Source organism: Rhinoderma darwinii, chromosome 4 (genome assembly GCF_050947455.1).
Source record: "Rhinoderma darwinii isolate aRhiDar2 chromosome 4, aRhiDar2.hap1, whole genome shotgun sequence".
NCBI classification, from domain to species: Eukaryota; Metazoa; Chordata; class Amphibia; order Anura; family Rhinodermatidae; genus Rhinoderma; species Rhinoderma darwinii.
This window is the reverse complement of record NC_134690.1, coordinates 54,361,864-54,506,042: the sequence shown is the minus strand read 5'-3', so window position 1 is coordinate 54,506,042 and position 144,179 is coordinate 54,361,864. Positions and strand designations below refer to the sequence as shown.

Genomic DNA, 144,179 nt, shown 5'->3' with positions numbered 1-144,179 from the left:
AACTATATTACACTATTTATCTGAACTATATTACACTATTTATCTGAGCGCTGTATTACACAATTTATCTCAGCAATATATTACACTATTTATCTGATCACTGTATTACACTATTTATCTGAACTATATTACACTATTTATCTGAGCACTGTATTACACTATTTATCTGAACTATATTACACTATTTATCTGAGCACTGTATTACACTATTTATCTGAACTATATTACACTATTTATCTGAGCACAGTATTACACTATTTATCTCAGCAATATATTACACTATTTATCGGCTCACTGTATTACACTATTTATCTGAGCACTGTATTACACTATTTATCTGAGCACTGTATTACAGTATTTACCTGAGCACTGTATTACACTATTTACCTGAGCACTATATTACACTATTTATCTGAGCACTGTATTACACTATTTATCTGAGCACTATATTACACTATTTATCTGAGCACTATATTACACTATTTATCTGAGCACTGTATTACACTATTTATCTGAGCACTGTATTACACTATTTACCTGAGCACTATATTACACTATTTATCTGAGCACTATATTACACTATTTATCTGAACTATATTACACTATTTATCTGAACTATATTACACTATTTATCTGAGCGCTGTATTACACAATTTATCTCAGCAATATATTACACTATTTATCTGATCACTGTATTACACTATTTATCTGAACTATATTACTCTATTTATCTGAGCACTATATGACACTATTTATCTGAGCACTGTATTACACTATTTATCTGAGCACTGCATTACACTATTTATCTGAGCACTGTATTACACTATTTATCTGAACCATATTACACTATTTATCTGAGCACTGTATTACACTATTTATCTGAGCATTATATTACAATATTTATCTGGGCACTGTATTACACTATTTATCTGAGCACTATATTACACTATTTATCTGAGCACTATATTACACTTTTTATCTGAGCACCGTATTACACTATTTATCTGAGCACTGTATTACACTATTTATCTGGGCACTGTATTACACTATTTATCTGAGCACTATATTACACTATTTATCTAAGCACTATATTACACTATTTATCTGAACACCGTATTACACTATTTATCTGAGCGCTATATTACACTATTTATCTGAGCACTGTATTACACTATTTATCTGAACTATATTACACTATTTATCTGAGCACTGTATTACACTATTTATCTGAGCAATGTAATACACTATTTATCTGAGCACTATATTACACTATTTATCTGAGCACTATATTACACTATTTATCTGAGCACCATATTACACTATTTATCTGAGCACTATATTACACTATTTATCTGAGTACTATATTACACTATTTATCTGAGCACTGTATTACACTATTTATCTGAGCACTGTATTACACTATTTATCTGAGCACTGTATTACACTATTTATCTGAGCACTGTATTACACTATTTATCTGAGCACTGTATTACACTATTTATCTGAGCACTGTGTTACACTATTTATCTGAGCACTATATTACACTATTTATCTGAGCACTGTATTACACTATTTATTTGAGCACTATATTACACTATTTATCTGAGCACTGTATTACACTATTTATCTGAGCACTATATTACACTATTTATCTGAGCACTATATTACACTATTTATCTGAACACCGTATTACACTATTTATCTGAGCACTATATTACACTATTTATCTGAGCACTGTATTACACTATTTATCTGAACTATATTACACTATTTATCTGAGCACTGTATTACACTATTTATCTGAGCAATGTAATACACTATTTATCTGAGAACTATATTGCACTATTTATCTGAGCACTATATTACACTATTTATCTGAGTACTATATTACACTATTTATCTGAGCACTGTATTACACTATTTATCTGAGAACTGTATTACACTATTTATCTGAGCACTGTATTACACTATTTATCTGAGCACTGTATTACACTATTTATCTGAGCACTGTATTACACTATTTATCAGAGCACTGTGTTACACTATTTATCTGAGCACTATATTACACTATTTATCTGAGCACTATATTACACTATTTATCTGAGCACTATATTACACTATTTATCTGAGCACTATATGACACTATTTATCTGAGCACTGTATTACACTATTTATCTGAGCACTGCATTACACTATTTATCTGAGCACTGTATTACACTATTTATCTGAACTATATTACACTATTTATCTGAGAACTGTATTACACTATTTATCTGAGCATTATATTACACTATTTATCTGAGCACTGTATTACACTATTTATCTGGGCACTGTATTACACTATTTATCTGAGCACTATATTACACTATTTATCTGAGCACTATATTACACTTTTTATCTGAGCACCGTATTACACTATTTATCTGAGCACTGTATTACACTATTTATCTGGGCACTGTATTACACTATTTATCTGAGCACTATATTACACTATTTATCTAAGCACTATATTACACTATTTATCTGAACACCGTATTACACTATTTATCTGAGCACTATATTACACTATTTATCTGAGCACTGTATTACACTATTTATCTGAGCAATGTAATACACTATTTATCTGAGCACTATATTACACTATTTATCTGAGCACTATATTACACTATTTATCTGAGCACCATATTACACTATTTATCTGAGCACTATATTACACTATTTATCTGAGTACTATATTACACTATTTATCTGAGCACTGTATTACACTATTTATCTGAGCACTATATTACACTATTTATCTGAGCACTGTATGACACTATTTATCTGAGCACTGTGTTACACTATTTATCTGAGCACTATATTACACTATTTATCTGAGCACTATATTACACTATTTATCTGAGCACTGTATTACACTATTTATCTGAGCACTATATTACACTATTTATCTGAGCACTATATTACACTATTTATCTGAACACCGTATTACACTATTTATCTGAGCACTATATTACACTATTTATCTGAGCACTGTATTACACTATTTATCTGAACTATATTACACTATTTATCTGAGCACTGTATTACACTATTTATCTGAGCACTATATTACACTATTTATCTGAGCACTATATTACACTATTTATCTGAACACTGTATTACACTATTTATCTGAGCACTATATTACACTATTTATCTGAGCACTGTATTACACTATTTATCTGAACTATATTACACTATTTATCTGAGCACTGTATTACACTATTTATCTGAGCAATGTAATACACTATTTATCTGAGCACTATATTACACTATTTATCTGAACACCGTATTACACTATTTATCTGAGCACTATATTACACTATTTATCTGAACACCGTATTACACTATTTATCTGAGCACTATATTACACTATTTATCTGAGCACTGTATTACACTATTTATCTGAACTATATTACACTATTTATCTGAGCACTGTATTACACTATTTATCTGAGCAATGTAATACACTATTTATCTGAGCACTATATTACACTATTTATCTGAGCACTATATTACACTATTTATCTGAGCACCATATTACACTATTTATCTGAGCACTATATTACACTATTTATCTGAGTACTATATTACACTATTTATCTGAGCACTGTATTACACTATTTATCTGAGCACTGTATTACACTATTTATCTGAGCACTGTATTACACTATTTATCTGAGCACTGTATTACACTATTTATCTGAGCACTGTATTACACTATTTATCTGAGCACTGTGTTACACTATTTATCTGAGCACTATATTACACTATTTATCTGAGCACTGTATTACACTATTTATTTGAGCACTATATTACACTATTTATCTGAGCACTGTATTACACTATTTATCTGAGCACTATATTACACTATTTATCTGAGCACTATATTACACTATTTATCTGAACACCGTATTACACTATTTATCTGAGCACTATATTACACTATTTATCTGAGCACTGTATTACACTATTTATCTGAACTATATTACACTATTTATCTGAGCACTGTATTACACTATTTATCTGAGCAATGTAATACACTATTTATCTGAGAACTATATTGCACTATTTATCTGAGCACTATATTACACTATTTATCTGAGTACTATATTACACTATTTATCTGAGCACTGTATTACACTATTTATCTGAGCACTGTATTACACTATTTATCTGAGCACTGTATTACACTATTTATCTGAGCACTGTATTACACTATTTATCTGAGCACTGTATTACACTATTTATCAGAGCACTGTGTTACACTATTTATCTGAGCACTATATTACACTATTTATCTGAGCACTATATTACACTATTTATCTGAGCACTATATTACACTATTTATCTGAGCACTATATGACACTATTTATCTGAGCACTGTATTACACTATTTATCTGAGCACTGCATTACACTATTTATCTGAGCACTGTATTACACTATTTATCTGAACTATATTACACTATTTATCTGAGAACTGTATTACACTATTTATCTGAGCATTATATTACACTATTTATCTGAGCACTGTATTACACTATTTATCTGGGCACTGTATTACACTATTTATCTGAGCACTATATTACACTATTTATCTGAGCACTATATTACACTTTTTATCTGAGCACCGTATTACACTATTTATCTGAGCACTGTATTACACTATTTATCTGGGCACTGTATTACACTATTTATCTGAGCACTATATTACACTATTTATCTGAGCACTATATTACACTATTTATCTGAGCACTATATTACACTATTTATCTGAGCACTATATGACACTATTTATCTGAGCACTATATTACACTATTTATCTGAGCACTATATTACACTATTTATCTGAGCACTATATGACACTATTTATCTGAGCACTGTATTACACTATTTATCTGAGCACTGCATTACACTATTTATCTGAGCACTGTATTACACTATTTATCTGAACTATATTACACTATTTATCTGAGAACTGTATTACACTATTTATCTGAGCATTATATTACACTATTTATCTGAGCACTGTATTACACTATTTATCTGGGCACTGTATTACACTATTTATCTGAGCACTATATTACACTATTTATCTGAGCACTATATTACACTTTTTATCTGAGCACCGTATTACACTATTTATCTGAGCACTGTATTACACTATTTATCTGGGCACTGTATTACACTATTTATCTGAGCACTATATTACACTATTTATCTAAGCACTATATTACACTATTTATCTGAACACCGTATTACACTATTTATCTGAGCACTATATTACACTATTTATCTGAGCACTGTATTACACTATTTATCTGAGCAATGTAATACACTATTTATCTGAGCACTATATTACACTATTTATCTGAGCACTATATTACACTATTTATCTGAGCACCATATTACACTATTTATCTGAGCACTATATTACACTATTTATCTGAGTACTATATTACACTATTTATCTGAGCACTGTATTACACTATTTATCTGAGCACTATATTACACTATTTATCTGAGCACTGTATGACACTATTTATCTGAGCACTGTGTTACACTATTTATCTGAGCACTATATTACACTATTTATCTGAGCACTATATTACACTATTTATCTGAGCACTGTATTACACTATTTATCTGAGCACTATATTACACTATTTATCTGAGCACTATATTACACTATTTATCTGAACACCGTATTACACTATTTATCTGAGCACTATATTACACTATTTATCTGAGCACTGTATTACACTATTTATCTGAACTATATTACACTATTTATCTGAGCACTGTATTACACTATTTATCTGAGCACTATATTACACTATTTATCTGAGCACTATATTACACTATTTATCTGAACACTGTATTACACTATTTATCTGAGCACTATATTACACTATTTATCTGAGCACTGTATTACACTATTTATCTGAACTATATTACACTATTTATCTGAGCACTGTATTACACTATTTATCTGAGCAATGTAATACACTATTTATCTGAGCACTATATTACACTATTTATCTGAACACCGTATTACACTATTTATCTGAGCACTATATTACACTATTTATCTGAACACCGTATTACACTATTTATCTGAGCACTATATTACACTATTTATCTGAGCACTGTATTACACTATTTATCTGAACTATATTACACTATTTATCTGAGCACTGTATTACACTATTTATCTGAGCAATGTAATACACTATTTATCTGAGCACTATATTACACTATTTATCTGAGCACTATATTACACTATTTATCTGAGCACCATATTACACTATTTATCTGAGCACTATATTACACTATTTATCTGAGTACTATATTACACTATTTATCTGAGCACTGTATTACACTATTTATCTGAGCACTGTATTACACTATTTATCTGAGCACTGTATTACACTATTTATCTGAGCACTGTATTACACTATTTATCTGAGCACTGTATTACACTATTTATCTGAGCACTGTGTTACACTATTTATCTGAGCACTATATTACACTATTTATCTGAGCACTGTATTACACTATTTATTTGAGCACTATATTACACTATTTATCTGAGCACTGTATTACACTATTTATCTGAGCACTATATTACACTATTTATCTGAGCACTATATTACACTATTTATCTGAACACCGTATTACACTATTTATCTGAGCACTATATTACACTATTTATCTGAGCACTGTATTACACTATTTATCTGAACTATATTACACTATTTATCTGAGCACTGTATTACACTATTTATCTGAGCAATGTAATACACTATTTATCTGAGAACTATATTGCACTATTTATCTGAGCACTATATTACACTATTTATCTGAGTACTATATTACACTATTTATCTGAGCACTGTATTACACTATTTATCTGAGCACTGTATTACACTATTTATCTGAGCACTGTATTACACTATTTATCTGAGCACTGTATTACACTATTTATCTGAGCACTGTATTACACTATTTATCAGAGCACTGTGTTACACTATTTATCTGAGCACTATATTACACTATTTATCTGAGCACTATATTACACTATTTATCTGAGCACTATATTACACTATTTATCTGAGCACTATATGACACTATTTATCTGAGCACTGTATTACACTATTTATCTGAGCACTGCATTACACTATTTATCTGAGCACTGTATTACACTATTTATCTGAACTATATTACACTATTTATCTGAGAACTGTATTACACTATTTATCTGAGCATTATATTACACTATTTATCTGAGCACTGTATTACACTATTTATCTGGGCACTGTATTACACTATTTATCTGAGCACTATATTACACTATTTATCTGAGCACTATATTACACTTTTTATCTGAGCACCGTATTACACTATTTATCTGAGCACTGTATTACACTATTTATCTGGGCACTGTATTACACTATTTATCTGAGCACTATATTACACTATTTATCTAAGCACTATATTACACTATTTATCTGAACACCGTATTACACTATTTATCTGAGCACTATATTACACTATTTATCTGAGCACTGTATTACACTATTTATCTGAGCAATGTAATACACTATTTATCTGAGCACTATATTACACTATTTATCTGAGCACTATATTACACTATTTATCTGAGCACCATATTACACTATTTATCTGAGCACTATATTACACTATTTATCTGAGTACTATATTACACTATTTATCTGAGCACTGTATTACACTATTTATCTGAGCACTATATTACACTATTTATCTGAGCACTGTATGACACTATTTATCTGAGCACTGTGTTACACTATTTATCTGAGCACTATATTACACTATTTATCTGAGCACTATATTACACTATTTATCTGAGCACTGTATTACACTATTTATCTGAGCACTATATTACACTATTTATCTGAGCACTATATTACACTATTTATCTGAACACCGTATTACACTATTTATCTGAGCACTATATTACACTATTTATCTGAGCACTGTATTACACTATTTATCTGAACTATATTACACTATTTATCTGAGCACTGTATTACACTATTTATCTGAGCACTATATTACACTATTTATCTGAGCACTATATTACACTATTTATCTGAACACTGTATTACACTATTTATCTGAGCACTATATTACACTATTTATCTGAGCACTGTATTACACTATTTATCTGAACTATATTACACTATTTATCTGAGCACTGTATTACACTATTTATCTGAGCAATGTAATACACTATTTATCTGAGCACTATATTACACTATTTATCTGAGCACTATATTACACTATTTATCTGAGTACTATATTACACTATTTATCTGAGCACTGTATTACACTATTTATCTGAGCACTGTATTACACTATTTATCTGAGCACTGTATTACACTATTTATCTGAGCACTGTATTACACTATTTATCTGAGCACTGTATTACACTATTTATCTGAGCACTGTGTTACACTATTTATCTGAGCACTATATTACACTATTTATCTGAGCACTATATTACACTATTTATCTGAGCACTATATTACACTATTTATCTGAGCACTGTATTACACTATTTATCTGAGCACTATATTACACTATTTATCTGAGCACTGTGTTACACTATTTATCTGAGCATTGTATTAGTTTATCTGAGCACTATATTACACTATTTATCTGAACACTGTATTACACTATTTATCTGAGCATTGTATTAGTTTATCTGAGCGCTGTATTACACTATTTATCTGAGCACTATATTACACTATTTATCTGAGCACTGTATAACACTATTTATCTGAGCACTATATTACACTATTTATCTGAACTATATTACACTATTTATCTGAGCACTGTATTACACTATTTATCTGAGCACTGTATTACACTATTTATCTGAGCACTATATTACACTATTTATCTGAACTATATTACACTATTTATCTGAACTATATTACACTATTTATCTGAGCACTGTATTACACTATTTATCTGAACTATATTACACTATTTATCTGAGCACTGTATTACACTATTTATCTGAACTATATTACACTATTTATCTGAGCACAGTATTACACTATTTATCTCAGCAATATATTACACTATTTATCTGATCACTGTATTACACTATTTATCTGAGAACTGTATTACACTATTTATCTGAGCACTGTATTACAGTATTTATCTGAGCACTGTATTACACTATTTACCTGAGCACTATATTACACTATTTATCTGAGCACTGTATTACACTATTTATCTGAGCACTATATTACACTATTTATCTGAGCACTATATTACACTATTTATCTGAGCACTGTATTACACTATTTATCTGAGCACTGTATTACACTATTTACCTGAGCACTATATTACACTATTTATCTGAGCACTATATTACACTATTTATCTGAACTATATTACACTATTTATCTGAACTATATTACACTATTTATCTGAGCGCTGTATTACACAATTTATCTCAGCAATATATTACACTATTTATCTGATCACTGTATTACACTATTTATCTGAACTATATTACTCTATTTATCTGAGCACTGTATTACACTATTTATCTGAACTATATTACACTATTTATCTGAGCACTGTATTACACTATTTATCTGAACTATATTACACTATTTATCTGAGCACAGTATTACACTATTTATCTCAGCAATATATTACACTATTTATCTGATCACTGTATTACACTATTTATCTGAGCACTGTATTACACTATTTATCTGAGCACTGTATTACAGTATTTATCTGAGCACTGTATTACACTATTTACCTGAGCACTATATTACACTATTTATCTGAGCACTGTATTACACTATTTATCTGAGCACTATATTACACTATTTATCTGAGCACTATATTACACTATTTATCTGAGCACTGTATTACACTATTTATCTGAGCACTGTATTACACTATTTACCTGAGCACTATATTACACTATTTATCTGAGCACTGTATTACACTATTTATCTGAGCACTATATTACACTATTTATCTGAGCACTATATTACACTATTTATCTGAGCACTATATTACACTATTTATCTGAGCACTACATTACACTATTTATCTGAGCACTGTATTACAATATTTATCTGAGCACTATATTACACTATTTTTCTGAGCACTATATTACACTATTTATCTGAGCACTGTATTAGTTTATCTGAGCACTATATTACACTCTTTATCTGAGCACTATATTACACTATTTACCTGAGCACTATATTACACTATTTATCTGAGCACTGTATTACACTATTTATCTGAGCACTGTATTACATTATTTATCTGAGCACTATATTACACTATTTACCTGAGCACTGTATTAGTTTATCTGAGCACTATATTACACTCTTTATCTGAGCACTATATTACACTATTTACCTGAGCACTATATTACACTATTTATCTGAGCACTGTATTACACTATTTATCTGAGCACTGTATTACATTATTTATCTGAGCACTATATTACACTATTTACCTGAGCACTGTATTACACTATTTATCTGAGCACTATATTACACTATTTATCTGAGCACTGTATTACACTATTTATCTGAGCACTGTATTACACTATTTATCTGAGCACTGTATTACACTATTTATCTGAGCACTGTATTACACTATTTATCTGAGCACTGTATTACACTATTTATCTGAGCACTGTATTACACTATTTATCTGAGCACTGTGTTACACTATTTGTCTGAGCACTATATTACACTATTTATCTGAGCACTATATTACACTATTTATCTGAGCACTATATTACACTATTTATCTGAGCACCATATTACACTATTTATCTGAGCACTATATTACACTATTTATCTGAGTACTGTATTACACTATTTATCTGAGCACTGTGTTACACTATTTATCTGAGCACTATATTACACTATTTATCTGAGCACTATATTACACTATTTATCTGAGCACTGTATTACACTATTTATCTGAGCACTATATTACACTATTTATCTGAGCACTGTATTACACTATTTATCTGAGCACTGTGTTACACTATTTATCTGAGCACTATATTACACTATTTATCTGAGCACTATATTACACTATTTATCTGAGCACTGTATTACACTATTTATCTGAGCACTATATTACACTATTTATCTGAGCACTGTGTTACACTATTTATCTGAGCATTGTATTAGTTTATCTGAGCACTATATTACACTATTTATCTGAGCACTGTATTATACTATTTATCTGAGCATTGTATTAGTTTATATGAGCATTATATTACACTATTTATCTGAGCACTGTATTACACTATTTATCTGAGCACTGTATTACACTATTTTACTGAGCACTGTATTACACTATTTATCTGAGCACTGTATTACACTATTTATCTGAGCACTGTGTTACACTATTTGTCTGAGCACTATATTACACTATTTATCTGAGCACTATATTACACTATTTATCTGAGCACTATATTACACTATTTATCTGAGCACCATATTACACTATTTATCTGAGCACTATATTACACTATTTATCTGAGTACTATATTACACTATTTATCTGAGCACTGTATTACACTATTTATCTGAGCACTGTGTTACACTATTTATCTGAGCACTATATTACACTATTTATCTGAGCACTATATTACACTATTTATCTGAGCACTGTATTACACTATTTATCTGAGCACTATATTACACTATTTATCTGAGCACTGTGTTACACTATTTATCTGAGCATTGTATTAGTTTATCTGAGCACTATATTACACTATTTATCTGAGCACTGTATTATACTATTTATCTGAGCATTGTATTAGTTTATATGAGCATTATATTACACTATTTATCTGAGCACTATATTACACTATTTATCTGAGCGCTGTATTACACTATTTATCTGAGCACTATATTACACTATTTATCTGAGCACTGTATAACACTATTTATCTGAGCACTATATTACACTATTTATCTGAGCACTGTATTACACTATTTATCTGAGCACTGTATTACACTATTTATCTGAGCACTGTATTACACTATTTATCTGAGCACTGTATTACACTATTTATCTGAGCACTGTGTTACACTATTTGTCTGAGCACTATATTACACTATTTATCTGAGCACTATATTACACTATTTATCTGAACACTATATTACACTATTTATCTGAGCACCATATTACACTATTTATCTGAGCACTATATTACACTATTTATCTGAGTACTATATTACACTATTTATCTGAGCACTGTATTACACTAATTATCTGAGCACTGTGTTACACTATTTATCTGAGCACTATATTACACTATTTATCTGAGCACTATATTACACTATTTATCTGAGCACTGTATTACACTATTTATCTGAGCACTATATTACACTATTTATCTGAGCACTGTGTTACACTATTTATCTGAGCATTGTATTAGTTTATCTGAGCACTATATTACACTATTTATCTGAGCACTGTATTATACTATTTATCTGAGCATTGTATTAGTTTATATGAGCATTATATTACACTATTTATCTGAGCACTATATTACACTATTTATCTGAGCGCTGTATTACACTATTTATCTGAGCACTATATTACACTATTTATCTGAGCACTGTATAACACTATTTATCTGAGCACTATATTACACTATTTATCTGAGCACTGTATTACACTATTTATCTGAGCACTGTATTACACTATTTATCTGAGCACTGTATTACACTATTTATCTGAGCACTGTATTACACTATTTATCTGAGCACTGTGTTACACTATTTGTCTGAGCACTATATTACACTATTTATCTGAGCACTATATTACACTATTTATCTGAGCACTATATTAAACTATTTATCTGAGCGCTGTATTACACAATTTATCTCAGCAATATATTACACTATTTATCTGATCACTGTATTACACTATTTATCTGAACTATATTACACTATTTATCTGAGCACTGTATTACACTATTTATCTGAACTATATTACACTATTTATCTGAGCACTGTATTACACTATTTATCTGAACTATATTACACTATTTATCTGAGCACTATATTACACTATTTATCTGAGCACTATATTACACTATTTATCTGAGCACTGTATTACACTATTTATCTGAGCACTATATTACACAATTTATCTGAGCACTGTGTTACACTATTTATCTGAGCATTGTATTAGTTTATCTGAGCACTATATTACACTATTTATCTGAGCACTGTATTATACTATTTATCTGAGCATTGTATTAGTTTATATGAGCATTATATTACACTATTTATCTGAGCACTGTATTACACTATTTATCTGAGCACTGTATTACACTATTTATCTGAGCACTGTATTACACTATTTATCTGAGCACTGTATTACACTATTTATCTGAGCACTGTGTTACACTATTTGTCTGAGCACTATATTACACTATTTATCTGAGCACTATATTACACTATTTATCTGAGCACTATATTACACTATTTATCTGAGCACCATATTACACTATTTATCTGAGCACTATATTACACTATTTATCTGAGTACTATATTACACTATTTATCTGAGCACTGTATTACACTATTTATCTGAGCACTGTGTTACACTATTTATCTGAGCACTATATTACACTATTTATCTGAGCACTATATTACACTATTTATCTGAGCACTGTATTACACTATTTATCTGAGCACTATATTACACTATTTATCTGAGCACTGTGTTACACTATTTATCTGAGCATTGTATTAGTTTATCTGAGCACTATATTACACTATTTATCTGAGCACTGTATTATACTATTTATCTGAGCATTGTATTAGTTTATATGAGCATTATATTACACTATTTATCTGAGCACTATATTACACTATTTATCTGAGCGCTGTATTACACTATTTATCTGAGCACTATATTACACTATTTATCTGAGCACTGTATAACACTATTTATCTGAGCACTATATTACACTATTTATCTGAGCACTGTATTACACTATTTATCTGAGCACTGTATTACACTATTTATCTGAGCACTGTATTACACTATTTATCTGAGCACTGTATTACACTATTTATCTGAGCACTGTGTTACACTATTTGTCTGAGCACTATATTACACTATTTATCTGAGCACTATATTACACTATTTATCTGAGCACTATATTACACTATTTATCTGAGCACCATATTACACTATTTATCTGAGCACTATATTACACTATTTATCTGAGTACTATATTACACTATTTATCTGAGCACTGTATTACACTAATTATCTGAGCACTGTGTTACACTATTTATCTGAGCACTATATTACACTATTTATCTGAGCACTATATTACACTATTTATTTGAGCACTGTATTACACTATTTATCTGAGCACTATATTACACTATTTATCTGAGCACTGTGTTACACTATTTATCTGAGCATTGTATTAGTTTATCTGAGCACTATATTACACTATTTATCTGAGCACTGTATTATACTATTTATCTGAGCATTGTATTAGTTTATATGAGCATTATATTACACTATTTATCTGAGCACTATATTACACTATTTATCTGAGCGCTGTATTACACTATTTATCTGAGCACTATATAACACTATTTATCTGAGCACTGTATAACACTATTTATCTGAGCACTATATTACACTATTTATCTGAGCACTGTATTACACTATTTATCTGAGCACTGTATTACACTATTTATCTGAGCACTGTATTACACTATTTATCTGAGCACTGTATTACACTATTTATCTGAGCACTGTGTTACACTATTTGTCTGAGCACTATATTACACTATTTATCTGAGCACTATATTACACTATTTATCTGAGCACTATATTACACTATTTATCTGAGCGCTGTATTACACAATTTATCTCAGCAATATATTACACTATTTATCTGATCACTGTATTACACTATTTATCTGAACTATATTACACTATTTATCTGAGCACTGTATTACACTATTTATCTGAACTATATTACACTATTTATCTGAGCACTGTATTACACTATTTATCTGAACTATATTACACTATTTATCTGAGCACAGTATTACACTATTTATCTCAGCAATATATTACACTATTTATCTGATCACTGTATTACACTATTTATCTGAGCACTGTATTACACTATTTATCTGAGCACTGTATTACAGTATTTATCTGAGCACTGTATTACACTATTTACCTGAGCACTATATTACACTATTTATCTGGGCACTGTATTACACTATTTATCTGAGCACTATATTACACTATTTATCTGAGCACTATATTACACTATTTATCTGAGCACTGTATTACACTATTTATCTGAGCACTGTATTACACTATTTACCTGTGCACTATATTACACTATTTATCTGAGCACTGTATTACACTATTTATCTGAGCACTATATTACACTATTTATCTGAGCACTATATTACACTATTTATCTTGGCACTATATTACACTATTTATCTGAGCACTACATTACACTATTTATCTGAGCACTGTATTACAATATTTATCTGAGCACTATATTACACTATTTTTCTGAGCACTATATTACACTATTTATCTGAGCACTGTATTAGTTTATCTGAGCACTATATTACACTCTTTATCTGAGCACTATATTACACTATTTACCTGAGCACTATATTACACTATTTATCTGAGCACTGTATTACACTATTTATCTGAGCACTGTATTACATTATTTATCTGAGCACTATATTACACTATTTACCTGAGCACTGTATTAGTTTATCTGAGCACTATATTACACTCTTTATCTGAGCACTATATTACACTATTTACCTGAGCACTATATTACACTATTTATCTGAGCACTGTATTACACTATTTATCTGAGCACTGTATTACATTATTTATCTGAGCACTGTATTACACTATTTACCTGAGCACTGTATTACACTATTTACCTGAGCACTATATTACACTATTTATCTGAGCACTATATTACACTATTTATCTGAGCACTGTATTACACTATTTATCTGAGCACTGTATTACACTATTTATCTGAGCACTGTATTACACTATTTATCTGAGCACTGTATTAGGGCATGACCACACATGGCGGAATTCCTCCGCAACTGTCCGCATCAATGCCGCACCTAATCCGGGTTGCGGATTACGGCTGCGGATCTGCACAAAATGTGCAGAAAATTGATGCGGACTAGCTGCTGCGGACTGCGGGAAAAGTGCTTCCCTTCTCCCTATCAGTGCAGGATAGAGAGAAGGGACAGCACTTTCCCTAGTGAAAGTAAAAGAAATTCATACTTACCGCCCGTTGTCTTTATGACGCGTCCCTCCTTCGGCATCCAGCCCGACCTCCCTGGATGACGCGCCAGTCCATGTGACCGCTGCAGCCTGTGCTTGGCCTGTGATTGGCTGCAGCCGTCACTTACACTGAAACGTCATCCTGGGAGGCCGGACTGGAGACAGAAACAGGGAGTTCTCGGTAAGTACGAACTTCATTTTTTTTTACAGATACATGTATATTGGGATCGGTAGTCACTGTCCCGGGTGCAGAAACAGTTACTGCCGATCGCTTAACTCTTTCAGCACCCTGGACAGTGACTATTTACTGACGTCTCCTAGCAACGCTCCCGTCATTACGGGAGCCCCATTGACTTCCTCAGTCTGGCTGTAGACCTAGAAATACATAGGTCCAGCCAGAATGAAGAAATGTCAAGTTAAAAAAGCAAGACGCATCCGCAGCACACATGACATGTGCATGACAGCTGCGGACTTCATTGCGGAACTTTGAATCTCCATTGAAGTCAATGGAGAAATTCCGCCATGAGTCCGCCACTGCTCCGCAACAGACAGAGCATGCTGCGGACACCAAATTCCGCTCCGCAGCCTATGCTCCGCAGCGGAATTGTACGCATCGTGTAAACGAACACTGCTAAATTAAAGTGAAAGTCAATGGAGAAACGGCTCCGCTGCGGATTAACGCTGCGGAGTGTCCGCAGCGGAATTTAAGTGAAATTCCGCCATGTGTGAACCCGCCCTAACACTATTTATCTGAGCACTGTGTTACACTATTTGTCTGAGCACTATATTACACTATTTATCTGAGCACTATATTACACTATTTATCTGAGCACTATATTACACTATTTATCTGAGCACCATATTACACTATTTATCTGAGCACTATATTACACTATTTATCTGAGTACTATATTACACTATTTATCTGAGCACTGTATTACACTATTTATCTGAGCACTGTGTTACACTATTTATCTGAGCACTATATTACACTATTTATCTGAGCACTATATTACACTATTTATCTGAGCACTGTATTACACTATTTATCTGAGCACTATATTACACTATTTATCTGAGCACTGTGTTACACTATTTATCTGAGCATTGTATTAGTTTATCTGAGCACTATATTACACTATTTATCTGAGCACTGTATTATACTATTTATCTGAGCATTGTATTAGTTTATATGAGCATTATATTACACTATTTATCTGAGCACTGTATTACACTATTTATCTGAGCACTGTATTACACTATTTATCTGAGCACTGTATTACACTATTTATCTGAGCACTGTATTACACTATTTATCTGAGCACTGTGTTAGGGCGGGTTCACACATAGCGGAATTTCACTTAAATTCCGCTGCGGACACTCCGCAGCGTTAATCCGCAGCGGAGCCGTTTCTCCATTGACTTTCACTTTAATTTAGCAGTGTTCGTTTACACGATGCGTACAATTCCGCTGCGGAGCATAGGCTGCGGAGCGGAATTTGGTGTCCGCAGCATGCTCTGTCTGTTGCGGAGCAGTGGCGGACTGGTTGCGGACTCATGGCGGAATTTCTCCATTGACTTCAATGGAGAGTCAAAATTCCGCAATGAAGTCCGCAGATCTTATGTGTGCTGCGGAGCGTATTGTTTTTACTACCATGACATTTCTTCATTCTGGCTGGACCTATGTATTTCTAGGTCTACAGCCAGACTGAGGAAGTCAATGGGGCTCCCGTAATGACGGGAGCGTTGCTAGGAGACGTCTGTAAATAGTCACTGTCCAGGGTGCTGAAAGAGTTACGCGATCGGCAGTAACTGTTTCTGCACCCGGGACAGTGACTACCGATCTCAATATACATGTATCTGTAAAAAAACATATAAGTTCATACTTACCAAGAACTACCTGCGTCTGTCTCCAGTCCGGCCTCCCAGGATGACGTTTCAGTGTAAGTGACGGCTGCAGCCAATCACAGGCCAAGCACAGGCTGCAGCGGTCACATGGACTGGAGCGTCATCCAGGGAGGTCGGGCCGGATGCCGAAAGAGGGACGCGTCACCAAGACAACGGGCGGTAAGTATGAATTTCTTTGACTTTCACTAGGGAAAGTGCTGTCCCTTCTCTCTATCCTGCACTGAATAGGGAGAAGAGAAGCACTTTTCCTGCAGTCCGCAGCGGCCAGTCCGCATCAATTTTCTGCACATTTTGTGCAGATCCGCTGCAGAATCTGCAACGCAGATTCTGTGCGGCATTGATGCGGACAGTTGCGGAGGAATTCCGCCATGTGTGGTCATGCCCTTACACTATTTGTCTGAGCACTATATTACACTATTTATCTGAGCACTATATTACACTATTTATCTGAGCACTATATTACACTATTTATCTGAGCACCATATTACACTATTTATCTGAGCACTATATTACACTATTTATCTGAGTACTATATTACACTATTTATCTGAGCACTGTATTACACTATTTATCTGAGCACTGTGTTACATTATTTATCTGAGCACTATATTACACTATTTATCTGAGCACTATATTACACTATTTATCTGAGCACTGTATTACACTATTTATCTGAGCACTATATTACACTATTTATCTGAGCACTGTGTTACACTATTTATCTGAGCATTGTATTAGTTTATCTGAGCACTATATTACACTATTTATCTGAGCACTGTATTATACTATTTATCTGAGCATTGTATTAGTTTATATGAGCATTATATTACACTATTTATCTGAGCACTATATTACACTATTTATCTGAGCGCTGTATTACACTATTTATCTGAGCACTATATTACACTATTTATCTGAGCACTGTATAACACTATTTATCTGAGCACTATATTACACTATTTATCTGAGCACTGTATTACACTATTTATCTGAGCACTGTATTACACTATTTATCTGAGCACTGTATTACACTATTTATCTGAGCACTGTATTACACTATTTATCTGAGCACTATATTACACTATTTATCTGAGCACTGTATTACACTATTTATCTGAGCGCTGTATTACACTATTTATCTGAGCACTATATTACACTATTTATCTGAGCGCTGTATTACACTATTTATCTGAGCACTATATTACACTATTTATCTGAGCACTGTATTACACTATTTATCTGAGCACTATATTACACTATTTATCTGAGCACTATATTACACTATTTATCTGAGCACTATATTACACTATTTATCTGAGCACTATATGACACTATTTATCTGAGCACTGTATTACACTATTTATCTGAGCACTGTATTACACTATTTATCTGAGCACTGTTTTACAGTATTTATCTGAGCACTGTATTACACTATTTAGCTGAGCACTATATTACACTATTTATCTGAGCACTGTATTACACTATTTATCTGAGCACTATATTACACTATTTATCTGAGCACTATATTACACTATTTATCTGAGCACTGTATTACACTATTTATCTGAGCACTGTATTACACTATTTACCTGAGCACTATATTACACTATTTATCTGAGCACTATATTACACTATTTATCTGAACTATATTACACTATTTATCTGAACTATATTACACTATTTATCTGAGCGCTGTATTACACAATTTATCTCAGCAATATATTACACTATTTATCTGATCACTGTATTACACTATTTATCTGAACTATATTACTCTATTTATCTGAGCACTGTATTACACTATTTATCTGAACTATATTACACTATTTATCTGAGCACTGTATTACACTATTTATCTCAGCAATATATTACACTATTTATCTGATCACTGTATTACACTATTTATCTGAGCACTGTATTACACTATTTATCTGAGCACTGTATTACAGTATTTATCTGAGCACTGTATTACACTATTTACCTGAGCACTATATTACACTATTTATCTGAGCACTGTATTACACTATTTATCTGAGCACTATATTACACTATTTATCTGAGCACTATATTACACTATTTATCTGAGCACTGTATTACACTATTTATCTGAGCACTGTATTACACTATTTACCTGAGCACTATATTACACTATTTATCTGAGCACTGTATTACACTATTTATCTGAGCACTATATTACACTATTTATCTGAGCACTATATTATACTATTTATCTGAGCACTATATTACACTATTTATCTGAGCACTACATTACACTATTTATCTGAGCACTGTATTACAATATTTATCTGAGCACTATATTACACTATTTTTCTGAGCACTATATTACACTATTTATCTGAGCACTGTATTAGTTTATCTGAGCACTATATTACACTCTTTATCTGAGCACTATATTACACTATTTACCTGAGCACTATATTACACTATTTATCTGAGCACTGTATTACACTATTTATCTGAGCACTGTATTACATTATTTATCTGAGCACTATATTACACTATTTACCTGAGCACTGTATTAGTTTATCTGAGCACTATATTACACTATTTATCTGAGCACTGTATTACACTATTTATCTGAGCACTATATTACACTATTTATCTGAGCACTATATTACACTATTTATCTGAGCACTATATTACACTATTTATCTGAGCACTACATTACACTATTTATCTGAGCACTGTATTACAATATTTATCTGAGCACTATATTACACTATTTTTCTGAGCACTATATTACACTATTTATCTGAGCACTGTATTAGTTTATCTGAGCACTATATTACACTCTTTATCTGAGCACTATATTACACTATTTACCTGAGCACTATATTACACTATTTATCTGAGCACTGTATTACACTATTTATCAGAGCACTGTATTACATTATTTATCTGAGCACTATATTACACTATTTACCTGAGCACTGTATTACACTATTTACCTGAGCACTATATTACACTATTTATCTGAGCACTATATTACACTATTTATCTGAGCACTGTATTACACTATTTATCTGAGCACTGTATTACACTATTTATCTGAGCACTGTATTACACTATTTATCTGAGCACTGTATTACACTATTTATCTGAGCACTGTGTTACACTATTTGTCTGAGCACTATATTACACTATTTATCTGAGCACTATATTACACTATTTATCTGAGCACTATATTACACTATTTATCTGAGCACCATATTACACTATTTATCTGAGCACTATATTACACTATTTATCTGAGTACTATATTACACTATTTATCTGAGCACTGTATTACACTATTTATCTGAGCACTGTGTTACACTATTTATCTGAGCACTATATTACACTATTTATCTGAGCACTATATTACACTATTTATCTGAGCACTATATTACACTATTTATCTGAGCACTGTATTACACTATTTATCTGAGCACTATATTACACTATTTATCTGAGCACTGTGTTACACTATTTATCTGAGCATTGTATTAGTTTATCTGAGCACTATATTACACTATTTATCTGAGCACTGTATTATACTATTTATCTGAGCATTGTATTAGTTTATCTGAGCATTATATTACACTATTTATCTGAGCACTATATTACACTATTTATCTGAGCGCTGTATTACACTATTTATCTGAGCACTATATTACACTATTTATCTGAGCACTGTATAACACTATTTATCTGAGCACTATATTACACTATTTATCTGAGCACTGTATTACACTATTTATCTGAGCACTGTATTACACTATTTATCTGAGCACTGTATTACACTATTTATCTGAGCACTATATTACACTATTTATCTGAACTATATGACACTATTTATCTGAGCACTGTATTACACTATTTATCTGAGCACTATATTACACTATTTATCTGAGAACTGTATTACACTATTTATCTGAGCACTATATTACACTATTTATGTGAGTCCTGTATTAGGCTGGGTTCACACGTGGCGGAATTTCACTTAAATTCCGCTGCGGACACTCCGCAGCGTTAATCCGCAGCGGAGCCGTTTGTCCATTGACTTACACTTTAATTTAGCAGTGTTCGTTTAGACGAGGCGTAAAATTCCGCTGCGGAGCATAGGCTGTGGAGCGGAATTTGGTGTCCGCAGCATGCTCTGTCTGTTGCGGAGCAGTGGCGGACTCATGGCGGAATTTCTCCATTGACTTCAATGGAGATTCTAAGTTCCGCAATGAAGTCCGCAGCTGTCATGCACATGTCATGTGTGCTGCGGATGCGTCTTGCTTTTTTAACTTGACATTTCTTCATTCTGGCTGGACCTATGTATTTCTAGGTCTACAGCCAGACTGAGGAAGTCAATGGGGCTCCCGTAATGACGGGAGCGTTGCTAGGAGACGTCAGTAAATAGTCACTGTCCAGGGTGCTGAAAGAGTTAAGCGATCGGCAGTAACTGTTTCTGCACCCGGGACAGTGACTACCGATCCCAATATACATGTATCTGTAAAAAAAAATGAAGTTCGTACTTACCGAGAACTCCCTGCTTCTGTCTCCAGTCCGGCCTCCCAGGATGACGTTTCAGTCTAAGTGACGGCTGCAGCCAATCACAGGCTAATAACAGGCTGCAGCAGTCACATGGACTGCCGCGTCATCCAGGGAGGTCGGGCTGGATGCCGAAAGAGGGACGCGTCACCAAGACAACGGCCGGTAAGTATGAAATTCGTTTACTTTCACTAGGGAAAGTGCTGTCCCTTCTCTCTATCCTGCACTAATAGGGAAAAGGGAAGCACTTTTCCCGCAGTCCGCAGCAGCTAGTCCGCATCAATTTTCTGCACATTTTGTGCAGATCCGCAGCCGTAATCCGCAACACGGATTAGGTGCGGCATTGATGCGGACAGTTGCGGAGGAAATCCGCCACGTGTGGTCATGCCCTTACACTATTTATCTGAGCACTATATTACACTATTTACCTGAGCACTATATTACACTATTTATCTGAACTATATTACACTATTTATCTGAGCACTATATTACACTATTTATCTGAGCACTGTATTACACTATTTATCTGAACTATATTACACTATTTATCTGAGCACTATATTACACTATTTACCTGAGCACTGTATTAGTTTATCTGAGCACTATATTACACTATTTATCTGAGCACTATATTACACAATTTATCTCAGCAATATATTACACTATTTATCTGAGCACTGTATTACACTATTTATCTGAGCACTATATTACACTATTTATCTGAACTATATTACACTGTTTATCTGAACTATATTACACTATTTATATGAGCGCTGTATTACACAATTTATCTCAGCAATATATTACACTATTTATCTGAACACTGTATTACACTATTTATCTGAACTATATTACACTATTTATCTGAGCACTGTATTACACTATTTATCTGAACTATATTACACTATTTATCTGAGCACTGTATTACACTATTTATCTGAACTATATTACACTATTTATCTGAGCACAGTATTACTTTATTTATCTCAGCAATATATTACACTATTTATCTGATCACTGTATTACACTGTTTATCTCAGCACTGTATTACACTATTTATCTGAGCACTGTATTACAGTATTTATCTGAGTACTGTATTACACTAATTATCTGAGCACTATATTACACTATTTATCTGAGCACTATATTACACTATTTATCTGAGCACTGTATTACACTATTTATCTGAGCACCATATTACACTATTTATCTGAGCACTGTATTACACTATTTATCTGAGCACTGTATTACACTAATGATCTGAGCACTATATTACACTATTTATCTGAGCACTATATTACACTATTTATCTGAGCACTGTATTACACTATTTACCTGAGCACTATATTACACTATTTATCTAAGCACTGTATTACACTATTTATCTGAGCACTATATTACACTATTTATCTGAGCACTATATTACATTATTTATCTGAGCACTATATTACTCTATTTATCTGAGCACTACATTACACTATTTATCTGAGCACTGTATTACAATATTTATCTGAGCACTATATTACACTATTTTTCTGAGCACTATATTACACTATTTATCTGGGCACTGTATTACACTATTTATCTGAGCACTGTATTAGTTTATCTGAGCACTATATTACACTCTTTATCTGAGCACTATATTACACTATTTACCTGAGCACTATATTACACTATTTATCTGAGCACTGTATTACACTATTTATCTGAGCACTGTATTACATTATTTATCTGAGCACTATATTACACTATTTACCTGAGCACTGTATTACACTATTTATCTGAGCACTATATTACACTATTTATCTGAGCACTGTATTACACTATTTATCTGAGCACTATATTACACTATTTATCTGAGCACTGTATTACACTATTTATCTGAGCGCTGTATTACACTATTTATCTGAGCACTATATTACACTATTTATCTGAGCGCTGTATTACACTATTTATCTGAGCACTATATTACACTATTTATCTGAGCACTGTATTACACTATTTACCTGAGCACTATATTACACTATTTATCTGAGCACTATATTACACTATTTATCTGAGCACTGTATTACACTATTTATCTGAGCACTGTATTACACTATTTATCTGAGCACTGTATTACACTATTTATCTGAGCACTGTATTACACTATTTATCTGGGCACTGTGTTACACTATTTATCTGAGCACTATATTACACTATTTATCTGAGCACTATATTACACTATTTATCTGAGCACTGTATTACACTATTTATCTGAGCACTATATTACACTATTTATCTGAGCACTATATTACACTATTTATCTGAGCACTGTATTACACTATTTATCTGAGCACTATATTACACTATTTATCTGAGCACTATATTACACTATTTACCTGAGCACTGTATTACACTATTTAGCTGAGCACTATATTACACTATTTATCTGAGCACTGTATTACATTGTTTATCTGAGCACTATATTACACTATTTATCTGAGCACTGTATTACAATATTTATCTGAGCACTATATTACACTATTTTTCTGAGCACTATATTACACTATTTATCTGGGCACTGTATTACACTATTTATCTGAGCACTGTATTAGTTTATCTGAGCACTATATTACACTCTTTATCTGAGCACTATATTACACTATTTATCTGAGCACTGTATTACAATATTTATCTGAGCACTGTATTACACTATTTACCTGAGCACTATATTACACTATTTATCTGAGCACTGTATTACACTATTTACCTGAGCACTATATTACACTATTTATCTGAGCACTGTGTTACACTATTTATCTGAGCACTATATTACACTATTTATCTGAGCAATATATTACACTATTTACCTGAGCACTATATTACACTATTTACCTGAGCACTATATTACACTATTTATCTGAGCACTGTATTACAATATTTATCTGAGCACTGTATTACACTATTTACCTGAGCACTATATTACACTCTTTATCTGAGCACTATATTACACTATTTACCTGAGCACTATATTACACTATTTATCTGAGCACTGTATTACACTATTTATCTGAGCACTGTATTAGTTTATCTGAGCACTATATTACACTCTTTATCTGAGCACTATATTACACTATTTATCTGAGCACTGTATTACAATATTTATCTGAGCACTGTATTACACTATTTACCTGAGAACTATATTACACTATTTATCTGAGCACTGTATTACACTATTTATCTGAGCACTGTATTACATTATTTATCTGAGCACTATATTACACTATTTACCTGAGCACTGTATTACACTATTTATCTGAGCACTATATTACACTATTTATCTGAGCACTGTATTACACTATTTATCTGAGCACTATATTACACTATTTATCTGAGCACTGTATTACACTATTTATCTGAGCGCTGTATTACACTATTTATCTGAGCACTATATTACACTATTTATCTGAGCGCTGTATTACACTATTTATCTGAGCACTATATTACACTATTTATCTGAGCACTGTATTACTCTATTTACCTGAGCACTATATTACACTATTTATCTGAGCACTATATTACACTATTTATCTGAGCACTGTATTACACTATTTATCTGAGCACTGTATTACACTATTTATCTGAGCACTGTATTACACTATTTATCTGAGCACTGTATTACACTATTTATCTGGGCACTGTGTTACACTATTTATCTGAGCACTATATTACACTATTTATCTGAGCACTATATTACACTATTTATCTGAGCACTGTATTACACTATTTATCTGAGTACTATATTACACTATTTATCTGAGCACTATATTACACTATTTATCTGAGCACTGTATTACACTATTTATCTGAGCACTATATTACACTATTTATCTGAGCACTATATTACACTATTTACCTGAGCACTGTATTACACTATTTATCTGAGCACTATATTACACTATTTATCTGAGCACTGTATTACATTGTTTATCTGAGCACTATATTACACTATTTATCTGAGCACTGTATTACAATATTTATCTGAGCACTATATTACACTATTTTTCTGAGCACTATATTACACTATTTATCTGGGCACTGTATTACACTATTTATCTGAGCACTGTATTAGTTTATCTGAGAACTATATTACACTCTTTATCTGAGCACTATATTACACTATTTATCTGAGCACTGTATTACAATATTTATCTGAGCACTGTATTACACTATTTACCTGAGCACTATATTACACTATTTATCTGAGCACTGTATTACACTATTTACCTGAGCACTATATTACACTATTTATCTGAGCACTGTGTTACACTATTTATCTGAGCACTATATTACACTATTTATCTGAGCAATATATTACACTATTTACCTGAGCACTATATTACACTATTTACCTGAGCACTATATTACACTATTTATCTGAGCACTATATTACACTATTTATCTGAGCACTATATGACACTATTTATCTGAGCACTATATGACACTATTTATCTGAGCACTATATTACACTATTTATCTGAGCACTATATTACACTATTTATCTGAGCACTATATGACACTATTTATCTGAGCACTATATTACACTATTTATCTGAGCACTATATTACACTATCCGAGCACTATATGACACTATTTATCTGAGCACTATATGACACTATTTATCTGAGCACTATATTACACTATTTATCTGAGCACTATATTACACTATCCGAGCACTATATGACACTATTTATCTGAGTGCTGTATTCGTTTATCTGGGCACTATATTACACTATTTATCTGAGCACTATATTACACTATCCGAGCACTATATGACACTATTTATCTGAGCGCTTTATTCATTTATCTGAGCACTATATTACACCATTTATCTGAGCACCATATTACACTATCCGAGCACTATATGACACTATTTATCTGAGCACTGTAATCGTTTATCTGAGCACTATATTACACTAGATTTTGGAGCACTATATTACACTATTTATCTGAGCACTATATTACACTATTTATCTGAGCACTATATTACACTATTTATCTGAGCACTATATTACACTATTTATCTGAGCACTATATTACAATATTAATCTGAGCACTGTATTACATTATTTATCTAAGCACTATATTACACTATTTACCTGAGCACTGTATTACAATATTTATCTGAGCACTATATTACACTATTTATCTGAGCACTATATTACACTATTTATCTGAGCACTGTATTACACTATTTATCTGAGCACTGTATTACACTATTTATCTGAGCACTATATTACACTATTTATCTGAGCACTATATTACACTATTTATCTGAGCACTATATTACACTATTTATCTGCGCACCGTATTACACTATTTATCTGAGCACTGTATTACACTATTTATCTGAGCACTATATTACACTATTTATCTGAGCACTGTATTACACTATTTATTTGAGCACTGTATTACACTATTTATCTGAGCACTATATTACACTATTTATCTGAGCACTATATTACACTTTTTATCTGAGGACTGTATTACACTATTTACCTGATCACTATATTACACTATTTATCTGAGCACTTAATTACACTATCCGAGCACTATATTACACTATTTATCTGTGCACTGTATTACACTATTTATCTGAGCATTGTATTAGTTTATCTGAGCACTATATTACACTATTTATCTGAGCACTGTATTACACTATTTATCTTAGCACTATATTACACTATTTATCTGAGCACTATATTACACTATTTATCTGATCACTGTATTACACTATTTATCTGAGCACTATATTACACTATTTATCTGAGCACTGTATTACACTATTTATCTGAGCACTGTATTACACTATTTATCTTAGCACTATATTACACTATTTATCTGAGCACTATATTACACTATTTATCTGATCACTGTATTACACTATTTATCTGAGCACTATATTACACTATTTATCTGAGCACTGTATTACACTATTTATCTGAGCACTATATTATACTATTTATCTGAGCACTATATTACACTATTTATCTGAGCACTGTATTACACTATTTATCTGAGCACTATATTACACTATTTATCTGAGCACTATATGACATAATTTATCTGAGCACTATATTACACTATTTACCTGAGCTCTGTATTACACTATTTATCTGAGCACTGTATTACACTATTTATCTGAGCACTGTATTACACTATTTATCTGAGCACTGTATTACACTATTTATCTGAGCACTATATTACACTATTTATCTGAGCACTGTATTACACTATTTATCTGAGCACTGTATTACACTATTTATCTGAGCACTGTATTACACTATTTATCTGAGCACTGTATTACACTATTTATCTGAGCACTGTATTACACTATTTATCTGAGCACTATATTACACTATTTATCTGAGCACTGTATTACACTATTTATCTGAGCACTGTATTACACTATTTATCTGAGCACTGTATTACACTATTTATCTGAGCACTGTATTACACTATTTATCTGAGCACTGTATTACACTATTTATCTGAGCACTATATTACACTATTTATCTGAGCACTGTATTACACTATTTATCTGAGCACTGTATTACACTATTTATCTGAGCACTGTATTACACTATTTATCTGAGCACTGTATTACACTATTTATCTGAGCACTATATTACACTATTTATCTGAGCACTGTATTACACTATTTATCTGAGCACTGTATTACACTATTTATCTGAGCACTGTATTACACTATTTATCTGAGCACTGTATTACACTATTTATCTGAGCACTGTATTACACTATTTATCTGAGCACTATATTACACTATTTATCTGAGCACTATATTACACTATTTATCTGAGCACTGTATTACACTATTTATCTGAGCACCGTGTTACACTATTTATCTGAGCAGTATATTACACTATTTATCTGAGCACTATATTACACTATTTATCTGAGCACTGTATTACACTATTTATCTGAGCACTGTATTACACTATTTATCTTAGTACTATATTACACTATTTATCTGAGCACTGTGTTACACTATTTATCTGAGCACCGTATTACACTATTTATCTGAGCACTATATTACACTATTTATCTGAGCACTGTGTTACACTATTTATCTGAGCACTATATTACACTATTTATCTGAGAACTATATTACACTATTTATCTGAGCACTGTATTACACTATTTATCTGAGCACTATATTACACTATTTATGTGAGTCCTGTATTACAGTTTATCTGACCACTATATTAACTGGTGAATAATGTTTTTTGTTGTTTTTTTTAAATAAATTTTCCTGTAGCTAGTTTCATTTATTTAACTATTGGACAACCTCTTCAAGGACAACCTCTGTTCAGAGGCAATAGCCCTTTAGGTGTTGGCTGATTATTGATTGACATGAGGCTCCCCCCTTCTATTTCCAGATGTAGCAGTAGTGGTTGAAGCTCTGAATAATATTATAATACACATCTCAGCAGCTGCAGAACTACTTTAACATAAAAAAAATTGTAAATGATAATGCAACTTATAAAAAACTAATTTTAAGATATTTTTTATTTAATGATGGAATTATTTATGTCCTGTTCATTATCTTGCTACAGCGCTGTACAGAGATTACAATCGTTCATATTAGGTACAATTTCATAGGAAGCCAATTAACCTACCAGTATATTTTTGGAGTATGGAAGGAATCCAGAGAAGAGGGCCTTGTCTGGATCCTGTTTTAAAGAGGCTCTGTCACCAGATTTTGCAACCCCTATCTCCTATTGCAGCAGATCGGCGCTGCAATGTAGATAAGAGTAACGTTGTTTTTTTTTTTTTTTAAACGAGCATTTTTGGCCAAGTTATGACCATTTTTATATTTATGCAAATGAGGCTTTCTAAAGTACAACTGGGCGTGTTTAACGTTAAAGTACAGGGTGGGCCATTTATATGGATACACCTAAATAAAATGGGAATGGTTGGTGATATTAACTTCCTGTTTGTGGCACATTAGTATATGGGAGGGGGGAAACTTTTCCAGCTGGGTGTTGACCATGGCGGCCATTTTGAAGTCGGACATTTTGTATCCAACTTTAGTTTTTTCAATGGGAAGAGGGTCATGTGACACATCAAACTTATCGAGATTTTACAAGAAAAACAATGGTGTGCTTGGTTTTAACGTTACTTTATTCTTTCATGAGTTATTTACAAGTTTCTGACCACTTATAAAATGTGTTCAAAGTGCTGCCCATTGTGTTGGATTGTCAATGCAACCCTCTTCTCCCACTCTTCACACACTGATAGCAACACCAGCTAGTAAAAGAAGTAAAAACGCCCAGATGTACATACACAATACACTCCCACTTGTACTTTAATGATAAACACGCCCAGTTGTACTTTAGAAAGCCTCATTTGCATAAATATAAAAATGGTCATAACTTGGCCAAAAATGCTCGTTTTAAAAAACCCAAAACGTTACTCTTATCTACATTGCAGCGCCGATCTGCTGCAATAGGAGATAGGGGTTGCAAAATCTGGTGACAGAGCCTCTTTAACCCCTTAACGCTCCATGACCTACTATTAGGTCATGCTAACTATAGCGTTCGCGCTCAGTGACCTAATAGTAGGTCATGGAGTAAACACGGCGCCGTTCGCGCGGCGCGCGTTCACGAGCTGTGACAGCTGCTGTTTCCGACAGCAGACTATCACAGCTCAATGTGCCGGGACCCGTTAAGATGGTCCCGCCTCGCCGATCGCTGCTATTGGTCAGTCAGTGACTAACTGACCAATAACGGTGATCTCTCCCTTCACTTCCTCTTCTGACCTCACATCCTGCCGCACCCGCCCTGAACGCCTCTGTTGGAGATAGCGAGGCGTTTGGAGCGGTTGTGAAAGAGAGACTTTTTTCTGCTTCCCACCTCCCCAATCCACTACCCAAACTACCCAAACCTGTACCGTTCGTCCTTGTGTTCCCCCCATGTTTTTGGTCAGTGATCTCCTATCACTGACCACTTGTTAGTCTTCAGGACCACATTTCTGGTCCCTGGGGATTTTTTTTTTTTTTTTTCTTTATAAAACAATATAAAAAAAAAAAATATATAAAAAAAAAAAAAGGGCAGTTTAGAAAATTTTGACAATTTTACTTTTAGTTAGTTTAGTATTAGGGTTAGTTAGTGTCAGGGAACCATTAAAAAGCGTAGTTAGGTATAGCGTCAGGGAATTTAGCATCAGGAATCCATCACCGTAGGTAGATCTAACGTTAGGGATCCATCACCGTAGTTAGGTTTAGCGTCAGGGAAGCTTGGAATAATTTAGATAGGTTTAGTGTCAGGCACCCGTCACCGTAGTTAGGTTTAGTGTTAGGGAAGCTCGGAATAATCTAGTTAGATTTAGTGTCAGGGAATATTTCGCCGTAGTTAGGTTTAGTCTCAGGGAAGTTCAAATAAAATCTAGTTAGGTTTAGTGTTAGGTACCCTCGCCCCAGTTAGGTTTAGTGTCAGGGAAGCCCACTTGTTCTATAAAAACACATTTTTGGGCTAGTTTAAGTAGCAGCCTATTGCTCCAAACAACCATGTCCCAACGGACATTTAGTGCCGAAGAGACATATTCATTTCTTGCCTCCGACACAAAGTCGTCGGGTGGTGAGACTCTGTTCTATTTATCCACCTCTTCATCCAGTGATGAAGGGGAGGAACCCCCTAGGAGACGCTCCAGGACCACGACTGCAGTTGTAGCCCCCGAGCGAAGTGACCCCTCCGAAGTTGTAAGCCCCGAGCGAAGTGACCCAATTTGGACACCCACACCAGATATTTATGAGCCCCAAATCCCTGAGTACACGGGAAACCCGGGGATCAAATTTAACACGGCAGGGCTCAGTGAGATGGACTTTTTCAAGAAGTTCTTCACTGATGACTTTATAGAGTTAATGGTCTCCCAGACTAATTTATATGCCCAACAGTATATAACAAAGAACCCCACATCATTTTATGCCCAGTCCCACAGGTGGACCCCTGTAGATGCAGCAGAGTTGGGCAAGTTCTGGGGACTTCATTTGAACATGGGGCTTCTGAAAAAGCCGTCCATTAGGACCTACTGGAGCACGGACATCTTGTACCACACCCCGATGTACCGTATGGCCATGTCCAGGATGCGCTATGAGGCAATACTTCGCTTCTTACATTATACGGATAATGAGCAGTGCCCACCCCGAGATGACCCCAGTTTTGACCGTTTGTACAAACTGAGACCCCTGTTAGACCATTTCAGTGCCCGGTTTGCCCAAGCATACACCCCCGAGAAGTGTATTTCTATAGATGAGTCTCTAGTAAATTTTAAAGGGAGGCTTCAATTCCGCCAGTACCTGCCGAGTAAGAGGGCAAGGTATGGAGTGAAGATGTATAAGCTGTGCGAGAGTGCGTCAGGGTATACATATAAATTCAGGATATATGAAGGGAAGGACAGCAGTATTCAGCCCCCAGAATGCCCCCCCTTACTGGGAATTAATGCAAAAATTGTGTGGGATTTGGTGCACCCACTACTGGACCAGGGTTACCACCTCTACCTGGATAATTTTTATACCAGCATCCCACTCTTCAAGTGCTTTGCTTTCAGAAATACTGTGGCATGCGGCACTGCTAGAAAAAATATGAGAGGCCTCCCTAAAACACTGCTTGGGCAAACACTCAGAAGGGGTGAGAGCAGGGCACATTCTAGCAGCAACATATTGTGTATCAAAGACAAGAGAGATGTCCTTGTATTGACAATACATGGCCACACCAGCACCCATGTACCAGTACGAGGTACCAGTACAGAGACCCCCAAACCAGACTGCATCCTGGACTACAATAGGTACATGGGAGGGGTGGACTTGTCAGATCAAGTCCTGAAGCCCTACAGCGCCATGCGCAAATCGCGGGTGTGGTATAAGAAGCTGGCCGTGCACATCATACAGATGGCATTGTACAATGCGTACGTGCTACATCGATGTGCAGGCCAGAGGGGAACTTTCCTGGAATTTCAAGAGGTGGTTATCAAAAATCTAATCTTTAGGGACCAGGAAGGGGGTGCACCCAGTACTTCTGGAAGCGAGGCCACACGCATCGTACCAGGGCAACACTTTCCAGGAGAAGTTCCCCAAACCGGTGGAAAGGGAAAGAGTCAAAAGAGGTGCAGTGTCTGCTATAAGAGGGGGATAAGGAAGAACACAATATACCAATGTGACACGTGTCCCGAAAAACCAGGGCTCTGTATAAAAGATTGTTTTAAAATGTATCATACATCCCTTGATTTTTTATTTACCCTGATGCACTCCGCACAGCTTATCCCCCTCATCTTTCCCTTCTGAGCCCTGCCGTATGCCCAGGCAGCTGATAACAGCCACATGTAGGGTATTGCCGTACCCAGGAGAACCCACATTACAATTTAAGGGGTGTATATCTCCGGTGGCGCATGCTGGGCACAATATATTGGACACTGAAATGGCATATATATATATATATATATATATATATATATATATATATAAAATTGCAAATCTCACACTGCACCATCTGCTGCGCATTATCTTTTATACAGTACCTGTGGGGTCAAAATGCTCACTACACCTCTAGATGAATGTCTTAAGGGGTGTAGTTTTTAAAATGGGGTCACTTCTCGGGGGTTTCAACTGTACTGGTACCTCAGGGGCTTCTGCATACATGACTTAGCACCAGAAAAGCTCCAGTAGGCCAAATGGTGGTCCTTCCCTTCTAAGCCCTGCCGTGTGCCCAGGCAGCTGATAACAGCCACATGTAGGGTATTGCCGTACCCAGGAGAACCCACATTACAATTTAAGGGGTGTATATCTCCGGTGGCGCATGTTGGGCACAATATATTGGACACTGAAATGGCATATATATATATATATATATATATATATATATATATATATATATATATATATATAAAATTGCAAATCTCACACTGCACCATCTGCTGCGCATTATCTTTTACACAGTACCTGTGGGGTCAAAATGCTCACTACACCTCTAGATGAATGTCTTAAGGGGTGTAGTTTTTAAAATGGGGTCACTTCTCGGGGGTTTCAACTGTACTGGTACCTCAGGGGCTTCTGCATACATGACTTAGCACCAGAAAAGCTTCAGTAGGCCAAATGGTGGTCCTTTCCTTCTGAGCCCTCCCATGGGCCCAAACGGCAGTTTATCACCACAAATGGGGTATTGCCGCACTAAGGGCAAATTGGGCAACAAAATGGGGTATGTTGTTCCCTGTGAAAATAAGAAATTTTGATCAAAAATGACATCTTATTGGAAAAAATATCATTTTTTTCATTTCACAGCCCAATTCAAATAGGTGCTGTGAAAAAACAGTGCGATCAAAATGATAACAAAAACCATAAATGAATTCCTTGAGGGGTGTAGTTTCCAAAATGGAGTCACTTCTGGTGGGTTTCCATTGTTTTGATACCTCAACAGCTCTTCAAACCTGGCATGCTGCCTAAAATATATTCTAATAAAAAAGAGGCCTCAAAATGTACTCGGTGCTTCTTTGCTTCTAGGGCTTGTGTTTTAGTCCACGAGAACACTAGAGCCACATGTGGGACATTTCTAAAAACTGCAGAATCTGGAAAATACATATTTAGTAGTATTTCTCTGGTAAAACCTTCTTTGTTACAGAAAAAAATTGAATAAAATTGAAATTCAGCAGAAAAAATTAAATTTGCAAATTTCACCTCCACTTTGCTTTAATTCCTGTGAAATGCCTGAAGGGTTAAAAAAAATTCTATATGCTGTTTTGAATACTTTGAGGGGTCTAGTTTTTAAAATGGGGTGTTTTATGGGGGTTTAAAATACATAGGCCCCTCAAATCCACTTCAGAACTGAACTGGTACCTTAAAAAAAAGGCTTTTGACATTTTCTTAAAAATATGAGAAATTGCTGTTTATGTTCTAAGCCTTGTAACGTCCAACAAAAATAAAATAATGTTCAAAAAACGATGCCAATCTAAAGTAGACATATGGGAAATGTGAACTAGTAACTATTTTGGGTGGTATAACCGTCTGTTTTTCAAGCAGATGCATTTAAATTCTGAAAAATCCTATTTTTTGTAAATTTTCTCTAAATTTTGCAATTTTTCACAAATAAAGACTGAATATATTGACCAAATTTTACCACGAACATGAAGCCCAAAGTGTCACGAAAAAAAAATCTCAGAATCGCTTGAATAGGTTTAACCCCTTAGTGACCAGCCCATTTTAGGCCCTAATGACCAAGCTATTTTATTCGTTTTTCTATAGTCGCATTCAAAGAGCTATAACGTTCTTATTTTTTCGTCTACATAGCTGTATGAGGACTTGTTTTTTGCGGATTAGTTGTGCTTTTTAATGGCACCATTTTTGGGTACATATAATTTTTATATTAACTTTTATTAACCTTTTTGGGGGGGATTATAAAAAAAACCTGAAATTCCGCCATTGTTCTATGCGTTTTTAAATTGACGCCGTTCACTATGCGACGTAAATAACATGTTACCTTTATTCTATGGGTCGGTACGATTACGGCGATACCACATATGTAGAGGTTTTTTTATGTTTTACGACTTTTGCACAATAAAAACACTTTTGAACTAAAATTATTTGTTTTTGCATCGTCGCTTTCCAAGAGCCGTAATTTTTTTATTTTTCCATCAATGTAGTGATTTTTTTGGGCTTGTTTTCTGCGGGACAAGACGTAGTTTTGAATGGTACTGTTTTGGGGTGCGTGGGACTTATTGATTCATTTTTATTATGACTTTTTTGGGGGGCAATGGAAAAAAATTGCAATTTCGCCATGGTTTTTTGCGTTTTTTTTTTACGGTGTTCACTTTGCGGTTTAAATGACATATTAACTTTATTAATGGAGTCATTACGGTCGTGGCGATACCACATATGTGTACTTTTTTTTTTTTTTACACTTTTACTAAATAAAACCACTTTTTATGGAAAAAAATGGTTTTATTTATTTTTTTTACTGTACTTTTTATTAATAATATTTATTTCACTTTGATGACTGATTTTATTAGTCCCACTAGGGGACTTTACTGTGCGATGTTCCGATCGCTGCTATAATGCTCTGGTATACTTCGTATACCAGAGCATTATTGCCTGTCAGTGTAAATCTGACAGGCAATCTGTTAGGACGTGCCTCCGGCACGTCCTAACAGGAATATGTCCAGGGCAGACCTGGGGGCTTTTATCAGGCCCCCGGCTGCCATGACACCCCATCGGAGACCCGCGATTTCATTCGCGGGCCGCCGATGGGTGACAGAGGGAGCGCACTCCCTCTGTAAACAAAGTTAAATGCCGCGATCGCTATTGACGGCGGCATTTAACGGGTTAAACGGCCGCGATCGAAGTAAACTTCGATCGCGGGCGTTGGAGCAGGAGCTCAGCTGTCATCAGACAGCAGAGCCCCGGCTCCAGCCTGCACGGGGGACCCGTGCAGGACTTAGACTAGGCTGACGTGAAAAGGCGTCAGCCTAGCCTAAAGCCCATTAGTGACCGACGTAAAAAGGCGTATTAGTGGTCACTAAGGGGTTAAGCATTCCGACGTTATTACCACATAAAGTGAAATATGTCAGATTTGAAAAATGGGCTCTGAGCCTTAAAGAGGCTCTGTCACCAGATTTTGCAACCCCTATCTGCTATTGCAGCAGATCGGCGCTGCAATGTAGATTACAGTAACGTTTTTATTTTTAAAAAACGAGCATTTTTGGCCAAGTTATGACCATTTTTGTATTTATGCAAATGAGGCTTTCTAAAGTACAACTGGGCGTGTTTACAGTAAAAGTCCAACTGGGCGTGTATTATGTGTGTTACATCTGGGCGTGTTTACTTATTTTACTAGCTGGGCGTTCTGACGAGAAGTATCATCCACTTCTCTTCAGAACGCCCAGCTTCTGGCAGTGCAGACACAGCGTGTTCTCGAGAGATCACGCTGTGACGTCACTCACTTCCTGCCCCAGGTCCTGCATCGTGTCGGTCCCATCGGCACCAGAGGCTACAGTTGATTCTGCAGCAGCATCAGCGTTTGCAGGTAAGTCGATGTAGCAGCGTTTTTGGCCAAGTTATGACCATTTTTGTATTTATGCAAATTAGGCTTGCAAAAGTCCAACTGGGTGTGTTTAAAGTAAAAGTACAACTGGGCGTGTATTATGTGTGTACATCGGGGCGTGTTTACTTATTTTACTAGCTGGGCGCTCTGAAGAGAAGTATCATCCACTTCTCTTCAGAACGCTGTGTCGTCACTCACTTCCTGCCCCAGGTCCTGCATCGTGTCGGACGAGCGAGGACACATCGGCACCAGAGGCTACAGTTGATTCTGCAGCAGCATCGGCGTTTGCAGGTAAGTCGATGTAGCTACTTACCTGCAAACGCTGATGCTGCTGCAGAATCATCTGTAGCCTCTGGTGCCGATGTGTCCTCGCTCGTCCGACACGATGCAGGACCTGTGAGTGACGACACAGCGTGATCTCTTGAGAACACGGCTGTGTCTGCACTGCCTGAAGCTGGGCGTTCTGAAGAGAAGTGGATGATACTTCTCATCAGAACGCCCAGCTAGTAAAAGTAGTAAACACGCCCCGATGTACGCACATAATACACGCCCACTTGGACTTTTGCAAGCCTCATTTGCATAAATACAAAAATGGTCATAACTTGGCCAAAAATGCTCGTTTTTTAAAAATAAAAACGTTACTGTAATCTACATTGCAGCGCCTATCTGCTGCAATAGCAGATAGGGGTTGCAAAATCTGGTGACAGAGCCTCTTTAAGCCAATTATCATCATGATTTGGTATTTTCTGACCAATTATACTTATATTTGGTCAGTGTTAACGAAGGAGATGATCAATGATAAAACATTTGTTTATCACTGCTCTGCAATTGTGATGTAAAAATAATTGTTATCCTTGACACAATTGATAGATGTAAATGCCGCTCATAGTGAAATTTACACTCAGCATTGCTGCCTAGTGCACAGTCCGGACCCGGTGAGGTGGTTTGGACTGTGTTCCCCAAAACTCATGAGTTGTACTGGGAAATACAGGGCACATTACGCTGTACCAGAATATAGAATCTGCATACATAGATTAGCCCTACCCCCAAATTATTATAATAATACAATGCCTAAATATTACCACTATGACTATATAAAACCACCATACTGTGACTAGATAACACGCCATACACTGACTGAATAATACCACCATACACTGACTGGATAATACCACCATACACTGACTGGATAATACCACCGTACACTGAATAATACCACCATACTGTGACTAGATAACACTGCCATACACTGATTGAATAATATCACCATACTGTGACTAGATAACACCGCCATACACTGACTGAATAATACCACCATACTGTGACTAGATAACACCGCCATACACTGACTGAATAATACCATCATACAATGACTAGATAACACTATGGTAAGAAAAAAGTTGTGCGCAACCTTGCGAACATTTCAAAATGTCTGATAGGGAAACATTGAAATTGATGCATATGTCGTCCTAATGCTAAAATTCTAGCCTTATAGACAAGTCCCCCCCCCCCCCCCCCATACACACAAAAGTAGACTATAACTAAACCCCCCTCCGCCACATATTTTGATTAGGATGTATTCACACGTTGCGTTCATATTTTGATTCAATTTTCACAAAATTAAAGCTGCAATATGGCTGCAACACGTGAATATACTCTTAGGGTAGGAATGCACGTAGCGTAAACACTGCGGATTTTCCGCAACAGATATCATTGCGTAAAATCTGCAGCGTAATACAGTAGCAGCAGATTGGATGAGATTTTAACAAGTCTCATCTCTACACAGAAACTGAACATAAATTGACCAGCGGTGCGTTTTTTTAAATCTGCAGCATGTCCATTTATGCTGTGGAATCGCTGCTCTTGTATTGTAGTAGTTACCCCTGAATTCAATGGGAGGTAGAAATGCTGCGATTCCGCCACGAAAATCTCAAATGTGAAAAAAAAAAGCTTATTCTTACTCCCGTCCGTAGTCATAGCGATGCGTATTCTCTTCTGAGAACAGCCTGGCCTCCCAGGATGACGATTCATCCCATGTGACTGCTGCAGCCAATCAAAGCCTGCAGCGGTCACATGGACTACAGCGTCATCCCAGGAGGCCGGACTGCGCTCAGTAGAGAATACGCATCGCTATGACTACGGATGGGAGTATTAGCGGTTTTTATTTTATTTCTGCAGTCTTTCTGCAGCGGACATCCCGCCCGAAAAACTGCACCAAAATTTGGTCCTTTTTTTTCAGGTGGAATTCCCTGCGGTTTCCAGGACAGATACTCTGTGTAGTTTTATGCAGCGTATCAGCCCTACCCCTATAATCAAGTTGCTCTCCCCAACAAAAATGATCTCTAAAGAATCATTTCTCCCCCATGCATAACATTTGCAGCCAACTTCCCCTCCCCACATATCATTTATAATAAGCTCCTACACAACAAAATAAACTATACAGAAGTCCCCCTCCCCACAAAATAGATTTGTAAAGAATCCCCCAAAGTCCTATAGCATTTAGACAATGTCCCCTCCCCCACAAAATCAATGTCCCCTCCCCCACAAAATCAATGTCCTCTCCCCCACAAAATCGATCTATAAAGAATCCCCACAAAGCACCTATGAGCAAGTCTCCCCTCCCCCACAAAATCGATTTATGCAAAAAAAAAAAAACAACCATCCTGTTCCACATGCTTTGTAGCTCCCTCTTTCCTCCTCCCTCACACAGCACATACATGAACATAGATTACACTAAAGCTGCTGCTCTTACCGGAGTCCTGAGCTCCGTGGAGGAGTCTTCACTGTAGCAGCAGCAGGGGAGAGCTGTGGGAGGAGCTGAGTCTGTGTGGCTGTGCAGTACAGGCTGTGCTGATTGGTGGAGCAGACAGGGGCCCCTGCTGCTCCACCAATCAGCGCTCACTTCACAATGCAAAGGAGAGGAAGAAACATTTCTCCTCTCTGATGTGAGGAAGGGGTTTTTTTAAAAAAATAACTAATTTGGCGCCGCCCCCCGCAAGGAGTCGACCTAGCACTGCTGAGTCGACGGCCCGCTGCATCTGAAACACAAGCAGGGGAAGGGAGCCAGCGCAGCGCCCCCTTCCACCTGCTGGAGTGATGCGCCCTGTTCAATGGCACAGGTCTCACACCCCTAAGGCCGGCCCTGGTAGGGACGAACGATTGTTAATACGATCGTTCGTCCCAATACAGTTTGCATCTTGTCGGCAGCACATCCGGTTTACACAGGGAGATTTGCTACCGACAGACAATTTTTTGCCTGCATTAAAGGTCCGATCAGCCAACAAACGAGCATTTGCTCATTTGTCGGCTGATCGCTGTCATGTTTACACAGGGCAATGATCGGGAACGAGCGTTCGCGCGAAAGATCGTTTGGCCAAACATTTGCCCATGTAAAATGGCCTTAACTATCCAAATATACTGCAATAATACACAGTACAGTGCCTTAGTAGCAATGCCACACTATGCTTAATGCTATGTGACGTAATAGTCCGCCACAGGAGTTGTCCTGTTAACGCAAACGCGTCTGTAAACACAGTTTTAAAGCAGTGATAGTTTAACGCTATCACTGCTTAAAGCCCAGGACCTGAGCTAACCTCCAATCCGGCTGATTAACCCCTTAGATGCAGACCTCAAAACCGAGCGCTGCATCTATGGTGTTTACAAGCATATCGGAACCCTGCAATGAAGGAAGCCTAGAACGGAAGCCTGCTAGGTCCCGCCCAGAGGCGGGGCCTAAAAGGCATCCGGCCGGAGTTTCAAGATGGTGCAGGCTCAGAAGCTGAACCTGCGACATCAGCCGCTGGTGTCAGCTGTATCTTACAGCTGACACCATGCTGTAATGGCAGGGAACGGAGCTAGCTCCGATCCCTGCCATTAACCCCTCAGATGCCGCGATCGTAGGATCTTAGTGGTTTGTAGTGATCGGCATCGACAAGATGTTATCGTGACGATGCCGGCCGCTGCTATGGAAACCAGATGCCTAATAATGGCCTCCTGGTCTACGTGGGTAGTGCAATGCATTAGAGTAAAGATCAGAGGTGCAGGACCTCAAGTCCCCTAGTGCGACAAAAAATTTAAAAAAAAAAAAGTTAATAAAAAAGTTGAATAAAAGTGTAAAAATACAAGTTTCAAGTTAATAAAAACAAACACTGCCTTTTTTACTATAATAAGCCTTTTATTATTGGAAAAAAATGAAAATTTTAAAAAAGTACACATATTTGGTATCGCCGGGTCCGTAACGACCCAAACTATAAAACTATAATATTATTTTTCCCGCACGGTGAACAACGCAAAAAACAACACAAAAAAAACAAATGCCAGAATGACTATTTTTTTCATCACCACCCGTCACAAAACATGGAATAACAAGTGATCATAAAGTTGCATGTACTCCAAAATAGTACCAATAAAAACTACAACCCGTCCCGCAAAAAACAAGCCCCTACACAGCTTTTTTGACTGAAAAATAAAAAAGTTCTGTCTCAGAATATGGCGACACAGTGTAGAGTGTGCAAAAGCGGATAAGATCGGGCACCATTTATCAGTGACACCGGCCACATATCTCTGAAATATTATTTATTTACCGCATTATTATATCCTCTTATTATGCCCTGATGTACCCCGCACAGATTACATATGCCCCCACATTATAAACTGAAATACCAGCGAAACCCCAAACAAAACTACTACCAAGCAAAATCTGCGCTCCAAAAGCCAAATGGCGTCACTCCCTCCTGAGCCTTGCAGCATGCCCAAACAGCAGTTTACGTACACATATATGCCATCGCCATACCCGGGGGAACCAGCTTAGCAGTTTACGAGATGTGTATCTTCGGTGGCACAAACAGGGCACAACATATTGCGCACTAAAATGGCATATCAGCAGAAAATTGCAATTTTCACTTTGCACTTCGCATTAATTACTAATGGAAAAACACCTGTGGGGGCAAAATGCTCACTACACCCCTTAAAATGCCTTAAGGGGTGTCGTTTCCAATATAGGGGTCACTACTTGGGGGTTTGTTTTGCTATTTGACCTCAGTGCCCTGCAATTGTGGGCCAATGCTGTGAAAATCACCAAAATGGACCTCAAATGCGCATGTTGCTCTTCACTTCTGAGCTCTATCATATGTCCAGGCGAATGTTAAATGCCTTGAAGGGTGTAGTTTCCGAAATGGGGTCACTTCTTGGAGGCTTCCACTGTACTCTGGTACCTTATGGCTTTGCAAATGCGACATGGCACCCAAAACCTATCCAGCAAAATCTGCATGCCAAATAGCGCTTCTGCCTTTCTGAGCCCTGCCATGTGTCCAAAAAGCAGTTTATGACCACTTATGGGGTATTGCCGTAATCAGGAGAAATTGCTTTACAAATGTTGGAGTGCTTTTTCCTCTTTATCCCTTGTGAAAATGAAACATTTTTAGTGGAAAAAATGTTGATATTCATTTTTACGGCCTAATTCCAATAAATTTTGCAAAAGACCAGTGGGGTCTAAATGCTCACTATACCGCTATATTCCTTAAGGGGTGTAGTTTCCCAAATGGGGTCACTATTGGGGGGGTTCCTACTGTTTTGGTCCCGCAGGCACTTTGCAAATGTGACATGGCACCTGAAAACCATTACATTTGAGCTCCAAATGATGATCCTTCCATTTCAACATTTTATTAGAAAAAATGTAGATTTTCATTTTCACGGCCTAATTCCACTAAAGTCAGCAAAAAACCTGTGGGGTCAAAATTCTCATTATACCCCTCAATAAATTCCTTGAGGGGGTGTAGTTTCCCAAATTAGGTCACTTTTGGGGGGTTTCCATTGATTTAGTCCCTCAGGGGCTTTGCTAATGCGACATGGCAGCCGAAAATCATTGCCGCAAAACATGAGCTCAAAAAGCCAAATGGTGCTCCTTCCCTTCTGAGCCCTGCCGTTTGTCCAAACAGAAGTTTATCACCACATATGGGGTTTTGCCGTAATCGGGAAAAATTGCTTTTCAAATGTTGGGGTGCTTTTTCTCCTTTATGCCTTGTAAAAATAGAAAATGTCTTCGTTTTATTGGAAAAAATTTAGATTTTCATTTTCACGGCTTCATTCCACTAAATTCAGCAAAAAAAACATGGGGTCAAAATGCCCACTATACCCCTTGATAAATTCTTTGAGGGGTGTAGTTTGCCAAATGGTGTCTTTTTGGGGGTGTTTCCACTGTTTTGGCATCACAAGACCTCTTCAAACCTGAAGCAGTTGGCTCTGTACATTGCCTAAAATATATTCTAATAAAAAGGAGGCCCCAAAGTCCTCTAGGTGCTCCTTTGCTTCGGAGGTCTGTGTTTCAGTGAATTAGCACACTAGGGCCACATGTGGGATATTTCTAACAACTACAGAATCGGGGCAATAAATATTGAGTGCGTTTTTCTGGTAAAACCTTCTGTGTTACAGAAAAAAAAGGATAACAAATGAATTTCTGCAAAAAAAATGAAATTTGTATATTTCAGCCCTACTTTGCTGTAATTCTTGTTAAATGCCTAAAGGGTTAATAAACTTTCTAAATGCTGTTTTAAATACTTTGAGGGGTTCCGTTTTTAAAATGGGGTGATTTATGGGGGTTTGCATTGTATGGGCCCCTCAATATCACTTCACAACTAAACTCGTCCCTGTAAAAATAGCCTTTTGACATTTTCTTGAAAATGTGAGAAATTTCTGCTAAAGTTCTAAGCCGTGTAACGTCCTAGAAAAATAAAAGGATGTACAAAAAACGATGCCAACATAAAGTAGACATATGGGGGATGTTAATTAGCATTTATTTTGTGCGGTATTACTATCTGTCTTGCAAGCAGATACATTTAAATTTAGAATATTAAAACTTTTGCAGTTTTTCGCTAAATTTTTCACAATAAAATACTGAATGTAATCGACAAAATTTTACCACTAACTTAAAGTATAATGTGTCACGAGAAGACAATCTCAGAATCGCTTGGATATGTAAAAGCATTCCAAAGTTATTACCACATAAATTGACACATGTCAGATTTGAAAAATGGGGCTGCGTCCTGAACGTGCAAACTAGTCCATGTCCTTAAGGGGTTAAGTAATCCCACAGTACAGAGCTCAAATAATACCAACATATAGGGACCAAATAACACCCCCATATATAAAGTAATGTAATAACAAAATACAATGTCTAAATAAAACTGCAATGCTATTATTTAGATTGTTGGTGGACGTAAGCCTCAAGACTGCACATGTCGCACACCCCTAAGACTGCACAGGTCGCACACCCCTAAGATTGCAAGACTGCACAGCATTCATACCATTATGACGGGCACTGATCAGCAAAATAGAGGAATTATTTATATGAAGAAAGAAGCAGAACAGCAGAATGCACCAGCCGTTCTCCATTTACAATATAATAGATTATATATTTATTGCCTACATTCTACTGACAGCTTCGGGATGGCAGAACTGGGGAATATGTACTATACTATTTGCTGCAAACAAATACAGCCCCCCTGATCCTCACCAATCCCAGATCTTCCCCCTTTCTTTATTAAAATAAAAGCAAAGGGCCCCTGACTCTGAAAATTGGACTGTGACTGTGCAGCCTCTGTGTCCGCTCTATCTCCCCCTCCACAGAGCCCTGCCAGAGTCCCTCCCCATGACATTACCCCTGCTCACCTGCTGTCTCCACGACTAGACCTTCCACAGAGCCACCGCCAGTTTGTGTCTCATCCTTGCCACACCTTCCAACTCTTTCTGTTGTAATGAGACGGTGCGGGGGCCCAGATTCATTGGCTGTATGGGGCGAAGAAATTCCTGATGGTGGCCCTGACTTCAGTTAATAAAGGGGGACATTCTGAAAATAGTGATATATTGGGAAATTGATGTGTGATTCTATAACAATATTTAACCCCTTAATGACCAGCCTATTTTAGACCTTAAAGAGGCTCTGTCACCAGATTTTGCAACCCCTATCTCCTATTGCAGCAGATCGGCGCTGCAATGTAGATAAGAGTAACGTTTTGTTTTTTTTTAAAAACTAGCATTTTTGGCCAAGTTATGACCATTTTTATATTTATGCAAATGAGGCTTTCTAAAGTACAACTGGGCGTGTTTAAAGTAAAAGTACAACTGGGCGTGTATTATGTGCGTACATAGGGGCGTTTTTACTTCTTTTACTAACTGGGCGTTGTGAATGGGAGTGTATGATGCTGACGAATCAGCATCATCCACTTCTCTTCGTTAACACCCAGCTTCTGGCAGTGCACAGACACAGCATGTTCTCGAGAGATCACGCTGTGACGTCACTCACTTCCTGCCCCAGGTCCTGCATCGTGTCGGACGAGCGAGGACACATCGGCACCAGAGGCTACAGTTGATTCTGCAGCAGCATCAGCGTTTGCAGGTAAGTCGATGTAGCTACTTACCTGCAAACGCTGATGCTGCTGCAGAATCATCTGTAGCCTCTGGTGCCGATGTGTCCTCGCTCGTCCGACACGATGCAGGACCTGGGGCAGGAAGTGACGTCACAGCGTGATCTCTGGAGAACACGCTGTGTCTGAACTGCCAGAAGCTGGGTGTTAACGAAGAGAAGTGGATGATGCTGATTCGTCAGCATTATACACTCCCATTCACAACACCCAGCTAGTAAAAGAAGTAAAAACGCCCAGATGTAACACACACAATACACGCCCAGTTGTACTTTAACTTTAAACACGCCCAGTTGTACTTTAGAAAGCCTCATTTGCATAAATATAAAAATGGTCATAACTTGGCCAAAAATGCTCGTTTAAAAAAAAACAAAAAACGTTACTGTAATCTACATTGCAGCGCCGATCTGCTGCAATAGGAGATAGGGGTTGCAAAATCTGGTGACAGAGCCTCTTTAATGACCAGGCCATTTTTAAAGTTTTTCCATTGTTGCATTCCAAGAGCTATAACCTTTTTATTTTTGCGTCGACATAGCTATATAAGGTCTTGTTTTTTGCGGGACAAGTTGTATTTTTTAATAGCACCATTTTGGGGGACATATTATTTATTGATTACATTTTATTAACTTTTATTTGGGGGGAAATAGAAAAAAACCTGAAATTTCGCCACTCTTTTTCGCCATTTACCGTGTGATATAAATAACACAATAACTTTATTCAGCGGGTAGTTACGATTGCAACGATACCAAATTTGTATAGTTTTTGTATGTTTTACTACTTTTACACAGTAAATACACTTTTTTTTCAAAATTATTTGTTTTTGTGTCTCCATATTTGAAGAGCCATAACGTTATTTTTTCGCCGATGTGGTTGTATGAGGGCTTTTTTTTTTTGCGGGAAGACTTGTAGTTTTTATTGGTACAATTTTGGAGTACATGCGACTTTTTGATCACTTTTTATCACATTTTTTTAAAGTCAGTATTCACAGAAAACAGCAATTTTTCCATAGTTTTTTATTAAATTTTTTACGGCATTCACCGTGCGGGTTAAATAATGTAAAAGATTTATAGTCGGGGTCGTTACGAACGCGGCGATACCAAATATGTGTAACTTTTTAACTTTATTTTGTTTTTTTAATAGTAAAGCATTTTGTAAGGGGAAAAGCTGGGTTTTTCATTTTTATTCACATTTTTTTTTATATTAACTTTATTAAACTTTTTTTCACTTTTTTACTAGTCCCACTAGGGGACTATAATATGCGATTCTGCGATCGCATTTATAATACACTGCAATACTTTTGTATTGCAGTGTATTACTGCCTGTCCGTTTAACACGGACAGGCATCTGCTAGGTCATGCCTGCGGCATGATCTAGCAGGCATTCACTCCAGGCAGACCTGGGGGCCTTTATTAGACCCCCGGCTGCCATTGGAGACACAGACACTCGGCGATCGTATCGCCGGGTGTCGGTGGGAGAGAGAGGGAGCTCCCTCCCTCTCTCCAAAACCACTCGGATGCGGTGCTCGCTATTGCGCACCGCATCTGAAGGGTTAAACGGGTGAGATCGATACTAATATCGATCTCACCCGGCAGAGCAGGGACGCCCCCAGCCCTCAGCTGCCTCTGGCAGCTGAGAGCAGGGAGATTTGACAGCTCCCTGCTCTGTTTACTTATTCCGATGCCGCAACGTAAAAAGTCTATGGCATCGGAATAAGGCCCGTTAGTGACCGACGTAGAAACACGATGGGTCGGTCACTAACGGGTTAAAGCATTAAATATAAACTGATGTGTCATGCCCATGGCCGCGGGCCGTCAGGCTCACTCACCTCCTTACGCCCGCAGCCATGGAACTGTGAGCGCTGGTCCCCATCTCCTCCTCAGGAGACGCCAGCGCTCACTTCCGCTTCTTCCGGCCGGGTCCTTAAAGGGCCAGCGCGCGCACCTGAAATTAGTACAAAATTAGCCCATGAGCACCCTGGACTATAAGAGGGGCCCAGCCCCTTCCTGCCTTGCCTGAGCCTTGTTGTCATTACCCTAGTCTGTCTATGCAAATGGCCTCCTAAGTGTTTCCCAGTTCCCAGTGTTTCCCGTTCCTGCTACCTGTGACCTGTATCCCGTGCTATCCTGGTCAAGTGCCGTGCTGAACTGAAGTCGTGCTGTGCTGAGTTCCACGCCTGTCCTGCTACACCACGCCTGGTGCCTGCCTGCTGCCTAGTCCCAGCCGAGCCTGTCTTGCTACTGTCTGAGCTACCACAGGTACACTATACGAACTGTGACCTGTGTCCTGTTGGTCAGCTGCCATACCGTCAAGGCGGTACGGCCCAGTGGGTCCACGTACCCAACATGACATGATGTATAGATTACTTTCTTGTAAGGCTCTTTTTACATCTGCATCGAGGTTTCTGTTTATAACAGAAACCATGAAGAGCTGGTTCCGTCGTACCACTGGTGACCCACAGACCCCACCTGACGGAATTTTAAAACAGAGCCTCCGACACAGATGTAACCACAGCCTCAGAAATTGTATGTACCACAGTATACTAATAAACACAAAATTTACTACAGCTGCCAAATACCAAAACTAAGCACGGTGATAATACATAATGAGACTGCGAGAAGATAACGTGAATAGTAAAGTCTATCAGAAAGATACGTTTTCAAGGATCTTGTGAAATGGCAATGTGATTGTGACCTGTGATCAATGAGATCACTTGTAGCAGGTGACACTGAAACGCTCAGCCGCTCTTTCTCATAAGTGTGTGATTTTCAATGTATAGACACAGATGACAGGAAATTAGACAGAAGAATGCAACAAATGTAATGTATAATGATAGCCCAGCCCCATTCAGAATCACTAGCAAGAGACAACCATCCCTATTGTCCCTACACTAACATATCAGTGAATTACCCTCTTTGCAAGGAGGATTGTTAAAATAACACATCACAGGGCAACGCAAATTTTTATAGTCCCCAATATTGACCTGCAAAGTCTTCATCACAGGGATAAATTTTTGTTAGAAGGGTCCACTCACGATTAGCTGATCCCAGGCGTTCCCACTGCTCGGATGCCCAGTGATAAACTGCAATTTGTGGGGGAACCTGGCTGTAAATGTTTAATTTCCCTGCAGTGCTTCCACAAGAGAAAATTGTAATCAATGGGCTGTCAATGTAATGCATGCATATGACGGGTCCCTTGGCTGTTAGATTAGGGTTTTCCAAACCAGGCAACCCCTTTAAGCCAGCCTGTGTACTATAGTACAGCCTGTGTCTTCTGTGGCTGACAGCAGGGGTAGACGGAACACTCGAGCAGACCACAGTACAATCAAAGTGAATGTGTGTGTGTGTGTGTGTGTGTGTGGTTACTGGGGGTAATCCTCAGTCGACTGAATGGCTCTGACAGTCTGTGACCGTGACTAACAGTTGTACAGTCTGCCTATGGATTTGCAACTTAAAGGGGTTTTCTACTACCGAACAACTGCTGAACTATCCACCGGAAAGGTCATCAGTATATGATCTGTGGGGGTTCGACTCCCTGACCCAGCACCGATCAGCTGCTCCGGTGCCCTACGGGAACTAGATGTCACTGCACAATATGCAATGTACGGAGTCGGAAGCAGTTGGCTCTGTACATTGCATAGCGGCCGTGCTACAGAACTGCAGCTCTGCTCCTATTCACTCTGTGACCGGAGCCAACTGCTTCTGGCATGGACGTCCGGTGCCTGGAGGCCACTGGAGCAGCTGATCGGTGCATGGTCCGGGTGTCGGACCCCCACAGAACATTTACTGATGACCTATCCCAGAAGAGTGGAAGATGTTTTACTGCAGAATTGGATGTCATAAAAGCTCCCGTAGGTTTAATGTGTAGGTGTCCCAATACTTGTCCATACAGTGTATGTAGTTTATAATGCAGGCATATAATGTACACCTATATGTAGTATATGTGTAACGACCAGCAGATTTGTGGACCCACTGGGCTACTCTGCCAGATTGGCGTAGGGCCACCTCTAAGGGCGTTGTCTAAGCAGCCTCCCTGGTCTTCACCCTCAAACCCCTCTACAGGTAACTGGTCTTGGCTGCAGGGAGACTGCCAGGTCGCTACCTCTTGAGCTGGTCCTGGCAGAGCAGCTGCTGGCCAAACAGAAGCTAGGCAGAGACAAGCAGATGGTACCTTGGTGGTAGTAGACAGGAACCGGATTACTGGAAGCAGGCTGGTTCCGAATTGCTGTAAGCACGCTGGTGCTGGATTGCTGGAAGCATGCTGGTGGGCACCGGGTACAGACAGGTAACGGACTCTGGATACAGGATACCAATAGGTATCAGACTCAGGATACGGAAACTTTGCAGGATAACACTAGGTTTGTCCAACTTTGCTCAGGCACTGGGGAAAGGGGCAGGGTCACTTATAAGGGCCAAAATGTGCAGGGATAGGTTGGAGACAGTTTTATCGGTGTGTGCACTGGCCCTTTAAGAACTGGTACGAAGACCAGGGAAGGAGAGAGCAGAGCGCAGACCTGCGGTAGCTGCTGCCGGTGTGGGGGGATGCCATCAGTCGGCGGCCATGGCGCCATGATGCACCCTCATCTTAGGTCCAGAGCGTAGGAGGAACTTCTTGATGAGAGCTGGAGCATCAAGTCTACAGAACTCTCTCTTTTGGAGGGATTCTTGGGAGCGTTCCCGAAACCTCAGGTCTATGGAGATGACCAGCAGAATCAGGGCATCCAAAGAGGGGAGATCACGACATGCCATCTCATCTTTGACTCTACTGGCTAATCCTTGCCAGAAGGTTGCCACCAGAGCTTCATCATTTCAGGCAAGCTCTGCTGCAAGAGTAAAAAAATTGGATGGAATATTCTCCCACAGTCTAACTTGCTTGACATAGAGAAAGAATGGAAACAGCGGCTGATGGTTTAAGGAGGCTCTGTCACCAGATTATAAATGCCCTATCTCCTACATAATCTGATCGGCGCTGTATGTATGTAATGTAGATAATAACACTGTTTTTTATTTTGAAAAACAATCATTTTTGAGCAAGTTATGAGCAATTTTAGATTTATGCGAATTTCTTTCTTAATCACCAACTGGGCGTCTGTTTCGTTTTTACCAACTGGGCGTTGTACAGAGGAGTGTATGGCGCTGACCAATCAGCGTCATACACTTCTCATTGTTCCAGCCCAGCTTCTTTCACTGCACAATCAAGCTGTAACAATGGTCTGGAACAATGAGAAGTGTATGACGCTGATTGGCCACTGATTGGTCAGCGTCATACACTTCTCTGTACAACGCCCAGTTGGTAAAAAGTAAAAACACGCCCAGTTATCTATTAAGAAACTAATTAGCATAAATCTAAAATTGTTCATAACTTGCTAAAAAATGATACTTTTTCAAAATAAAAACCACTCTTGTTATCTACATTACAGCGCCGATCACATCATGTAGAAGTTAGGGCATTTATAATCTGGTGACAGAGCCTTTTTAAGGCCTGGTTCCTAAAAGACGGTACGGAAGGTGTCCCAGGAAGAGCTGCAGATTAGTGGACTCCGATCCTTCACGTTGCCAAAGAGGATTCACCCATGCCAAGGCCTTGCCTGAGAACATGGAGACGATGAATGCTATCTTCGTCTGGTCTGTAGGGAACAGGTGGGCATGCAGTTTAAAGTCTTAAACTGATTAAGGAAGCCTCAACAGGTTTTGGAGTCCCCATCATAGCGGGGTGAAAGTGGCATTTGAATTCCAGTTCCAGAGCTGACTGAATCAACTGCTGGCTGAGGAATAGATGGTGCTACAGCTTGTGGAGCAGCCGTAGTAGGAACAGAAGCGATATCTAGGCGACTGCCAGTGATGTTAACCGCCTGCAGCAGCTGATCCTGGCGTAATCGGAGGTCTCGCATATCGTCTTGCATGACTTGAACCGCCGTCTTAGGTTTGCCAGCGAGGTCCATGGCCTGAGCAAACTGTAACGACCAGCAGGTTTGTGGACCTACTGGGCTACTTCACCGGATTGGTGCCGCTGGTGCCGGATTGCTCGAAGCACACTAGTGGGTACAGGGTACCGACAGGTAACAGAGGATTGGAGCAGCACTGTGAACAAATGCCTGACTAGACTGGTGCAACGCTTCAAAAATAAAGGAGTGACCTCTCCTTATGTGTTAGATATCGAAAAAAGAGAACGTGAAGCAGCACTCAAATAAAGTGAATTTATTCATCCAACATGGAACCACAACGTTTCACCTCCTCTATGAAGGCATTTTCACTTGAAAATGGATTCATAGAGGAGGTGAAACATTGTGGTTCCATGTTGGATGAATAAATTCACTTTATTTGAGTGCTGCTTCACGTTGTCAGCACTGCATAGTATTTTTCTTAGTATACACCATACCCCATGGTAATTTCTCTCCACCGTACCAACCTAATTAATTTTTGTCACACTTATATATTTATTAAAAGCCATTCCTTACACACACTTTCAGCGTTCCTTAATACCTTTTTAGCGTTTATTGTCATAATATTTTTTAATTTTTATTTACATTCACACCCAGCATTATCTTTATTTATTATATGGTCCTTCCTATATCCCTTAGACATACAGGTAATGTGCCCTCTTGTACATTTCCTCTCAAATGTATTGCTGACAATCTGCATTTACCTTCCGATTTTCTAAGTGCGGCGACATGCGCAGTTTCGTTACCCCACACTTAGTTTAAACTTCTCCCATCGCATTCTAACACCGACCGCGCCGGCGCGCAGGCTCCAGCGTGATTGGTGCTTTCTTTTCTAATTTTTGTATGGCTGACTTGGCTGTCAGTCATGCATATCATGGCCAGACTGTGTTGACCACTCTAATTGGTCCCTTACAGGCCACGCCCACTGTCATGGCGGCCCGAGGGCTTAAGAGGGACGGACTTTTCCATGCGCCGTCAGTTGCCCCATTTGAACCCCTGAGGACGCTGCGTATGCAGCGAAACATGTCGGGGGGGCTTCGCTATTATTTTTAATCTCAGAGTTCTCACTGACTGAGACATAGACGCCACTTGATTGTGTCGCCCGGTGTTCTGCAGACGCCGTAGGAGACACAAAGGCAGATAGTCCACACCATATACTGATTGTATCGGATTGATGCAAAATCCATCTGTCAGTGAACTCCGGCTAAATTTTAGATTCTTTGTCTTTGCACTAACTGTATTTAATCCTAACCATTAAAAGTTATATTTTAATAACATATACATTACATATTACTATAGCTTGACTGGAAATAAAGGCACTTTTCTCTTATTTTGCTTAACAGCAAATCTGTATATTTCTTTGACTGTTGAGGAGTATTGCTCTGACTTTAGGAAGTGGTGTGTAGCTTCTCGGTGGAATGACCCTGCCTTAAGGTGCCAGTTTAGGTTGGGTCTGTCGAACGCCCTGAAAGACCTGCTAGTTAGTTATCCCTCTTCTGACTCCCTAGACCAGGTTATGGCTTTAGCGGTACGACTTGACCGACGTCTCAGGGAACGACGACTTGAACGTCTTGATGTTTTCTCCTCTGACTCCCCCATGATGCCTCCCGAGGTTCCGTTGCTTCGTTCTTCCCCGGAAGACTCGGAGGTACCTATCCAACTCGGGGCCTCCGTGTCCCCCCAACAACGTAGAGATTTCCGCAGGAAGAATGGTCTCTGCTTCTACTGTGGGGATGACAAGCATCAAGTGAACAACTGTCCTAAGCGTAAGAATGCACCCGGAGAACTTCCGCGCCTAAGTGATCATCGGGGAGGTCACTTGGGCGCACAGGTATTTCCCGTAAATATGAAACGTAATAAAATCTTGCTTCCCTTTCAGGTCCCTTTTGGTGGTAGGTCTGCTACCGGCAGTGCCTTCGTGGATTCAGGGTCTTCTGCTAATATCATGTCTGTGGAATTTGCTATGTCTCTAGCTATGCCTTTGATTGGTTTGCCTAAACCTGTCCCGGTAGTGGGTATCGACTCCACTCCTCTTGCTAATGGTTATTTTACACAGCATACCCCTGTTTTTGAACTCCTTGTTGGCTCCATACATTTGGAGCAGTGCTCTGTACTGTTAATGCAGGGATTATCGTCCGATTTGGTTTTAGGCCTTCCCTGGTTGTAGTTGCATAATCCCACGTTTGACTGGAATTCTGGGGACGTTACCAAGTGGGGTAATGAATGCTCAACGTCATGTTTTTCTGTTAATTCTATTTCTCCCCCTGAGGAGGTGAACACGCTATCTGAGTTTGTTCAGGACTTCGCCGATGTTTTCTCTAAGGAGGCCTCCGAAGTGTTACCTCCTCATAGAGAATATGATTGCGCAATCAATTTGGTACCAGGAGCTAAGCTCCCTAAGGGTAGGATATTTAATCTCTCTTGTCCTGAACGTGAAGCCATGAGAGAGTATATCCAGGAATGCCTGGCCAAGGGTTACATTCGCCCCTCTACTTCTCCGGTAGGTGCTGGCTTCTTTTTCGTAGGGAAGAAGGATGGTGGTCTTAGGCCATGTATTGACTACCGAAGCTTGAATAAGGTCACTGTAAGGAACCAGTATCCCCTTCCTCTGATTCCTGATCTCTTTAATCAGGTTCAGGGGGCCCAATGGTTCTCTAAGTTTGATCTACGGGGGGCTTATAACCTTATCCGCATCAAAGAGGGGGATGAGTGGAAGACTGCGTTTAACACGCCCGAAGGTCATTTCGAATACCTCGTCATGCCCTTTGGGTTGTGTAATGCTCCCGCGGTCTTCCAGAATTTAATAAATGAGATTTTAAGAGACTACCTGGGGGTATTTCTTGTAGTGTACCTTTATGACATACTTGTGTTTTCCAAGGACTGGTCCTCCCACATTGAGCATGTCAGGAAGGTGCTCCAGGTCCTTCGAGAAAACAAACTGTTTGCGAAGACTGAAAAATGTGTGTTTGGAGTGCAGGAGATACCATTTTTGGGCCAAATCCTCACTCCTCATGAATTCCGCATGGACCCTGCCAAGGTCCAGGCTGTGGCAGAATGGGTCCAACCTGCCTCCCTGAAGGCGTTACAGTGCTTCCTGGGGTTCGCTAATTATTACAGGAGGTTTATTGCTAACTTCTCGGTCATCGCTAAGCCTCTTACGGATCTCACTCGCAAAGGTGCTGATCTCCTCCACTGGCCTCCTGAGGCTGTCCAGGCTTTTGAGGTCCTTAAGAAGTGTTTTATCTCGGCCCCGGTGCTGGTTCAGCCCAACCAAATGGAGCCATTTATCGTGGAGGTTGACGCGTCCGAAGTGGGGACGGTGTTCTTTGGGTCATAGGCAGCATTTCTCTTCCTCCAAAAACGGCGAGTTGAGTTAATGCCAAAAAGCTCCATTTTAGTCTCATCTGACCACAGCACCTTCTCCCAATCACTCTCAGAATCATCCAGATGTTCATTTGCAAACTTCAGATGGGCCTGTACATGTGCCTTCTTGAGCAGGGGGACCTTGCGGGCACTGCAGGATTTTTATCCATTACGGCGTAATGTGTTACCAATGGTTTTCTTGGTGACTGTGGTCCCAGCTGCCTTGAGATCATTAACAAGTTCCCCCGTGTAGTTTTCGGCTGAGCTCTCACCTTCCTCAGGATCAAGGATACCCCACGAGGTGAGATTTTGCATGGAGCCCCAGATTGATGTCGATTGACAGTCATTTTGTATGTCTTCCATTTTCTTACTAGTGCACCAACAGTTGTCTCCTTCTCACCCAGCGTCTTACTTATGGTTTTGTAGCCCATTCCAGCCTTGTGCAGGTCTATGATCTTGTCCCTGACATCCTTAGAAAGCTCTTTGGTCTTGCCCATGTTGTAGAGGTTAGAGTCAGACTGATTAATTGAGTCTGTGGACAGGAGTCTTTTATACAGGTGACCATTTAAGACAGCTGTCTTTAATGCAGGCACCAAGTTGATTTGGAGCGTGTAACTGGTCTGGAGGAGGCTGAACTCTTAATGGTTGGTAGGGGATCAAATACTTATTTCTCTGTGCACAATGCAAATAAATATATATAATTTTGACTATGTGATTTATTTTTTATTTTATTTTTTTTATATAATCTATCTCTCACTGGTAAAATTAACCTAGCCTAAAAATTCTAGACTGTTCATGACTTTGACAGTGGGCAAACTTACAAAATCAGCAAGGGATCAAATACTTATTGGTAATGGGGAGTTGATCACAGGGGATCAAGAGAAGGCAGAGTTACTAAATGGGTTCTTTAGCTCTGTATATACAACTGAAGAAAGAGCAGCTGATGTAGCCGGTGCCAGTGCTGTTAATATATCAGTTGATATACTGAATTGGATGAATGTAGAGATGGTCCAAGCTAAATTAAATAAAATAAATGTGCACAAGGCCCCGGGACCAGATGGGTTACACCCTAGAATTCTTAAAGAGCTTAGTTCAGTTATTTCTGTCCCCCTTTTCATAATATTCAGAGAATCTCTAGTGACTGGTATAGTGCCAAGGGACTGGCGCAGGGCAAATGTGGTGCCTATTTTCAAAAAGGGCTCTAGGTCTTCCCCGGGTAATTATAGACCAGTAAGCTTAACATCCATCGTGGGGAAAATGTTTGAGGGGCTATTGAGGGACTATATACAGGATTATGTGACAATAAATAGCATTATAAGTGACAGCCAGCACGGTTTTACTAAGGACAGAAGTTGTCAAACTAACCTAAACTGTTTTTATGAAGAGGTGAGCAGAAGTCTAGACAGAGGGGCCGCTGTGGATTTAGTGTTTTTGGACTTTGCAAAGGCATTTGACACTGTCCCCCATAGACGCCTAATGGGTAAATTAAGGACTATAGGTTTAGAAAATATAGTTTGTAATTGGATTGAGAATTGGCTCAAGGACCGTATCCAGAGAGTTGTGGTCAATGATTCCTTCTCTGAATGGTCACCGGTTATAAGTGGTGTACCCCAGGGTTCAGTGCTGGGACCACTATTATTCAACTTATTTATTAATGATATAGAGGAAGGGATTAATAGCACTATTTCTATTTTTGCAGATGACACCAAGCTATGTAATATAGTTCAGACTATGGAAGATGTTCATGAATTACAGGCAGATTTAAACAAACTAAGTGTTTGGGCGTCCACTTGGCAGATGAAGTTTAATGTAGATAAATGTAAAGTTATGCATCTGGGTACCAACAACCTGCATGCATCATATGTCCTAGGGGGCGCTACACTGGCGGATTCACTTGTTGAGAAGGATCTGGGTGTACTTGTAAATCATAAACTCAATAACAGCATGCAGTGTCAATCAGCTGCTTCAAAGGCCAGCAGGATATTGTCGTGTATTAAAAGAGGCATGGACTCACGGGACAGGGATGTTATAATGCCACTTTACAAAGCATTAGTGAGGCCTCATCTAGAATATGCAGTTCAGTTCTGGGCTCCAGTTCATAGAAAGGATGCCCTGGAGTTGGAAAAAATACAAAGAAGAGCAACGAAGCTAATAAGGGGCATGGAGAATTTAAGTTATGAGGAAAGATTGAAAGAATTAAACCTATTTAGCCTTGAAAAAAGACGACTAAGGGGGGACATGATTAACTTATATAAATATATTAATGGCACATACAAAAAATATGGTGAAATCCTGTTCCTTGTAAAACCCCCTCAAAAAACAAGGGGGCACTCCCTCCGTCTGGAGAAAAAAAGGTTCAAGCTGCAGAGGCGACAAGGCTTCTTTACAGTAAGAACGGTGAATTTATGGAATAGCCTACCGCAGGAGCTGGTCACAGCAGGGACAGTAGATGGCTTTAAAAAAGGGTTAGATAATTTCCTAGAACAAAAAAATATTAGCTCCTATGTGTAGAAATTTTTCCTTCCCTTTTCCCTTCCCTTGGTTGAACTTGATGGACATGTGTCTTTTTTCAGCCATACTAACTATGTAACTATGTATGTAGTATATAATGGTTGTCTATATATAGTATATAATGGTTGTTTGTATGTAGTATATAATGGTTGTCTATATATAGTATATAATGGTTGTTTGTATGTATTATATAATAGTTGTCTATATGTAGTATATAATGTATGTCTATATGTAGTATATAATGGTTGTCTATATGTAGCATATAATGGTTGTTTGTATGTGGTATATAATGTATGTCTATATGTAGTATATGTTTGTCTATATGTAGTATGTTTGTCTATATGTAGTATAAAATGTTTGTCTATGTGTAGTATATAATGTTTGTCTATATGTAGTATATAATATATGTCTATATGTAGTATATAATGGTTGTTTGTATGTAGTATATAATAGTTGTCTATATGTAGTATATAATGTATATCTATATGTAGTATATAATGGTTGTCTATATGTAGCATATAATGGTTTTTTGTATGTGGTATATAATGTTTGTCTATATGTAGTATATAATGTATGTCTATGTGTAGTATATGTTTGTCTATATGTAGTATGTTTGTCTATATGTAGTATATAATGTTTGTCTATATGTTGTATATGCTTGTCTATATGTAGTATATAATGTTTGTCTATATGTAGTATATAATGTTTGTCTATATGTAGTATATAATGTATGCCTATATGTAGTATATAATGTTTGTCTATATGTAGTATATAATGGTTGTCTATATGTAGTATATAATGGTTGTCTATATGTAGTATATAATGTTTGTCTATATGTAGTATAAAATGTTTGTCTATATGTAGTATATAATGTTTGTCTATGTGTAGTTTATAAGATATGTCTATATGTAGTATATAATGTATGCCTATATGTAGTATATAATGTCTGTCTATATGTAGTATATAATGGTTGTCTATATGTAGTATATAATGGTTGTTTGTATGTAGTATATAAGAGTTGTCTATATGTAGTATATAATGTATATCTATATGTAGTATATAATGGTTGTCTATATGTAGCATATAATGGTTGTTTGTATGTGGTATATAATGTTTGTCTATATGTAGTATATAATGTATGTCTATATGTAGTATATGTTTGTCTATATGTAGTATGTTTGTCTACATGTAGTATATAATGGTTGTCTATATGTAGTATATAATGTTTGTCTACATGTAGTATATAATGTTTGTCTATATGTAGTATGTTTGTCTATATGTAGTATAAAATGTTTGTCTATATGTAGTATATAATGTTTGTCTATGTGTAGTTTATAAGATATGTCTATATGTAGTATATAATGTATGCCTATATGTAGTATATAATGTTTGTCTATACGTAGTATATAATGTTTATCTATATGTAGTATATAATGTTTGTCTATATGTAGTATGTTTGTCTATATGTAGTATATAATGTATGTCTATATGTAGTATATAATATATGTATATATGTAGTATATAATGGTTGTCTATATGTAGTATTTACTGATCGTCCGTCGGCAGCACACAAATGAGATGTTATCTCCCTAGATGTAATTAAAAGAGAACAGGTTAACAAGCAATAACCAATTAACTAGTAATGCAAGGACCTCCTATATAAGGCCTAGAGAAACCCCACCTCCTTGTATTTTTATTTCTCTTCATGTTTAGAAGATTACAGGTAGGACTCTTTGGAGTCCTTATTTAGTTATTTTCTTCCTTCCTTCTTTATCTATCATGCCCGGCTGTATACCAGAAGAGTTTCAGGTCCCTCGACCCGAAGAGCCATTATGCCCCTTTGTTTTTTTTATTTCTTTGTTTTAACTTAAAAGTCTATGGCTGTGCTGCATCTGCTGCACCTGTGTGTGTCTAACTGGCATATTGGACACACAAATATACCAGTGTCCTGCTTAGGCAGCCGTACATGGTTTCCCCTTCTCTATGCACTTCCTGGGAATCGGGCAAAGAAGGTGCCGGTGTTTGACCATCTGACTCCGGGCAAAGATGGCGCGTGCATGATCTCGCTTGCAGTAAGATTACGCCATCTAAGGTAAATCCCTTGCTTGTTTCCGTGTGCGGGATGTAGTCGCAGTCTGGGCTTGGACATGCGCATACATGGGATTTCGGAGGATATTTAAACTTTGGCGCTAAGTGTTTGATTACACCATTGCCTAAGCAGTAGAATCCTCGGTTCCTGCCACGTGAGTAGTGTCCCTATGGGAGTCTGATGGTCATCTGTGGAAAAAGTTTTATGTATTTACTGTGTGTACTATACATTATAAACAGCAGATGTTGCTCTTTTGTTACCAAAACTCTTAGTCTTTACTTGCTGTGTTTGGTTTTCTGGGCTCCATTTCCACTTCTATGTTGCATGTTGATTGCAGGTGTTGCCTCATTATCCTAATGGCTTTCTCTCTCTGTTTTCTGCTAGATGTCCTCCTCCAGACATGTCAGTGGATAGAGAAAATCTAGACATAGAATGTGTGAGAAATGCAGCCGGCCCCTGTCTGAAGACGCAGCATTATATATATGTTCTATATGTTGTGACACAGAGGAACAGGGTCCTCAGAGGGCTGAAGCCCAATTCTTCTTGTCTTGGTTTAAAGAGCAATTTTCCTCCAAATTTGAAGGGGTTAAATCTTCTCATAAAAAGAGTAAGCATAACCCAGCCAGAGCAACTTCCCCATCATCCTCTAGTGTACCCCCATCATCTGAAGGGGAATATATTTCTATTGATGAAGACTCTGATGATCCTGAGGATCTTTTTCTTCTCAAGAAAGAGAATTTTGCCCCCTCTCATTAAAGCGGTAAAAGCCACTATGGAGTCTAAAAAAGACCCAAAGGATAAGTGTAAAAAAGACCCAAAGGATAAGTGTAAAAAAGACCCAAAGTATACGTGTAATAAAGACCCGCTCTTTTACTTTCCTATCACTAAAGATAAAGGTCTTCCTGGCCACTGTCTTCACTGAGTGTTTGCAGAGAGAGTGGGCCAAGCCTGGAAAGAGATTTGAGCAAAGTGCAAGGTTTAAATCCACCTATAAAATGGATTCTCATTACGTGGATCAGTGGGACTTTGTATCAAAAATGGATGCCAAGCGCTCTAAAGAATCCATATTCCCATCAGCAGATTCTACCCGGCTCCAGACCTTATAGACAGGAAAGCTGATGGATTATTTAAAAAAAAATAAAAAAATCCTATTTATCTGCAGCTGCTTCATGTAAAATGGCTTTCTCTGCAGTTCCGTGGCTAGAGCCGTACGTGTGTGGTTAAGCCAGTTAACCCAAGATTTAGAGGATGGGGTGCCTAAAGATGACACTTTGGAGTCACTACCTCTCATTAAAAATGAGTGAATTTCTTTGTGATGCTCCACTTGATATTATTATAAATTCATTTAAAGCAATGACTGCCGCTAATTCAGCCAGAAGAGCCCTATGGCTAAAATTCTGGAATGGGGATATTCCTGGCAAGACAAATTGTTGTAATTTGCCTTTTCAGTCAGGTAATCTGTTTGGTCCACAGTTGAAAGCTCTTGCGGATGGGAAGGGTCACTCCTTTCCTCAAACGAAAATACCTAATCCCAGTTTTAAGTCCTTTTCGTTTTCAAAAGAAAGAGGTCCCCAAAATTCAGAAAGAATTCCAGAATAAGCAGTGGCGGTCCAGACCTCGCCAAGACAACATGGGTAACTTCAAAAAGAAGCAGAACCCAAAACCCAATGATTTATGACGCCAGAGCTGTAAAAGCGCAGGTGGGAGGAAGACTACATCTTTTTTTGTCCATTTGGTCAAAGACCTCCTCAGACGAGTGGGTGTCCTCCACAATTCAAAGGGGGTACTCCCTAGAATTCAAAACGCTCCCCCACCCGTACAAATTTTTCATCAATCAAGCAACTCCAGTATTGATTGATCTCGTTCAAGAATTTATAAAGAAAGGAGCCTTGGAATTGATCCCATCCAAACAAAAAGGGAAAGGACTATATTCCAGAAAAAAAGAATAAAAAATGGCGCCTAATTATAGATACACATTACATATCTAAACAAGTTCTTAAGAAAATAAAATTCAAGATGGAAACTATTTGATCTGTCCTTGCCATTCTTCAAAAAGACAGTTTATGGCATCCATAGATCTAACAGTTGCAGATCTACATGTTCCCATCTTACAAAGCCACCGGAAATATCTCAGGATAGCCATCCAGAACAAGTCACAAACTCTTCACTACCAATTCAAGTGTCGCCCGTTCGGCTTCACCTGAACACCTCAGGTGTTCACCAAAATTGTGGTAGTTCTCACTGCAGTCTTCGTCTCTAAGGGGTAACAGTGTTTCCATATCTAGGCGACTGGCTGATTGTCTCCCTCTCCAAAGAAGATCTAATTCTCCATCTTCAAGTAACTGAGAGCTCTGAAAGATCATGGGTTCCTGATACTTCAGGAGAAATCTCAACTCACTCCGGTCCAGGAGATAAAGTTCTTAGGGTTCCTGATTAACTCTAAATTTATGTCCCTAAGATTATCTGTAGAAAGGAGAAGGAGATTTGTGACAGAAGTGTCTCACTTAATCTCAGACCGCAAAGTCTCTATCCGGTCATCCATGAGGGTACTGGGGCTGCTAACATCATCCATAGACGCAGTTCCCTGGGCCAGAGCCCACATAAGATGTTTACAATCGAACATACTGGCCCTATGGAACAAGAACCTGACAAGTCTAGATAAAGTCATCTCTCACTCCACTCACACCATGAGATATCTACAATGGTGGCTAAATCCCCTCAGACTTTCCTCAGGCAGAACTCTGACTCATCATCCTCAGGTGACTCTCACAACGGATGCATCCTCTTTGGGCTGGGGTGCTCATGTAGAAAATCATTGGATCCAACAGTTATGGTCACCTCAGAAAAAGTCTCTTTCATCCAAACTAAGAGAATTGAAAGCGGTCAAGCTAGCACTTCATCATTTTCACTCTATCCTTCATAAACGTAATGCCCTGGTCCAGACAGACAACCTGGCATCAGTCTACTATATAAACAAACATGGCGGCACGAGGAGTCATCAACTTTCCAAGGAGTGCAGAGCTATAATGACATGGTCCGAATCCAATCTTCTGAATATTCGGCAGTTCATATCCGGGGTTCTCTCAAAGCAGTCTGGCTAAGTCGGAACACTCTACATTCAGGAGAATGGAGCCTGAATCCAGAGATATTCGGACCGATCACTATGAGGATGGAAGTACCAGATCTAGACATGATGGCATCATGGGACAACACGAAAACAAAAATGTATTTTTGTTCTCTGTCCCCAATAGATCACACAGTAACCATAGACAGTGGATCAGTTGGTCCAACAAGTTGATCTATGTCTTCCTGCCTCTTCCTCAAATTCAGAAACTCCTCAGGAAAATCTTAGATGAGAAAGCAGAAGCCATCGCAGTGATACCCTTCTGGCCACGTCGGGCTTGGTTTTCTCTCGCATTATATCTTTCGAGAGGCAGATTCTGGAAACTGCCAGCTATCATCCAGAAAGGTTACTTTCACCAACAGGTCTGCAACTTACATCTGACAGTTTGGAGACTGTTTTAGGGACTCCCGCTCAATCAGGCCTGTCAGAAGTGGTCATTAAAACACTACTTGCGGCTACTGGCGGCTAGCCACCATTTCTGTGTACAATAGAGTCTGGAATATTTATAAAAACTGGTGTGCCTCAAACACAGTCTCTATGGACGTTCCCGCATCCCTTCTCCAATTTCTCCAAGAAGGTTTCAACAAAGGCCTTAAATACAACACGCTGAATTTGCACTTCACAGCCATAAATGCTCAAATAGAATCAAAATTTTCTTATCCAGCTCTGATCCATAGATTCTTCAAAGCTATAATAAATCTAAAACCTGAGGTTCATAATCCTGTTCCTTCATGGGATTTGTCCTTGGGCCTCCAAGCATTAACAGGTCCTCCGTTGGAACCTATTCTCCAAGCTAGCCTGAAACACATATCCTTCAAAACTCTATTCTTAGTGGCAATCACTTCGGCAAAGAGAGTAGGAGAACTGCAGGCCCTGTCATGTAAAGAGCCGTATCTTCGTATATTACATGACTGCATCATCCTTCAAACTCTTCCAAATTTCAGACCTAAAATTCCTTCTGCGTCACACGTTGAATAAGAAATCATCCTAGCTGTCTTTTTTTCCTGAACCAGAATTGGATCATCAAACCTCTCTACATACTCTGGATGTAAAAAGAGCAGTGCTCTCATACTTTCAGACAACTCAACCATTCAGAATCCTTATTCTTACAATTTCATGGCAAAGCCAAAGACCAGTGAAGCTACCCTGGCTAGATGGATAAAAGACACCATCAGTTTATGTTATTCTCTGTCCGGGCAGACTGCTCCGATCCATGTAAAAGCTCACTCCACTCGTTCTATTGCAACCTCATGGGCAGAATTTGGTCGTATGCCCTTAGAACAGATCTGCAAAGCAGCAACTTGGGCATCATCTTCAACCTTCATCCGTCACTATAAGTTGGACAATTCTGCTTCTGCGGGTTCAGCCTTTGGCAAAATGGTGTTAAATAAAGCGACTGGATCTCCCCACCCCATAAACATTGCTTTACAAATCTCATTTGTGTGCTGCCGACGGACGATCAGGAAAGCTGAAATTTGCTTACCGAAATTTTCATTTCCTGGAGTCCGGAGGCAGCACAGCTTCCCACCCTGATAAATTATTTTAACTGCTACACCATACAAGGAGGTGGGATTTCTCTGGGCCTTACATAGGAGGTCCTTGCATTACTAGTTAATTGGTTATTGCTTGTTAACCTGTTCTCTTCTAATTACATCTAGGGAGATAACATCTCATTTGTGTGCTGCCTCCGGAATCGAGGAAATGAAAATTTCGGTAAGCAAATTTCAGCTATAATGGTTGTCTATATGTAGTATATAATGGTTGTCTATATGTAGTATATAATGTTTGTATATATGTAGTATATAAGGTTTGTCTATATGTAGTATATAATGGTTGTCTATATGTAGTATATAATGGTTGTCTATATGTAGTATATAATGGTTGTCTATATGTAGTATATAATGGTTGTCTATGTAGTATATAATGCATGTCTATATGTAGTATATAATGGTTGTCTATATGTAGTATATAATGGTTGTCTATATGTAGTATATAATGGTTGTCTATATGTAGTATATAATGGTTGTCTATATGTAGTATATAATGGTTGTCTATATGTAGTATATAATGGTTGTCTATATGTAGTATATAATGGTTGTCTATGTAGTATATAATGGTTGTCTATATGTAGTATATAATGGTTGTCTATATGTAGTATATAATGGTTGTCTATGTAGTATATAATGCATGTCTATATGTAGTATATAATGGTTGTCTATATGTAGTATATAATGGTTGTCTATATGTAGTATATAATGGTTGTCTATGTAGTATATAATGCATGTCTATATGTAGTATATAATGGTTGTCTATATGTAGTATATAATGGTTGTCTATATGTAGTATATAATGGTTGTCTATATGTAGTATATAATGCATGTCTATATTTAGTATATAGAGGTTGTCTATATGTAGTATATAATGGTTGTCTATATGTAGTATATAATGGTTGACCGGGTCACGCATTCCTCATCAACTATTTTCGTAAACTATTCATTGCAGACTATTGCCCCGGGGAGGTAACGTACACACCACTAGTTCTATGCAGGCTGGAGCTGGGCGGGTACGTGTGTGTCAACCGCGGTCTCCGTTCCGGCCCCGCCCCCTCAGCCGCACGACCTTTCCCCTACTTTCCAGTTCTCTCACCCCGCACACTCAGCCCTGAGCAGCATGCACTCTACACGAGCTGATCACGCTCCCCGGCAGCTTTGCTATTGGCTGGAAAGCACCCGAAACCGCACTCTGATTGGCCAACGGCTCTAGGTGCCGTGAGAGCTATGTCCTCAGCTTGCCTTCCCCGCCCCCTGGTGGCTGTGTATGTGCGCTGCACGCCGGAGCCGGCCCTCCCATGCAACATGACATCCCCAATGCAAAGAAGGCGAAGCTTGTTATTGCTGATGAGCAGCCCTGGCTCAGGCAGCGGCACCAGGACCTGCTGCTAGCACCTCTCCATCCTTTGTTACATTGTATCAGCCATTCACCATGCTGAATGTGAACACAGCAGACAAGCAGCAGCAATCTACAGCTGTAAGTAGTGCATCTTATATGTGTGTGTGTGTATCATGTACCCTGATTATAGATGGACAATGGTTGGGAGGGGGATCAGATTTGTCCAGACATGTCCTGACCAGAGGAGCAACTGAGCACAGATCTGTAGTCATGGATATAAATGTCAGGGTATCTGCCTGTATGTGTTGTATATAGCATTCCCTGGCATATTGGGGGCAGTGGCAGAAGCTGGGGGGCAGCTGTCATTGTCTTGGATACCTGTAGCTGCTATTTGTTGTATTATGTTGCTATTATATTATCTTTGTACTTTTGCTTGATCTGTAATAACAATATTATGACCAGCTCGTCACATAATAGATACATGGGATGTACCGGTGTTATTATGGGGCATAGGAGATATTTTCCTATCATTTTCTTAGACTTTTCTATGGACTTGGATGTAGCTAGCGATTAACCCCTTGCATTCCACAGGATGCTCTAGGAGGGGGGGGGGGGGTTGACAAACGCCCCTGCCGGGTTTTCGTTTTTTTGGCTGGATTTTGAACGGATAACCCGGCCCCCTGCCGCCTTCTTCACACCCACATCATTTCCTGGTCCTCCCCTGCATCGCCCGTCCTGCCCTCCTCACATGGCTATTTTAATGGATGACGTATTGGAAATCTATATTTGGACTCCAAGGCTCCGCCCACTTGGGGGAGGGTTTGGTTGGAAATGGGCGGAGTTTAGGATTTGTTGCCCACTTGTCTTGGGTGAGGCAATGTTGTTTTACTTCTTATTGTCTGTGATAAGCCACTTCCCCTTCTCCCCCCATCCCCCTCCTCCAAGAAAGTGGAAAACAACTATATCAGCAGAATAAGGAATCTGACACAACCAACCTGTTGTAAAAAGTGCCGGTTGTGGTCTATAGCAACTGTTTTCATAGCCGCACGTCTCCTGTTAATCATTTGATCGTCAGCTCTTCGGGCCAGTGATCGGTGATCGTCAGTACTCTTCTTGATCCGTTCAGTTTCCACTTTTCCATCCACAATGCCATGTGTACTCCAGTGATCGGCAACCTGTGGCTGCCCAGCTGTTGTGAAACTACAACTCCCAGCCTGCCGCTGTCAAGGCATGCTGGAAGTTGTAATTCTGCAACAGTTACAGGTTGCTGGCACTAATGCTTTGCAGTTTGATCTTTGCATAGTGCATATAACAATGGCCGTAGATTGTAAAAATGACAACATAAATTGGGGCATGCTCCTTTAAGGTTAACCCATTGTGAGCTGTGTTTGGACTACAGTATATTAGAGTGATGACTACTGTAGTCTGGGAGGTGATTGTTCATGACAGCGCAGGAAATGACCATAGCAGTTGAAAATCAGTTTTCTTTACTCCCCTCCCCCTCCTTTTGCAACCCCCATCTGTGTTAACAGCTTAGATCATCTAAATGTGCAGATGTAGCAGAGTTCAGTTTGTCTGTTGACCTGAAACATTGTGATTTTGTGATGTGTGATCTGTGGTTTACCTAAATTGCAGACTACGCAGATCTAATTCAACTCTGCTACATCAGTATAATGGCCAGTAAATATATATATATATATATATATATATATATATATATATATATTTATGAAAATATATTCTTATTCCATTGATTGACTTCTTTATTACTATAGATTGCAAGCTTATCAGCTAACGCTTTTATGTTCTTTTGTGCTGCTGTACAACCACAACTCTCAGCATGCCCTGACAGCCTGTGTTGGACCGAGCATGCTGAGAGTTGTAAATTGACAACAGCCGGAGATGTACATTTTGCAGATCACCGCTGTGGATTATACAGACAATTGTGATGCAGAATAATCGACTTTTACTGTTGATCTCTACACAAACGCTGATATAAAAAATACCGCACAACCCTTTTTCCTGTCTGGGGTAGACGGCCGAGCCTCTTACAGGTGTTCTGGTTAATACTGTGCTCAGTGAATCATTGGCTATGATAAGCGGTCTCCAGCCTGGAATCACCGTCTGATGTGAGCGGCTTGTATCTGGGAACGCCATGTTGATGCAGGTTATCTGAGGACGTGGGGAAGTGCGAACATAAGAGGCAGCACTGAGCACTTTTTTCTTTCTTTTCTACCTTCAACTTACAAAATAAACACATTGTATGTGGCATGGTTTAGGTTTTCATCATTTATTCATTTATTTCCAGAATCTTAATAATATTATATAGTATATGGCAATATTATATATACTATAGATAAACAGATGATGGATGGATAGATTTTAGACAGATAAAATTGGATGGACAGATAGATATTAGACAGATACTTATTAGATGGATGGATACATATTAGACAGATAGATATTAAATGGGTATATACTAGATGGATACATATTAGATAGGTGGATAGATACATATTAGACGGAAAGATATTAGATGGATAGAGGGATAGATATTAAACGGATACATGTTAGATGGATAGATATTAGATGGATACATATTGGATAGACCGATATTAGACTTCATACTTATTAGACTTGATACATATTCGATGAATAGACAGATATTAGATCGATGCATATTAGATGGATAGACCGATATTAGATGGATAGACCGATATTAGACGGATACATATTAGATCGATACACAGATATTAGATGGATACATATTACATGGATAGACAGATATTAGATGGATACATATTAGATGGATAGACAGATATTAGATGGATACATATTAGATGGATAGACAGATTAGATGGATAGACAGATATTAGATGGATACATATTAGATGGATGCATATTAGATGGATAGACAGATATTAGATGGATACATATTAGATGGATAGACCGATATTAGATGGATAGACCGATATTAGATGGATAGACCGATATTAGATGGATACATATTAGATGGATAGACCGATATTAGATGGATAGACCGATATTAGATGGATAGACCGATATTAGATGGATAGACCGATATTAGATGGATAGACAGATATTAGATGGATAGACAGATATTAGATGGATAGACAGATATTAGATGTGTACATATTTGATGGATAGACCGATATTAGATGGATAGACAGATATTAGATGGATAGACAGATATTAGATGTGTACATATTTGATGGATAGACCGATATTCGATGGATAGACCGATATTCGATGGATAGACCGATATTCGATGGATAGACAGATATTAGATGGATAGACAGATATTAGATGGGTACATATTAGATGGATAGACCGATATTAGATGTGTACATATTAGATGGATAGACCGATATTAGATGGATACATATTAGATGGATAGACCGATATTAGATGGATAGACCGATATTAGATGGATAGACCGATATTAGATGGATAGACCGATATTAGATGGATAGACCGATATTAGATGGATAGACCGATATTAGATGGATAGACCGATATTAGATGGATAGACCGATATTAGATGGATAGACAGATATTAGATGGATAGACAGATATTAGATGTGTACATATTTGATGGATAGACAGATATTAGATGGATAGACAGATATTAGATGGATAGACAGATATTAGCTGGATAGACAGATATTAGATGGATACATATTAGATGGATAGACCGATATTAGATGGATAGACCGATATTAGATGGATAGACCGATATTAGATGGATAGACCGATATTAGATGGATAGACCGATATTAGATGGATAGACCGATATTAGATGTGTACATATTTGATGGATAGACCGATATTAGATGGATAGACAGATATTAGATGGATAGACAGATATTAGATGTGTACATATTTGATGGATAGACCGATATTCGATGGATAGACCGATATTCGATGGATAGACCGATATTCGATGGATAGACAGATATTAGATGGATAGACAGATATTAGATGGGTACATATTAGATGGATAGACCGATATTAGATGTGTACATATTAGACGGATAGACAGATATTAGATGGATACATATTAGATGGATAGACAGATATTAGATGGATAGACAGATATTAGATGGATAGACCGATATTAGATGGATAGACAGATATTAGATGGATAGACAGATATTAGATGGATAGACAGATATTAGATGGATAGACAGATATTAGATGGATAGACAGATATTAGATGGATAGACAGATATTAGATGGATAGACAGATATTAGATGGATAGACCGATATTAGATGTGTACATATTAGACGGATAGACAGATATTAGATGGATAGACAGATATTAGACGGATGCATATTAGATGGATAGACAGATATTAGATGTGTACATATTAGATGGATACATATTAGATGGATAGACAGATATTAGATGTGTACATATTAGATGGATAGACAGATATTAGATGTGTACATATTAGATGGATAGACAGATATTAGATGGATAGACAGATATTAGATGTGTACATATTAGATGGATAGACAGATATTAGATGGATAGACAGATATTAGATGGATACATATTAGATGGATAGACAGATATTAGATGGATACATATTAGATGGATAGACCGATATTAGATGGATAGACCGATATTAGATGGATAGACAGATATTAGATGGATAGACAGATATTAGATTGATACATATTAGATGGATAGACAGATAGATCTTAGACCAATACATGTGAGACGGATACATCTTAGATAGACAGATAGATATTCGATAAATGAATGGATAAATACATAGATATAAGATCACATCTGACATGTATGATCATTCCATAGTTACATGCAGCAACTTTACAGCACATTAAATGGGTGTTTTTATCACCAGTGTGGGTGTACCGGGTGACTTGGGTGATGTCATGTAATAAATGATTTATAGCTATATGAAAATACTCATTTACGCCAATAAACTAATTATATATGCACATTTACTTTTACGAGGATGAATATCAACTGTGCTTATATATAATAACATACGTGTCATCCATACATTCCAATAATAATAATAATGTCATCCAACATATTGCTGAGCCCATACATACTTGGTCACCCAACCGTTGTTTAGGCTTGTGGAAGTTTGTATGGGCTCAGCAATGGTTTGTAGAGCCACCAGCTCCATTGTAGAGTATTGTCCCTCTTCTATGTATCCTTGGGCGTGTGCTATAATCTAGTGTGATGTTCTTCTCCGTAGGTTGACTTCATGGACATCTGTGAGTCCATACTGGAAAGGAAGAGACATGACAGTGAAAGGTCGTCATGCAGCACTTTGGAGCAGAATGACTTTGAAGCTGTCGAGGCTCTGGTCTGTATGAGTTCCTGGGGTCAACGCAGCCAGAAAGGCGACCTGCTCAAGATGCGGCCGTTGACCCCAGCCTCCGACTCCTCTGATTTCATCATGCAGTGTGAATCGTCCCTATCCATGTCCAAGGATTTTCACTCTTTATCCACCCTGGTAAGAACGTGACACCTACTGTGGGTGCTTCTACGTATGTACTGTATCTATTTGTGCAGATGTCCCCTAAAAAACGTAATATTAGACAAAAGGAACCTGAGCAACAGTTTTAGAGTTATTACTGAATTTCTTTAAGAAGCAAAGTTTTAATAATATTAGGGCATGCTGACGGTCATAAACTGGGGCTCCTCTTACGAGGCACATCTGGGGTCCCCTAGCTGGGGACCACTGGACGAGAAAGTTTGTGTGGAACATCAGCAGTAATGAGCAGCGACCAGGCCTTTCAGGTAAATCTGGTTCTTCGCTTTTCACATCATTAGAGTTGGCAGATGCTATTGTTTATGGAAAGTCTTCGCTATAGTAACTTCCCTGAAGAGTTAAAACCCAGGAGCATTATATAATTGAGATGTTCGACGCCTGTGGTCCGTTTTTCTTGCTTGCAGAGCCCTTTATTATTTTGACCATGTTTAATGGCCTGTCATATAGTCTTGGGTTTGGTGCTTCACATATAACAGTAATGCAATTATTTTAGGGCTGGAAAAATCCCAGGACCTAGAAAGTCAATGGGGCAGATTTGATAAGACTTCCATTTCATACACCAGTCTTTAAATAAATGTGTCACATATCTCCGCTGGCTGTGCGCCACAATTGTGGTGTGACGACCGCGCCTTATTCTGTAGAAATAGGGATGGGAACCGCACCACCATCACTTTAAATAGGGATGTAAGAATGCAACAGACCGTCTTTGTGGGCCAGCTCCAGCCCACTAAAGGATTCACAGGAAGAAGAAGCAATGACATCATCATTCCCAAAACTCATTCTTTCCCCATCACATAAAATAACAAAAAAAAAATACATACCCCTCCGCTCTGCTTCTCCCCACCGGGTCCCCTCCAGTCCCTCTTGCTGCCTGGCATCAGTACCTTGAATGAGCCGTCAGAAGGTGAAGAGAAAAAATGCAGTGTAATTACGGGTATCGGCGTCAGGCTGAAGAGGATCAGGAACGGAGTCAAGTGCATAGGATCTAGGAGATCTTTTATTGAGAAGACGACGCGTTTCTGGACCGGACTGGTCCCTTCGTCAGGATCTCCTAGATCCTATGCACTTGACTCCGTTCCTGATCCTCTTCAGCCTGGCGCCGATACCCGTAATTACACTGCATTTTTTCTCTTCACCTTCTGACTCTCACCTTGTCCCAGGTACCAAGGATTTAGCACCAAGGGACTGCAGTGGGTGGCAGCCGGCTATCTACACTTCACCACCTCATAATAGTCTCGGAGGAGCGCCGCCATCCCCTCTTTTGATATATTCCCCATTGTGCCTAGGAAATAGCTACCAGAACCTAAGGCGAGGATCACACACATACAGTTTTGATGCAGTTTTTGGTTCATTTTTTTTTTTTTTTAGTTAAAATGAGATGTGGATCTAAAATGAAGTTAAGGTATAAAGAAAAGAGTTCACTCCTGTGTTTGGCTAAAAAAAACGGAGCCAAAAACTGCATAACAAATGTGTGTGATCTTGGCCTAAAGGTGGCCAAATGATTTACATAGCGGCCGCCCGAATTCTTGTTCAGCCAACCGCTATTTCTCCTGACCACACCGCTGACCGGCTTATACATGTACGGTTGGTTTGCCCGAATGTGCATTTATGCTCAATGGGAAGAGGGGAGTAAAGCTCTCCCAGACACCTCTGCAGTGACTTATCTCCCTTGGGAACAAAGGATCGGGCATATTGAAATCCAACATTCCCGATCCTTCCTCCCACAGTCGTGAAAGAGTTGGGACACCCCCATACTCATTAGATAATCAGCGGGTTCGACCAATGTTAATGTAATATGCATGGTCATCTTCTGTTGATTTATGTTGATGTCTATGGAAGTTATTCCTGTGGCCGCTAAAAATTTCAAGTTTTTTCCTCAGGGGTGTAACTGGCTCCAAAAGACTTTTGTCCATTCCAGAATTATCTGCATTAATTGTAGCTGAACTCCCTTGAATACTTGGTCCTCCTATATTAGCACCAGTAATAGAATTGTATTTGTAATGAGGTTACAATTCAAAAGTTTTCAAAAATATGACCTGACCTCCTTATGAATTTATTTTTCAGTGCATGACCCCTCCACACAGTCCAGAATTTGCTGAACCGTGCACTACACTCCCCGCTGTCTCCCAAGTGACTTATTCCAAACCGGTGACTGTAATGTCCAGCAGTTCTCATTGTTTGGTGTCCTCTTCAGCTGTGTCCAAGCCGTTTACTTCAGGGATCCATAGCCTGCCGTCTTCTCGAGAGTTGGAGGTTTCTTCTAGGCCTCAGTCTTGCAGGGCAATGGTCACAAGTGTCATCCGTCACACGGCCGACACCTCTGCCTTTCACCACGTTTCCCAACCTCTCGTGAGAATAAATGCACCAGCGGTTGAAGACTTGTCCCATAAGAGGTGTGAAGTCAAACATTCCAAAATCACCAAAGAGACAAATGCCCATGTGGATGGGTCACAAAGCTTCTCACCATTGTACCTCTCCATTCAGACTGGTTTACCCTGTCCAAATAAAGAAACGTTCAGCCAAGTAGACAAGCAAGTGAAATATGAAAATGAACACTTAATTGAGACCAACCCCTTGGCCTCTGTTCCCGTTTCGAGCCCCCCTGTTCTTTGCCAGATGATTCCAGTCGCTGCACAAGCCGGTGTCCTTTCCGCTTTCATTAATCCTTCTTCGCAGCCAGTGTGCAATACCGTCAAGCCAATCCTACCCCAAACCACACAGCTCTCACAGCCAGTCCTGATGGGCACACCTATGTCTCAGGGGACCGTTATGTTTGTCCTTCCACAAGCACCTGTTGCACAGCCACCTCCACAATGTCCTCAGACTCTAATGACTGTCGGCAGCACAAAGTTACTTCCTCTCGCCCCAGCCCCTGTATTCATAACGTCGGGCCAATGCAGCCCTCCACAAGTGGACTTCTCCCGAAGACGCAACTATGTGTGCAATTTCACTGGCTGTAAAAAGACTTACTTTAAAAGTTCACATCTCAAAGCACACCTTCGAACCCACACAGGTGAGCCACACATTTTCTTCATGAATATGCCAAGAACCATAATGTGTCTTCATTTACTTGTGACATATATGTATGTCCTCTGACTCAACTCTTTCCGTAAACCCCCATTCTTCCAAAAGATGAGGGTCCCAGAGCTGGAACCCAACCAATCAGTCATTTGTGCATAACCTGTGGATATGCATTAAATGTCTGCGATGGAAATACCCCTTTTAATATGATCCTTGGCAGTCTCTAGACTCCTGGAGATCCAGGTTTAATTCTGAAACTTACAGACTATTGGACAATTTCCTATTCATCTGGAATTGGGAAATTCTTTTTACATGCTGGATAGGCAGGAATTCTGTACTATAAGGTTCCAGAATTCGGGGAATTTTACTGTACCATTCAGTGGTACTAATAACGCAAAGGCGTAGCTATGTTCTCCAGCACCCGGGGCAAAAATTCAGTTTGGCGGAACATTTACATTAAGTGACTCACAGGTGACGATCTCCGATTCTAGTTGTTCTTTTTCTCTTTTCTTCTCCATTTGGTCCAGACCACTGATGACTTCTCCCGGCCACAGTCCATTTCTGCAGTTTGCATCTCAGATGTCTTCAGCCTCTTACTTTTCAAAAATTTCTGCACCTATAAACAGAGATAAAGTTCTCATGGTGCCAGACACTGTGCCCTTAAATATAATAGCGCCATACACTGCACCTCTAATTATAATAGCACCATACACTGTCCCTGATTATAATAGCACCATACACTGCACCTCTAATTATAAAAGCACCATACACGGGGTCCCACACACACACAGTGCCCCCCATAGAGCCCCTGTAGATAGTGCCCTACATAATTCCCCCCGTAGATAGTGTCCCACATAGAGCCACCCCTGTAGATAGTGCCCTACATGTAGCCCCCCTTGTAGATAGTGCCCCACATGTAGCCCACCCCTATATAGACCACCCCTGTAGATGGTGCCCTACATATATCTCCCCCCTATAAGTAGTGCTCCACATATAGCCCACCCCTGTATATATTGCCTCACATATAGCTCCCCCTATAGTGCTCCATATATAGCCCCCCTGTAGACATAGCCCACCCCTGTATATAGTGTCCAACATATAGCCCACCCCTGTAGATAGTGCCCTGTATATATCTCCCCCTATAAATAGTGCTCCACACATAGCCCACCCCTGTATATTGTGCCTCAAATATAGCTTCCCCTATAGTGCTCCACATTTACCCCTCCCCCTGTATATAGTGCCTCACATATTACTCCCCCTATAGTGCTCCACATATAGCCCCCCCCCCTGTAGATAGTCAATCACATTTTTATTAGGATAAAAAAAAAAGCTTTACATACTCACCTTAATCCCGTTTCCGCTCTGTCCGGTGGCAATGCAGACCTGCTCTCCTTTTGAGCAGGTCTGCTGGGGTTGGACAACGCAAGCGGCGCGATGACTTTATTGTGCCGCTTGCTTCATTGAAAGACGTTGATTGACAGGGCAAGTAATTCTGCCCTGCCAATCAGCACCTTTCATAGACGCAAGTGTCATTGCGCTGCTTGCCCTGCCAATCAGCGCCTTTCAACAACGCAAGAGGCGCAAAGAAGGAATCGCGCCGCTTCAGTTAATAAAAGGTGCTGAATGGCCGGGCATGGAACGTATACGGCTATTCATTGCCTATAGTGCAGGAGGGGGTGGCGGCGGCTGGTTTCAGTGGCGCCGCCGCCCTCTCAGAAAAGAAGCAGGCCACCGTCATGGACGGTGCGACCCTGGCGCCCCACCCACCTTCCCTCTTAGTTGCGCCCGGGTCACATGCCTCGCCTGTCCCCCCATAGCTACGCCCCTAAATAATGGTGGGGCTGTGACAACCTCTGAATCGGTATCATGAAAAGTAGGGTAGTTATCATAGTTTGGAGGAACACCGCATACTACGAAGCAGAAGGCACTCCTTGTGCCACTGTATGTTGCATATTACAGAGCTATTCTCCCCTGAATCATGACACGTGTTTTTTTCTGTCGGATTAATATGGAACCTGACAGAAAAACTCTGTTGTGGAGAATTAATAAGACTAAATATACAGATTGCTGTAGTTGGATGCCCCTAATATATTAAGCGGTGCACGCCTCTTAATAAATTAGGCACATCTCTGGCTGCCCATGCACCAGAGTCAAATCTACGCTAGCTATAATCTACGCCACTCTCTGGAGTAAATTGTAATTAATTTGTCGGGCCGTGGGTGGCTCCGCCCACTTTTAGGAGAAGTGCCATGAGTTGCGGAAACGGCACAAAAATCTACTTTTGTGCCGTTTGCAACTTTAACGCCATGTAACTGGCTTAGAAAAGTTAGTACATTTCCCCCATGGTGCCTATGTAAGGAATTGGAGGCATAGGGTGGTACAGTGGGGTTTCTGGAAATCCCATTAATTTCAGTGAAGCAGGTGTGGCCACGTCTCTATTGAAACGGAAGACCTAATCGGGTTAGGGAGGGGGTGTCATTGCTGCTGGATCCCCCTCCAATCTCACATTTATGACTTGTCTAATGTCCTGTCATAAAATTGTTTTCTGGGACAACCGTATGCCGAATTGTTACCTAAATGATGCCTTTATCTTTCAGGTGAAAAACCTTTCAGCTGTAACTGGGAGGGATGTGATAAAAAATTTGCCAGATCAGATGAACTTTCCCGGCACCGTAGAACACATACAGGGGAGAAGAAGTTCGCTTGCCCCGTGTGTGACCGCCGGTTCATGCGCAGTGATCACCTGACCAAGCACGCCCGGCGGCACATGACGACCAAGAAGGTGCCTACCTGGCAGACAGAAGTTGGCAAATTAAACAGAATAACCACCTCAGATCAACCAAGAAGCGGTGCGCCCCCGCTAGGCATGCTGGTCTCCATGTCTACGCCAGTTTGAGGGACTGAACAAAAGTCAAATTTCACCTTTTACCTTTAAGCACCAGTGACTGGACACACAAGATACGAACTTCATACGTTTGCTTGATTTTACTGTCTCACATCCCCTTTGCAGTTCCACTCGATGCAAGTTTCTAAGAATCTTCGTTACCAGCTTTTTACATAGGAAAATAAATCCTATTATTGTGGCAATAAGCGTATCTGCATATGTGTGTGATTCCGAGCAGACCGCCATTGTTTTTGCAATTTTTTTTGTCAAGCGTTTTTGAATTTCTTGGGTTTGCCGTATATGATGTACACATTTGCGGTCAGCAATGTAGGCTGTACAGGTATAAAGCACGTTTGGTATCGCAGGGTGTCCGATCCTGGCTTTCACTGCTTGGTATATCATAATGTGTTTTCATTTTTCTATGTAATGTCTGGACAATCTAAAAATTCCTTTACTATCAAGTCTGTGTTTACAGTTTGCACTCTGGTTGGCATCGGGCGTTGCCCCCTTCCATTTAGGGATGTAACCTTTTGGTTTAGGTAACATGGCTATTCTTAAAGGGGTTGTCCAGGCACGGACAACTGGTGACCTATCCACAGGATAAGTCATCGGTATATGATCGGTGGTGGGTCCGACACCCGGACCCCGCACCGATCAGCTACTTCGGCTACCTACGGGCACCGGTTGTCCATGCCGGAAGCAGATGCCTCAGGTTACAGAATAGCGGCCGAGCTGCGGTCCTTCTCCTATTCAAGTGCTGTTCTGCAACACGGCCGCTATGCAGTAGTCGGAGCAATCTGCTTCCGGCTCCGAATAATACATACCCTGCATAACATCTGGTGCCCGGAGGCAGCCGGAGCAGCTGATTGGTGCAGGGTCCAGGTCTCGGACCCCCACGATCATATACTGATGACCTATCCTGTGGACAGGTCATCAGTTGTCCGTGCCTGGACAACCCCTTTAAATTACATTTATTACCTTGGTGTCAGTCATTTTGTAGTCTGGACAACCCTCTAAAGGTGAATTGTCTAGTTTTCAATCCTCGTAAAGGAGAACTTCCAGAAGTGTTATACAAAAGACCCTTAGTGTACAAAGATGTGAAAAAAGTTCATCAACAGCTTGGAGTTACAGCGAGGCCTGAGATCCGGTATCCCCCTGATAACACTTCCTGTCCTGTGCTTTGGCAGTTCAACTATGTCATAGAAACATTGTGTGGATTCAAACCTCCATCTGCATCAATGTCTATTTAAATACACGTATAATTGCTGTTGTTCAAATCATCAGTGATCCTATGGCAAGGATATGGACAGGAAGTTTTGTCATGGGGACACGAGTGGAAGAGTTTTTGGCTTAGAGCTTTCAACTTGGCAATAATTACATTTATTAAAAACATTTGGCAAATATTCTGCTACAATAATAGGCGTTCATATGTGACACTTCTTAAAGTTTACTGTTCTGTGCCCCTTTTAGGGCATGCACTGGGACCAGACGATTCGGGGGATGGTGATGTGTGGCCTAGTATGTCATTTGGAAATGGACAATTCCTTTAAGAATGCTTATTAATTACATATCTTTTGAGTAAACTAATAGGTGTCATTCTTATTTGACTGCTGGGTTTTGTAGTGAGTATTGGCCCTTTGTACAAATTGACTGCATCCTATAGGTGATGGAAGAGCTATAGGTGTCACGCCTAACATATATCACATGTTGAGTTCAGACTGTCTATAACCCCGACCTGCATGTTTATCAAAGGGAATTTGATACTTTGTGTCTGTTCTATCTATTGCACTATACCTTGTATGTTATTACATCATTTTATGTTTCATCTGTACGTTTTTAACTGTTTCATGGAAAGTTTTAATGTTTGATCTCAAGGCTGGAGAGGGGTTACTATTTACACAATTTATGGAGATATAAAATATGTTTAACTTGTTGAATCTTGGTACGACATCTGGGCGACTATCTTTTCAGATGTTGATGTCTAGTGTTCAGCGCATGGTGAGAAAACAAAGTTGTATGCAAATCATACAAAAAAAGAATAATTCACTTGTATATATGTACAGCATTGGAAACCAAGTTTTCAACGGTTAATCATAGTGCAACTGCTTGTTCGCTGTGGCCCCCTGGTGGCCCAATGTGTGAAGTGACACTTTGTACTGTCCGCAGTACTGCTCTATGGGTTGACTCCGTATTATTACCTCGTACACTGATTTCTTATCCCATTCATGTTGTTCTCTTTTGCCTAGTAATCTGTTTCTCGTATCTCATGTGACCGTACAGATGGCGTTACTTCCCTCTGGTCTTGGTTATTGGTCTACCTTTGAGACATTACTTTTCAGAGTATATTATGAACTAATTCCCTACTATGTGTCCAACAATTACTGTTCTATTACGGATTTGTGATTTTCTAACATATTCTGTAAAGTGGCTCCAAATTGGATCTCCATCTTTACGTCTTGGTCACCAGCTTTTGCACTCCCATTTGCCCTTACCCCTATTGGCATAGTGCAATGGACAGGGAGCAACAGGTCTAGATTATTGTATCTGTTTAACTCTGTATAACATGAACGCTATTGTTATATTGGATTGTTTGCCCGCTGTATAGGAGGCGGATGGTGCGTTCATTGCTTCACGCTGGATTTTTAGGAACGGGTTCACGGGTTAGTAGATTTAGTGGGTACATAGTATAGGATGTCTTGAGATGTTGTACATCATAATTACTGCCTACTTCTTCTATTAATGATGGCCTGATGTAAGATCAGTGGTCGCTAACCTGTGGTTATTTTAGAAATCTAACTCCCAGCATACCCTAACAACCCGCAGTTGTCACGGCATGCTATGAGTTGTAGTTCCGCCACAGGTTGGAGGCCATTACTGTAGATGGTTTATCAGAAAATATCCCCTTTAGTTGGTTCAGGGGGTAATTATAGTATGTATGTTACTATATACGTGCGTTGTAAGCAGCATTTTGGGAGGATTGGTTAATTTCACACAATCGCTGCACCCGTATGACACCCATATTCACCGAGCCTTCTAATGTATAAAACCTCATGCAGATAAAAAGTAGAGCTGTTACCATAGCAACCGATTTTAGATTATTATTATTATTATTATTTTTTTTTTTAATCGCACTGGAAAAATTAGCTGGAACATGATTGGTCGCCATGGGCGTCGGGCTGTATTGTTTTACTTGCTCCAATGTTTGTAAATTTAAAAAAAATGACAACTTTACAAATAGTCTTGTTTTATAAGTATTCAACCGTTTTCGGTCTACAGATCCTATGTCTCCATGGTTACAGACTGCAAACAAACCCTGTGTGTAGTCTGATCCTACAGTCATGTATTACTTTGTACCATCTGCACCCCCTCATCCATCTGGGTAAAGCCTGCCATGCACATAAGAGACAAGTCTGAACCCACTGATTTTGGCGGGATCGTCCTACAATCTTCTATGTATGGGGGCCTCCCGATTCTCCCACGACGGCAGTTGTCTGGGGAAAGAGGTACCAGGCGTATTGGATCCTTTGTTCCTACTGGAGATAAGCTACGAGGTGTCTGACAGCGAATTATTCCCATGCATGTGCATATTTATGGTGGAGTCAGGAGAAATAGCCGTTATTTCATGTGTATGGCCAGCTTAAAGAGGCTCTGTCACCAGATTTAGCAACCCCTATCTGCTATTGCAGCAGATCGGCGCTGCAATGTAGATTACAGTAACGTTTTTATTTTTAAAAAACGAGCATTTTTGGCCAAGTTATGGCCATTTTTGTATTTATGCAAATGAGGCTTGCAAAAGTACAACTGGGCGTGTTGAAAAGTAAAAGTACAAGTGGGCGTGTATTATGTGCGTACATCGGGGCGTTTTTACTACTTTTACTAGCTGGGCGTTCTGATGAGAAGTATCATCCACTTCTCTTCAGAACGCCCAGCTTCTGGCAGTGCAGATCTGTGACGTCACTCACAGGTCCTGCATCGTGTCGACCACATCGGCACCAGAGGCTACAGTTGATTCTGCAGCAGCATCAGCGTTTGCAGGTAAGTAGCTACATCGATTTACCTGCAAACGCCGATGCTGCTGCAGAATCATCTGTAGCCTCTGGTGCCGATGTGTCCTCGCTCGTCTGACACGATGCAGGACCTGTGAGTGACGACACAGCGTGATCTGCCAGAAGCTGGGCGTTCTGAAGAGAAGTGGATGATACTTCTCGTCAGAAAGCCCAGCTAGTAAAAGTAGTAAACACGCCCCGATGTACGCACATAATACACGCCCACTTGTACTTTTACTTTTAAACACACCCACTTGGACTTTTGCAAGCCTCATTTGCATAAATACAAAAATGGTCATAACATAAAATGCTCGTTTTTTAAAAATAAAAACGTTACTCTTATCTACATTGCAGTGCCGATCTGCTGCAATAGCAGAGAGGGGTTGCAAAATCTGGTGACAGAGCCTCTTTAACACAGGACTGCAGGATCAGACTGTAAATATGGAGGCACAAAGGTTTACATTGAAGTTGTATACAAAAAAAACTTATGATATTTTTAGTCAAAACTATTTACTTCATTTTTTTTTAGATGGGTCGGAGCAATAGAAAAATTGGTTGCAAAAGTGGACATACCCTTTAGTACATGAGACCCGCCATATAACTTTTTTTAGACCGCTTAATTTCACGTATGGTCACACTGACATTAATCCCATATGACCCTTCGTTAAGACCATTTTCCCCACCAGTATTTTCAGTATGTGTTATTCCTTGCCAGAAATTAAAGCTGGCCGTACACATAGGACTTTGACCGGCCAGAATGTGGCCGATCAATTGTCCATGGGATCGTTCGTACAAATAATCCCACCAGCGATCTGATTGAGTAAACTGGCCAATCAGGGAGTCAGTTTTTAAAAAAAATACTCGCTCCCTGGGGACAGCGCAAAGGATTGGCCGATCACTTGCAGTTTCGGTGAATATTTTCCTACCTGGCCGATCACATTTTCGGCAGACGAGTTAGTTGTGCTACCAATAGTTGGGCAAAGTCTACCATTTCGGCCGACTTTAATCTTGTCTATGGGCAGCTTTACAGGAAGTATAAGGATGGACTGAAAATATAACCCTGTGTATTTACTCTCATATTCCAAAATGGCTTCATTTTGGTGAAAGAAAAGTTCTTTTTAACATTTTTAAGGTTTCTGTAATGTCCCTGTTTGTATAGGTCCTGACCTATGACGATCGTTTCAACTTGTGCTGTTTTATAGATTGTTGCTTCATGTGATTTTTTTTATTTATTTTTTTTATTTTTTTTTCCCACTAAGCAGTTTTATATTTTTGCACAGATTTAGTCCTCGGTGGGCCATTATGTGTGTACATGGTTTGTATCATTGCCTTACAGATACACTCCCCCTCGTTACCTTGGAAAGAAGTAGTTTTTGCTGCTAGTGCTGCTGAAAAGTAATTGGGGAAGCTACAATGTTATTTGTTTATTGATCATTTTTCTTTTATAAAAAAAAAACTAAAAACAATTTTTTTTTTATAGTTTTTGGAGTTTTTAAAAATTTAAAGGCTCATGAATTCATAGTTAAAAATGAGGCTTTTCCTTGGAGTACTTTAAAGCAGTGACCTCCAACCTGTGGCTCTCCAGCTCTTGCAAAACTGCTGGTTTATTTTTACAGGCCGTTTTTTTGATTCAGCAGCGTAAAAATACGCCTTGTATGAACTACACAGTGTATTTCCCATTTGCGTTTTTCCATGTTGCAAATTAGTAGATTCAAAGATTTCACTGAGCCTCACATGATTTTCTTCTGAAAAAACGCTATAAAAAAACCCCCACAAAACACATTTAGGCTATGTTCACACGGGGTATTTTGCAGAGTTTTTTGACGTGGAAACTGCGTCGCAAAACTCGTCAAAAACGGCCCGAGAACGCCTCCCATTGATTTCAATGGGAGGCGTCGGCGTCTTTTTCCCGCGAGCAGTAAAATTGCCTCGCGGGAAAAAGAAGTGACATGCCCGATCTTCGGGCGCTTCCGCCTCTGACCTCCCATTGACTTCAATGGGAGGCAGAGAAAGTGTATTTCGCGCTGTATTATGCCCGCGGCTCTCAATGGCCGCGGGCGAAAATCGCCGCGAAAATCGGCGTGCAGGGAGAGGAAAATCTGCCTCAAAGTTCCAAACGGAATTTTGAGGCAGATATTCCTCCCCCAAAATACTCCGTGTGAACATAGCCTTACACATAGCTAGCTGAAAAAATCCACACCATTGTAAAAAATTGCTAGACAAAAGAAAAACATGGCACCGTTAAAAAGTACTGTTTGTCATGCGTTTAATATTTCTCTATTGACTTCCAGATAACATCTGGCCACAGCGTTTTTTTGCCGAAGACAAACGCCACAAAAATACAGCGTTTTACCTAAAAGAGCTTTGTGCGAAGGCACCCTAAGGCTATGTTCACACAAGGCAGATACGCTGCGTAAAAACACACCGCGTATCCGCCCTGGACGCTGCAGGGAATTCCGGCCGAAAAACCTCACCAAATTGTGGTGCAGTTAAATGTTCGCTGCGGAAAACCACATAAAACAAGAAAAAAAGTGTGACACTTACGTAGACATGGCGACACGTCCCTCTGCAGGCCGGCCTCCTGGGATGACGTTTCATCCCATGTGACAGCTGCAGACTGTGATTGGCTGCAGCGGTCACATGACATGAAACCGCATCCCAGGAGGCCGGCCTGAACCAAGTAGCAGAGAATTCTGGGTAAGTATAAGATTTCTTTTTTTTCCAAGTTGCGATTTCTGCAGCAGAATCGCAGCTTTTCCACCGCAAAAATCGCAACATCTATTTGTTGCCATTTTACCTCCCCATTGAATTCAATGGGGAAAAGATGCAACAAATAAGCAGCGATTCCGCAAATACAATTCACATGCTGCGGATTAAAAAAAAACTGCACCGCAGGTGAATTTCTGAGCGGTTTTTCATTTACGCAGCGTGTGGATGACATTTGTTCAAATCTCATCCACTCTGCTGCTACTGTATTACGCTGCGGATTTCGCAGTATTTACGCTACGTGTGAACTTACCCGAACAGTGAAACCTCTTTGAGACAACCACCCAAAATTCCATTGAAAAATGGTCTAGAGGGGTGGCCCACTTAGAGATGATATCCAGTATGCATAGTATATGGTGGATCTGTACTGTAGGCTGGCTCAGATAATGCAGTGTGACTGCAGTCCAAGATGGCCTAATAGAGTGACAACCGCCCCAGGTGTCCTTTTCAATTGTCACTTTCTGTCTCCCACATAGCGCTGATGACAGGAGAAAGTAACACAGACAAACTTGTTTTAAGATGGCTTGTAATTATCTTTGTACTTCTTTCCTACTGGAACACAATAATATATTAAAAAAAATTCCCTTTTTAAAGGAACATTCAAGGTAAAACGGATACACCGTGTTATGCCTAGTGCAGATGGTGTTGTTTGTATCTGTGTCATGCACCGCCCCCTCAGGACCTGCACATAGCATAGCTCTGTTTGCCAGGAGTATTCCTTTAAATTACCGCTCCTGTTTAATAGAGCTAATGGAATCACAGGTCGAGAGATATTTGTATGCTGTTATCTTGGCATACCTCTTCCAGTATGGAACGCATTTTATTTCTATATATAATAGAAACAACATCAATTCACCACAGTTTTTAGACATATTGACTTATGTGGAATGAACAGTAGTCCATATTAAGGCTTCGTTCACATCTGCGCTAAGTTTTTCTGTTCCTCGGTTCCGTCATAGGAACAGAAGAACGAAAAAAACTGAAGTGTCAGAGCCATTGCATCATGAATACCAATGGCGCCCTACGGAACCCATTGACTTTAATGGGTTCTATGAGGGTGCCGGCGTTTTCCTGGAAGAAATAGCGCAGCATGCGGATCTATTTATTTATTTTTCTCGCATTTTACCCCTAACGGAGCTTCCAACACAGATGTAAACGGAGCCTAAATTGGATCGATTACCCTAATCCAATCAATGGGGCCATTATGTCATAAAGGGAGGCATGGGGCACAGAAGTTCTCATACTTCATTGATATGATTATTTCACAGTGAGCTCAGAAGTATTGTTGCAGCCCACAGAATGGCGCTCATGTTAAAGCTGCAGAATGGCGCTCATGTTAAAGTTGCAGAATGGCGCTCATGTTAAAGCTGCAGTCTCAGGAAGCCACACTTCCATTCACCTCTTCTTTTCTCCCCTGGTCACGGCGTTTTGGTAATTTTGGTGAAGTACATGTAACATTTTGTACTAAAAGCTCAGCGTCCTTGTGACAGGTCTATTTGTAGCATGCTCATAAATACGTTTGCAAACTATTTTGATTATTATTTTTTTTGTACTTTGAGCCTAGAAGTATTTTCCTTTTTGTTAAGTATTTCATAACTTTGTTTTTAACTAATATTAACTTTTTGTTTCATAGAAATGTAACTGTCACTTTTTTGAGAATCATAAAATTATATTTGTTTGCATAAAGAGACTTGTGTTGATTTTTTATTATTATCCTTCATTTTTATAGCACCAACATATTCTGCAATTCTCATCATCTCATTTTCCGATCTTAAAAAGGTTATACATGTTTAGAAATTTATGGCTCATGTGGCTGAGAGCATGAAGAAAGATCACTAAATACAAACATGGGGAGAACATACCCTATATGAACAAAACTGGGACACCCCTCCAAATCATTGAATTCAGTTGTTTCATTCAGTCCCATTGCCACAGATGTATAAAATCCAGCACCTCGCCATGCAGTCGCCTCTACATGAATCTGATAGAATGGGTCGTTCTAAAGAGCTCATTGAATACCAGCGTGGTCCTGTAATAGGATGTCACCGGTGTAACAAGTCAGTTCCTGAAATTTCTTCCCTCCTAGATATTCCACCAATAACTGTGAGTGTTATTGCTGTAAAGTGGAAGCATTTAATAACCACAGCAACTCAGCCACGAAGTGTAGACCACGTAAAGTTACAGAGCGGGGTCACCGAGTGCTGAGGCACATAGTACATAAAAGTCACCAACGCTCTGCTGACTCAATAACTGCAGAGCTCCAAACCTCCGACATGAACATCCGCACAAAAACTGTGCCCCGGCAGCTTCATGGCATTGGAGCAGAGCAGCGGAAACGTGTTCTGTGGAGTAATAAATCACTCTTCTCCATCTGGCAGTCTGATGGACGAGTCTCGGTTTGGTGAATGCCAGGAGCACGTGACCTGCTTGACTGAATTGTGCCTAGGGGCGTAACTAGGAAACACTGGGCCCCATAGTAAACTTTTGACTGGGCCCCCCTCCTCTGGGTGCCACACACAGCTCCTCCTGTAGACCGTGCTTTACAGCCCCTTCCTGTAGACACTGCTATACTTTCAAGTATCACATAGAGGGACAATCGATGGCGTCAATTTTTTTTTTTTTGCTTTTAAGTCATGCCTCTAATCCTACCCAATCCCCGCCCATACACACACCCGGTTTAGCCTACACAGTATTATGCTCCCATATTGCCCCCCACACAGTATAATGCCCCCATAGCTGCCAGCATACAGTATAATGCCCACACAGATGCCCCATAGAGTATAATGCCCACACAGATGCCCCAATGCAGTACAATGCCCCCACAGTATAATGCTCCCCATTAGCTGCCCCACAGTGTATTGCCCACCATAGCTGCCCCACACTGTATAATGTCTCCCATAGCTGCCCCCACAGTATATTTCCCCCCCATAGCAGCCCCCACAGTATAATGCCCCCCCATAGCTGCCCCATATGATAATGCCCCCATAGCTGTCCCCACAGTCCCTCATAGCTGCCTTCACACAGTATATTGCCCCCCATAGCTGCCCCCACAATATAATGCCACCCATAGCTGTCCCCACTGTATAATGTCCCCTATACAGTATAATACCCCCTTAGCTGTCCCCACAGTATAATGTCCCCTCAGTATAATGCCACCCATACTGTATAATGCCCCTCATATAGTAAAATGCTCCTATAGCTGCCACCATATCAGCCCCCCTTCCCTACCCAGTAATGCCCCATAGTGCCTAAGAGAAAAATAATTACTTACCTATTCCCGTTCCCAATGGAGACGGGATAATGCTATGGTGTTGTTTTTCAGGGGTCGGCCTAGGCCCGTAAGTTCCAGTGAAGGGAAATCTTAAAGGGTTTTCCCACGAGGGACATTTATGACATATCCATAGGATATAATCCAAAAAATGCAATATTTGAAGCAGCACAAATCCCGTTATCAGGAGCGTTGTCACGCTGTAAAATCAGATAAACCCAGTCTGACGTAATGTAATCCTCAGAAAAACAATTTTCACACTTTTAACATACACATATAAAACCTGAACTATAAAATTTAAAATAATCACATTGTACTCCCATACCCCTATATTTTATGAAGGTAGACATTTTACACACTGTAAAAATGCCACCCGGCACTTTATGCTAAGGGACGCCTTCATGCAATTTAGCATCAAACTGTGTGTAAAAAAGGCATAAAAAGGTCATGTTTGTGGCTAAAAGTCTGACTAAAGCAGAACATTAGATGCACATATTCACAAAAATTTAAATTCGGGATGTGCAAAATGTTTATACATACCACTTATGCCTATGCCTACATGATTCACAGATTCACCAGAAATTAAGGACTGCAAGGACCCATTGTCCACCTTACCTGCCCAGGACCTTATACCATCCTTCATTAAATAACACACCAACACCTTCTTTATGGAAATGTGGAAGTGGCCACAGCTTTATTATATTTACACCATCGGCATGAAGACATATATATATATTTCTTTCTCTCCTTCTCCTGAAATGCCGATGCTCCATGTCTCCATCAGGCATGTAGGGTGCTAACTCTGTCTTCTTCTGCCGTACTTTCCGCCAGCTGTGACATCTACGAAAAAACCAGAAAAACGCCAGAACAAGAATATAACCGTAGAAAAATGTTTCAAAAAACAAAACCAACACCACCGGGGGAGGGAGGGCGAGTGTTTCTTTCACTGCAGCTTGAAGGTAAGAGGGCTTTCTGCCCCAAACCCCTGCCTTATATCTTCTTAACCACGCCCCTCTCAACCCCTTGTTCACCAATCCTGGTCCTGGGCATTATTGAAACGTTCCATCCTTCTTAACCCCTTGCAGTCCCTGACACTCTCCCTAGGCGCTTCAGTGTCTGCAAGACTGCAAGGTCCCATTGTCCACCTTACCTGCCCAGGACCTTATACCATCCTTCATTAAATAACACACCAACACCTTCTTTATGGAAATGTGGAAGTGGCCACAGCTTTATTATATTTACACCATCGGCATGAAGACATATATATATATTTCTTTCTCTCCTTCTCCTGAAATGCCGATGCTCCATGTCTCCATCAGGCATGTAGGGTGCTAACTCTGTCTTCTTCTGCCGTACTTTCCGCCAAGAAGGGGAACTGAGAAACCTACTCAGTCCCCCGACCACCCCCACCAAGCAACGCCAGTCCTCTCTCGGCACCATCCAACAGATCCAATAAAAAGATATCAAGCCCGATATCATTGAGGTGTACCCCATCCGGTGCCAGCAAGTCCGCATTATCCCCTTCCAAGGATTGGTGCCGCAGCCCAACTCCACCTATCGAGCGAATGAACCGCGACACCCGCACATTAAGTAACCTGCGCACTCTCTCCAACGCTGCCATGTTCCTGGCTCCCTGCCACACCGTCCGTGCCACTATCTCCGACCATACCACTACGCAGCGAGCAAACAGATCCTGAAAGCGCGCCAAATCAGTCCGAATTAATGATAACAACTCGGCCATTTTAACTTGGCCGATATCATTTCCCCCAGCGTGAATGATCAGGACAACAGGTCCGTCAGTGTGCCTCGTAACTGCCACTACTTCTGGCAGCAACTGCACCCACCGTAGTCCCCGGACACCTCTCCAGTGGACGTCGGCCTGTGAGAGGCCAAATTCGGACCCAACGGCCTCCGTACCGCTCGGACCGCCGCCCAATGCACATATGAGTGCCCCAGGATCCACACCTGGGGGCGCTGAGACCCTAAAAAGAAAAGTCAAGCTAAATTCCCGGACAAATGCGAAAGGATACAGACAGGAATAGCATACACGATACCTTAAGGAAACGAGGAAGGAGGGGAGGGGGGGGGGGCATCAGGGGGAGGAGGAGAAAAAAGGGGAACTAACAGGGGGACCACATGATTAATCACACTTTAAAACCAAATCCGGTCGCACATACGACTTATAGCTATTAGAACACCATCTGCCCAAACGCATGATAGCCACTGAATCCAAGCCCAAGGCATCTGCTTCCGTGGCAGCGCCAATCCTAAACGAATGCGTGCCAAACTCGCCCTGTGGCAGCCCCAGGTACTTTAGCCCGGCCTTAAAAACCGCCTCAAATTGAAAACGCGACATCGCTGAACCAATTTGATGTATCAAGAATTGAGCCCCGGGCGCCCGTACAGACATAAATTCTTGAACCAACCTTACTGGACACTCCTGGCCCCCAATCTTCCTAATCGACAACCAAGCTCCCCTCCCTGCCGTATCTGTCTTTGACCTCCGAACGCAGACCCGGAGGGAATCCCCCAAAACCACCACATCAGATCCGAGTAGCCCACCGCTTGTGTTCACGCTGTGCGGAACCAGCTCACTAACCCGTAATGCGGCGAAGAAAGCCAAAGAAAAAGCCGCACCAAACAACGAAACCTCATATTCATCCCGGCACACAAAACACAACACGGATAGAAGCCGACCCAGGAGCGCAAAAGATACTGGACGCCTCGTGTCCCTGGAAAACGCCTCTTTCTTCCACCCTTTCAAAGACTGCCTAACAACAAATTCTTTTGTAACATCCCTACATCCCCACAATTTTAACATAAAGGCCACACCTGCTAAATGTTTTCCTGCAGTGGCCGCACTGCAACCCTCCTGACGTAACTGCACCAAGCTTGCAAGGGTGATATCAAGGTGACAACCATCCTGTGATGGGAAATTACCCCCCGCAATCTCCAACCACCGATCCCATGCTCTGCAATGACTCTTCCAAGTCGCTGGCACCACAGAACCCCTCAACAGTCTCATAAGTTGTCCTCGACCAGGGCCCATAAGTGAAGGGGGGGGGACTCCCCTTCTGCCAAAGCTGCCGGGTGCAATTCCCGAAACCAGGACATCTGTGAACGAGACAAAGCATCGGCCATCACATTACGGACTCCCGGAACATGTTTTGCACGAAACCACACATTTAACTGCAGACATTTTAAAACCAACCATCGTAATAACGCTAATACCGGCAATGAACTAGATGACAAACCGTTCACCGCGTGAACCACCGCCATATGGTCTGTCCAAAATACAATCCGCTTATTCACCATCACGCTACCCCACAACTCTATAGCAACTATAATCGGAAACAACTCCAATAACGTCAAATTACGTACCAAACCTAACTCCCCCCAATGCGAGGGCCAAGGGGATCTACACCAACTTCGGCCCAAAATTGCTCCAAAACCATCACTCCCAGCTGCATCCTTGAACAATTCCAAATCTATATTAGACAACTCAGCGTCCTGACACACTGACCTACCATTAAATGAACTCAAAAAGGAATGCCAGACAAACAAATCCTTCTTCATCCAGGACGTCACCCGGATGAAATGATTCGGTTTTAATATACCCCTAGTGGCTAAGGACAGACGCCTAGAAAAAACACGACCCATTGGAATTATCCGACAGGCAAACACCAGCAGTCCCAATAACGACTGTAACTGTTTTAACGTCACTTTTTTAGACCCCATGACCTGGTCAACTTGCGACACCAGACTTGCCAACTTGTCATCAGGCAAGCGAAAAATCATCTGCACGGTATCAATCTCAATGCCCAAAAATGACAAAACAGTTACCGGGCCTTCAGTCTTGTCTTCCGAAATAGGTACACCAAACGCGACATTACCTGTCGAAACACTCGTAGCAACGTGCTGCACAACCCAGAGCCCGCAGGGCCCACAAAAAGAAAATCATCCAAATAATGAATGACCGAAGCAAAACCAGATTCCAAACGAACCACCCATTCTAGAAAGGACGCAAACATTTCAAAGTAACTACACGATATGGAACAACCCATGGGAAGGCACATATCAACATAAAAAGCATTATCTAAATAACAACCCAGCAAGTGAAAACACTCCGGATGAACCGGCAATAAACGAAAAGCCGCTTCAATATCTGACTTAGCTAACAACGCACCTTGTCCTGCCGCCTGTACCAGCCTCACTGCAACATCAAAAGATGTATACGAAACCGCCGCATCCGCCCTGGGAATCCCATCGTTAACAGAACCGCCACGAGGAAAGGAAAGGTGATGAATCAGCCTAAACTTCCCCCGCTCCTTCTTCGGAACTAAGCCAAGGGGGGAAACTCGCAGATTCGGGTACGGCGGCTCGCAGAATGGACCTGCCATTCTCCCTAACTCCACCTCTTTCGCCAACTTTAGACGCGCAATGCCAACATTCTCATTGATCGACTTCAAATTGTCAGCCAACGACAATGTTGCAGAATATTCAAAAGGAATCTCAAAACCAAACGAAAACCCGCTAGTGAGCACCTCTGCTTCCCGCCTCCTGTGGTATCGCTCTAACCATGGGACCATCTCGAGAACGTTCACCGGCGTTCTCCGCTGCGCCGGAAACAGGTGGTTTGACCGGCTGCTTGCCTCTCCGGAAACAACGGAGCGCCGAATGAGCGCCCCCACAGATGGAGCATTCATGTCGGAATTTGCACGTGGCAAAGAACCGACAGTGTCCCTCGTTGTAGAGCCAACAGGCCCCTGTGGGCCTAGCGGCCGCAGCTCCAGGGGCGGGACCTGGCGCTGCGGCCGCACCGGGAAAGGGTCGTTGCTGTCTGCTCCCTTGCGCTAAGATGAGCTGCAACCACACGTCCGTTGCCTTAGTCGCCCAACTAATATCGGGCGACAAAGCCAAACGACGCCGAAATTCTTCATCATAACGCCACCAGGCCGCACCACCGTGCAGCCTGTGGGCGCTGAAAATTGTGTCAAAATAAACAAACAACACGGCCCCTTTCCCGGGATACCGCTGGCAAATCACGTGAGCCAGTGTAGCATAACCAGTTGCCAAACGTTTTTGCGACTTTTGCTTTCTTATCCGAACCTCTCTCAAAAACCCGCTCCTTATCAACAGTCACCTGCTCCACTGAGACCAAGGACCAAATATCCACAAATTCATTCTTCCAAATCTTGTCCTTGGTCTCAGCTGACAAATGAGTCCCGAGAGGAGCGACCCCACAAAACAAAGAATCTCGAAACGTCAAACTAGCTAAAGTATTTTCTCTCTCAGACGGGAGCTTAGCCCCCCCTGGTGGCACCGAGTGAACCAACGTTCCCTCATTCACATTCAAACCAGCCACCACGGCTTTTAAAACGGAAATCAAATCAGCACCCGAAGCATTAGATCTATTAAGCCATGCGTCACCGCAGGCCGACTCACCGCTCCCAGAGGTCCCACCGACTCCAGAGGGTCCGTCAGCCACTTGCCGTGGCACTGGAACCACAGCCTGAACCTCCTCCACCGGCCCGGCGGGAGGGACAAGCTGGGACAGCTGCTCACGATCCACCGACAAGTGCCGCACCTCCTGGCGTCGACTGTGTCTCTGCGGCCGTGACGATCTCCGCGACGACCTCCTCCACGACCCTGACGAGGCAGATGCCGATGTCGCTGACGAGGAGGAGAATCCCTCACTGGAAGACGAGGAAGACCGCCGACCATGCCTCTTCACGCCACCTGATCTGCGACGTCTGTGATGGCCGCAATGACGATGTCTTCCAGCTCGGCGTTTCCTCCCTCGCCTGGAACGCTCTCTCACCGGACCTGCAGGAGAAAAATGAGACAAGGCAGGAGAAGGGCAAAACGGATCCACCGCTCCCCTGACCCTATCCTCACTAGCACGCTCCCCTCCCGGCCTCGACCCCTGCAGACAGGGAACCGGGGGAGATTGGAGTTGAGAAGCAGCAGGCGCAGCAGAAGCCCCCGCCCCAGGACTATGCCGCGTATTCACCGCTCGCTTCCTCGTACTCGCCGCCATCTTCTTTTCATGGGCGCCGCCATCTTGTTTCCTGGACGACCTGGGCCGGCCAGGAAGTCCCGCCTCTGTTCTCCCCACAGCCATTTCCGGCTGCACAGAGAACAGAACGGGGAAAGATGGCGCCGACCCCGGATGCTCACAGGAACCGGAAGCAAGTCCCAGCTCCCGTGAACATGCCGCATGGTAAGCGACCATGTCGGACCAGTCACCTGGGCCCGCCATACTCACCCCCCTGTCCCGTAAATCGCCCGCTGCCTCCGTGCCCGCACCAGCAGCTCGAGGCTGGTTGTACCGTGCCTTTGCCGGTTTAACAGCAGCCCTCTTACCGCCATGGGGAGGGACGCCCGCGCGACGAGTGGACGGGGGGAGGGCGGCACTATGTCGACCGACGAAGCGCCAGTCGACATAGGCCTAGGGGACATGCTGGGACCACCGCACGACGGTGCAGCAGTCACTGCGCCCCGCACAGCAACGGGGCTAGGGCTCAAACGAACCGGGGTGCGTATAACGCGCTGCGGCCTACCTCGGGTAGCCGCTCCCGGCTGTTCCATGCCACGATCTGATCCTCGATTCTCTCCCTCCGCCAGCAGGGATTCCAGCCAGGCAGGCCCCTCCAACGCTACCCGCTGTGCCACCTTCCGCAACAGATCTTCCGCCATCGTCCTGAAGGATCACGCTCCGAGTCTTCACAGCAGCAGCAAAGGTGTTTCTTTCACTGCAGCTTGAAGGTAAGAGGGCTTTCTGCCCCAAACCCCTGCCTTATATCTTCTTAACCACGGACCTCTCAACCCCTTGTTCACCAATCCTGGTCCTGGGCATTATTGAAACGTTCCATCCTTCTTAACCCCTTGCAGTCCCTGACACTCTCCATAGGCGCTTCAGTGTCTGCAAAGGCCAAAAATCTCCACGTTCCATGAAACATCTAAGCTACGGAGTCAACAAATGGTCTAAATAGAGGTAGGGGGTGATGAGATGTGTTACTGGTCATCTTCTCTCTCCTTAAGGCCCAATGCACACGACCATAGATTTTGTTTGTAACTACGGACCAATTAATTTCTGTTGCCCACGGACACCTTCCCATATATTTACCGTATATATATTTTCCGTATAGGACATGTCCTATTTTTGGCTTTTTTACAGACCGTACCCCCATACTTTATAATGAGAGCACGGCCCGCAAATGCGGGTGACCGTCCGCGACCAGTCGTAGCCACAATCACGAACCGGGATTGCGGTTACGGCCGTGTGCAAGGGGCCCTAGTGGAATAAAAGACAACCCCCCCCCCCTTCCCCATATCACACATCCTTTCTTATTGGTAAGAGGAGTAATAACTTGGAGAAAGGTTCCTGTATCCCCCACTGTTGTCACTGGAGACTGTACAGAGGTAGAGATGACAATAACAGGCTGTGATCTTTATTCCTGCTGTCATTTGCAGCTTGTCCACATGTAAAGGATTTGCTGCGGAAAATTTCCACAGCATTTCCGCATCATCTAGCAGACAATCCACTGCAGAAAATCCCAAACCATTTCATGTGTTTTTTACTGTGGAAAATAATTCAGATTTTTGGTGCGTTTTTTCAAGGGCTGTATGAAGGTGATATTTTTTATCCTTCTAGCGTTCCTGAGATATCGGTGCCATTAGGTTTGGTGCCTGATATACAAATGGGGCCTTTGACTGTCAAGTCGGCAATTACCCTTTGACAAGTGTGCGAGTTAACGTGACAGTCAAAGGCCTCATTTGAATATCGGGCACCAAAACTAGTGGCATCGATATCTCAGGAATGGTGGGGGCTAGAAAAAAAGAAAAGCCAGAATCTGTGAGGCGCCGGAAATCTAACTGAGATGTCAGCAGCAGCTTTATGGGCAGGTGACAGGTTCTCTTGAAGCATTGTTTGTCAAAGGCCCCATGCACATAACCGTAAAAATCATCCGTAATTGCGGACCGCAAATACAGACCCATTCATTTCTATTGTCCATGGACACCTTCCCGTTAATTTACGGGAACATGTCCGGGTCGTAGAAGTGTACCGCAAAAGATAGGACATGTCCTATCTTTTGCTTTTTACGGGCTGTGCTCCCATACATTGTAAATGTCGGCGGCTGTCAGCGCCCGACCGTTCCCACAATCGCAGCCCGTGATTAAGGCCTCAGGCACACGACCATATTTTCTTTTACATTTTTATTGAATTTTCAAAGTCACAGAGAGAAAAAAAACAAAAAAACAGCATTAAGGTCCATGTAAGAACCTTGAAGCACATACATCACTTAGTATATTATAGTAATACAGGACCAAAGACATTATTGAAAGCATACAATAATAAAAAGAACAATAAAAGCAGATTAATACAATAAAGACTGCATATAGATATAGAGAAATAAAAAAAAGGATCCGAAGAGTAAGAATATGTGTAAGAAATTGCCAAACCGCATACTCATATGAGATCACATGCCCACTTAAAATAAAAAACAAAAAGGAATAAAATTTCAATCTCAAAGGGCTACACCATTACCACTAATTCAAAATAAGAAAAGAAAATATGATAACCAATTACCAACATGTCCTAGCAAAAGTGCCATGAATCTGGTAACCTAAATTAAGAGCTTAAATAGCTGCATATTGTAACATAAATGTCAAACTATAGGTGGTAGAAGAGGTAGAAGCTTAGCCCCTTGTGGAGAGGTGGAGAGATAATTGGTCCATGGATCCTATAATGAGATAATTTTAAGGAAGCCTATGAGATCTCAAAGCAAACGCGTTCCATAGTAAAGGAGGTATTTACTTGATTAATTAGTTCAGTTATAGAAAAGTGAGTGGGTATTTTCCAAGATTTGGCTAAGAGCAAACGAGCCGCTATAATAATATGACTGGAGACCAGTTGAGAGTGATATGGGATATTGTGCATATTAAGAAAACATAAGGCCAGAGCCGGATCAGGCATGACAGTACAAGACGAAATGTGGGAGATGATATCAAATACCTGAATCCAAAAGGAGTAGACCTCCGGACATTGCCACCACATATGGAAATATGAACCTTTGCAGCCACATCCCTTCCAGCACAACTCCGAACAAGACGTGTCAGATTTTTCAAAAATTGAAGGCGTCAAATACCAATGTAATAACAATTTCTGAGAAGCTTCTCAATGTTTAACCCTTCTGGATATTTTTTTGGTCCAAGAAAAGGCTATCCGCCAATCTGTCAAAGAAAAGGAGGCTTTAAAATCCTCTTCCCATTCTTTGCAATAAGGAGGTCTGCTGGAAAGGAGATGCTCGCATAACTCACCATAAAATCCTGATATACCCTTTTTCTTACACATGGGATCAAAATATACCTGAAGAGCCACAGAGGGAAATGTTAATGTATTGACATCCAAGGAAGAAAATAAATGGTGAATACATAAATACTTATAGAAAGCTCTATTATGGATAGAATAAGCTTTTACTAAATCTGAGAAGGCCAATCATTTCTGGTCGCTAAATAACATGTGGATGTGAGAAATTCCTGAAGTTATCCAATTGTCCAAAGAGACATCCGGTAATGATGTAAGCAAATATCGTAAGGGCAATTTCTTAAGCTGAGTAAGAGCTTGTGAAGGGAGTTGGGAGGAGTATGTTTACCAAACCTTCCTAGAAGCTGAGATTGTCGGGGACGCAGCGGTATACGTTTTGGGAGAATAGTGCGGACCAACCCCTAACAATGAGATAAGTGGACGGTCTACTAGTGCCTGTTCGATATGTATCCACCTCTTCGAGGGGGATGGGACACGCCAAGACTTTAATTGATCTAGTGAAACTGCCCAGTAATATTTTTGGACGTCTGGAATCCCCATACGTCCTGGTCTCCATTGTCTAAATAATGTATGCATCCGCACTCTAGGTTTTTTGTGCACCCATATAAAGTTATTGAGGATTCTCTGTAGATTTCTCAAAAAAGGACTGGGGAGAGGGATTATTACTGCACGGAACATATAAAAAATAATGGGCAAGATCATCATTTTAATGATCGCTATCCTCCCCGCCCAAGAAGTACAAACATTAGAGTATGTAGATAACAATTGAGGAATACTATCTAAAAGAGGAGTAAAATTATGTTTAAAGAGGAGATTAGTAGAATTAGTGCGATGAATGCCCAAAATAAGAGCTCTTAAAGAGGCTCTGTCACCAGATTTTGCAACCCCTATCTGCTATTGCAGCAGATAGGCGCTGCAATGTAGATTACAGTAACGTTTTTATTTTTAAAAAACGAGCATTTTTGGCCAAGTTATGACCATTTTTGTAGTTATGCAAATGAGGCTTGCAAAAGTCCAAGTGGGTGTGTTTAAAAGTAAAAGTCCAAGTGGGCGTGTATTATGTGCGTACATCGGGGCGTTTTTAATACTTTTACTAGCTGGGCGCTCTGAAGAGAAGTATCATCCACTTCTCTTCAGAACGCCCAGCTTCTGGCAGTACAGATCTGTGACGTCACTCACAGGTCCTGCATCGTGACGGCCACATCGGCACCAGAGGCTACAGTTGATTCTGCAGCAGCATCAGCGTTTGCAGGTATACGTCGTCTGCGTATAAACCTATCTTATGCTGGACTTGACCGACCTGTATACCTGTAATGGAAGGATTCTGTCTAATAGACATAGCCAGGGGCTCCATCACCCAAAAATCAGGGGTGACAGCGGGCACCCCTGTCGAGTGCCATTAGAGATAGGAAACGAGGTAGACAAAAACCCAGAGACCAAAACTCTAGCAGAGGGACTGGAGAACAGTGCCATAATTGCAGATTTTATCCACCCACCAAATCCAAATTTGTACAGAACTGCCTCCAAATATCCCCAGTGGACCCGGTCGAATGCCTTCTCCGCATCCAAAGCAAGAAGCACGGAAGGAACTCGACAGGTCCTGGTCCAATTAATCAGATTTATGAGTCTTCTAATGCCATCCGGCGCCTGCCTCCCAGCAATAAATCCCACCTGGTCCTCATGTATTAATTTAGGGAGTAAATTAACCAGCCTTCCCGATAATACCTTAGCATAAATTTTAATGTCTGTGTTCAACAGAGAAATTGGTCGGAAGTTAGCAGGAGAATCAGGATTTTCCCCGGCTTCGGAAGGCTAACTACCGTTGCAGATAGTCATGGTCCACATCTATATTGGAAAGTTCAGGGAACCTTCAGAGAAAAGTGGACCTCAATAGAAGGTCAAATGTCGCTGTGTGCTGCAGTATCGCTACTTGTGAAGCAGGAGAGAGTTCGCTACACCGCCATTCCAGTCAGCGGCAAGCTCTGCCCCCCACACGACCGTATTTTCATCCATCCTTAAATACTGATCCGAAGTCACCCGCGTCTTATCCGCATATACGGAACGGTATCCGCAAATATGGTCCGTAGTGCATCCGTATATATGGATCTGCAAAAAGAAGAAAACCACAAATGACGTGCAACATCTGAAAACCTGCTGTCGCATAGCAACACCTCCCTAATTATGGACCACTATGGGTGCACATTCGTAGCGGTCCGTAATTACGCAAGCGCTCATAGACTTTTATGGGGAGTACGTGCCGTAATTACGGACAAGAATAGGACATGTTGTATATTTTACGGATCATTTCTACGGAACGGACAGCCATCCGTAAAAATACGGAAAGGTGTCCTTAGCCCATAGCAATGAATTGGTCCGTAATTATGAATGAAAAATACGGTCGTGTGCATGGGGCCTAAAACTATTCTCTGATACAATGAGGAGTCACGTGGTCCCGGGAAGCAATGTAGGATCTTCTGATTTGGTGAAATTTCTGGCATTTACCTGACCCACAAAGCATGACAATATTCATTGAGCTTGAACCAACATGTGCAGTATGAATTTAATGTTAGCCTGGGACTGCTTATGACTAAATATAAAATACAGAGATAAGTTTTATGGTAAAAAATATTCTTTTATTTTATGACAAATTCAGTCCATACAATGTGTACAAAACACATTTTCGTCGTAGAAACAAAATACATATTTGCTTTACCATTCTCAATGTTCTATTAGGGTCTATTCACATGGACAAATCTGATCGCAGTGTGGAGAGTTTAAATGGCCGGGATGGAATTAACTCCCGTCCCAGCTGTTGCAATGGTAGTGCTTGGCAATCACAGTCACTCCTATGCCCACGAGCCCACTATCACATACATGTAAGGGCCTATTCCCACGAATGGTTGGCAAATCGACCGTGAAAAACAGCCGTTTTCACGGCCGATTTGAATCCGTACAGAACCCGTTTTCACGGATCGCTCATAGACTTGAGTCTATTGAGTGATCCGTGAAAATGGGCAAAAATAGGACATGTCCTTATTTTTTCATAGGCCATTCTCACAGTCCGTTAAAAAAACGGCTGTGTCAATAGCCCCATAGAAATACGTGCAGCCGTGTGAATAGCTTTAAACGTTCGTGTGAATAAGGCTTTAGTGGGGATGCAGTGACGTATTAACTCCTTGTATTTAGGGGAAAGCCATATATCAATATAACTGTTATGGCACTTACATTTGCAAAGGTGACAACAGAAAGACCAAATTAAAGTATGGGTAAATGTTTGACAAACTTCTGACATGTCATAGTGACATGTCAGAAGTTTGTATTGGTGGGGGTCCGAGCACTGAGACCCCCACAAATCGCCAGAACGAAGCAGCTGAAGAGCTTGTGTGAGCGCTCAGTGTCTATTCGGCTTTTTCCGGAAATAAATGTATCGGTGTACGGACTCAATAGAAAGTCTATGAGCCCGTACTCCGATACATCGCATTTCCGGAAAAAGCCGAACAGAAACTAAGCAGCTGAGGGCTCACACGAGCGCTTCAGCTGCTTCGTTCTAGCGATTGGTGGTGGTCTCAGTGCTCGGACCCCCACCAATCCAAACTTCTGACATGTCACTATGACATGTCAGAAGTTTGTCAAACGTTTAGCTACACTTTAAAGAAACGCCAATATCTCTGTAAGAAAAACATTATTACTAAGCTTTGGCTGCCGCTCTAATTTCTGATTTACTAATATATGGACAATTTGTACAATTTGAGCGGAAATCCTCTTTAATATAATCATTTGTTCATGGTTTTCACCAATCGTCCTGATTTTTGCTTGGCCTGCCATGATGAAACGTGACAAAACCATAACAATCCAGAAAATGAATGCAGTGTACAACAGTCTGAACACCAAATTAGATATATGATTGTCAAGAACATGAACATGTAAAGAAGAAAAACTTTGATATGTAAGAACAGCTCTTATTTATAAATTACCACCAACCATCATACAGATAAGTCTTACCATACATATTGCATAGCCGTCAATGTAACTTTTGTCTGGTTAGCTGCAATATCCCCCAATTCCCCCATAAACATGCATGCTCTGCTCCGTAAACTTTGCCTTTTTTTTTTACCCCCAACATTTGCCATCGTGTGACACCTGGAGTCCCCCATATACATTCCATTGTTGGCTGATCCCACCAAAATCTAATTCAGCCAACTTGGAACTAATGTGTATGGGCAGCTTAAAGCGACCTATCGGTCCCAGGACAAAACTATAAATGTGATGGGGTATATGGAGTTATATTACCTGGTGCCCTCCATTTGCGCCCTTCTGCTGTGGATCCACCGCTTTGGGTCCCCTCTGTGTTGTCACAAAATGGATCCACTGCGGAGGAGCACATATGTAGAGCACCAGGTAATATGACTCTATCTTACCCGTCATATTTAAAATGTTGTCGGGGACCGGAGGTTCGTTTCAAGTCAACATCTTTATTTGGATTTACAGGAAGAGTTTCTTTTTCAAGCTCACATGTTAAGAGTTGATTCGAGCTCTTAAAGTGTCAAAGTCTCTTAAAGTACACAATTGTGGGGGAAAACAAAGGCCCAGTTGTTTCTTGCAAAAATATTAAACTCTATTTAGGGTCCATCTAAAATACCCACAGGTTCATCAATGTGTCTTGGGCCATAGCCATCAATCGTGCTATTCCCTTCTGTCCTCCTGGGTCAGCCCATAACTATTAATCATTTTATTGGATCTACTGTGTTGCAGTCCCTCGTAGAACAATTTTGAAAGGATATTTACTGGGTGGAGATACAGGACATTTTAATTTTAAAACGTGTACTTTGAACATCAGTAATACAAAAGGATGGAGGCCTGTCTAGAGATAGGACATCTTACAGACACTCAAAAATGTGGTTGTCACAGCACCGGAGGAAGATGTAAAAATGCTGGGTGCAAGCCTCAGAGGGACCCAATCCAAAGTCCCACAGCAGATATCCACAAACAAAATAGAGACGAGGCAGCACTTCCAAAATACAAAGGGATTTATTCACCCACCAGTGCGACGTTTCAGTCCAGTCGGACCTTTCTCAAGCATGACTGAAACGTCGCACTGGTGGGTGAATAAATCCCTTTGTATTTTGGAAGTGCTGCCTCGTTTCTATTTTGTTTGTGGATATCTTACAGACACTGCCACATCAAATGTAATAGTTATGTGTTGGCTATGAAGGAAATATCCGAATACAATGTCAGGTAACTACAAAACAAATTAAAGTTGGACAACTCATGGAGTACAGAATTTGAAAAGACATATTTTCCATAGTCTCTTGCTTGGTTTGGCTCTCATATTTTTCCACAGCACACGGGGGGGTTGGGATGGAGTTGTGAAAACTCTTGTTCAATACTGTCCATCAGGGCTTCGTCTGTGTCATCATATGCAATGGGGGTTTGTGCTTCCATATTAACAAGACATGTGTCTGAGTGCCTAAGAGTCAACAGAAAAATCCAGATTTTAATCATTTATAGCATGTTTAGGAATGTGCTGCTTTACTTGTTCTCCCTGAGTCCCAGCTATTCGTGTAGAAATCCCATAACTGCATGGTCCATGAGTGGAAATCGTACGGCCCAATTTGGTGGAGATAACGCAGCGGGAATGTTATAGGTAGAGTGTGGGGGCGTCTAAAAACAAAGTAACCAGTCTCGGTGCCATTTGTGGTACCCCAGAGGGGTTTTTACTTCCCTTTCCTTAAAGAGAAATGGATATGTTCTATGCCAGGTGGAAAATCTGCCCAGCACACACTGGTCCCGAATTTGGATCATGAAAAGGTCATGAAAATATTGTAGAACTGGTAGCACCATGGTTAATCTTGAGGGCTAGAAAATGGAACTCAAGAAATTAACCAGAGTGGACAAGAATACTTATTGTAGCCCTGGATGTGTTGGACCATCACCTATAATAGTGACCAGAATTATCACTGGAAAGAACATAGTCCTATTTTTAACATCTAAGCCTGGTCTGCCAAGATCAAAAGATGGGCCAAGATCTTCTCTTCCAGAGTAAATATTCACAATGAGGCCGTTAAATGACAATCAACTATTGAATAGATATTGACTTGCCGCCATAAGTAACTAGCTTTCTAAGGAACTTGCATTGGTGGGCAGCTATAGAAACTGGACTCCAGGACTGAGGTTATAAAATATGACTTGGAAAATGAGGAAAACATTTTCAGATTCTGTGGGTGAGATCCAAGGCTAACCCATAATATGTTAAGACTGGCCTTAGATTTAAACATGTTGTATGAAATTATAAAAATATGGCTGTTTTCTTCCAGACACAGCACCACTTTTGTCCATGAGCATGAAGCTTAGTGAATGGGGCTGAGTTGCAGTACCAGATATTGGATGGTCGGTAAGCTTTAATACTAGACACAGCCTATGGACAGGAGTGATACTGTTTCTGGCAGAAAGCAACCATGTTTATATGATCTCATATAACTCCTTTACAAGGAACTAAAAAAACTCACCACCAACTTGTCTCAGTGTTACATCATTTATGTGGGCAAACTGGGAGAAAAACGTGAAATGGGATGTCCTTGGTTGCATAGCTAAGTTGCATTCCGTCAAGGTCGGAAGATGACGGCACACACAGTTCACACCACCACTGTGGTCCTCTTCCACAAGCAGTTATAAAAGCATGATAGGATCAGGGTCTTTGGAAGCATTTTCTGGCAATGTGCACTATAATATCAAGGGTATTACCCCAAATCAACAACAATATTCCATAATTAAATAAAAAGCAGCAGAGCTTGGTGAATAGAATTGCACTACACCCAGATCTAGCTATGCAATTTACTGAAATGTGACCTCTCCAAGTCCTTAAACTCTATGGGGTGACAATGTATCCAATATTTGACTGTATTAAATATACTTCCTAATAATTGAAATTTCCCTGGGATACAAAATAAATTGCTGGGCAGTACAGCCCATGGATCTCTGGGACTTCATCACATACTACAGCTGTTCTTGTTGGGAAAAGCATCCATGATCATATTTCAATGCAGTTCAGTTAATTTGCGTTATTTAGAGTTAGGTACAGAATTATTTGGACAGTGACACAAATTTTTACCATTTAAGCAGTTTACCAAAACATATTCAATATACAGTTATATACTCAATATGGGCTTAGAGTGCAGACTCTCAGCTTTAATTTGAAGGTATTCACATCCTAATTTAAGGAAGGGTTTAGGAGTTACAGCTCTTTAATATGCAGCTGCCTCTTTTTCAAGGGACCAAAGGTAATTGGACATATATCTCAAAAGCTATTTAATGGACTGCATGGGCTATTCCCTCATTAATCCATCATCAATTAAGCAGGTAAAGGGTCTGGAGTTGATTCCCGATGTGGCATTTGCATTTGGAAGCTGTTGCTGTGAATCCACAACATGAGGTCAAAGGAGCTCTCAATGCAAGTGAAACAGACTATCACTTTTAGGAGTGGCCAAATCAACAGTGTGGTACATTCTTGAAAAAAAAAAAAAAGAGCGCACTGTTGATCTCGTGAACTCCAAAAGGCCTGGACGTCGATGGAAGACAACAGTGCTGGATGATCGCAGAATCCTTTCCATGGTGAAGAAAAACCCCTTCACAACATCTACCCAAGTGAAGAACACTCTCCTGGAAGTAGGTGTATCAATATCTAAGTCTACCATAAAGAGAAGACTTCATGAGAGCAAATACAGAGGGTTCACCACAAGGTGCAAACTATTAATCAGCCTCAAAAATAGAAAGGCCAGATTAGACTTTGCCAAACAACATGTAAAGAAGCCGTCCAGTTCTGGAACAGCATGAAACTAAGATCAACCTCACACAAAAGAGTACTGAGATATTTTTTCTAAACTTACTTGGGTAAGTTGTTGTTTTCAAGGTCGAGGACACTTCTGGTTCCTGGAGCCTGAAATGGAGAAAACATTGTTAATTTGTTGGACCATATTAAATTCTGTAACCGCTTGTTGTTGCATGTCAACCAGAAAACACAATGCAATTGAAGCGGACAATGGATCTGATCCAGCCTGCCCCTGACAAAAGACTTGCTCTTTTTGAGATTCAATTTTATATTCAACCTAAAAATGTATTGTGTGGATATAATGTGAACAACGTGTAATGCATTGACAATCCTGATGTTCATGTGACATCCCAGATGTTCTTTGCAAAGAGGTTGTAGGCTAGCAGTATGATAGTATTACCTTAAAATGTCCAAAACTTGCTTGCAAATGTCCTAAGGCTGAACCAAGACATCCTGGAGATCAAGGGATCTCAGGTAAGATTTCTTAGAGCTTGGGGAATGACTCTAACCCAGACAGAGAGAGAATATCATAAGTAACACAAGATTAACATTATTCTTTTTTTATTATTATTACTTATTTTTTACTTTTCAGATTAGGGAATTCAGAGTTAATAGAAGGGAGATCCCATTCAGGACCTGTATCTATTTGACAGTGCAAATAGTGGCTACTAAGAGCATCTCTCTTGCTCTGGGGGACCTAGCACGTCTGGGCATTCCATGAATTGCCCATTGATTTCCATGAGAACTGTGTAATGCTTCATTTCCCCTGTGGTGGCACTGTAGGGGAATTGTAAACTTGCTGCTGGGTTCCACCACAGATCACAGTTGATCGCTGGTGGTTGCAGAAAGACATTTTGTGATCAGTTTATCATCGGGGGACCCTTCTAACAAAAAAGGGAATTTCCAAAGCAGAAAACCCATTTAAAATATAACAAATGATAATGCTGCTGAAATCTACAAGCAGATTACCCTTATAAAATGAAAATAAAATAGTACAAATATGTTCTGCAAATTGTGCCCCTTGACTCATCGGAAATTTCCATAGAACGACATATGACTATATGGTTTTATACTCACACAACCTTTCAGAAGAATGCACTTAATGTTTTCCAGCCCAGAATAGTTCAGGACTATGATGAGGTTTGCAACATTTTAAAGTAAATTCGATGATTCAGCAATCAATACAACTACAGTTATTGCAGCATCTCAGTAATTATGTGTCATCCACAGACATGTAGTCATAGATTGTGAGCGTTCAGAACTCAGAAGACTTCTGTTTTTGAAATTTCCCTATTTTTTGCCTAAAACTTACTTGAATAAAAAAAGATGTTCCCCTGACTTGTAGAGTCGTGTGTTATTGAACATTTTACTTATCCTTTTTTATCACCCCTTCATCTAAGAAAAAGACACGTGACAACCGAGGTTGGATGTGAAATGGCCACAGCAGCCGTTTATTAATTTACATTGTTTATAAAATGCAATTTTGATCCGAAACATTCGGATAACTAATTAGGAATCCAACCAGAGAATTCCTCCTATAATTCACATGACCCAACATGGGTCAGAATCATAAATAACAATTAACATTAACACTAATCAGAGCAGGGGAAGTCCTTGAAGCCATTTTTCAGATATGTTTTTACCTCGAGTTAGCCATCTGCAACCACCACCAACAATTTACCTCCAGCCGTAAACCAGCTCGGAGGCACCGCTCACCTCTGCAGATGGCTCCAACCACCAGAAGACCACTTCAAAGGGATAACACCCTATGAAGTCTTCAAACAATGTACCTTTTTTGGGGGACGCATACCCCCGATGCGACCCCCCCACCATTTCGTACTGACCAACCTCAAGGACTCCCCCCGCCACAGCGAAACAGGCCTTGACCACCTTAAGCCTGTGAGTTCCGCCACACCACCACCGCCCTTTCAATTCCTTCTGCTAGTGCCAGGCTCCACAAATCAATCCCAACCTCGGTCAGATGCACCCCACCACTCCTCCAGTAATTCCCTTCTCCTGACTCAAAATCCCTGTGCCGCACACAAATGCCCTCATTCTTGGCCACAAAACGGGACACCGCCCGATTCACTTTAATGCGAGCCTTATTAACCCACTCCACAGACCGAGCCAGCCGCCAATGCTTCCTTGGAACTATGTCGGACCAAACTATCACTAGGCCGGGATAAGATGCCCATAAACACAACATATCGTGTTTGATATCCCGCACCAACTCCCGAAAAGGGCGAACCCCCAAATCATTGCCCCACACGTGCAATACCAGGACTTCCGGAACCCTATCCAGCCGAGAGTATGTCTGAAACTCTGCTAAAACCCGGCTCCACAACATACCTCTGAATCCCAGCCAATGCAAAACCGCATCCTGCCGCGGAATGCGCAGCTGCCGACCGTCAGGGCGGACGTCCGCCCTCAAGGCCCCCCAATGCACGTAAGAGTGTCCTAATAACCACACAAGGCAAGGGAGCTGATCTGAAACGAAAAAGGACAAGCACACACGCTTTTAACAACAAATAACAACATGACTCATAACAAATGAGGGCGCACGTATGTCCTAAACCTGTTGGACTCCCAACGGCCAATGCGCCGCACCCCCTCGTCGTCCAACCCCCAGCGCCCCGCCTCAGTTGCTGCGCCAATCCTAAAGGAGTGAGATGAGTAAGGGCCCACAGCGACTCCGACCGCCGCCAAGCATTTCTTAAATACTGCGCCAAATTGATATCTGGACAAAAATGACCCATTCTCGTGACATAGCAACGGCAACTCGGGCGACCCCACCCGTGGTTTAAAAGCACGCATACAAGTGACCGGACACATCGCCGATACCGGGAGTGCAAACAAAACTATGCGCTTTCCTTTGCCCATTTGGTCAGTTTTTGACCGCCATAACAACAACTCAAGTCTATCCCCATATAGACCCACCTCCTCCAGTCTCAACCCCCCTGCCCGCTTGGTACTAGGTGAAACCAACTCGCCAATTCGAAGTGCACCAAAAAACGCTAAGGAAAATGCCAACTGAAATAACTCAACCTCAGAAGGAGAACGACAGACAGACACTAGCGATAAACCCAAAGAACCGAGGAGAGCAAAAGACACGGGCCATCTACGATCTGCTTCGACCCTACCTCGACGCAGACCCTTTAAAGCTTGTCCTACCAAAAATTCCTTAGACACATCCCGAAGGCCCCGCAACTTAAAACCAAAAGCCAATGCAGAGACGAAACGATTGACCTTAGCCAGGGAAAACCCCGCCTCCCAAGCGTCCCCCAACCAATACAAAAGTGCTACCAACCTGTCTTGATCCGTGCTGACGTTACCCAAATCTCTTACCCACTCTTCCCACTGCTTCCAACAAGCAGAATAAGCACTCCACGTCGTACGTGCCAATGACCTTTTAACCAATTGTTATACGTGACCGAAACCAGATCCCAGAGATGTTCCGGACAAGCCAAACCGAGCCGCTCCGCTCCCGGTGCCAATTGCCGAAATCTATCCCACTGTGAGCGAGAAAGAGCATCAGCGATACAATTCCGCACCCCCGGCACATGCACCGCAACCACCCACGCATTCAAAGACAAACACACCAAAACTAAATGTCGCAACAACTGAACTACCGGAGGAGAGGATGCGGAGATGTTATTAATGGCCAGCACCACCCCCATGTTGTCGCAGTAGAAACGGACCTTCTTGTCCCTGAGCCTATCCCTCCAAATGGTCACCGCAACCACGATAGGGAACAGCTCGAGAAGGGCCAGATTCCGCGTGAGTCTGCTGGCCACCCAGCTAGCCGGCCAGTTACCCACACACCATGGACCACCCCCGTACGTGCCAAAACCACCTGCCCCAGCCGCATCTGTAAAAAATTTTAAGCGACCATTATACTGACCAAGAAAATCATCCCAAACCTGAAGATCAGCCCGATGCTCCTCCCTGAGCCGCACAAAATGATGTGGCGCACGAACCCCCGCCGTCGCTGCCGCCAAACGTCTACTAAAAACTCTCCCCATCGGCATAATCCGACAAGCGAAATTCAACTTCCCCAGCAGAGACTGGAGATCGCGCAACGTCATCTTCTTCGACCTACAAGCCCGCCGTACCTCCTGACTCAATGACCCTAATTTATCCTCAGGAAGTCGACACTCCATCGCCACCGAATCAATTTCAATCCCTAAAAAACAAATGGTGGAGACCGGGCCCTCAGTCTTTCCCGGCGCCAAGGGAATCCCAAAGTCCTTCGCAACTTTCTGCAAGGAATACAACAAATTACCGCAAATAGGTGAACCCCCCGGGCCGATGCACAAAAAATCATCCAGATAATGTATCAAAGAATCAACCCCGGCTACGCCCTTCGTCACCCATTCCACGAAGCTACTAAATGCCTCGAAATATGCGCAAGAAAGGGAACACCCCATAGGAAGACACCTATCCACCTAAAAAGCCCCATTCCAAAAACAACCCACCAGCCGCTGGCTCTCTGGATGAACTAGCAACAACCGAAAAGCCGCCTCAATGTCGGTTTTTGCTAACAACGCGCCGGGCCCGGCTGCGCGAACTAATCCCACCGCCTTGTCAAAGGATGTGTACACTACCGAGCATAACTCATGATCAATCCCATCATTCACCGACGAGCCCCTGGGAAAAGATAGATGCTGAATTAAACTAAATTTCCGGGGCTCCCGCTTCGGCACAATACCCAATGGGGACACCACTAAATTATTTATTGGCGGATCAACAAACGGCCCCGCCATGCGACCCAACGAAACTTCCTTCAACAGTTTTTCCGACACGATCTCGGAATGCAGGTAAGCCGACTTAAGATTGCGCCGAGTAACCGGAACCTCATAAGGAGGTGGAGGAATAACGAAACCAACACGGAACCCTTCATAAATTAACTTGGCCGCAACCCTATCTGGATACTCATTTAGATACGGGGCCATCCTTTCCACCCTTCCTGGCGACAACCCCTTGACAAGCTGAGGAGGACTGGTTCCCTGACCGCTTCTTCCGCATACACTTGGCAGCCCCGTGTGATGATCCATTACATTCTGAACACACGTGCTTGAACTTACATGTGGCCCCGAACTTACACTGGCCGTCATTAAATTGCCAGCAGAACCCAAGTTTTGCCCCTGAACCTTGCCCGGCCTGGCTAGACTGGCCTCCTTGGCCAACGCTCCCGGGAAAGGACTGCTTCACCGGAGCCGTCACCCTCAACCAAAGCGCAATATCCTTCTGGTCCCACCGAAACGCCAGCCGAACCGCCTTTCGCTGGCGAAATTGCTCATCGTACCGCAACCACGCCTGACCCCCGTATGCCCTATGCACCTCTCCGATGGCATCAAAATAGCAAAATAACGCAGAGCAATTTTCAGGCGCCTTCTCTCCGATCACGCTGGCTAAAATGGCAAACGCTTGCGACCAATTGACGAACGTCTGCGGGATAAGCCTATACCACCGACGTTCCTCTTCCTCCTTCTTACTCTCATCCCGCTTGCCTTTATCCAAATTGAATTTTGCAAGCGGCAGAAGAGAAAAGATCTCCACGTACTCATCCTTCCAGATCCGCTCGCGGACCTCCTGTTTTAGGTGTGCCCCTAAAGGATCCTCGAAGCATACATAAACCTTGCCACGAGCACGATCATCAAGCCGGATTCGATCACCATCTTTTTGCGCCTCGGTCTGAACTGACACCGCGACCGCTTCCCTAGACGCCGCCAACACTTCCCCAACCACGGGACGCGACTGTAACACACCAACCTCACGAGGACCTTCCCAAACTACTGCCGGGGAACCCGCCGGAACTACAGACGCCGCAGCTCTATCTAAGCGCCCGACCAACTCCCGCAAGCAACCCACTAAATCCGATAAGCCAACGCCGTCGCGCCCGACGACGCCACTACCTGCAGCCGATGCCGCGCTCGCTGCCCCACCCGACATAAAAATCGCTGGATACGGCAAAGAAGGAGTTACGCACTCACCAGGCTGCCCAGGCGCTGTGTTCCCGCCAGCCGGAAAATCCTAATCTCGCTGAAAATCGTCCAACTTGCCATCCTCCAGGTCCTCTCTTGCCGACGACTGGCCATCCCACCGACAATTCCTACACGGGGACAACGACATGCTGACAGATGGGCCGGCAACCTGCCGCCCGAGCGCAGGGACCCAGACTTCCGACCGGACCTGTTGCCTCGTCGCCGCTGATGATCTAGGCCTCCTACCTGAAGGTCTCGAGGAAGCCTGCCCCCGGGCCGGAACATCACCATGCGGGGCGGCCGTGGGCTGCTCTCTGCATACCGCGTCAGATGGAGGTGGGGTGACAGGGAGCCCGGCCTGCGACCCCCTGTGGACCGCCGGACCTCGTCGCGGCTGGGGATTCCTGCCAGGACGCAGGGCCTGGGAAGAGGCGGCCTTCCCAGCTGCCTGGCCTGCAGCGTCCTTTGAAGGGCTCCCCTTGCGACGCCGTGTCCGCGGGACCACCTCTGGACTGTGGCGTTCTGGTGGGCGAGACCGAGTAGGAGCACTGGGTGCCAACTCCCCCCCTGCCGCCACAGTACTAGCACTAGGGAGGGGGCCAGGGGAGGGGAGCCTGTCCCTCGGATCAACTGACCCTGAGCGCCGGGCCTGGCGTGGAGACGAGCCAGCCTCCGGCATCCTGGACAGTGCTGCCACGGTCTCCTCCAACCACCCGGGACCGTGGAATGCAGCTGCCGCCCGCAGCTGCTCCAACATGCAGACCTGAGATGACATGGCGCAGGTTAGGTGCAGGCAAGCACGGTAGCAGAGGGAGCTTGTATATTTACTTGCTCTTCCTCCCGCTGCTTCCGGCTCAATGCTGAAAACAGCAGGAAGACTGGTAACGTCCCCTAACTCCTCCCATCCCCTCTTCCAACTCCCCCTTCTACCCCTCCTTCTCTCAACTCTCTTAACCCTTTCCCTCCTATGTCTGTCATGGAGGCTTCCCTCTGAAGCCCTTCGTGCTGCGTCCAGCCTCTTCTAGAGTGCTGGCTGCAGATGCCCCACACACTACCTGCGACATGTTCCCCTATACACTGCCTGCCATAGGTGTCTCTTACATTGCTACCCATAGATGCTCCCTAATAGTGCCTGTAGCAAATGCCACCATACACTGCCTACTAGAGATACCCCCATAGTTCCTACAATAGATGCCATCATGCACTACACTGTCTACAAGGGAGAGGTGGGGGGCGGTATGGCACAATCTACAGGGGGCTGCATGGAACAATCTACAGGAGGGCACTATCTACTGTGTGTGTCACCCAGGGTAGAGGGGACATAATACTGCGGGGGGCCACTAAGGGGGCATTATACTGTGTGGGGACCACATAGGGAACATTATACTGTGTGGACGCACTACAGGGGACAATATACTGTGCGTGGCACCGTCTACGTTGAGGATCAGCTCCGTTCCTCGCGGGAAAGAGGCGTAGATGTACAATTTATTTTTTATTTGTTTGGGGGGGCACTGTCTACAACGGGGTGGTGGGGGCTTGTTTACAAGGGGGTGGTGGGGGCTGTATGGCACTATCTACAAAGGGGAGGTGGGGGCACTGTCCACAATGGGGAGGTGTGGCTACTGTTTACAAGGGGGAGGTGGGGGGTTGTATGGCACTATCTACAAAAGGGAGGTGGGGGGCACTATCTCCAAACGGGAGGTAGGGGGCACTGTCTACAAGGGGGAGGTGGGGGCTGTATGGCAGAATCTACAGGGGTCTGTATAGAACAATTTACAGGAGGGCACTATCTACTGTGTGTGTCACCCAGGGTAGACGGGACATAATACTGCGGGGGTGGGGGAGGGGTGCCACTAAGGGGACATTATACTGTGTGGGTGCACTACAAGGGGCAATATACTGTGCATGCCACTTAGGGGACATTATACTGTGTGGGGGAGCACTAAAGGGGCATTAGAAAGTGTGCGGGAACAATAAATGGCATTATACTATGTGGGGGCACTAAAAAGGGCATTATACTGTGGGGGAAAACGATACGTTTTTATTTTTTTTATGATGGGGGTGGGGCACCGAAAGAAAATTTTGCATGTGGCGCCATCTATCCTAAGACCGGACCTGATTACTGTCCCACTGTTCTGGGATATTACAATTCTGTTCCGACAGAAAAGATCTATCACAGATTGCTTCATCCTAGAATTAATTTTTCTGCACAGACTGTCACTGAACAGAAAGATACCTTCCAAGATCCAGCAGAAGAAGCAGAAGTGTGGAAAAGGTAACTGTTGGGGACCCTATGGCTGGTAGAGCAGTTATGGTGGCTAGTACTCAATACGTCCTTCTTTCGGCATGGATTTAGACTGCTGGGAAGGTCCAGGTGCCACCATTGTTTGGCTGGTGAGGCCCCAGCCTTGCTTTAGGCCTAGTTCACACAAAGTTTTTTGCAGGCAGAAAAAAAATAGATTTTGAATTGCCAGCGATGTTTTGACCGTATTTTTTGCATATTTTGTGGCATTTTTTGTCCTCGGCTGTTGAATTTAATGCAATTACCACGGGCAAAAAAGTCACAAAAAACACTCAAAACGAGCACCACAGGTATTTTCTGCCTCTCATTGATTTCAATGGGAGGTCAGACGTGGAAACCACTCGTAGAAAGAGCATGCCGATTTTGATTTCCATGAGCAGCCAAAAAATTAAAATCAATGGGGGCAATTCTGGCTGTTTTTTGGCCCTGATTTCAAAGTGGTTTCCGCGTCAAAATCAGCGCCAAAAAACTTTGTGTGAACTGACCCTAAGGCTTAATGTTTCTTTAAAGGAGAAAACTCGGTTTTGTTTGGAGTTTACGGTAGTGTCCAAACCCCCAGCATGGGATCGTCTCTCTTTTGGCCCTCATTTCCAATAATCCTTTTGATATCAAGAAGTGACAGTGAACAGTTCTCAGTCCCACTTTCTTTTACTGCCACCAAGCAAATGTCAAGTTTGACAACCTGCTGGATTTATTAGGGATTCCAATTTTACCACGAAGCAAAGTTTTGACCTTTTATTTATTCTCTACAAATACTAAAATATTGGCAAAGATACATAGGGTGAAAGGAGGGGTGTGGTACAGCAGTGTTAGATCTGGGAGTAAGAGCTTCTGGAGGAGCTGATCTGTGGATTTGGGACTGAAAAGATTTGTTTTGGCTGCAATGTTGTTAATGAGCTCACACAAACATCTTCATTTTGACTTCTACATAAACGCCTGCCAAAAACAGTAATCATTACAATTGCAAAATCTGCCTAATATTGTATAAGTCCCCCTAATGCCGCCACAACAGCACTGACCCATCAAGACTTGTACTCCACAAGACCTCTGAAGGTGTCCTGTGGTATCCAGCACCAAGACGTTATATATATCACTGCAGAGATTGTAAAGGAACTGATACTCAAAGGAGTTTTACCTTGAAGGACATTTATAACATATTTACAGGATATGTCACAAATGTCAGATAGATGCGGGTCCCACCTCTGGGAACCTCACCTATCTCTAGAACGGGTCCTCTAAGCCCCGTTCCAGCTTTTTGTGCTCACGCTGCCTCCCGGACACTTACTGATTACAAGGTCGGGAGTTACAGAAACAGCATAATTCGCTGAGCTACGCTGTTTCCGTAACTCTCATAGAACTGAATAGTAGTTACCGAAACAGCGTAGCTCGCATGCTACCGTAACTGCCGCTCACTACTATGGGAGTTACGGAAACAGTGTAGCTTAGCGAGTTACGCTGTTTCCGTAACTCCCGACTTTGTAATCAGTAAGTGGCCGTAACATCATCCTAGGAGGTCAGACTGGAGGAAGAAGCTGGGAGTTTGTTTTTTTTCTCCTGAGTTGTGACTTTCACGGTTGAATCGCTGCAATTCCGCCTCAAAACTTGACTATTTGTTGCGGGCTTTGCATCCCAATTGAATTCAATGGGGAAAACCGGCAACAGAATAGCAACGAAAAAGCAGCATAAATTGAGATGCTGCGGATTTAAATTCCGCACTGCAGGTCAATTTATCAATATTTTCACTGCGTTTTTTTTTTCTACATAGTGGGCATAAGATTTTCAAAATTCATCCACTTTGTTGCTACTGTAAATGCTGCGGAATTGTGTTGCGTAAATTCCTCAGCATTTAAGCCACGTGGGAATCCTTAGACCTTGATCCTCCCTAATATTTACTCATTACATATGTAGCTCTCTTGAGAACATTCTACTCCGCATTTTATACTGCTTTCATTCTCTCACCTCAGCTGCCCACTACGGGTTTCAGCAGATAATCATTCCCTGCCTCATCAGGAGCGCTTTCATTTGAAAATAGCAAAATATCACATCCAGAACCGATCGTGTGCTGGACATATGATAGAATGGTAAGACGTTAGCAGCAGATCCTATTAGTCCTGTAAGTTATGAGGTGGGGATTCCATGGATTGAACTTGTTTTTCCAGCACATCCCACAGACGCTTGATCAGGTTGAGATCTGGGAATTTGGAGGCCAAGTCAACACCTTGATCTCTTCGTCACATTCCTCAAACCATTCCTGAACAATTTTTACAGTGTGACAGGGCGCATTATCATGCTGAAAGATGCCACTGCCATTAGGGAATACTGCTGCCATAAAGGGGTGCACTTGGTCTCCAACAATGTTTGGGTAGGTGGTACGTGTCAAAGTAACATCCACATGAATGCCAGGCATCACACTGCCTCCGCCGGCTTGTCAAATTCCCATAGTAGATCCTGGTGCCATCTCTTCCCTAGGTAAGAGGCGCACACACACCCGGCCACCCACATGGTGTAAAAGAAAACGTGACTCATCAGACCAGGCCACCTTCTTCCATTGCTCCATGGTCCAGTTCTGATGTTCTTGTCCCATTGTAGGCGCTTTCTGAGGGGGACAGGGGTCACTACCCTGTTATTTACCTTGTACTCACTATTTATACAGGTAGGGTTAAGCAATGAACACTTTTGGAACAGCACATATTAAAAAAAATGATGGCCGTTTGGCGATCCTATACAGCGAGCAACCTCTCATGTAGGGTCCCCGGGTCTCAGTGGTGGGAAGGGGGCCCCCACCAAATTTTTTGCTCACATGCCTCCACCAACCCTAACCCAGCCCATTACAGCTCCATACAACTTGTAGGTTATATGGAGCTGTAAAATGGCCAAGCGCATGAGGCCTTAGATTGACCACAAGGTGATGCTATAAGCAAACATTTATAACTATAACCCTGTACAGTCCGTATAAACAGTCATCTAACGTGCATTGGACTGCAGCCAATTCTGCATGAAGTGTATTTGCGTTCCCAGGGAGGCCTCAGTTTCAAGTCACCAGTTACATATCTGAACACTGAATTATATTTCACGTTCAAAAATATTACATCTAAATATGTTAAATAATGAGGTTGATTTGCGGTTCAGAATTCTGTGAAAGCTGGAGGACAGGACTAGCGTTACTTGTAATGGTTTCAATATTAGTTATCACCCAGCATTCCCTGAAATAGAAATGTCTGAATAGATTTTTTAAAAACTTGACAGCTGACGATGACTGCAGACTACCTTTTTTATTTTTTATTAAGTTGGAAAGAAAACAAAACATTTACATACAAGCTGCAGCATCCAGGCGGAGTGCCCTTTCCGTAAGTGTCAGATAAATGGGTTGTGGCTTGCAGGTCGCACACTCTGATTTATTTATTACGACTCCTGACACTTTTTGGCTCCTGATGGTATTGACTGAGATACGCCAGCTCTGCCAGGGACAGCCTGGTGTATCTCAGCCAATGCTCTACATACCTCAATCTTAGTGCGTGTGTTGAGCATTATGGCACACATTACTCTAAAATTTCATACTGTCATACCACTCGGCCATACACCAGTATCAATGAATATACCCTATTATGTTTTACACCGCCTGAACATTTCTATATACTATGCTAACTTTACGTATGCTGCTAATACATAGGACATTTGCATCATAATCTCAGCAAATGGAACCAAACTGCACCATGTATGAATAATATAAGTGCAAGCAATAAAGGTGACTAGCAGATCAATGGTATTGGGGGAAAATAGGATCAAAGGAGAACTTCGGTTGATTTTTTTTTATCTTAGGCCCGTTTCATGCATGCGTATAATGGTTGAATTCAAGCTCCATGTTGTATGGATCCATAAATTGTCACCCATGAAAATACTGTTCCTCAATATGCCTCCTATTTAAAATATCGTGCCATGTTCAATTGGACACCGTATTACAAATGTATTCTCCCCAAGAAACATTAGGGGGAATATATTAAGACTTTTTTTTAAACGCCAGTCTTAAACAGCTGTCAAACGACGACGCGTAAATTGACTGCCTCGGCAAAGAAGTGCAGGACACTTCTTTGCACCGTAATTTGAGCCGTTCTTCATTGAACTCAATGAAGAGCAGCTCAAGATATACGAGCGTCACAGACGCCTCGCATAATACGAGGAGGAGCTTTTACGTCTGAAACGACGCAGCTGTTTTCTCCTGAAAACAGTCTGTCTTTTCAGACGTAAAAGACAGTTCACGTGTGCACATACCCATAGTGTCTATGGCTCAGTATTAGGCTGGGTTCACACACACACTATTTACGGACGTAATTCGGGCGTTTTAGCCCCGAATTACGTCCGAAATAGCGGCTCCAAAGCGTCAGCAAACATCTGCCCATTCATTAGAATGCCTGTCACTTCTTCAGACTGTCACTTCTTCAGACTTAATGGAGCTGTTTTACATTGACTCCATGGAAAAACAGCTCCATTTACGTCCGTAATTGATGCAGCGAAAAGCGCCTCAACATGCCATGACGGCTGAAATTACGGAGCAGTTTTCTCCTGAAAACAGCCCCGTAATTTCAGCCGTTACGGACGCTGCCGTGTGAACATACCCTAACAAAGCCATAGGAACTCCATGTACCGTTGTGCAGGCTATGAGAACGTGGCTGTGCCATGTTCATGAGCCCTGAGAATCTAACTTTAGAGAACTATCTCAGCTGGGCAAATGTATGGTGTTAGGCTGGGTTCACACAACCTATTTTCAGACGTAAACGAGGCGTATTATGCCTTGTTTTACGTCTGAAAATACGGCTCCAATACATCGGCAAACATCTGCCCATTCATTTGAATGGGTTTGCCGACGTACTGTGCAGACGACCTGTAATACCCTTAGGGTATGTGCACACGTAGTGACCAAAAACGTCTGAAAATCCAGAGCTGTTTTCAAGGGAAAACAGACCCTGCTTTCAGACGTTTTTTGACCAACTCGCATTTTTCGCGGCGTTTATCGCGCCGTTTTCGCGGCGTTTTTTACGTCCGTTTTTGGAGCTGTTTTCATTGGAGTCTATGAGAAAACAGCTCCAAAAACGTCCAAAGAAGTGTCCTGCACTTCTTTTGACGAGGCTGTATTTTTACGCGTCTTGACAGCTGTCAAACGACGACGCGTAAATAACAGGTCGTCTGCACAGTACGTCGGCAAACCCATTCAAATGAATGGGCAGATGTTTGCCGACGTATTGTAGCCCTATTTTCAGACGTAAAACGAGGCATAATACGCCTCGTTTACGTCTGAAAATAGGTCGTGTGAACCCAGCCTTAGGTCAATTCCAGTATGGTAATTGCCTGCTGAAGGTTGTTAAAGCGGATCTGTCAGGTCTCCTATGCCCTTTTTGAGGGCAGCATAGGAGAGAGGGGAAAACCGAGAGGGAAAATGTGGATATATAGTTTTCTATCATTTGATTTAGGAATTGAATATAAACAGCTGTTTAAATGCTGCCAGGACTCACACGGTAAGGCCTTATTTACACGAACGTGTGCGTTTTTCACGGGCGTGAATCTGATACGATCGTGTAAATGTAGCCAAAACCTGTGAGTCCTGCTTCCCTTTCACTGAGAAAGCCTGTGAGTCCTGCTTCCCACTCACTGACAAAGCCTGTGAATTTTGCTTCCCCCGCCCACACAGTGATTGACATTTTGTATACACGAGTTTGTATACATGTATATCTGTCAAATACATGGGCAGGAGAAGCAGGAATCACAGGCTTTATCTATGAATGGGAAGCAGGACTCACAGGCTTTTCTCTATGAATGGGAAGCAGGACTCACAGGCTTTTCTCTGAGTGGGAAGCAGGACTCACAGGCTTTTCTCTGAGTGAGAAGCAGGACTCACAGGCTTTCTCTATGAGTGGGAAGCTGGACTCACAGGCTTTCTCTATGAGTGGGAAGAAAGACTCACAGGCTTTCTATATGAGTGGGAAGAAAGACTCACAGGCTTTCTCTATGAGTGGGAAAGTGGGAAGAAAGACTCACAGGCTTTCTCTATGAGTGGGAAGCAGGACTCACAGGCTTTTTCTATGAGTGGGAAGCAGGACTCACAGGCTTTTTCTATGAGTGGGAAGCAGGACTCACAGACTTTCTCTATGAGTGGGAAGCAGGACTCACAGGCTCTCTATGAGTGGGAAGAAAGACTCACAGGCTTTCTCTATGAGTGGGAAGAAAGACTCACAGGCTTTCTCTATAAGTGGGAAGAAAGACTCACAGGCATTTTCTATGAGTGGGAAGCAGGACTAACAGGCTTTTTCTATGCGCGGGAAGCAGGACTCACAGGCTTTTCTCTATCAGTCCTGGCAGCATTTCTACAGCTTATATTTAATCAAATCATAGAAAACAATATATCAGTCTCCTTTTCTATCCTATGCTGCCTTCAGACAAGGTAGCAAAGAAGACCTGACAGCCACACATTCCCTGACCGCAGTCCCTTGAAATAACATAACGACAGTATAAACTTGTAGTTTGTATGAATGGCAAATCATAGTCGCATACATTGTATTTTTGTTAAAGTATTTTCTCTCTGGGTTTACTCCCAGGTATCATCATTTTTGTATCTGCATAGGTCCTTGTTTTTTGGACAATAATATCCTGGTTTTTCTGCACTTTAAATAGATTCTATAATTTTTTTAAATTAAACCCCTTTAATAACTAAGGCAAAGTAGTTTTGTTATTTTGGAATACACCATGAAACATGAGAAAAATGGTTTATTTGGTTATACCTTATACTTCTCTCTGTTTTCATCATCGTAGTGTCCATATAGACAAGTCATATGGATAAATGTGAATACTCTTAGCATGTAAACAAATTCTCCCTGCAGAGTGGGTGTATTATTTAGACAACCCTTTACATAAGTTATATTATGGCATATCCAGAATTTATGGGGTGTCCCTAGAAGACCGATGACTGCACCGAAAATAATGGATGCAATAGATGTCTATTGATTTTGATGCATGCCATGCAGGGCCAGCCTTGCGTGTGCCCTATGTGATCCCATCTGTTGGTGTCCTTCCATATTGTGCACTATCATACAGTATACAAAAAACACCTCCATATCTTGACCCAAATAACGTGCCACACGTAGGCCAAATAACAATTCCATTTAGTGGCCTAGAAAACAATGATATACAGTGCTGCCACCACCATACACTGCAAATATAATAAACTGTACAGTGCTCAAATAGCAATGCCACACAATAACACCATACAGTGCTCAAAAAAATAGCTCTATACATAAAGTAATTGAATATCAGTGCTATAGAATGTCTAAGCAATATTGCTATACAATTAATATTAGGATTCATGGTTACAAGTCTCGGCCAGGGACAGCTATAATACCCTATTTGACCACATCCCTACGGCCGACCCTGGTGCCATGTAATAAAGTAGGGAAATTAGAACTTGCAATAGGATTGCCTCATAGATAACAGCTTATCACTGGGGAATAGGGCAGCAGCAAAAGCCCCTGCAGATCATCTGTCTCAGGAAGACCTAAAATATGAAAAAGGATTTGTCGAAATTGGCCGCTTTACAAAAAAAAACCTGTATGACCGTATTATTGTATATCTTGCATGACAGCATTAGATGCACCAGCTCAGCAGCAAGGTGTCCCTCTACTAAAGCCCCATGCTTTGTAATCCGGGGGACCTGCCACCTGCTTTCTGGCAGTGCATATGCTTTCTACTCACTGTTCTGTTGCAGTCGTCTCCCATAGTTTGATGTCTGTCTTGGGTTTCCTCACTTTCGGAAGATACTGGTTGTATCTCTGGTGTAATTCGTATTGGAACTTCTTTATCCTGTCTTTGATTTTCTTGGTCTTGTGACAGCAACTCAGGGTTAGACTTAGTATGGAGGGAGTTTGTCATCTTTTGTCCTTTACTTATGGGCTCCTGCCAAGACAAGCAATCCTCAGACTCAGTCAGTATGTCATCTAGTAGCTGCAAATCTGGGTCTCTTGGAGGGGGTCTGCTGCCTTTAGTTTCCAAAACACGCTGGGTGGTCTTTGCCGTCTTTCCTTCATCCCTTTCTTTCTGCTCACAGGCAACTCTTCCCGGGACACAACTTTCTCCTTTGAGTATCTCTGTAGGGTGTAGAGGCTGTTGGCTGCAAAAGCTGGAGACTCTTCTTCTGCTCTTACTGCTGCCACTGCCCATGCCAGCACACAACACAACCGTTGTATCTTACATGCAGCACATCTAGTCAAATAGCCTTACTTTTTAGCCTATATTCCTTGAAGCACTATAAATATTAATACAAATGTCTTCTGTATATCCAACCATCAATGTTCAGGTCTTGGGAACCTCTTACAAGATTGCTGCTCCTTCTGCATAGGAAATTTCTCACTTGTAAAATATGCATTTTTCGGTTTGACCTGTGATGTGTTAACACCTCTCACTCCTCCTCGATGCCCAGAGTCTCTCTGTCAGGCACAGCCTCACACAGTTAAATATTAAAGTCAGTCTGGAAGAAAAGCACTTTGCACTGAAGCCAGAAGCTGCAGTAAAAAGTTAACTCAGACAGAGGAGTGTCTGTGCCAACAACAGGCGGAGCAGGGACAAGAGCCTAAAATAATACAGCATGGAAAATGTGAAACCTTGGAATCTAAGCCTAAAACAGGAACGGAAATTGGGAGGAACTGGTGGATTTTCACCAAAAGTAGGAAAGTGTAAAACAAACGGCTTACATTTCACTGTGCATGTGAAGAAACTGTATATTTTGGAGCAAGGAACTTTAAATTATGGAATACGAAAGATCATTTTAGGGCATGACCACACGTGGCGGATTTCCTCCGCAACTGTCCGCATCAATGCCGCACAGAATCTGCGTTGCAGATTCTGCTGCGGATCTGCACAAAATGTGCAGTACATTGATGCGGACTAGCTGCTGCGGACTGCGGGAAAAGTGCTTCCCTTCTCCCTATCAGTGCAGGATAGAGAGAAGGGACAGCACTTTCCCTAGTGAAAGTAAACGATTTTCATACTTACCGGCCGTTGTCTTGGTGACGCGTCCCTCTTTCGGCATCCAGCCCGACCTCCCTGGATGACGCGCCAGTCCATGTGACCGCTGCAGCCTGTGCTTGGCCTGTGATTGGCTGCAGCCGTCACTTAGACTGAAACGTCATCCTGGGAGGCCAGACTGGAGACAGACGCAGGGAGTTCTCGGTAAGTATGAACTTCTATTGTTTTTACAGGTAACTGTATATTGGGATCGGTAGTCACTGTCCCGGGTGCAGAAACAGTTACTGCCGATCGCTTAACTCTTTCAGCACCCTGGACAGTGACTATTTACAGACGTCTCCTAGCAACGCTCCCGTCATTACGGGAGCCCCATTGACTTCCTCAGTCTGGCTGTAGACCTAGAAATACATAGGTCCAGCCAGAATGAAGAAATGTCATGGTAGTAAAACCAATACGCTCCGCAGCACACATAAGATCTGCGGACTTCATTGCGGAATTTTGACTCTCCATTGAAGTCAATGGAGAAATTCCGCCATGAGTCCGCCACTGCTCCGCAACAGACAGAGCATGCTGCGGACACCAAATTCCGCTCCGCAGCCTATGCTCCGCAGCGGAATTTTACGCCTCGTCTAAACGAACACTGCTAAATTAAAGTGTAAGTCAATGGACAAACGGCTCCGCTGCGGATTAACGCTGCGGAGTGTCCGCAGCGGAATTTAAGTGAAATTCCGCCACGTGTGAACCCAGCCTTAGACATGATGTTGAGTATGCTTGGCCAAAATGTGGAGGGTTGACTATCTCCCTGTCTACATGACAACTATGTGGGAACCTCAGCCATTAAAAATGGATACTGCAACCGGTTCCCCCAATAATACTAGATCTTAAACATTGAGTGGCAAAAACACATGAAATAAAGATGGACAATAAAGCTGGGCTCCTTGATGTCACCCTTGAGTGACTGTAAAATTGCAATGTTAAAGAGGCTCTGTCACCAGATTTTGCAACCCCTATCTGCTATTGCAGCAGATAGGCGCTGCAATGTAGATTACAGTAACGTTTTTATTTTTTAAAAACGAGCATTTTTGGCCAAGTTATGACCATTTTTGTATTTATGCAAATGAGGCTTGCAAAAGTCCAAGTGGGCGTGTTTAAAGTAAAAGTACATCGGGGCGTGTTTACTACTTTTACTAGCTGGGCGTTGTGTATAGAAGGATCATCCACTTCTCTTCAGAACGCCCAGCTTCTGGCAGTGCAGACACAGCCGTGTTCTCGAGAGATCACGCTGTGACGTCACTCACTTCCTGCCCCAGGTCCTGCATCGTGTCGGACGAGCGAGGACACATCGGCACCAGAGGCTACAGTTGATTCTGCAGCAGCATCAGCGTTTGCAGGTAAGTAGCTACATCGACTTACCTGCAAACGCCGATGCTGCTGCAGAATCAACTGTAGCCTCTGGTGCCGATGTGGCCGACACGATGCAGGACCTGGGGCAGCTAGTTAAAGTAGTAAAAACGCCCCAATGTACGCACATAATACACGCCCAGTTGGACTTTTACTTTAAACACGTCCACTTGGACTTTTGCAAGCCTCATTTGCATAAATACAAAAATGGTCATAACTTGGCCAAAAATGCTTGTTTTTTAAAAATAAAAACGTTACTGTTATCTACATTGCAGCACCGATCTGCTGCAATAGCAGATAGGGGTTGCAAAATCTGGTGACAGAGCCTCTTTAAGCTATGTTTTAAAGAAAAAAAAAATTTCAAGCGACTTTGTGACCAATGCAATAAAATTTGGTTGGATTTGCAGTGGTCACTTTTTGATCTTCTCCCCAGTGGGAAACATTGAAGTCAAGGCACACTATCAGTGCACTGTATCGAAGCCTCTGTCACCAACAGATTTAACGTGGGGTAAAACCCGGGAGCGGAGTCTAAGGGAAACCCTGGTATTTACCTTTTAACAGGGATCTGGACTAGGCTGCCGGCGAACCCCAGGTCGCTACCCCCAGAGTAGTCTCCCTTGGTGACGGCCAACGTAACAGGTATAGTGACAGTAACTGTTGTCTGGTAAAGCAGAAGGTCAAGGCAGGCGGCAAAGTTTGAAACTGGTAGCGAGCAAATGGTCAGGGCAAGCGGCAGAGCTTCGTCACGGGTCACTTAATAAGGTCAGGGCAGGCAAGGACGGTCAAAGGTACAGACTGAGGTCAAAACACAGGAATCCAATAGGTGAGATAGCTGAGGAACACTAGTAAGAAGCTTGACAAATTGCTCTGACAAAGAGGGAAGGAAAGAGAAGACCTTAAATATCCAGGGAAGCAGGGAAGAAATAATTTGGCGTGTACTGTCCCTTTTAGAAGGCAAGCATCATAAGGCGCACTAGGACCCAGAGTAGAGCGGAGGTGGCGTGGACAGGCGTCAGACGCTGAGCTGGGAGGAGAGGTGTGAACAAGGAGGAGGAAGACGCCGGGAAAAGGCAAGTACCTGATTCAGTCTGTGAATGGAGGCCATGACATGCACATTTTAAGGAAAGAGAAGGATGATCCAGCGCAAGTAGTGGTTTTTAAAAGGGAAGAACAATTCCCATATTTATTGGAGAAATATCTTAAAATCTTTAGGACGAGACGCAGTCTCAAGGCAAGAGTAAGCAGGGAGTGTACCCGAGCCTACGCGTTTCGAATGCACACTGCGTTCTTAATCATGGCAAAGGACTTCCTGTGCCATGATTAAAAACGCAGTGTGCGTTCGAAACGCGTAGGCTCGGGTACACTCCCTGCTTACTCTTGCCTTGAGACTGCGTCTCGTCCTAAAGATTTTAAGATATTTCTCCAATAAATATGGGAATTGTTCTTCCCTTTTAAAAACCACTACTTGTGCTGGATCATCCTTCTCTTTCCTTGCAATATATGCCGCAAGCCGTCGCGGGGATCCGAGCGACATCTCAGCAGACGCAGAACCGGTGAGCTGGAGGCTTTCTCCCTTTATGCACATTTTAATTAGATGACGTGATACTTGTTCATTCCCGTTGCTTATATAGCGCCAACATATTCTGCAGTGATGCACAGAAATTGTAACTATTCACATCTGTCCCTGTCCCCAAACTAATTTCCCAATCTCATACACGCATCCTAGGGACAATTTCCTAGGTAAGGATGCATTAGTGAGACTTCTTAGTGAGCTCTTATTAATTTTTACAATGATTTCACAGTGGCCTATATATATATATATATATATATATATATATATAACTAGATCAACATCTCCCACACTCTAAATATGATGGGCAGAAAATTGTCTTCCTCTGAAATGATGCCTAACACTTGAAGTGTAACTAAACCTGCAACAAACTTCTGACATGCCATAGACTTTCTTTTGAGCCCGTACACCGCTACATTGGCTTTCCGAGAAAATAATCAGAATTGAAGCGGCTCAGCGCTCACCCGAGCGCTTCTGCCGCTTCGTTTTAGCAATCAGTGGGGGTCTCGGTGCTCAGACACCCACCGATCAAAACTTCTGACATGTCACCAGTTTGTTAGTTTAGTTACCCTTTAAGGTATATGTGCCTGCTTGTATAGTGGAATTAGATTGTGGACCTCAATGGCAATATGGACTAAATGAATAAAATACTGCAGAAACTGTGATTAATAGACAGATAAGATGGGAAAATTAGATTGTGAGACCGATTGATGACAGGGACTGATGTGAGTAATAATCTCTGTGCATCGCTGCAGAATATGTTGCCGCTATATAATCAACTGAAATAAATGATAAATAGATAGATGGATCCCTTGGACACACATTCTCATCCTCTTTAGAGCATAAGTACCAAAAGTTCTCATTATCCCCCTTTTCCCAACTTGTACAGCCAGTTCTATGGAAGGTTCATAAACTTACACACACACACACACACACACGCACGCACGCACGCACACACACACTGTGTGGTCCTCCTTCTGTCAGCATACTTGCAACTTATAGGACTAAAAAATATTGTTTTGCTGTTATCTCTCCAGATCCATGGTGGTCTAGGGAGGTGAAGGAGATTATGGTTACATCCCTGATGGTCTATGGCAGTGAAAAAGTTTATGGTTCTATACGTGGTCTAGGGCAGTAAAGGGGTTTATGGTTACATCCCTTGTGGTCTAGGGCAGTGAAGCGGTTTAACGTTAGATCCCTTGTGGTCTAGGGCATTGAAGGGGTTATGGTTAGATGCCTGGTGGTCTGGAGCAGTGAAGGGGTTTTATAGTTACATGCTTGGTGGTCTAGGGGCGTGAAGCATTTTAAGGTTACATTCCTGGTGGTCTAGGACAGTGAAGGAGTTAATGATATCTATGATGGGCTAGGGCATTGGAGGGGTTAACGCTCTGTGAAGTGGTTAATTACCTATGCAGAAGGCTGCAGGACTCCTTCCTCTTGCTCCTTTTTCAGTGGCTGTAAAAAGAGAAACAGAGCCAATCACAGAGCAGCTCAAACATAGAGTTATATAGGCAAAAGAAGCAGAAAACTATAGAGAATATATAAGAAGCCACCCTGAGGCCAGAAAAAGGAATAAGTAAATTGTATGAAAAATAAGATAGTGCTGAAAGGGTTCGGGTGCATGGAGTGTAGCCAGGATCAAACATCCTGGTTGGGGTGCAGTGCGAGAGATTTTTCTTTGCCAAATCCAAAGTCAAATCCAACAGGAAAGAGTAGTTTTTTTTAATATCTTTCCTTGTACCTCATTTTTCTGTTGGATCTCATCCTGTTTTAGGCAGCTGGGGTGTCACTAGAATGAGAGAATACACCTTTTATGGAGTGCAGCTGCAGGATGAAATGTAATATTAGGAAATAATGATAAAAAGGGCCATAAAAAAGGATAACAACTAACAGTGAAACCTGCAGAGTATCTAAAAGCTTGGAGTACATCCCTCTGAATACATGTTCCTGCTGTTACCACACAGATGACTTACAGTAACTAGTATAAGGCTCAGGAATGTTTTATTCTTTGTATTATAATGTGCTGAACACATGAGACTGGTTGTGGGGAGCTGCCAGCTCTGCAGATGGTGATCCATTCATTTGGCAGGCAGCAAACAGCGCTTGTGTAGCGACTGAATTGCTTGTGTTGTAAGTGAAACATGTGGGAAATAATGTGTCCTTCTTCTACATATACAATAACCGTACATTTATGGAAAAATTGCATGCATAAAAAAGAGACATTAAAAGGAGTTTTCCAGCACTTTACATGGATGGCCTATTGGTGAGGGGCTGACACCCAGGACCCCCATGATCAGAAGAACGATCCCTGCAGTACCTCTCACAGAAACGTCCATAGTACCAGACACATGTATGGACATCTGTTTCTGCTCTTCGTTTTGCTGATGGTAGGGGTGTTGGGGCTATCCTAAGGAGAGGCCATCAATGTAAAATCCTTAAAGACCCCTTTAAAGGGATTTTTCAATTAAAAAAGACACATGACAAGATAACACCACTGGTTATTGGTTGGTACAGGAGCTCAGAACACCAATGTTTGGGTAAACACAGACCAGGCAGTTTGGATCTTACTTGTCTGATATTCTTGATTCTCCACTGTCATCTACTTATCTCCCTCCATTTACTGAATGAACATGTATGTATGTATGTATGTATGTATGTTATTGTATGTATGTATGTTATTGTTTGTATGTATGTATGTATGTTATCATGGATGATAGTTTGGCCACTCACGGCAGTTGGACAGTTTCCCTACATCAATCATGTATATTTCATTGTTAAATTATTTAAAACCCTCAGTCCCATTTAATAAGCATTTGGCCCTTTTTTAATACTGTCATAGTGTAACGTACTCACATTGCCCAACTCTTTCTATGTGTACTGCCGTCGGGAGTTGCCCGGCACTATGGACAGCCACCCGATCAGTCACATAATAACAGCCATTTGGCTAATCAGAAAGTCTCCTCGGCCAATCGGAGCCCTGGCACTCAATTTTAACGTTTCCCTTTCTGTGCCTGTCAATAGTTTACTATCCTGGTTTCTGTGCTATTTGTACTGAGATTCTGCTATTGCTACTGGTTTTTGACCCTAGACTGTTTGACTACTCTCCTTGGATTTCCCCTCTGCTATTGCCGTTTCTGCTGGTTATCGTCCCCAGACTGTCCGACTTCTCCTGCTCTCCCTTTGTTCTTGTGTTTCCCTCTTAGTATTTGACTCTTGGCTACCCGATCCCTGTACCTGTCTAGTCCTATGTGTGGAACTGATTCCCAGGATGACTTAGGTCTCGTTCATATCTGCGTTAGTGGCTCCATTAGGGGCCGCCTTCGCAGATCCTGCCGACAATACCTGCACTATTGTTTCCAGTAAAAGCACAAACACCCAGATGGAACCCTTTAGTCAATGGGTTTCATTGCATGCCTGTGGTGTTCGTCGTGCAACAGAACCTGTGCTTCCATTATTTCCTTTGTCGGAGCAGAAGGGAAAGTCGAACGCAGCTTTGAACCCAGTCTTATTTATTACTCCTGCTATGTCTGATTGCTTTACCTGCTCGAACTGCCAGCAAGCGACTACGCTGGGAACTGCAACTTGGGGATTCCCTGCAAAAAAAGTCCAGATCCCTGCATAGGGATTAAAGAGTGATAACCCGGGATCCCTTAGGCTCCGCACCCCAGTTTAGCCTGTGCTAAGATGACTGCAGTTTATGCTCTTGGCAGGAGTGCTAATTATTACACATAGTATCTGCAATTATTACCTCTTGCAGTAGGGAATCCCGTAGCTTGACTACTTTAACAGTAAAGAACCCTTTGCTATATTGAGGTTTAAATCGCTTTTCTCCACATATAAAGACTGTCTCATGGTCCTTTGTATAGTTCTTGGAAAGAATAAATCATGTGCCAGATCACCACTATTTTTTTTATTTATTTTTTAAAGAGGATGCGCTTCCAGGAAATAAGAGTTTTATGAGAATAGAAAATTATGAGGCTATACAGGGTTTGTTCTGCATAGGAACTGTATACACAGAACAGTAGGATATTTTTTTTAATTAAGACTGTTAGATACAATGCATGTCAAATAAAGCAATAAAAACATTGCAAAGGTGGACAGTCTTTAACAATGTACATATAAAGACATGTATGTAGAAAAGTAGGATTTCATTCCCTGACAGAAGACGTACAATGTTATTTCCCTGTGTGTCCTTTCATGCGCTGATTGTTTTTTTTTCTCTATCGTGACCCATGTTTGATCCTTTAATCAAACTGATACAAGGAAAATATCCATTCCAACACTATCGCTCCTCACTTGCATTTGTTGCTCGGTGTCCTAGTGGTAGTTGACTGAAATTCCCATTGTGTAGTGGTAAAGTAATACATTCCATCCCGGGACCTGGAGCATCCTGGAGATCAGGGAACAAAAACACATTCAGCTCTCTCTTTAACAAGAAAATATGAGGGAATTCCTTCTGTGCGCCATGTATTCATGACCGGCAGGCCTAATATCACAGCAAGGCTGTTATTTAAATCAGTTTAAATTAACTTCTTCTTTAATTTCAATCCAATCCCAAAATTTAAGACCATAAAAAAGGTATGTAAAGGTTTTTTTCCGGGAAGACACAATGAGAAAGAATAGTCCTACATCTACAATCAATGAATGTGCCGTGGAGTGACTGGGTTTGAGCTGCAGTAACGGGCACCAGGACCCCCACCAATCAGACATTGATGGCTTATACAAAGCGCAGGTTATCAATTTGTAGTCCTGGAAAGTTCATTTCAGTATTAATTTTATTCATCAATTGCCTCATCACTCATTTTTATACTTGGATACCAGTCTTATGGTAGATATTAGATCTATATTAGAGAATTGTACTAGCAGCAATTCCCCAATATAGTTCTATTACCCAAATAAGTGATTGTGGTAAATGGTCAATCCAATTTCTATAAGCAGCTCTTCCCTATCCGGATATCTTTCAATATGACAGTTCCAGTGAACACGATCACGTTGTTATACATAGAACTATCTCTGAACCAATATATTATAAACGTTGATCTTCTAGTCCTATATCTGAACTTCTCTAGTCACATTTAACCTTTAATGTGTCCATACCTGGAAATTGAGTCAATTTACCGATATTGCCACTGACTGAACACATGGGAACATAATTAGGGTCAATGACTAACACATGCAGGCAGGAGTATATATGGCAGCCATATACTATAGTCAGTCAGCTTCAGCCATGATTAAGGACGCTTGCAGCGTCTGAAACGCGTAGGCTCTCTACAAACTACTACAATTTTCCTTACACTACCAGGATTGCACGCTGTGCACCCAAGTCCTGATTTTAACTAGCCAAACCTATTGGCCCATTAAACTTGGAAACTAGTTCCATTTTATCGCATTTTTCATGCTGGATCCAACCTCGTTCTTCCTAGTTTTATATCCCACTACATTATTGCCTGTGCATTTAATAAAGCACAGACATATTTTAGGGAAATATATGCCCCAACAGGCAGTAATATTGGATAGTACTGGGGACCATTATTGTACCCAATGCTTCAATCGCAATGCCAGGGCTGACGGGCACAGGGATAAGGGAGCCCTCTCCATTTGTCTGCACTGTGATTGGCATTGATGGCAGTGCTTAAAGAGTTAAACGCTAGGAACCAAGTTTTCTCCAATCCTAGCCATAAGTGCAGTAGCGGGGCTGTCCATCACTGCCACACTCCCACTGGTGATGGTGTGGGCAAAACTGTTATGCCCTTGCCAGGGGCGTAACTAGGAAAGACTGGGCTCCATAGCAGGCAGACAAAAACTCTTGACTGGGGCCCGCCCCAGGTGCCACAAGCGGCCCCCTCATAGATAGTGCCCCCTGTAGAATGTGCCATACAGCCCCCCTGTAGACAGTGATATACAGCCCCGCCTATAAACTGTGTCACACCCCACTTGTAGATAGTGACCCCCACCTCCCTCTTGTAGATAGTGCCATACAGGCCTCCCCATAGATATCACCATAAAGCCCCCCTGGTATATAGCGATATACAGCTCCCACTGTATATAGTGCCACACAGCCCCCCTCCCTTGTATATAGTGCTGCACAGCCCCCCTTAGTAGATAGTGCCACAAACAGACCCCTGTAGATAGAGCCACAGCCCTCCACCTTCTAAATAGTGCCACATAGCCCCCCCTTAGTAGTGCCACATGGCCGCTTGTATATAGTGCCACACAGCTCCCCATGTGTACAGTGCCACACAGCTCCCCTTGTATATAGTGCCACGCAGCCCCCCTTTGTATATAGTGCCACAAGGCAATGGCGCATCCGAGAAAGTTGTATCAGCCACAGGATGTCCATCAAACATGGCAAGTTGGGTTTGGAGGCAGGACTATGTGACTCGTCAGGATACCGGCACCGCCCCATGACCCTTTAGTTTCAAAAGGTATTTATTGGTATATCATGTTAAGAACAAAGAAAACAATACAATGAAAAAACAGTCCCCACGAAGGAGGATAAAATGAGTAGTGCGTATACCAAACAAGGATACTTATACGGGGGGAAAAGGGAAGTAAAGGGACATAGGGTGAATGCATAGAAATTAAACATTCGAGCTTTACACTTAAAGTGCACATATCAGTCACATAAGTGTAGACTAAGTACCTCATCTCTTTAGGAGATCATTTACAATGTAATGGTATACTGGAAGTCAGGATAATATGTAGAGGAAAGCCATAGGTCCCATACCGCCCGATAAAGGTGGAGCGAGTCAGTTCTCACTGCCTCCAACTTTTCAAAGATAGCGATACGATTAACTCTATTAATCCCCATGACACTTTAATGAGTAATTAGCATATAGTGTGCGCCGTTTTAAAAGTGGATTTGAAAGATTTTGCTGCATCTGAGAAAAAACATACAGGGGAAATATTGTCAGGTCATGTATTACCGCATGGTGGCGGTTCAAGGGGTTAAAACTACCAGACAGGTTCCCATGAAATATACAATGAATTGAGAACAATTCCATCTGCCCTGCAATTTTGTTATTATAGATATATCTTATATAATTACATCTCCAGAACCAAGCTCATACATATATACAGTACCACAACCAAGCTCATTATATATATACAGTACCACAACCAAGCTCCGTACATAAATACAGTACTAGGACCAAGCTCTGACATATATACAGCACCAGAACAAAGTTCATACATATATATACAGCACTAGATCCAAGCTCATACATAAATACAACACCAGAACCAAGTTCAGTACATATAAATACAGCACTAGAACAAACCTCAGTACATATATAAAACACCAGAACCAAGCTCAGTACATAAATGCAGCACTAGAACCAAGCTCATATATATATACAGCACCAGAACAAATACAGCTCAATTTAGTGCAACCCCTGCCGTATAGGTTTGTACGGCGTAAAATTACAGCTCCCAGCATGGACCGAATAATGGTAAAGATATGCTGGGAGATGCTGTTTCACAAAAAAAAAATCATATCATAATCACACCACCCATCATCTCACTTCAGATCACACAGTGACTACATTACTGATTAGAGGCAGAATAAACATTTACATTAAGTGACTCACTGGTGACGTCTCAGATTCTAGTTCTTTTCTTCTCCCTCCGGTCCAGACCTCTATGATGGATTTCTCCTGGCCATGACCCATTTCTGCAGTTTTCCGCTCAGATGTCTTCAGCTTCTCACGTTTAAAACATTTCTGCACCTATAAACAAAGTTAAAATTCTCAAAAACTCTAAATATAATAGCGCTCATACACTGTGTCCCTGATTATAATAGTACTATACACTGTGTCTGTAGATAGTACCTCACATATAGCTCCCCCTGTATATAGTGTCCCACATATAGTTCCCCCTGTATATAGTGCCCCACATCCCCACATATAGCTCCCCCTGTATATAGTGCCCCACATATAGACCCCCCTGTATATAGTGCCCCACATATAGACCCCCCTGTAGATAGTGCCCCACATATAGACCACCCTGTATATAGTGGCCCACATCCCCACATATATACCCCCCTGTACATAGTGCCCCACATCCCCATATAGACCCCCCTGTATATAGTGGCCCAGATCCCCACATAAATCCCCCCTGTATATAGTGGCCCACATCCCCACATAGAGACCCGACCCCCCTGTATACAGAGGCCCACAACCCCACAGATATATGACCCCCCCTCTAGATAATGCCACTCACAGTTTTAGTAGAGAAAAAAATAAAACTTTACATACTCACATGAACCCGTCCGGTGGCAATACAAGGTGTTGAGGGCATGGGCCCTCTCAAGCCACGGGTCCCGTAGCGGCCTCTACGGCTGCTACCGCGGTAATTACGCCACTGACCCTTGCAATTATGATGACATACACATATTGCATTGTGCAGGAATTACCTCCCGTTGATGATGTACATGTATGTCATTATGTGGAAAGGGGTTAAAATATCTCCTCTTTTAGAGGTAGTTCACAGAGTTTTTTTCCAATAGCTGTCTTGGGAAATAAAACGCCTATGCCTCCCATTGAAATCAATGGGCGTCAATTTGATCCGTTCTTTAGCGCTAATTCCGATGCGTCTTCCGCTTTCAGAAAACTGCCATCCTTTTTTAAAAGTGAGGCATCACTTTTGGAAAAAATAAATCCCAAAAATGTGGATACATTTTTATATCCACCTGGCTTTAAAGGGATTTTCCAGTCACTTAAAATTGCTGGCCTATGCTCAGGATAGGCCATCAATATCGGATCGGTCGGGGTCCACACGAGCGCTGTTTCCCCTTTATACAGTCACTGCCATTGAAGTGTATGGGAGAAGGTTGTAGTACCGTGAACCGCCGCTACAAGTGTGTCAGCGATTCACAGTGTGGGCAGTAACGGAAATTAAGGGAAAGAAGCTCTCGTAATAGCGCTGTGGCCCCTTCAAAACAGCTGATCGGCAGGCGTCCTGACAGTCGGACCTAGACCGATCAGATATCGATGGCCTATCCTGAGGATAGGCCATCAATTTTTAGTGACTGGGCAACCCGTTTAATTTGTTTATATATCCTCCAGCCAGAAGGAACTACTAAACTACTACTGAACCCTATGATGGTCTAATTTCGGTTCAGTAGAACCGCGGTGGCTATGGGTCTTGCAAACCTAATATGGATGTCTGAATGCAGCTTACTGTAGTGCTGGTGGGGCGTACACTGGCAGATCAGTTTGCTCTCATTTCACTTTGCAGTGAGTCAGAACGCTGAAAATACTGGGACCAGTCTCTCCACAACCAACTGATAAACTTCATTACTACTCTTTGGGGACACCCAGAATAGCTACACCGAGCTCTGTCTGTCACTGACTCTGTATGGCAGATTTTTCCAACTTTTTCGGACTCGCGGCACCCCTACCAAAAATTGTTCCTTGAGAAAGACAGAAAATGGCTAAAAACAAGCACTATACACTTAGGGTATGTTCACACAGCCTTATTTGTACAATGACAATCAGCCTGCCACTCACAGTAAAATGACCATGTGCCCACACTCACAGTAAAACGACCATCAGCCTGCAACTCACAGTAAAATGACCATCTGCCTGCCACTCACAGTAAAATGACCATCAGCCCCCCACTCACAGTAAAATGACCATCAGCCCCCCACTCACAGTAAAATGACAATCAGCCCGCCCTTTACAGTAAAATGACCATCAGCCCCCCACTCTCACTAAAATGACCATCAGCCCGCCACTCACAGATGCCCCTGTAGATAGTGCCACGCAGACCCTTGTAGGTAGTGCCACACTGTCCCCTTGTAGGTAGTGCCACACTGTCCGCTTGTAGGTTGTGCCACACAGCCCCCTTGTAGGTAGCACCCCCTCCCCCTTCCTGTAAATAGCGCCACTGTAGCTCCCCGAAGGAGCGGAATCCCCATGTGGCCGTGGATTCCGCTCCTGGACAGAGCGCTTGATGTCTCTGTCCATTTATGGACAGTGACAACAGGGGCAACTCCTGAAGCAGAATCCCCGTCCACAGCGCTACTGACGCTGTGACCGGGGCTTCTCCTAGAGCCGAATCACCCGCTACCGCGCCGGCAACGCTGCGGATTCCACTACAGGCGTTGCCCCTGATGTCATTGTCCATATATGGACAGGGACATCAAGTGCTCTGTCCAGAAGCGGAATCCCTGGCCAGAGGGGGATTTCGCTCCTTTAGGGAGCTACAGAAGTGCTATGTACAGTAAGGGGGGTGGGAGGTGCCATCTTTGGAGGTGGGGGTGTTATCTACAAGGAGGCTGCAAAAAAAACATTCTCACATTCACTTAGCACTGTGAGGAGGGAGAAAGCATGGCCGTGGTTCAGAGGAGTGTCGCGGCACCCGTGAAGGGTTCTCACGACACACCAACCCTGGTTGGGAACCACTGCTGTATGCACACCACCAGTCGCACCCGTAGGAATACACACAATCACAGAATATATGCAATTCAGTGCAACCCCGCCACTGTGTCCCCAAAGTTGCAGCAGAATGTAGCTTTAGTGCAACACTGAACTACTGCACTGTAGTATAAAGCCTGTGTGACATTTAGCATTCTCTTATATCAAAGAGAGAAAAACTGTGCGTGACCCATCTGTGACTGGGACTATTTGTATAAAGTTATCCCTTTTTCTCTCTGCAGATTATACCGTACATTGTTTATAGCAGCTACCTAGAGAAAAATTCTGTGAAGAAACACAAAAGGTGTAGGGTGACTGAAAATGTATTTACCTGGACTAATCTTGGACTCAGCCAGCAGAAGGCCCAGTCTAGAATATAAAACAATGCATGACTTTGTGTAAATGTGATTGCACAATGTCAGTGGTGGCCTATGTGAAGGTCAGTGTTAATACAGGGGTTAATATTAAACCAGATATGGAGTCAGGAGAACTGAAGCGAGAGAGGCAGTGAACTGGAAAATGTGTGCCGTTATCTATCAGATCACAATGAAGTTGCCAGTGTTTGGATTTCTAATGCAGTTCCTCGTGTAGTAATTCATTGTACACTGTTTAGTACCCCCTAAGGCAGGGGTCTCAAGCACGCGGCCCCTGGGGCTGTCATCTGCGGCCCATGGGACACAGAGCCGCTAGTACAGGCTCTGCTCCGGGACTCTGTGGAATTCCCTGACATCGCTGTCCACATACGGACAGCGATGTCTGGGGCTTCCCTAGAGCCAGAGTCCCGTGCAGAGCGCTAGTATAGGCTCTGCTCCGGGACTCTGTGGATTTCCCTGACATCGCTGTCCATATATAGACATTGTTGTCAGGGTCTTCCCCAGAGCGGAGTCCCGGGCAGAGCGCTAGTAACGGCTCTGCTCCGGGAGTCTGTGGAATCCCCTGACATCGTTGTCCATACATTGACAGTGATGTCAGGGGTTTCCCCAGAGCAGGAGTCCCAGTGATGTCAGGAGCACAGCTGGAGTCCCAGGAAGAGCCTTCCAGCGCTCTTTCCCCGTTACATCAGCTCTGGGGTTGCCTCTGACATCGATGTCCATATATGGACAGTGATGTCAGGAGCAAAGCTAGAATCCCAGGCAGAGTGCTAGAAGCGGCTCTGCTCCGGGACTCTGGCTCTGGGCAAGCCCCTGACATCACTGCCCATATATGGACATTTGATGTCAGTGGCTTCCCCAGAGTTCCGGCGCAGAGCCTATACTAGTGCTCTGCTCCGGGACACAGGCTCTGGGGTTGCCCCTTATATCACATTCTGGTCCAGGAGGATCCCCTGATGTGACTGTGTATGGACAGTGATGTCAGGGGCTCCAACAGCAGAGGAATCCCCAGCCAAAGCGTTGGCAACGCTCTGGCTGGAGATTCCACTCCTAGAGCTATCTACTTGGGGTGTGTGTGGCATTATCTGAAAAGGGCACTGTGGCAGTATCTGCAGAGGGCACTGTGGCAGCATCTGTGGAGGGCACTTTGGCAGCATCTGCGGAGGGCACTTTGGCAGCATCTGCGGAGGGCACTGTGGCGGCATCTATGGAGGGCACTGTGGCAGCATCTACGGAGGGCACTGTGGCAGCATCTGCGGAGGGCACTGTGGCAGCATCTACAGAGGGCACTGTGGCAGCATCTACAGAGGGCACTGTGGCAGCCTCTACAGAGGGCACTGTGGCAGCATCTACAGAGGACACTGTGGCAGCATCTACAGAGGACACTGTGGCAGCATCTACAGAGGGCACTGTGGCAGCTTCTACAGAGGGCACTGTGGCAGCACCTACAGAGGGCACTGTGGCAGCATCTACAGAGGGCACTGTGGCAGCATCTACAGAGGGCACTGTGGCAGCATCTATAGAGGGCACTGTGGCAGCATCTACAGAGGGCACTGTGGCTGTAATGATAGGGGTAGGGAAACGGACAAGTGAGCCCTAATCTACCCGCCACTCTGTCCCTGCCTACTTGCAACGTCCCGCCTTAGGCGACGGGGTACAACTGGGCGGCGGGGTACAACTGGGCGGCGGTCCCTACGCTCAGTAAGTGCACGAGACAAACAGACAAGGGTACACAAAGATAAGGGAAATGGGGCAGTTGCCCATGGCAACACCGTGAGCAACAAGAGAGGTGAACGAGCCGAGTCAAACCAGGAGTGTACGAGGTACCAAACGCAGAGCAGGAGAGTAGTCAGTAAGCCGGGGTCAATATGGAGCAGGATCAAATAGTCAGAAGCTGTAACTGGGCCAGGAAACCACACGAGAAGAATCACAAGCAAGGAGGAACAGGAAAGGCAGGTATAAATAAACAGAGGGCGGGAGCTAGCTGAGTCTGGCCAGGCTGCGATAGGCTCTCCCACTCCTAAGCCTGCCAGCCTGAGTGGTGGAAGCTGGAGTCAGTCTCAGAGACATAGACTCAGGTGACGACTGATTACCTATGGGCGTTAACCCCGAAGCTGTACCTGGCAAATCCTTTACAGTGGCATTATGTACAAGTGGGTGTGTGGCAGTATCTACAGAGGACACTGTGGCATTATCTAGGGGTGTGTTGCATTATCTACAGAGGGCACTGTGGCATTAACTACAGAGGCCACTGTGGCATTATCTACAGAGTGCACTGTGGAATTATTTACAGAGGCACCGGCATTATCTACAGAGGACTCTGTGGCATTATCTAGAGCGGCACTGGCATTATCTACAGAGGACTCTGTGGCACTATCTACAGAGGACTCTGGCACTATCTAAAAAGGGGCTGCCCAAACTTGACATGTGTGTCTGCCAAACGCTGCCAACTGAGCAGATAGACTGCATTTAGCGACACTTAAACTGGAAAACTGGATTGTTGAAATAAGCACGTGGAGAATTCTCTCAAATTTTAAAGCTAGCGCTATTATTATAGTGATGTAGTATTGTTATAGTAGTTCAAATAACTAATTGATTAACAATAATTTTGTATTGTTTCAAATTTGAAAGTAATGCAGCCTGTCAACTTCCCATTTTTTCTATATGTGGCCCACTTACCTGGCCAAGTTTGAGACCCCTGCCCTAAGGGCTCATGCACACGACTGTAGTAGTGTGCACGGCCCATAAATTGCGGCTCAGATGGCCGCGGAGTGTCACACGCAAATCACGGGCCGTGCACATTAATTTTAATGAGCCTGGACTGCACAATGCAGCCGTAATAAGACCTGCGGTCCAGGCTCCCGGGCAATGCACGGACAGTGGAAACCACGGTCGTGTGCATGGGCCCATAGAAATGAATGCGACCGCGATTTACCGGTTCGTGTGCATGAGGCCTAACACACAGTGAACACTTCTTAATATATTATCTTCCACCTCCTGGTTGGGTCTCCTGAGTAGACCGGCGAAAGACTAAATTTAAGCTACAAAAGAGAAATTTCACATTAGAAAGTTACAAAACACTGCAAACTCTGGCCTCACAGCTACCGTTTTTACAGGATCAATGATCGACCAAGGAATGGGAGAAAGGGAAGGGATATGGGTAAATTATAGAACTTTGTTTCCCCCTTAGTGATCCAGAGAAAGGTAAAAAACAACAACAACAACAACAACAACGCCATAAGACATCAACCGATCTCCCTTATAAAGGAAACATTTGCCTCCTGATCCAAAGTGGCGATCAGACTGGATCAACATTCAAGCAAGAATTCTATACATTGACATAGGCGCTGATATTAGTTTGTTCTAAAAAATGATCTAAGCCTTTTTTAAAGCCATCTACTGTCCCTGCTGTGACCAGCTCTTGCGGTCGGCTATTCCACAGATTCAACGTTCTCTCAGTAAAGACTTGTCACCTCTGGAGATTGAACCTTTTTTTCTCCAGACAGAGGGAGTGCTCCCTTTTGAGGGGATTTTACATGGATCAGCATTACACCATATTTTTTGTACGGGCCCTTCATATATTTACAGGGGCGTAGCTAGGGGGGGGCAGGCGGGGCATGTGCCCTGGGCGCAAGGGAAGGGGGGGTGCCGAAGAGCAGCTGTCGCTGCTGATAGGCGCCCCGTATGTCGGACACCTGCAGCAGCTTAGGAAGAGCCAGGAAATTAGGGCGTTCTGACTGGGGTCTGTGACGGCCAGGGAGTGGACTAGTCCAGTCACCTGACTTGTCACCTGACCTCACATCAGTGACATGAGGTCAGATGACTCAGGTCAGGGGACAGGTCCACTCCCGTGCTGCAGCCTTCCAGCTCTGAAGTTACACATGCCGAGAAGCAGAGAGGAAGCTCCGCCCACAGCCCGTCCTGACCTGTCAGCAAGGAGACATGGTGAGTGTCTGTGTGTATATGTGCTGCATGTGTTTGTCTCTTATATCTACTACATTATCTGTACTCAGAGAGTTATCACTGGTCTATCTGTAGTGTTACATAGGACCACAGGTAACATCTACTACATTATCTGTACTGTGTAGCAGAGCTGAGATTGTAATTTAGCACAATGTGATATCTGTGGTGTTACATTGGACTGCAGGGGACACAACTACATTATCAGTACTCAGAGAGTTATCACTATGTGTTATCTGTGGTGTTACATAGGACTGCAGGTAACATCTACTACATTATCTGTACTCAGAGAGTTATCACTTTGTTATCTGTAGTGTTACATATGACTGCAGGGGACACAACTACATTATCAGTACTCAGAGAGTTATCACTATGTGTTATCTGTGGTGTTACATAGGACTGCAGGCAACAGCTACTACATTATCTGTAATCAGAGAGTTATCACTGTGTGTTATCTGTGGTGTTACATAGGACTGCAGGCAGCAGTTACTACATTATCTGTACTCAGAGCTATCACTGTGTTATCTGTGTTGTTACATAGGACTGCAGGTAACACTACTACATTATCTGTGCTGTGTACATATGTGCCTGTGTGCGTATATATGGGTCTGTTTGTGAATGTGTCTTTGTGTTTGTATATTTGTGCCTTTTATGTATTTGTATATGTTCCTGTCTGTGTATTTATCTGCCGGTGTGTGTATATGTGTCTGTACATCTATATATTTACCTGTATGTATGTATTCCAGAATGTGTGTATGTATATTTGCCTATATGTCTAAATATCTGTCTTTATGTATGTACAGTACATATGTTCTAGTGTGTCCATATATGTGGTTACGTTTTGGTTTGTGTAGGGGGCGGCAATAGAAAGTCCCGCACAGGGCGCCATCCAAGCTAAGGCTGGCCCTGGCTGTGACCGACCCTAGTCAGAAGGAACTCTGCCGCTGCCTGCGCCGCATGACTTCCTCGGCTTCTCCGGTAAGTCACACCAGGCAGAGCGGAGAGTGGTAGCGGTAGGCTACCGCTCACCGGTCTGTTCACAGTGTGGTGCTAAGTACAAGGGGTGGGAGTGTGGCGCTATTTAAAACGGGGGAATGTGGCGCTATTTACAAAGGGGCAGCGGGCTGTGTGTGGCACTATCTACAAGGGGGGGGGAGTGTGCCGCTATCTACTAGGGGGGAAGCGGGCTGTGTGTGGCGCTATCTACAGGGGGCTGTGTGTGGCCTCTTTAATTTATTTTCTGTTAATTTATTTTTATGTTAATTACATTATAAAACTACATCGCTTGTAAAATTTAGAAATGCTTTTATACTCGCGTTACATTAAAAAAATTGTGAAAAAAAATGACACCTCATTGATTGGTAGGGAAAGAAAACATGGCGAGGGGGAAGGAGATGTCGGGAAATAAGTTGGGGGGGGGGGGCGCCAATCTGAATCTTTGCTCCGGGTGCAGGAGAACCTAGCTACGCTTCTGATATTTATACAAGTTAATTATGTGCCCCCTTCCTCCTGACGTTTCTTTTCAAGGCTAAATATGTTTAATTATTTTAATCTTTCCTCATAACTTCGATTCTTCATGCCCCTTATTAGTTTCATTGCTCTTCTTTGTATTTTTTCCAACTTCAAGGCATCCATTCTATGAACTGGAGACCAGAACTGAACTATATATATATTCTAGATGAGGCCTCACTAATGCCTTGTAGAATGGTGATATTATATCCCTGTCCCACGAGTCCATGCCTCTTTTAATACACGACAATATCTTGCTGGCCTTAGAAGCAGCTGATTGACATTGCATGCTGTTATTTAGTCTATGATTTACAAGTACACCCAGATGTTTCTCATCAAGTGATTCTCCCAGTGTAGCGCCCCTAGGACATATGATGCATGCAGGTTGTTGGTACCCAGATGCATAACTTTACATTTATCTACATTAAACCTCATTTGCCAAGTGGACGCCCAAACACTCAGTGTGTCCAAATCGGCTTGCAATTTACTAACATGTTCCATACACTGAACAATATTACATAGCTTGGTGTCATCTGCAAAAATAGAAATAGTGCTATTAATCCCATCCTCTATATCATTTATAAATAAGTTGCATAATAGTGGTTCCAGCACGGAACCCTGGGGTACACCACTTATTACCGGGGACCATTCAGAGTAGAAATCATTGACCACAACCTCTGTATATGATCCTTGAGGCTGGGTTCACACGACCATGTTACGTCCGTAATGTACGGAACGTATTTCGGCCGGAAGACCCGGACCGAACACAGTGCAGGGAGCCGGGCTCCTAGCATCATAGTGATGTACGACGCTAGGAGTCCCTGCCTCTGCGTGGAACTACTGTCCCGTACTGTAATCATGATTACAGTACGGGACAGCTGTCCTGCAGCGAGGCAGGGACTCCTAGCGTCGTACATCACTATGATGCTAGGAGCCCGGCTCCCTGCACTGTGTTCGGTCCGGGACTTCCGGCCGAAATACGTTCCGTACATTACGGACGTAACATGGTCGTGTGAACCCAACCTGAGCCAATTTTTAATCAAATTACAAACTAAAGTTTCTAAACCTAAATACCTTAATTTACCCATAAGACGTCTATGAGGGACAGTGTCAAATGTCTTTGCAAAGTCCAAAAACACTATATCCACAGCGGCCCCTCTGTCTAGGCTTCTGCTCACCTCTTCATAAAAACAAATCAGGTTGCTTTGACAACTTTAGTCTTCAGTAAATCCGTGCTGGCTGCCACTTATAATACAATTTTTCTCACATAATCTTGTATATAGTCCCATAAGAGCTCCTTAAACTTTTTTCCCAGATGGCTGTTAAGCTTACTGGTCTGTAATTACCTGGGGTGACTTATTTTGCTTTCTTTGACCACCTGCCTTTCATTTGGTATTTTGGCTGATTTTATAACCTTTTAATGCCTAATGCACACGACCGTGTTTGTCAGCTGATTCCCGTCCATGATATGTGGAAAGATAGGACATGTCCTATCTTTCCACGGATCGGAGAGTCGGGTCACCCGCTAAAGTGAATGGGTCCATAAAAACTATCGGGTGCCACTCGGATGCCGTGAAAAACGACCCGAGTGGCACTCGGTCGTATCCAATTGGCATTACAGATTTTCAAACCCTCAGATGTGTGTTTTTCAAATGCCTTTTTTTGTCATTTATTGCCATTTTTAGAAGTGTAATCAACTACTGGTCTAGTTTAAGATTAAACCAATTTACTAATAATGGATCCATCAGGATCTTACCCCCCTGGGCAGGACTGCACGGCAGCAAACCACGCCATTCTGCCCGTCAAGGCCAACAGAAGCCTGACGGAACAAGCCATGGCGCCAGTTTGAACAGATTTAACTGGCTGTCCAATGTGGCACGATAGAACAGACTATGCGCTGCCTACCATACTTGTAAACTGGGATGTTATTTCCATATATATAATGCTACATTTTCTATCTCCTATGTGTTTCATTAGCATTTTTTTTTTACCAAATGCAGGAATGGATCTCAGGGGAATGCAGGAAAACCTTCATTTTGAACTGGAATTTGTTGGAATCATATAGAAAGATCAATTTGTAAGTAGCAGCCCGGCTTTTACTGAACATGAAAAAAATAGAAATGTAAGAACTCGTATATAGGAGACAAGGAGTCCCAGACAGAGCGCTAGTGCCTCCTGTCTCTGGGAAAGCCCATGACATCACTGTCCATATATGGACAGTTATTCCATTTTGATGGTGTAGTTTAGGAGTCCACCACCCAGACTTGAAATTGACAGTCCTCCATATTATATAATTATAAAGAAAAGAATTAGATCCGGATTGTGTATATGTAAAATATAACTTTTACGGAGTTTCCTTCTTAAAAAATAGAACATACTAACATACATAAAAAATGATTCCATATGCAGTGTATTCATACATCATCATAATTGATCATACTGTATCTCGTATAGCTTGTTTCAATAACATATATATTTCGAGACTTTTGATCAGCAAATAGACAGCACGATGTCCGATATATTAGGCAATGTTGCAAACAAAAGGGATAAACCTGTATCCCGTCATGTTCATTTGGAACATGGGGAGAGCTAAATTGTCTAAAATTCACCGCTATAGAATTATTACAACCATCAATAAGAGGAGATGACATAGATAGAATATT

The 144,179-nt window shown here is 41.6% G+C and overlaps 2 protein-coding genes across 3 annotated transcripts; one reads left to right on the top strand and one right to left on the bottom strand.

Moving 5' to 3' along the window:
• The first annotated feature begins 66,079 nt into the window (after positions 1-66,079).
• Positions 66,080-78,220, top strand: KLF11 (KLF transcription factor 11). Its single transcript, XM_075861113.1, is given in 6 exon segments — positions 66,080-66,290; positions 66,292-66,345; positions 66,347-66,436; positions 71,555-71,815; positions 73,919-74,867; positions 77,473-78,220. Coding segments are annotated over 6 exon segments (1,686 nt in total). The 5' UTR covers positions 66,080-66,257; the 3' UTR covers positions 77,772-78,220.
• Positions 78,221-98,566: 20,346 nt separating this feature from the next.
• LOC142760701 (uncharacterized) lies at positions 98,567-121,779 on the bottom strand. Of its 2 annotated transcripts, none has more exons than XM_075863891.1 (3): positions 121,019-121,779; positions 105,054-105,103; positions 98,567-99,276 (listed from the first exon to the last, which is right to left on the bottom strand). In XM_075863891.1, exons 1-3 carry the CDS (start codon positions 121,481-121,483, stop codon positions 99,204-99,206), a joined length of 588 nt encoding a protein of 195 aa, XP_075720006.1. In that variant the 5' UTR covers positions 121,484-121,779; the 3' UTR covers positions 98,567-99,203. The 2 variants fall into 2 exon arrangements, with proteins under 2 accessions (XP_075720006.1, XP_075720005.1); XM_075863890.1 differs by lacking the exon at positions 98,567-99,276 and adding an exon at positions 102,334-102,637.
• Positions 121,780-144,179: the final 22,400 nt, after the last annotated feature.

Excerpts from the sequence above, each read along its gene's own strand:
- LOC142760701 (XM_075863890.1), bottom strand. The coding sequence starts at position 121,483 with ATGGGCAGTGGCAGCAGTAAGAGCAGAAGAAGAGTCTCCAGCTTTTGC. Across the intron at positions 105,104-121,018 it reads GAGACGACTGCAACAGAACA|GCTCCAGGAACCAGAAGTGT; the intron begins GTGAGTAGAAAG and ends TCTCCATTTCAG. Across the intron at positions 102,638-105,053 it reads GAAAACAACAACTTACCCAA|GCACTCAGACACATGTCTTG; the intron begins GTAAGTTTAGAA and ends GTTGACTCTTAG.